At 57.6% G+C, this 133,386-nt stretch overlaps 2 protein-coding genes and 1 long non-coding RNA gene across 3 annotated transcripts; 1 reads left to right on the top strand and 2 right to left on the bottom strand.

The window, feature by feature from the left end:
• Positions 1-67,532: 67,532 nt before the first annotated feature.
• Positions 67,533-72,738, bottom strand: OPTC (opticin). Its single transcript, XM_064173566.1, has 6 exons — positions 72,421-72,738; positions 71,877-72,012; positions 70,508-70,666; positions 69,335-69,537; positions 69,133-69,228; positions 67,533-67,791 (listed from the first exon to the last, which is right to left on the bottom strand). Exons 1-6 carry the CDS (start codon positions 72,643-72,645, stop codon positions 67,621-67,623), a joined length of 990 nt encoding a protein of 329 aa, XP_064029636.1. The 5' UTR covers positions 72,646-72,738; the 3' UTR covers positions 67,533-67,620.
• A 6,620-nt stretch (positions 72,739-79,358) lies between these two features.
• PRELP (proline and arginine rich end leucine rich repeat protein) lies at positions 79,359-96,658 on the bottom strand. Its single transcript, XM_064173748.1, has 3 exons — positions 96,576-96,658; positions 85,599-86,550; positions 79,359-82,256 (listed from the first exon to the last, which is right to left on the bottom strand). The coding sequence occupies exons 2-3, from the start codon at positions 86,533-86,535 to the stop codon at positions 82,078-82,080; spliced, it is 1,116 nt and encodes a 371-aa protein (XP_064029818.1). The 5' UTR covers positions 86,536-86,550; positions 96,576-96,658; the 3' UTR covers positions 79,359-82,077.
• LOC135191447 (uncharacterized) lies at positions 96,385-122,539 on the top strand. The gene is made up of 3 exons (XR_010308819.1): positions 96,385-96,458; positions 121,422-121,656; positions 122,318-122,539. It is a non-coding gene; the product is annotated as an uncharacterized LOC135191447 (long non-coding RNA).
• Positions 122,540-133,386: the final 10,847 nt, after the last annotated feature.

The following is a 133,386-nucleotide window of genomic DNA, read 5'->3' as shown; positions in this document are numbered from 1 at the left end:
AACCTGCTGTGGTGCCCCTGCCCCTGCTTCCCAGGATCATGGCTCTGGGGGTTGTTGGTGCCACCTCTCCTGCTCCATCCCCTTCAGTCACAGGGCCACCTGCTCTCCTGCTGTTGGGAGACAGGAGGCTTTGCCAACCCTGGGGAGGTGACAGGGGTGTCCCTGCTGTGCTCTGCAGGGTGGCACAGATGCCACTTTGCACTCCTGCACTCCCAGGAGAGGAGGGAGAAGGAAGCAGTTCTTCAGCTTCTCAACTTGGCCAGCCCTGAGCTGGGGAAGAGACCTCCCAGGCTTAGCTGCTGCAGCCATGGGGGTGGCAGTTGGGGACAGGCTGCTTCTCGTTTAGCTCTTGGCAGGAACTCACAGGCAAGCTCCAAGGGAGATGCTGGATCCTGCTGGTGAGTCCCTGCAGGGCTGCTCTGCTGCTTTTTGCTTGTGCCTGTGGCCTCCTCCTTTGCCTTGGGTAGCTCTGGGATGTTAATTTGTGCCCTTACGTTCTCCCACAGCCAGCTCTGGCCATGTGTGCAGGGTCAGGTCCATGTCCAGCATGTGGCTGTGGGCTCCACATCATACCAGACCACAAGTTCACACTCTGAGGGATGCAAAGCCCCAATGCTCCTCACTGCCTCTCCCCTCTTTGCTGGGAGAGGAGCAAGAGTCCTATCCTAGCCCAGGAGGCATCTTCCTCCTCCTCCCCTTTTCCACAGGCAATTTCTCCTGCTTTGGAAAGGGTTGCAAAGACTCCCACAGTGACCAGCAGCACCCAAATCCACCATCAGGGACCCTGCTATGCTGGGATCCCTCAGCTGTCCTCCCTCTTTTGGCTCCTCTTTTCTTTCCCATTCCTGCTGGGTGCTCTGTAGCAAAGCAGCAAAGCAGCAGTGTCAGGTCTGCAACAGCCCAACAGTGCCATCAAATCCTCAAAGTGAAGAATCATTTCGGGTGGGAAAGACCTCAACAGACAACCCCCAGCTGGAAAAAGCTGCCTCCAGCAGGACCTTCAGTGCAAATCAGCTTTCACCGACGCCGCTTTTCCCCTCCGCAACCCAGCACCAAACTTCAGCCTCGTTTGCCTTTAAAACATCTCCCAGGCTGGGAACTTGTAGGTGGAGTTTTAGCCCCAAAATGAAAAAAAAAAACAAAAACCAAAAGCAGCCAAGTTGTATCAGCCAAGTCACAAACCCATCAAAACCCGAGGCCAGATCCTGAGCTCATCCCCGGGGGGATAAATCCAGCACCGCCGCCGCCGCCGCTCCGCTGGAATCGACGGGGAGGAATTTTTGTCACGGTGCCGGCGTGCAGGGGAGCAGGATTAGACTCGCAGGGTTTCTCATGGAAACACTGAGTGAGCCTTGAGCACAAGGCAGAGCTGGGTGTCTGTAAAAGCTCTCTCCATTCAAGGGCTAAATATAGGGAGAGAAAGCGCCAGCGATTTGCTTTGCAGCTCTCGGGGATAAATAAACCTCCGCCCGCTGCGGCGGGAGAGGCTTTGCTGGAAATGCCAGGGGCTAACGGGGGGGTTCCTTTGCTTCAAGCTCCCCCTCCGGTGGGGCAGGACTGGCTGAGATGCTCCCAAGTGAAGCCTGCTGGTGCAGAAAGGGTTTAGGGTTTATATTTCTTGCAGTGCCTCTTCCTCTCTTGTTCTCTCTCTCTCTCTCTCCCTGCTCAGCCCTGAGTGCTGTTGAGCTTCAGCGCCCACAGATGCCTATTTGCAAGGCTCAAGCTCATGCTTAGAGGAAGAAGAGGCTGAGTGCTGCTGGTGGGAAGGGTCCCAGCACAGGCAGAGCAAGACCAGGCTGAGTGCTGCTGGTGGGAAGGGTCCCAGCACAGCCAGGGCAAGACCAGGCTGAGTGCTGCTGATGGGAAGGGTCCCAGCACAGGCAGAGCAAGAGCAGGCTGGGTGCTGCTGGTGGGAAGGGTCCCAGCACAGGCAGAATAAGACCAGGCTGGGTGCTGCCAGGGGGAAGGGTCCCAGCACAGCCACACCTGTGTCACCAGAGAATCAGAGAACAGTTTGGGTTGGAAGGGGCTTTAGAGATCATCCAGTTCCAAACCCCCTGCCATGGGCAGGGACACTTCCCACTGGACCAGCTTGGTTGAGTCCTCATCCAGCCTGGTCTTAAACACTTCCAGGGATGAGGCATTCTCAGCTTCTCCCTTCCAGTTCTTCACCACCCTCATAGAGAAGAACATCTTCCTAAGGTCCAGTGTGAATCTCCCCTGCTCTCGTTTCAATCCCTTCCCCTCGACCTGTCACTACAAGCCCCTGTAAAGAGTCCCAGCAGCTCCCTTCAGGTACTGGCAGGCAGCTGTAAGGTCTCCCTGGACCCTTCTCTTCCCCATGCTGAACACCCTCAGCTCCCTCAGCCTGTTTCCATAGGAGAGGTTCTCCAGCCCTCTGATCATTTTTGTGGCCTCCTCTGGACCCTCTCCAGCAGTTCCATGTCCTTCTTGTGCTGGGGGCTCCAGAGCTGGATGCCTTGCTCCAGGTGGGACCTCACCAGAGCAGAGCAGAGCAGAGCAGAGCAGAGCAGAGCAGAGCAGAGGGGCAGAATCCATTCCCTCCACCTGCTGCCCACACATCCTTTGATGCAGCCCAGGACATGGTTGGCTTTTTGGGCTGCCAGCACATGTTGCTGGCTCACATCCAGCTTCTCATCCACCAGCACCCCCAGGTCCTTCTCTGCAATGCTGCTCTCAATCCACTCATCACCCAGCCTGGATTTATGCCAACCCAAGGTGCCTTTTGCCTGCCTTGTCTCCCTTGCTTCTGGGCTTTCCCCTTGCTCCAGAGCAGCTCCCCATGGCTTTTCAGCCCCAGAATAATCCTCCAGCCATGGCCTTGCTAATAAACCCATCCCTATTGCTAATAAACCTCTCCTAGACTGTTTCTGCTCTCAATTACCCAAACAGCTCTGTTCAGTTCCAATTAAGCAGCTGCTTCATTGGGAAAGGGGAGGGGGGCAAGGGGGAGGGTGTTTGGAAATAAAAAGCTAAAGAGGAGAGATTTGAGCCCAGTTTTGCTTTATGGATGTAATTAGGAGACAAAATTGTTCCCTCACCTAAGGAATTCATCCCCAAACTGCCTGGGAGCTGACAGACAATGCTGTGTTTTCCCTGGGAGCCCTGTGACTGACGGCTCCTTTCCTTTCCCCTCCCCTGCACGTTCCCATTTGGAGCTGGAGCCACCACAGCCTCTCACTCTATTAATGCCTGCTATTAAACCTCTAATATTTGCAACAGCCAAGGAGGAGCCTCTGAGCTGCTGCTTCTTCCCAAGCACTCCCAGGCAGAGTGAGGGGGAACTCCATGGCGCAGGGATGTGATCAGTCACAGAGTCATTAAGGTTGGCAAAGACCTCTCAAGATCTTCATGCCCAACCAGCAACCCAAACCTCCTCCCCTATGGCCACCCAACCACCTCCCTAAGTGCCATGTCTGCAGGTGCTTGAAGCCTCACCAGGACTGCTCAACCCAATCCCCTCCCTCCATGCCCACCCCCCATGTCCATCCAACCACCTCCCCAAGTGCCATGTCTGCAGGTGCTTGAAGCCTCACCAGGACTGCTCAGCCCAACCCCCCCATGCCCATCCAGCCACCTCCCCAAGTGCCATGTCTACAGGTGCTTGGAGCATCACCAGGACTGCTCAGATCAACCCCCCCATGCCCATCCAACCACCTCCCCAAGTGCCATGTCTGCAGGTGCTTGAAGCATCACCAGGACTGCTGGTGTGGTTGAGCTCCTTCCTCCTCCAGGAGCACACCACAAGAGCACCCTGTGAGTAGGGCAGTGCACATGGCCCCCACTTTGGGATGTGGGGAACCCTTCCCCCCCCAGTCTCCTGTCAAGGAAGTCAGAGGGAAGAAGCTAGACCATGGAATCACAGAATCCATTGGGTTGGAGGGGACCCTCAAAGGGTATCTTATCCAACTCCCCCCCTGCAGCCATCAGGGACATCTCCAGCTAGAGCAGGCTGCTCAGGTTCCAGTCAAGTTTGACCTTGAATGTGTCCAGAGATGGGACCTCAGCCCCATCCCTGAGCAACCTGTTCCAGTATCTCACCACCCAGAACTTCCTCCTGATGCCCAACCTAAATCTCCCCTGCCCCAGTTTCAAACCATTGCCTCTCATCCTACCACTCCAAGCCCTTCTCAACAACCCCTCTCCAGCCTCATCAGATATTGAACTGCAGCTCTAAGGTCTCCCTGCAGCCTTCTCTTCTCCCTGCTGAACAACCCCCAGCAGATCCTCAGCTCCATCTCAAAATGAACAAACATTTCCCCCCCCTCCCCCCCCCCCCCCCCATTCGCTCCCAGTTCCAACCTCGTTTCATTCCTCACATCAAGGAGGAACCTTGTACTCGGTGTTTGCATCACACTAACAGCTCCAGGACCTTAGTGGGACTGAGGAAAGTCCCTGCTGCTGGGAGTGACAAGGGGGTGGGTAGTGCTGAAAGAGAGGAGAGGGAAGTGACAGCGAGGGAGAGCCTCTCGCCCGTCACTCGCAAGCTGTCGAGCCCCGAGCTGGGGAGGCAGAGGAGCAGCCAAGCTCCTGAGCCCTACTTTGGTGCCTTTCATCCAGAGATCAGGGAATCACAGACCTGCCTCTTGGGGAAAGGGCTTAAGGTCAACCTAGAACGTGTCACCAAGGCTGGGGAGGGGCCTGGAGCAGAGCCCTGTGAGGAGAGGCTGAGGGAGCTGGGGGGGTGCAGCCTGCAGCAGAGGAGGCTCAGGGCAGAGCTCATTGCTGTCTGCAGCTGCCTGCAGGGAGGCTGTAGCCAGGTGGGGTTGGGCTCTGCTGCCAGGCAGCCAGCAATAGAAGAAGGGGACACAGCCTGAAGCTGTGCCAGGGCAGGTTGAGTCTGGATGTTGTTAGGAAGTTGTTGTCAGAGAGAGTGATTGGCACTGGAATGGGCTGCCCAGGGAGGTGGTGGAGTGGCTGTGGCTGGAGGTGTTGCAGCCAAGCCTGGCTGGGGCACTTAGTGCCATGGTGTGGTTGGTTGGGCAGGGCTGGGTGCTAGGTTGGGCTGGCTGAGCTTGGACCTCTCTTCCAGCCTGCTTGGTTCTATGATTCTATGGAACTGCTGGAGGCCACCAAGATGATCAGGGGGATGGAGAACCTCTGCTATGGGGACAATTAGGCTTGGGAGAGTTGGGGTTGTTCAGGCTGGAGAGGAGAAGGCTCCAGAGAGACCTCAGAGCAGCCTTCCAGCACTTGAAGGGGGCCACAGGAGTGCTGGGGAGGGACTTTTGGCAAGGGCTGGGAGTGACAGCATGTGGGACAATGGCTTTGAGTACTGGAGCCATGTGAGCATCTGCCAGGTGCTGGTGTTGGTGCCAGCAATGGAGAGTGGAGCAGCCAAACAAGGATGGGCTCCATCATCATTATCATCATCATCATCATCATCATCATCATCATCATCATCATCATCCCCAGGGATGCTCCCAGCCTAATCAGTTTCATGAAGCCTCCTAAAGGTCTGCTGGAGACCAGCTGCCTCTGCTGCTTTTTCTCTCTTGAGGCTGTTCAGCCTGGAGAAGAGAAGGCTCCAGGGAGACCTTAGAGCAGCCTTGTAACACCTGAAGTGGCTCCAGGAGAGCTGGGGAGGGACTTCTGACAAGGGCTGGAAGAGACAGGATGAGAGGGAATGGATTGAAGCTGGAAGAGGGGAGATTAAATTGGAGATGAGGAAGAAATTAATCTTTGGAGTGAGGGTGAGGAGAGACTGGCACAGGTTGCCCAGGGAGGTTGTGGATGTCCTCTCCCTGGAGGTGTTCAAGGCCAGGTTGGAAGAGTCCTTGAGCAACCTGTGCTGGTGGGAGGTGTCCCTGCCCATGGCAGGGGGGTTGGAGCTGGATGATCTTTAAGGTCCCTTCTAATCTAACCCATTCCATGAATCCATGAATCAGGAAGGGTCACTGCTGATGTTTTTCTGGTGTCATAGAATCATAGAATCAGTCAAGCCTGGAAGGGACCACAAGGATCGTCCTGGCCCATTGGCCAGGGACACCTCACACTAGAGCAGGCTGCTCACAGCCTCATCTATCCTGGCCTTAAAGACCTCCAGGGATGAGGCTTCCACCACCTCCCTGGGCAATCCCTTCCAGGCTCTCACCACCCTCATGTTGAAGAACTTCTTCCTCACATCCAGTCTGAATCTCCCCATTTCCAGCTATGTTTCATTCCCCCCACTCCTATCCCTACCTGACAGCCTAAGAAGTCCCTTCCCAGCTTTCTTGTAGCCCCCTTAAGATACTGAAAGGGATATCAATGCCACAGGGCAAAGCTGGGGCAAAATCAGTCCCCAGGAGGTGGTGAAGGTGAGCTGGAGAAGATGAGGACAGCACTACTGAGACAGGAGAATAGTGAGGTGGGCACAAGCCAAGCTCAGGAGGGTCAACAAGACCAAGTGAAAGGTCCTGCAGCTGGGTCAAGGCAATGCCAAGCACCAATCCAGGCTGGGCAGTGCCAGGCTGGAAAGCAGCCCTGAGGAGAGGGACTTGGGGGTACTGCTGGAGGAGAAGCTCAGCAGGAGCCAGCAGTGTGCACTTGCAGCCCAGAAAGCCAAGCAGAGCCTGGGCTGCAGCAGCAGCAGTGTGGCCAGCAGGGCCAGGGAGGGGATTCTCCCCCTCTGCTCTGCTCTGCTGAGAGCCCACCTGGAGTCCTGCATCCAGCTCTGGAGCCCCTGGGACAAGAGGGCTGTGGAGATGCTGGAGAGTGTCCAGAGCAGGGCCAGGAGGATGCTCAGAGGCTGCAGCAGCTCTGCTGTGAGCACAGCCTGAAAGAGTTGGGGGCTGTGCAGGCTGGAGCAGAGGAGGCTCCCAGGTGACCTTCTGGTGGCCTGCCAGGATCTGAAGGGGGCTCCAAAAAAGCTGGGGAGGGACTTTTGAGGCTGTGAGGGAGTGTCAGGAGTGGGGGGAATGGAGCAAAGGTGGAGGTGGGGAGAGTGAGGCTGGAGGTGAGGAGGAAGTTGTTGAGCAGGAGAGTGGTGAGAGGCTGGAATGGGTTGCCCAGGGAGGGGGTTGAGGCCCCATGGCTGGAGGTGTTTGAGGCCAGGCTGGCTGAGGCTGTGTGCAGCCTGCTCTAGGGTAGGGTGTCCCTGGGCATGGCAGGGGGGTTGGGACTGGCTGCTCCTTGTGGTCCCTTCCAGCCCTGACTGATTCTGTGATTCTATGAGAAGTTGACCTCTATTTGAAGTGGAGAGAAAAAAATGGAGAAGAGAAACTCATAAATATTGCCAACAGCATCCAGAGACAAAGAAGAAGAAGAAGAAGAGAGAAGTAGGAGGAGAATGAGAAGGAAGAGATGAAGAAGGAGGAGGAGGAGGAGGCGGAGGAGGAGGAGGCAGAGGAGGAGGAGGCGAAGAAGAAGAAGAAGGAGGAGGAAAGAAGTAGGAGGAGGAGGAGAAGGAGGAGAAGGAGGAGGAGGAGAAGGAGAAGGAAAAGGAGGAGGAGGAGGAGGAGCAGGAGCAGGAGTAGGAGAAGAAGAAGGAGGAGAAGGAGGAGAAGAAGAAGAAGGAGTAGAAGAAGAAGAAGGAGAAGGAGAAGAAGAAGGAGGTGGAGGAGGAGAAGAAGAAGAAGAAAGAAGCAGGAGGAGCAGGAGAAGGAGGAGAAGGATAAGAAGGAGGAGAAGGAGGAGAAGAAGAAGAAGGAGGAGAAGGAGGAGGAGGAGAAGAAAGAGAACAACAAGAAGAAATAAGGAGGAGGAGAAGAAGAAGGAGAAGAAGAAGAAAGAGAAGGAGAAGAAGAAGAAGAAAAAGGAGGAGGAGGAGGAGAAGAAGGAAGAAGAAGGAGGAGGAGGAGAAGGAGAACAAGAAGAAGAAATAAGGAGGAGGAGAAGAAGAAGAAGGAGAAGAAGAAAGAGAAGGAGAAGAAGAAAAAGGAGGAGGAGGAGGAGGAGGAGGAGAAGGAAGAAGAAGGAGAAGAAGGAGAAGGAGGAGAAGTAGGAAAAGGAGGAGAAGGAGAAGAAAGAAGAAGGAAGAAGAGAAACAAGACTACTTTCCTTGACTAATGACCGTCAGCAATGCATTGCCGAGCAGCTGCAGATGCCTGCAATTAAAGGCACTGCATTCCCCGGGCAGAAGCTGAATTGTTCCTCCCAGCTTCTCCCTGCTCCCCGAGCGAGAGGCGAACGAAGCCGCTCCTGGTGCGGCAGAGCTCGGCGGAGCTGGGGGAGCCCCGGGAGGAGGGCAGAAAAGAAGGGAAAAGAAATGAAACAACCAGAAAAAGGGCTGCTGGTGGTGATGAGGAGATAGAAGAAGAGTCCTGGTGTAGGGGGCTATAAATATTTCACAGCTGAAGGAGGAGTGGGGAGCCACAGATATAGCTGGGACTGCAGGCGGCCGTGGTGGGAGGCAGGAATTAATCACTGCAAGGCAGGAGAAACTTTGCTTGAGGAGCACAAAGAGACAGCAAATTGTTTGGGTGGGGAAAGTCCTTCCAGGATCATCCAGCCCAGCTGTGCTCTACCTCTGTCAAGGTGTGGCCCTCAGCACCACATCTACCCAGCTCTGAAACACCTCCAGGGATGGGGACTCCACCACCTCCATGGGCAGCCTGTGCCAGGCTTTGAGAACCCTTTCAGAGGAGAAGTTTCTTCTGAGCACAGAATCAGAGGCCAGGAAAAAGCTCCTCTGAGATCAGCCAGTCCAACCAACAGCCCAACACCACCATGGCCACTCAACCATGTCCCCAGGTGCCATGGCTTGAACACCTCCAGGGATGGAGGCTCCACCACCTCCCTGGGCAGCCTGTGCCAGGCTTTGAGAACCCTTTCAGAGGAGAAGTTTCTTCTGATCACAGAATCAGAGGCCAGGAAAAACCTCCTCTGGGATCAGCCAGCCCAACACCACCATGGCCACTCAACCATGTCCCCAGGTGCCATGGCTTGAACACCTCCAGGGATGGGGACTCCACCACCTCCCTGGGCAGCCTGTGCCAGGCTTTGAGAACCCTTTCAGAGGAGAAGTTTCTTCTGATCACAGAATCAGAGGCCAGGAAAAACCTCCTCTGAGATCAGCCAGTCCAACACCACCATGGCCACTCAACCATGTCCCCAGGAGGCTTGAACACCTCCAGGGATGGGGATTCCACTACCTCCCTGTGCCTATCCCTCTTGCAGCAAAGAAATTGTTCTTCATGTCCAACCTAAACCTCACCTGATGCAACCTGAGGCCATTTCCCTTTGTCCTTTTGCTTGTTACTAGGGAGAAGAGGCCAGAGCCAAGGCCAAAAGGACTCTGCAGGCTCCCTGGCTGCAGGAGATGGGCACTTGTAGGTCTGCTCTAGAGGCTGCAAATGTACCTTAGTGGCTGTGGCCTCCTGTGCCAGGTGCCATGGGCAGCCTGCCAGCTCTGGGACAGGCACTGCCAATTCCTTGGAAAACACAGAGTGCAAATATTTACTGGGAAAGGCCCAAAGGAGTCCTGCAAGTGGACCTGGAAACGTTCCCTGTGCCAGGGCTGTGCTTTACAGCTCCTCCTGTGCAAGGTCCTGCCTCCCGTGGCACCAGGAATTGGGGACTCCCAGACTGATTTGGGTCAGAGGGGACTCAGTCCAACCTCCTGCAGCCAGCAGGGACATCCCAAACCAGAGCAGGTTGCTCAGAGCCCCAAACAAACCTGACCTGCAGTGGTGCCAGGCGTGGGGCAGCTCCCACCTCTCTGGGCAACCTGAGCCAGGCTCTCACCACCCTCAGTGTCCAACATTTCTCCCTCCTCTCCAGTCTGACTCTCCCCTCTTTTAGTTTCAAACCATGTCCCCATGTCCTGTCACAGCAAGACCTCTAAGAACAGAACAACCACAAAGTTCCCTTTCTGGCTTCTGTCTCTAATTCTCATCCAGAAGCTTCTGCCCTGCTCACTTCCAGCCCCATGCACAGGGTATCTGCTGCAGGTGTTGCTCCAGGAGCTTGGGCACAACCTGCCAAGGGCTGCAGGAGAGGGTGACCTGCAACCAGCCAAATCACCCAGGCACAGAGTCATAGAATCAGAGAATCAGGCAGGTTGGAAGAGAGCTCCAAGCTCCTCCAGCACAACCTAGCACCCAGCCCTGCCCAACCAACCACACCATGGCACTAAGTGCCCCAGCCAGGCTTGGCTGCAACACCTCCAGCCACAGCCACTCCACCACCTCCCTGGGCAGCCCATTCCAGTGCCAATCACTCTCTCTGACAACAACTTCCTAACAACATCCAGCCTAGACCTGCCCTGGCACAGCTTGAGGCTGTGGCCCCTTCTTCTGTCCCTGGCTGCCTGGCAGCAGAGCCCAACCCCACCTGGCCACAGCCTCCCTGCAGGCAGCTGCAGGCAGCAATGAGCTCTGCCCTGAGCCTCCTCTGCTGCAGGCTGCACCCCCCCAGCTCCCTCAGCCTCTCCTCACAGGGCTGTGCTCCAGGCCCCTCCCCAGCCTTGCTGCCCTTCTCCAAACACCTTCCAGCACCTCAACATCTCTCTGCCATGGAGGAGCCCAGAACTGGACACAGCACTGCAGGGGTGGCCTGAGCAGTGCTGAGCACAGGGGCACAAGAACCTCCCTTGTCCTGCTGCCCACACTGCTCCTGAGCCAGCCCAGGATGCCATTGGCTCTGCTGCCCACCTGGGCACTGCTGCCTCCTCTGCAGCTCCTCCCTCCCAGCACCCCCATGCTGCACCCTACAAATTCTTCTTTAGTCAGCTGCCACCTGGCAGGGTCCTGGTGCATGGAGAGAGCTGGAGCAGGGTAAGAGCTCTGCACCTCCCACTCTGGCATTCACAAAGCCAACACACAGAGCAAACAGCAGCTGGCAGCTCTCCTATCGCTGTCCAAACAGCAGCTCCGTTATCCAAAGAGCAGCAAACAGGCTCAGGTGCTGGGCTGGCTGCACCTCAACCTCTCTCTCACCTGCTGCTCCTCCTCAGCCTACTGGGAAAGGAGCAGGGAATCAACTCCTGTCACCCCTCAACGGGGACAGCAAACCTGCTGCCTCCCTGGCAGAAAACAAAGGCTTTGAGGCAGCTTCAGCTCCTCCCCAGGAGAGCATCAGCAGAGCCAGAGCTGAGCGAGGTCAAGATCTTGCTGAAGCCTTTCCCCACCCTCCACAAGCCTCCCTGTCCCTGGAGCCAGTGTGGGAAGCTGTGACTTATCCCCCCCACCCTCCACAAGCCTCCCTGTCCCTGGAGCCAGTGTGGGAAGCTGTGGCTTATCCCCCCCACCCTCCACAAGCCTCCCTGTCCCTGGAGCCAGTGTGGGAAGCTGTGGCTTATCCCAAGCTGCAAAGTGTGGCAGGACCTGGGGAATCCTCCCAAAGCCAAAATGTTTTCTCTGTCCCCCACAGCTCTCAGTCAGTGCTTTCTACCCATCCCAGGCACTCTGCCATGACCATCTCCATCCCTTCTGCCTCCTTCTTCTGTGGGAATAGCCCTGCAGGCAGCATGGAATCTTTATTCCCAGCTTGGAATTCCCAGCTTGGGCTCCATCTGCTGTGTGTCTGTCTCAGCGTGGTCCTGGGAGCAGCTCAGGGCCACCAGCTCCATCCATCCCTCCTGCCACATCCCTGTCCACACTGCTTTGGAAAGCTCAGTGGTACCTGCTGGGAGGGAGGCTCTGCAGGTATTAAACCTTCTGCACCCAGGAGAGCCTCTTGAAAAATTAAAGCCTGAGTGAGAAAGAAATGAGTCATGAGAGGGGGAGATGAAGCTCAGGGCATCTGCAAAGCACTGAGGAAAGCAGAGGCAGGAGCAGGGCTGGGGCTGGCTGCAGCTGTGAGCATCTCTGGGTGGAAGGCTGGAGGTGAAATGGAAAGCAGCCAATGAGGAGTGCTGGAGGAGTTGGGTGATGCCCACTGTGAGGGTGAGGGCACCTTCCCTTGGCCTGTCTCAAGCTGAGAGCAGACACCAAGCCTTGGCTCAGCATCCAGGCTGGGAGAGAGGTCCCTGTCTCATCTGGGAGGGTGACAGGGGCCTCCCACCCACCTGTCCTGGAAGGCACTGCCCCAGCACATGGCACCAGCCATGCTCAGGCTCTGAATCTCTCCTGGATCCTGACCAGCTGTCCTCACCTGATGCTGAGCTCCATCCCTTGGCACCCCAGCAGTGCCCCCAACAACAGGAGGGCACTGAGGGCTCTGCTGCCCCCAGACAGGACCCAACCTCCTGGTCACAGAGTCATATCACAGTATCACAGTATCACAGTATTAGGATTGGAAGAGACCTCACAGATCATCAAGTCCAACCCTTTAGCACAGAGCTCAAGGCCAGACCATGGCACCAAGTGCCACGTCCAGTCCTGCCTTGAACAGCTCCAGGGACGGCGACTCCACCACCTCCCCGGGCAGCCCATTCCAGTGGCCAATGACTCTCTCAGGGAAGAACTTTCTCCTCACCTCCAGCCTAAATCTCCCCTGGCACAGCCTGAGGCTGTGTCCTCTCGTTCTGGTGCTGGCCACCTGAGAGAAGAGAGCAACCTCCTCCTGGCCACAACCACCCCTCAGGTAGTTGTAGACAGCATGGAATGGTAGAGGTTGGAAGGGACCTTTGGAGATCATCCAGTCCAAGGTGTTCAAGAAAAACCTGGATGAGGCACTTAGTGCCATGGTCTGGTTGACTGGATAGGGCTGGGTGCTAGGTTGGACTGGCTGAGCTTGGAGGTCTCTTCCAACCTGCTTGATTCTATTATCCTAAGCTCAAGCAGGGCACCCACAGCAGCTTGCCCTGGAGCACAATGGCCAAGGTGAGGTTGGAAGCTGTCCAGAGAAGATTCCACAACCCCTGTGGGCAGCTTCCTCCAGGCCTCCAGCACCCTCCCACCAAACAAGTTTCTCCTTGTGTTGAGGGAGAACTTCCTGGGTTCCAGTTTGTGCCCACTGCCCCTCATCCTATCCCTGGGCACAACTGAGCAGTTCCTGGCCCCTTCTTCTTCCTGGGTTCCAGTTTGTGCCCACTGCCCCTCATCCTGTCCCTGGGCACGACTGAGCAGTTCCTGGCCCCTTCTTCTTCCTGGGTTCCAGTTTGTGCCCACTGCCCCTCATCCTGTCCCTGGGCACAACTGAGCAGTTCCTGGCCCCTTCTTCTTCCTGGGTTCCAGTTTGTGCCCACTGCCCCTCATCCTGTCCCTGGGCACGACTGAACAGTTCCTGGCCCCTTCTTCTTCCTGGGTTCCAGTTTGTGCCCACTGCCCCTCATCCTATCCCAGGGCATGACTGAGCAATTCTTGGCCCCTTCTTCTTGACACCCACCTTCAGATATTGATGACCACTGCTCAGATCCCCTCTGAGGCTGCTCCTCTCCAGGCTAAACAGTCCCAGATCTCTCCTAAGAGAGATGCTTCACTCCCTCCACCAGCCTGGAGCCTCCACCAGCCTCTCTCTGTCCCTCTTGGCATCCTCTGGAGCGCAGGACCCCCCCCCTAGCTCAGCAAGATACAGGCCAGAGGAGAGCATGCAGTGGAGTGACCTCAAATCCTGAGCACCAGAGCCTGCTGTGAAGGCTGCAGGAGCTGGGCTGGTGCTGCAAGCATGGCACAGCTGTAGCTGCTCTGCAAGATGTGCCTGTGGCTCACATCAGCAGTGACGCCAGCAACTTATTTCCCTGCTGACTGCTGAGGCTGCTGATCCTCTCCTCTGCTGTGACGTCTGAACCTGCCCTTGATTTCCACTGCCACCAACACGTTTCCCTCCTCCTTTCCCACCCCCTCCCCCTTCCCTTTTTTTTATTCCCTTTGCTTTTCCCCCCCCTTCTTTTCATCTGCCAGCCCCAGTTTGCTCCATGTAGGACATGGCAGTGATAAAGCAGCCTGAGAGATACTGGGAGGCCCAAAGGCTGGCAAGCTCTAAGCTCCTGAGAAGCAATTAGCTAAGAGAGGCCAAGGGCTGGGTTAGTCTTGCCAGGCAGCAGCAGGGCTGGCAGCTCATGGTGACCCCGGGTCAGGCATGACACATTGCATGCATAAGGGATGGGGATGGAGAAGGCTTCAGCAGAGCTCCCAGCAGAGAGGGGAGAAAGAAGTGCAGCAGCTTTGGCTTTGGAGAGAGAAGCCAAGAGGGTGTGAGAGCATCTCCTGCCCAGGCAGGGGGATGCTGCAGCAGATCAGAGTCTCAGCATGGTGAGGGTAGGTGGAAGGGACCTCTGGAGACCATTCAGTCCAAGCCCCCTTGCTAAAGCAGGGCACTCACAGCAGCTTGCCCCAGGATGACAGTGGCCACGTGAGGTTGGAAGCTCTGCAGAGAAGGAGGCTCCACAGCCTCTCTGGGCAGCCTCCTCCAGGCCTCCTGCACCTTTACAATGGAGAAGTTTCTCCTCCTGTTCAGATGGAACCTCCTGGGTTCCAGTTTGTGCCCACTGCCCATTGTCCTGTCCCTGGGCACCACTGACAAGAGCCCAGCACCTTCCCCCCACCCCCCCCCAGCTCCTTTATCTCTTGCTGAGCATTGCTCAGATCTCCTCTGGGGCTGCTCTTCTCCAGGCTCCATAGCCCCAGGAGCTCTCAGGCTTTGCTCCTCACAGACATGCTCCAGGCCCCCTCAGCATCTTCATGGTCCTTTGTTGAACATTGATGCAGGAGTTCCCTAGGGCAGAGCAGAGGTGGAGGAGAAGCTCCCACCTGCTGGCCACGCTCTCCATCATGCACCCCAAGAGCATGGCTTCCTTGGGCATGGGAGCACACTGCTGGCTCCTGGGGACCTTGGTGTCCAGCAGTGCTCCCAGGACCTTCTGCTGGAGTGCTGGTGGACAGCAAACCCACTGTGAGCCAGCGAGGTGCCCTCTGCAGACAGGGGGTGCAGCTGTTGCATCTCCACAGGACTGGGATGCTGCTTAAGGTGGCTCTACCCAGGGCAGGTGGTCAGAAGCAGGACCACCAGCCCGTGGCTGGGACTCTCTGTGCTGAGCTGAGTGGTGCAGCAGCTGCCAGGGCTGTGTGCTGTGTGGTCTGGCAGCTGGGGAGCTCTGTAAGAGTGTTTGTAAATACTCTAAGCCCACAGCTTGCAGAGCAAGACCCGAGCCAAGCACCTGCAGCTGTCCACACGGGAGCAGAACCTTTGGGAGTGGAACCTTTGTGCTCTTTCCTGAGCTCCACAGAAATGATTCTGCTCTGCTGAGATGGAAGTTGGCTGCAGGCATCAGCATCCAGGCCTCTGGGCTGAGAGGTGCTGGAGTCTCCATCTCTGGAGCCATTCCAAACCTGCCTGGATGCCATCCTGTGCAACCTGCTCTGGGTTGACCTGCTCTGGCAGAGGGGGGAGCTGGGCTGGGTGATCTCCAGAGGTGCCTTCCAGCCCCATTAATTCTGTGATTCTGCAATGGATTCTCTCTCCTTGCAGTCAGTAGCTGTGGGCAACACCCTGAGCAGATGGGGAGGAGGAAGAGGCCTGATGTGGTCCCTCGAGTCCACCACAGCAGCAGGCGTGGGCTCAGCTTTCCCTCTGCAAAGTTAGCACAGGAGGAAGCAAGGCAAGGGGAAGCCTGCAGCAGGGAGAGGAGGCAAAGATGCTGCCTGCCACCAAGGAGGGGCTGGGGAGGTTTGAGCCCTCCAGCCCTGCAGGACTCACAGCTCCAGCACACAACCTGTGCTGGCTTCTATGTCTTGCTCTGGCAGGGGGGGTTGGATTTGATGGTCTGTGGAGGTCCCTTCCAACCCCTTACATCCTATGATCCTGTGATCCTTTGTCCTAGTCCTCCTTTGACTAATATCACCCTGCACTCCTGCTTCCATCCCAGCCTCCACTCAAGAGGTGTCCCTGCCTGTGGGAGGTTGGAGTAAATCATCTCTGAGGTCCCTTCCAACCTAAACCATTCTGATGGCTGGATGGCAGAGCCCAGAGAGTGGTGGTGAATGGTGCCACATCCAGCTGGCAGCTGGCACTAGTGGTGTTCCCCAAGGATCAGTGCTGGGCCCAGTCCTGTTCAATATCTTTATTGATGACCTGGACGAGGGGATTGAGTCCAGCATCAGTAAGTTTGCAGATGACACCAAGCTAGGAGCAGGTGTTGATCTGTTGGAAGGTAGGAGAGCCCTGCAGAGGGACCTGGACAGGCTGCATGGGTGGGCAGAGGCCAAGGGGATGAGATTTAACAAGGCCAAGTGCAGGGTTCTGCACTTTGGCCACAACAACCCCAAGCAGCACTACAGGCTGGGGATGGAGTGGCTGAGAGCAGCCAGGAGGAAAGGGACCTGGGGGTACTGATAGATAGTAGGCTAAAGATGAGCCAGCAGTGTGCCCAGGTGGCCAAGAGAGCCAATGGCATCCTGGCCTGCATCAGGCACAGTGTGGGCAGCAGGACAAGGGAGGTTATTCTGCCCCTGTACTCAGCACTGCTCAGACCACACCTTGAGTGCTGTGTCCAGTTCTGGGCTCCTCAATTCAAGAAAGATGTTGAGGTGCTGGAATATGTCCAGAGAAGGGCAACAAAGCTGGTGAGGGGCCTGGAGCACAAATCCTATGAGGAGAGGTTGAGGGAGCTGGGGGGGGTGCAGCCTGGAGAAGAGGAGGCTCAGGGGTGATCTTATTACTGTCTACAACTACCTGAAGGGAGGCTGTAGCCAGATGGGGTTGGCCTCTTCTCCCAGGCAACCAGCAACAGAACAAGGGGACACAGTCTCAAGTTGTGCCAGGGTAGGTCTAGGCTGGATGTTAGGAGGAAGTTGTTGGCAGAGAGAGTGATTGGCATTGGAATGGGCTGCCCAGGGAGGTGGTGGAGGCACCATCCCTGGGGGTCTTCAAGAAAAGCCTGGATGAGGCACTCAGTGCCATGGTCTGGTTGATTGGATAGGGCTGGGGGATAGGTTGGACTGGATGAGCTTGGAGCTCTCTTCCAACCTGGTTGATTCTGTGACTCTATGATTCTATGATTCTATGATGATTCTATGATGTTCAATGCTTCTATGACCCAGCCAAGTGCCTCCAGCAGCCCTGGCTCTGAGTGTCCATCTCCTGGACAGATCAGATGCTTTGTGTCGTGGGCTATCAGCTGACAGCCAGCACAGCAGCCTTGGGCGATGGAGCCAGGGCAGGAGCAGCCCCGCGGGCAGCGTGATTCAGGCGATGCCTTTAAAGGCAAAGGGCTCCGCAGAGGCCCCTGGAACGGGCAGCAGGATCTGCCCTCGATGACTAAACTCCCTTCTGCACACACCCTCTGCTCCAGGGGCTGTGACAGGAACCACTATCAGAAAGCAGAAGCTGCTTCCTTCCCTCTTGCTCCCCACTAAGATTTTCCAGTGCAGCGCTGACGGAAACTTGCCCAGTCCCTGGACATTTCTCCTCTGAGCACTTTGGGCTGTTGGGTTTGAGTTTGGTTTTTTTTTTTGGGGGGGTGTGTGTGTGTTTATTTTTCCCCTCAGCTGTCTCTTAGCTTCATCAGCCCTGAACTAACCACCCATGGAGGATGAGCATCATCTCTGGCATCACAGCATCGCCTGCGAGCGGAGGACTTGCCTGGTTCTGCTCCCAGCACAGGAGATTCCCAAGGACAGGAGCTGAGGGCCATGGTCTGACAGTTGTGTGCAGGGAGATGTTAGGTTGGGGGTGGACTCCAGGATTTTAAGGTCTCTTGTGAGCAGGCAGTTCTGTGGTTCTCATTCCCCTGAGCCCAGCTCCAAAGTGGGTCTTTGGGGTGCCCAGCAGCCAGCCCTTGGGTGCAGCACGATGCTTATTGCAGCCCAGCAGAGCAGCAGGGTTTGGCTCCTGCATTCCTGGGCACAGCTCTGCTGAGGACAGAGTCCAGAGATGTAGCAGAAGAGCATGGAGGGAGCTGGGAGAGAGATGGATGCAGCAAGCCCCTTCCTGCCCTGGCATGTGTTAGGGGCAGCCAGGAGGGGCAGTGTGAGCTGTGGAGGAGGAGGAGCTGCCACCAAAGGGGACTGGCAGACCTCCAGAACCCCACCCTGAAGCACCCACACATCCAAAAGGCTCAGACCCATTGCCCCACCAGCTACCAGTCTGCTAACACAGTGAAAGGTTCATTCCAGCACACCCTGGGAGCCTGAAAAGCAGCTGGCAAAAGCCTCACACCCAGGTGCTGGGCAGCTTTGCTCCACCTTCCCATCAGAGCCAGGCACCTCACAGCTCTTGGCCACCTTCACACCTTCTCTGGCAGCAAAAGGACTCCCAGGCAGGCTGGATCCAGCCTGGCTCCTCAGCCAAGCACCACTGACACAAACCACAGCAGCATCCCCAGCTTCACAACCCTCTCAGGCTGCATCCTCCAAGTGCACTAAACTCAGCTTTAATCAGCTCCTCAATTAGGAATTAAAAAGCCCCACAGACTCTAATCCCCAACCCATGATCAACTAGAGGCAACTCGAGAGCCAAAGAGCTCTCCTAGTGCCCATTCCCTAAATCTGTTGCTAATTAGGAGTGGACTTACCCCTGCAATTAATTCTGGATTCACTCATTAGCTATCACAGATGATCTGCTTGCAAAAGGAGGCAGCAGAGTGGCTTGATCAGTTGGGAAGGGCTTGAGAACTGTGGCAAAGCCTCTGTGCCTGGCCAGAGGACAGCAGAGGTTGGAGATCTCCAGCAGGAAGCTCCTGGCTTTGGGACAGCTGCAATCTGGGGGGAGCCTTTGGGGGTTTTGGTTGGTTTGGGTGGTTTTTTTTTTAGCAGGAGCCTGGGAGTGCTGCAAAGCTGATTTTCAGGATGCTGCCAGCCCCAGGGGCTGTCACTGCAGAGTGAAGAGCTGCTGGAGGAGCTGCACCCAGCGTGCTGCAGAGGCAGTGTCCCCACTTACCCCAGCCCCATGTTCCCAGCTGCCTTGCTCCTTGTCACTGGGGCCAAGCCCCGAGGGGAGCTGAGGCTGCAAGAGCCCTTCCAAAGCAACTGCTCTGCTCTGGTCCTTTTGACTCAGCTCCAGCTGTCAGGAAGCCTTTGGGACCACACTCTCTAGGGCCAGCACTGGAGTGCAGGAACCTCACTTTCTGCCAGGCTGGGATGGTTTGGATCAGTTTATGTCACCTGGCACCAGGCAAGGACAGGGAATGGCCTCCAGCACCTGGCAGCCTTGTAGTTGTAAACAGCAATGAGCTCTGCCCTGAGCCTCCTCTGCTGCAGGCTGCACCCCCCCAGCTCCCTCAGCCTCTCCTCACAGGGCTGTGCTCCAGGCCCCTCCCCAGCCTTGCTGCCCTTCTCCAAACCCCTTCCAGCACCTCAACAGCTCTCTGCAATTCAGGAACCCAGAACTGGACACAGCACTCCAGGCCACAGGCTTGCTTGCTGGCTGGCCACCAGGAGCCAGGATGGTGCTGAGCCCATTGCCTCGGGGCAGGTAGGCTGTGCACTCCATCACTGATCCCTCAAGGAAGCTCCAAAGGAGGAGGTTTTGCTGCTTCAGGCTGGTGGCTGCTGAAGCAGCTGAGGACAATGAGGCCACACCTTGAGTGCTGTGTCCAGTTCTGGGGCCCTCAGTTTAAGAAAGATGTTGAGGTGCTTGCAGGGTGGCACAGGGTGCAAGGACTGCACAAGCCTTTTCCTAACCCCTTCCTTTATCTGGGTTAAGGGTTTCTGTGCCTCAGTTTCCCCCCCACCCTCCTCTGCTGTGCTGCAGGAGGAGGCAGGGGAAGCCTGCTGGCTGCAGTCCCTGCTGAAGGCATTGGGTGCTATTCTTAGCTTGAAGGGAAGTGAAAGTGTGTCTGTGCCTCAGCACTCAATTCTCCCTCTTTGTACAGTCTGCACAGAAACAAATTCACCTCCCTACATCCAACCTCCCCCCCCCAGCCAGGAAATCACCAACTTGCAGGTGGAGAAGCCAAAAGGTCACTCCCCAGGGTTGGGTAGCAGCAGCTCAGGGCTCCCAAAGGATGAAGGATGCTGGTTTGGTGCTGCACAACCTCCATGGGCACTCCAACCACTGCCAGGTCACACTGAGGGGCTGGGGGGGAGGCTCTGCTGCCAAAGCAGCTCCATCATTTCTCAACTGAAGATGGTTTGGGGGAGAGAGAGGGGGGGGAAAAGCCAACAAACAAAAACCCAAACCACTCAACCCTGTGGTAAGTGCCAGTGGAGCTGAGCTGTGTCCTGAGCTAATGGCTGATGAAATTACATTAAACAACAGCAGAAAATGGAGCAAAGCAAATCCTGGAAGGGAGTTGAATGTAAACAGCCACAGAAACTGGGACACAACTTCTAAGGCAGAAGAGTTGTTTGCTGCTGGTTGACAGGGAAAGCTCAGGTGACTCATGCTGGGGATGTCAGACTGGTTCCAGCTCTCCTGGGGCCTGCCTAACTGGTGACCAGCTCCCTGGTGATGGGCTCTGTGTCAAGGACCTGATGGCTCTTGGCTCTGGTCTTAAGTGGGGCCAGATTTCTGTGGGAGGCAGCAGTATCATAGTATCATATCATAGTATCACAGTATCATCAGGGTTGGAAGAGACCTCACAGATCATCAAGTCCAACCCTTTACCACAGAGCTCAAGGCCAGACCATGGCACCAAGTGCCACGTCCAACCTTGCCTTGCCTGGCCAGCAGCTCAGCACCACACAGAGCTGGGAGAATCAAGAGGGCATAGGATCATAGGATCAAGCAGGCTGGAAGAGAGCTCCAAGAGAGGTCCAAGCTCAGCCAGCCCAACCTAGCACCCAGCCCTGCCCAACCAACCACACCATGGCACTAAGTGCCCCAGCCAGGCTTGGCTGCAACACCTCCAGCCACAGCCACTCCACCACCTCCCTGGGCAGCCCATTCCAGTGCCAATCACTCTCTCTGACAACAACTTCCTAACAACATCCAGCCTCAACCTGCCCTGGCACAGCTTGAGGATGTGTCTCCTTCTTCTGTTGCTGGCTGCCTGGCAGCAGAGCCCAACCCCACCTGGCTACAGCCTCCCTGCAGGCAGCAATGAGCTCTGCCCTGAGCCTCCTCTGCTGCAGGCTGCACCCCCCCAGCTCCCTCAGCCTCTCCTCACAGGGCTGTGCTCCAGGCCCCTCCCCAGCCTTGCTGCCCTTCTCCAAACACCTTCCAGCACCTCAACATCTCTCTGCAATGGAGGAGCCCAGAACTGGACACAGCACTCCAGGCCACAGGCTTGCTTGCTGGCTGGCCATCAGGAGCCAGGATGGTGCTGAACCCATTGCCTCGGGGCAGGTAGGCTGTGCACTCCATCACTGAGTCCTCAAGGAAGCTCCAAAGGAGGAGGTTTTGCTGCTTCAGGCTGGTGGCTGTTGAAGCTGCTGAGGACAATGAGGCCACACCTTGAGTGCTGTGGGGAGGCTGTAGCCAGGTGGGGTTGGGCTCTGCTGCCAGGCAGCCAGCAACAGAAGAAGGGGACACAGCCTCAAGCTGTGCCAGGGCAGGGTTAGCCTGGATGTGAGGAGGAAGTTGCTGGCAGAGAGAGTGATTGGCACTGGAATGGGCTGCCCAGGGAGGTGGTGGAGTGGCTGTGGCTGGAGGTGTTGCAGCCAAGCCTGGCTGGGGCACTTAGTGCCATGGTCTGGTTGGTTGGGCAGGGCTGGGTGCTAGTTTGGGCTGGCTGAGCTTGGAGCTCTCTTCCAACCTGCTAGATTCTGTGATTCTATGATACCCTGAGAAAGCTCAGGAGAGCTCCAGCTGGGGAAGTGGTGTCCCTTAAACATCCCCTGCAGCCCTAAGCCAGCACCTGAGCAGGAGGATGAGGAGTGAGTGTGATAGGTTAATAGATGCTGTGAGGAAGGTGGAGAATAATGCAAACCTTGGGGCACAGGACAGACAGAAGTGAGAAGAGTGATGGATGTGGAGGGATAGAGAGACAAGTGCAGGGACAGGCAGATGGCTGTGTGGCCAGGAAGCAGAGAGTCACAGAGTGGAGAGGCTTGGAAGAGAGCTTGGAAGGGATCATCCAGTCCAACCCTTCTGCTAGAGCAGGATCACCCAGGGGAAATCAGACAGGGACACATCCAGGTAGGTTTTGAAAGCCTGCAGAGAAGGAGGCTCCACAGCCTCTCTGGGCAGCCTGCTGCAGGCCTCCAAGACCCTCACACTAAAGAAGTTTCTCCTCCTGTTCAGATGGGACCTCCTGGGTTCCAGTTTGTGCCCACTGCCCTTTGTCCTGTCCCTGGGCACCACTGACAAGAGCCCAGCACCATACCCTTGCTCCCCACAGCTCCTTTATCTCTTGCTGAGCATTGCTCAGGTCCCCTCTGGGGCTGCTCTTCTCCAGGCTCCATAGCCCCAGGAGCTCTCAGGCTTTGCTCCTCACAGAGATGCTCCAGGCGCCCTCAGCATCTTCATGGTCCTTTGTTGGACATTGATGCAGGAGTTCCCTAGGGCAGAGCAGAGGTGGAGGAGAAGCTCCCACCTGCTGGCCACGCTCTCCATCATGCACCCCAAGAGCATGGCTTCCTTGGGCATGGGAGCACACTGCTGGCTCCTGGGGACCTTGGTGTCCAGCAGTGCTCCCAGGACCTTCTGCTGGAGTGCTGGTGGACAGCAAACCCACTGTGGGCCAGAGAGGTGCCCTCTGCAGACAGGGGGTGCAGTTCTTCAGCTCTTGCAGAGCTTTGCTCAGGTCCCCTCTGGGGCTACTGTTCTCCAGGCCCCACAGCCCCAGGAGCTCTCAGGCTTTGCTCCTCACAGGGATGCTCCAGGACCCCTCAGGACCTGTGCAGCCTCCATTGGACTCTCTCCAGTAGTTCCCTGTCTCTCTTGAACTTGAATGCCCAGAACTGGAGGCATGACTCCAGATGTGGCCTCAGCAGGGCAGAATAGAGGGGAAGGAGAACCTACCCTCACCTGCTGCTGGCCACACTCGATGCACCCAGGAGCCCTTTGGCCTTCCTGACTACGAGGGCACACTGCTGGCTCATGCTGACCTTGCCCCCCAGCACTGCCAGGTGCTTCTCCCAGTGCTGCTCCCCAGCAGGTCAGCCCCAGCCTGCACTGGGACAGGCAGGCAGCAGGACACAGCTGCCCTGTGGATGGGGGGCAGAAGGATGGGCAGAGGCAAGAGGCACAGGTGCTGGTACTGGCTCTGGAGGACAACCACCTGGTGAGCAGCACTGATGGATGGAACAAGGACTGAGGCTCAGGCAAGCTCGCAGGGGCCGAGGCAGTGAGGTCTGCTGCAGCCCTGCTGCCTTCCCTGGCCCTGTGCCTCCGCCAGCCCCGAGGCCACCAGGACATTAACCTGCTCTGGCAGGCAGCTTCTAATGACAGCCTGCACTTCCGAGCATCCCCTGCAGCCCGACCGGGAAGAGCTGGGGGCTGGCAGAGCCCAGAGCTTGCAGCCGAGCAAAGGCAGAGCTCAGGACTCCTCCCGGCTTGGCTCCAGGTCTCCAGAGGAGCTCCGTGCTCTGCACCCCCAAACCTGCCTTGTCCCCGCTTTGAGGACCTTCTCTCTCCCCCAGCGCTTCTGGAGAGTGCTCTGAGCCTTGGCTGCTTCCCCTTCCCCTAGCTGGGACAATGCCACGACCTGCTGCTGGCTGTCAGAGGAGCCGAGCTGGGAGCAATCTGCTCTGTGTCTCCCGAAGCCTCTGCTCCCGGAGCGCTCCTGCGGCTCTCTCCTCCCTTCTCTTCCATCTGCAGCCTCAGCGGTTGTGGAGCTGAGCTCCTCCTAGGAGCAACAGATCCCTGGCAGAGGAGGGAAGATGCTCAGGGCATGGCCCCTGCTGTTACCGAGCATCCATCCCTCACCCCCCTGCAGATGGGCACCTCCCCGGCTAGTTTCTGCTGGACGGAGCCAGCCGTGCCCAGCCCCGGGAGCCTCCGAGGGCAACTTGGCAGCAGGTGCCCTGCTCCTCACTGATGTAATCCTGCTCCCTGCCACCAGCCAAGGGCTGCCAGGAATAAACAGCCCCAGCAGCCTGCTCATCTCCAAATGCCTTTCCATAAGGGGAGCGAACCTGCCGGCCCCGCGCTGCTGGCGGAGGTGCTGCTGCCTCCCGGCTCCCTTCCAGCCCCGCAGGTCACCGGGGGCCAGCCAGGGAAGAGGCAGTGACTGCTCCTGCAGAGCCTAAACCCTGCTGTCTGCTGCCCACCCTGCACGGGGTGCTGATGGGGACAGCCCCCCCCGGCTCCAGCCCCCTCCCGCAGCTGCTCAGCACCCCCTGAGCCACCCTGCCAGCCCAAAGCACTCCGTGGCCCTGCTGGCCTCAGCCCTGTCTGAGCTGAATGCAAAGAGCCCATTAGAGGAATTAATTAAGGAGAGTGTTAACTAGAGAGGAGAAAGCTGGAGGAGAGCAGGGGGGAGGGAGGGGAGCTGCCTGCTCTGTCCACCCCCGGCAGAAAAGGGACTCCCCTCACAGCTTGCTCTTGCTGCAGTGAGGACTTGATGTGTCCATGGTAAGGGCAGGGTGAGGGACACAGCAGGAGGTGGGCTGGGGCTCCTGGGTGCCACGGTGGGTCCCAGGTGCCACCTCACCCACCAAGAGGGATGCCCTGTTCAAAGCATCACTTCCAGTACCCCTCTGCTTTGCCATCCTGCCAGGGAGACTCCTCCTTACACACACCCTGCTAAGCAAGGCTGCCTTTTGTATCTCTGTGCCATGCCTGCTGCTGGCTTTTTGGGGGCTCCAGGCCTCTGAGCCATCCCCACCACCTCCTGCTTGGCAGCCCAGAAGAAAAGTGATCAGCCTGTGCACATCTGCCCTGGCACCCAGCCCTATGCCAGCCCAAGCACTGCCCACCAGTGCCATCTGGGTGCATCCCAAAGCGTCTTGGGATGGCTCTTAAGCAGGAAGAGGAGAAAAGGACCGAAGTGAAGTGGCTGAGTGCATGCAATGTCCCCCCCCGGGGCAGGGGATGCTGTAGCAGAGCAGATGGAAGCGGTGAGCATGAGCTGCTGGCACCACTGCACTCAGATGCCCTTTTTCATCCCTCCCTGCTCAGCAAGGAGAGCTCCAGCACTGAGGCAGCCCCTGCCCAGGCCAGCTGCCCGTGGACCCATGGCATAAACTAAACTGCTGAGCCTCTGCAGGTTCTTTTCTGCCCAGAGCATCTCCTCCTTGCTGCCCTCCCCGTGCCTCCCAGCTGCCTCTTCTCCAGCCCTGTCAGACACCCGAGATGACAGCTTTAAGAAGGGTGAATGTTTGATGAACAAGCCATTAAATATTTGTGCCCATTGCCATGAGCTTTCAATTATTCAGCCTGGAAGTGCAGGCAAGGTGAAGGCAGCTCTGGCAGCAGCGTCCTGGGCTCTCCCCGTGTCAGCAAAGGACACTGTGGCTGCGTGGGGCACTGGGGCTGGCTGGAGAGCATGGGCAGAGCCAGATGGAGATCCTCCACCCCCACACTGAGGGGAGAAGAACTGCCAGAGGTGAAGCCACTTCACCAGCAAAATCATTTAAACTCACACAAAAGGGAGAGCTGGGCACAAGCCAAGCTCAGGAGGTGCAACAAGACCAAGGGCAAGGTCCTGCAGCTGGGTCGAGGCAATGCCAAGCACCAATCCAGGCTGGGCAGTGCCAGGCTGGAGAGCAGCCCTGAGGAGAGGCACTTGGGGGTGCTGCTGGAGGAGAAGCTCAGCAGGAGCCAGCAGTGTGCACTTGCAGCCCAGAAAGCCAAGCAGAGCCTGGGCTGCAGCAGCAGCAGTGTGGCCAGCAGGGCCAGGGAGGGGATTCTCCCCCTCTGCTCTGCTCTGCTGAGACCCCCCCTGGAGTCCTGCATCCAGCTCTGGAGCCCCTGGGACAAGAGGGCTGTGGAGATGCTGGAGAGTGTCCAGAGCAGGGCCAGGAGGATGCTCAGAGGCTGCAGCAGCTCTGCTGTGAGCACAGCCTGAAAGAGTTGGGGCTGTGCAGGCTGGAGCAGAGGAGGCTCCCAGGGGACCTTCTTGTGGCCTGCCAGGATCTGAAGGGGGCTCCAAAAAAGCTGGGGAGGGACTTTTGAGGCTGTGAGGGAGTGGCAGGAGTGGGGGGGATGGAGCAAAGCTGGAGGTGGGGAGAGTGAGGCTGGAGGTGAGGAGGAAGTTGCTGAGCAGGAGAGTGGTGAGAGGCTGGAATGGGTTGCCCAGGGAGGTGGTTGAGGCCCCATGGCTGGAGGTGTTTGAGGCCAGGCTGGCTGAGGCTGTGTGCAGCCTGCTCTAGGGTAGGGTGTCCCTGGGCATGGCAGGGGGTTGGGACTGGCTGCTCCTTGTGGTCCCTTCCAGCCCTGCCTGATTCTGTGATTCTATGATTCTAAAAACCCTCCCAAAGGCCACTTGAGCCAGGCAAAGCCCCTCTGGGGTGGAGAAAGTGCTGAGGCATCTTGATGGGAACTCCTTGGTTCCCATGCTCACATCTTCCATTGCTCCCTGGATTTGCTACTTTGGCCATGGAGTTGCTCCAGGCAGCAAAGCTCCAAGCTGGTTGTATCCTCTCATCCCTAAGGTTTGTTTTGAGTGGGATCTGCAGGGACATCAGGAGCTGGGATACTGACCCTGGAGCACTGGAGGAGGAGAAGGTTTCCACTGCTCACATCTCTGGGCCAATCCCACAGGGCTGGGCAGGAGTCTGAGCTGCCTGAAAGGAGAGGATCTGTGAGGAACTGTCTCTGATGATCCCTGCTCATCTCCTGCCAGAGGGAGTTTTGGGAAAGGCAGGAAAAGTGGTGACACTTGAAGGGTGCTCATCGTGTGCCAGATGCCCAGGGCCATGCTTACACAGGCCACAGCTCACCAAGGCTGCAGCCAAAGCTCTCTCTGCCCCTCTGGCTCCTACCTGCTCTGTTGGGACAGGGCACAGTGTGACAGGTGTGTAACTGAGCCAGCAGTGTGCCCAGGTGGGCAGCAGAGCCAATGGCATCCTGGGCTGGCTCAGGAGCAGTGTGGCCAGCAGGACAAGGGAGGTTCTTGTGCCCCTGTGCTCAGCACTGCTCAGGCCACCCCTGCAGTGCTGTGTCCAGTTCTGGGCTCCTCCATTGCAGAGAGATGCTGAGGTGCTGGAAGGTGTTTGGAGAAGGGCAGCAAGGCTGGGGAGGGGCCTGGAGCACAGCCCTGTGAGGAGAGGCTGAGGGAGCTGGGGGGGTGCAGCCTGCAGCAGAGGAGGCTCAGGGCAGAGCTGATTGCTGCCTGCAGCTGCCTGCAGGGAGGCTGTAGCCAGGTGGGGTTGGGCTCTGCTGCCAGGCAGCCAGGGACAGAAGAAGGGGAACCAGGCTGAAGCTGTGCCAGGGCAGGTCTAGGCTGGATGTGAGGAGGAAGTTGTTGTCAGAGAGAGTGATTGGCACTGGAATGGGCTGCCCAGGGAGGTGGTGGAGTGGCTGTGGCTGGAGGTGTTGCAGCCAAGCCTGGCTGGGGCACTTAGTGCCATGGTGTGGTTGGTTGGGCAGGGCTGGGTGCTAGGTTGGGCTGGCTGAGCTTGGAGCTCTCTTCCAACCTGCCTGATTCTGTGAGTCTGTGATTCTATGAGCAGGGCCACCCAGTGGGAGGGCCCCAGGCAGGTCCCTAAGGGGACTGAAGCAGGCTGCCCTTTGGTGCCAGCAGCTCTGCTGGGTTTGCAGCTGCTGCTCAGACCCTGGGCATGGTCTGGACCCAGATCTCCTTGCCAAATGCCAGCATTTCCCACAAAGAGCAAGAGGGAGCTACAACCAGCCTGAGCCTGGGAACATCCCAGTTGCTTGCAGGTGCATCCCAGCCTGCCCTGGGCATGCTCCAGCTCGGGTGGTTCTCATCTCCCTGCTGAAGCTGCTGCTTGTGTCTCATTCCCCTTGCATGCAGCAGACACCACTGAAGGTTGTTTAACAGCTGCTGGGGCTCATCCCTCTTCTCCCTGTCCCCAGCTTTTTGCAGAAGGATGTCAGCATCCATGGGGATCATCCCAAATTGCCCCATCCCATCCATGGGGATCATCCCCACTTGCCCCATCCCACCCATCCCACGACCCTGAGAGCTGTTGCTGCACGTTTGGGTGTGTAATGGGAGCAGGTTGTGATTGCAGCTGAGCATCCACCAAGGTCTTGAGCTGACACCAGGTGCAGGGACACCACCCAAACCTTCACCCCACTGAGCTCAGCTGTGGAGCTGCTCCTGCTCAACCCTTCCCAGTAGTCCTGGAATGTACCTGGGGGAAGCAGCCAAGAGGAATAAAATCCCTGCTGAGCCTCTGCCAGCCAGAGCAGCAGCAATTAAGGCAGGGTGATTAATCATCAACAGTGAGTGGCTATAAAACTTTCCAGTAATAGGAGTGAGAGTGTTATAAGGAGCTCAGGAGCTGAAAAGGCTCTGGGCTGGAGCAGGGGAGCAGTGCTGGGCTTCCAGCAGGCTGCAGGAGGTGAACATGCTCCCACCACGGGGAGGAGTGGTCCCTGCTTCCTCACAAAGTGCTGAGCTCCCTTTTGGCTTTAGAGAGAGGTGAGCTGCTTGGCTGGAGACATCCTCTTGGCCAGGAGATGCTGGCTGGGCTGAGTGCTCCTCAGCACAGTGCCCACAGCTCTGTGTGCTCCTGATGGAGCTGGGGTGAGAGGGAAGGCCAAGGGCAGGATTTGACCAGGGTCTGGTTTCCACCACCAGCAGATGCTTGGGCAGAGGGAAGTCTGGATCACATTTCCCCCAACTGCACCAACCCTCAAGCTGCATCCCTGGGCAGGAGCTGGAGTCACAGAATGCAGCAGGTTGGAAAGGACCCTTGAAGCTGGGGGTCAGGAGGTGGGGACAGGCTCTGCTCACTGCTCCCTGGCACAGGACAAGCAGCAGTGGATGGAAGCTGCAGCACAGGAGGTTGCAGCTCAGCACAAGGGGGAACTTCTTTCCTGGAAGGGTCCCAGAGCCCTGGCACAGGCTGCCCAGAGAGGTTGTGGAGTCTCCTTGTGTGGAGCCTTTCCAGGCCTGTCTGGATGTGTTGCTGTGTGCCCTGAGCTGGATTGTGTGGTGCTGCTGTGGCAGGGGGATTGGACTGGATGATCTCTTTGGGTCTCTTTCAACCCCTGACATCCTGTAATCCTGTGAGCCTGTGATCCTGTGAGCCTGTGATCTTGTCCAACCCCTCTGCAGGCAGCAGGGACATCCCCAACTAGATCAGGCTGCCCAGGGCCACCTCAATGCTCATCTTGAACATCTCCAGGGATGGAGCCTCAAGCCCATTCCTGGTCAGCCTGCTCCAGGCTCTCACCACCATCATTATGCAGAGCTTCCTCCTGCTGTCCAACCTAAACCTGCCCTGCTCCAGTTTCAAACCATTCCCCCTCACCCTATCACCACAGGCATTTCTGTTCAACCTTCCTGTAGGTCCCCTTCAGACACTGAAATGCAACTCTAAGATCTCACTGGAGCTTTTTTTCCCTTCTCCAGGCTGAACACCCCCAGCTCCCTCAGCCTGCCCTCCCAGCAGAGGTGCCTCATCCCTCTGATCATTTCCATGGCTCTCCTCTGGACCTGCTCCAGCAGCTCCATGTCCTTCCCATGTTGAGGATCCCAGAGCTGGACCCCCCCTGCTGCTGGAAGCCTCCAAGTCGTGATGGGGAAGGCAGAAACAGGGACAGGGGGGCAGTGCCACTCGACAGGCAGTGCTCACAAAGGGCAGGATTGGCCTTGCAGCCCCATCCAGCTGGACCTCCCTGTCACCACATGGCATGGAGAGCAGCAGCCAGGTGCTCTCCTCCTCCTCCAGATGGAAACCCAAGGATTAGCCAGGCTCTTCCATTGCCATGACAACCCTAAAACACTTATCAGAGATAATTGCTGAGAGGCTGGATCCTGATCTGCTCTGGGCACCACACTGCAGCACATTGCCTGCTGCCCCAACTGTGTGGGCAGCAGGAGCAGGGCAGTCCTTCTGCCCCTGTGCTCAGCACTGCTCAGGCCACCCCTGCAGTGCTGTGTCCAGTTCTGGGCTCCTCCATTGCAGAGAGCTGTTGAGGTGCTGGAAGGTGTTTGGAGAAGGGCAGCAAGGCTGGGGAGGGGCCTGGAGCACAGCCCTGTGAGGAGAGGCTGAGGGAGCTGGGGGGGTGCAGCCTGCAGCAGAGGAGGCTCAGGGCAGAGCTCATTGCTGTCTGCAGCTGCCTGCAGGGAGGCTGTGGCCAGGTGGGGTTGGGCTCTGCTGCCAGGCAAGCAGGGCCAGAACAAGAGGACACAGCCTGAAGCTGTGCCAGGGCAGGTTCAGGCTGGATGTTAGGAAGTTCTTCATGGAAAGAGTGATTGGCACTGGAATGGGCTGCCCAGGGAGGTGGTGGAGTCCCCATGCCTGGAGGTGTTGAAGAGGAGGCTGCAGGAGGCACTCAGTGCCAGGGGTTAGTGAGTTAGGAGCTGTTAGCTGCTAGGTTGGACTCGATGATCTCAGAGGTCTCTTCCCACCTGCTTCATTCTGTCATCCTGTGACCTGTCCTCTTGCCTTGGCAGTCTGCATCTTGCCATCAGAAGTTCCACCTAAACATGAAGAGGAACTTTAATTTAAGGGTGATGGAGCTCTGGAGCAGGCTGCAGAGAGAGGCTCTGGAGTCTCCATCTCTGGAGACATCCAAACCCCACCTGGATGTGATCCTGAGTGACCTCCCCTAGCTGACCCTGCCTTGAAGGTCTCCAGAGGTCCCTTCCAATCCCTGCTATTCTGTGGTCACCTGAGCATCCAATTGCCATCCCAGTGCAGCCATGCAGGCAGAGGATGAGGACACTGCTGCTGACACCCTCCTGCCCCCAAAAGCTTCTGGAGGGGCAGGGCAGAGCTGCTGAAGGAAGGAGCTGCTTTTAGCCTGGTTGAACAGGAGGTGCAGCCACTGCTCCTGAGAGCCTGCCCACAGCAGCCACAGAATGGGTTGGGTTGGAAGGGACCTCAAAGCTCAGCCAGTCCCAACCTTTTTGCCATGGGTAGGGACACCTCCCACTAGAACAGGTTGCTCAAAGCCTCATTCAACCTGGTCTTGAACACCTCCAGGGAGGTTGTGGAGCACAGAAGCACAGAATGGGATCTTTGATCTTTGATCACATTCTGTGCTTCTGTGCTCCACAACCTCCCTGGGCAACCTGTGACAGTCTCTCCCCACCCTCACCCTTCCTCATCTCCAGTCTCAATCTGCCCTCCTCAAGCTTAAATCCATTCCCCTCTTGTCCTATCATTCCAAGCCCTTGTCAAAATGTCCCACTCGAGCTGCCTGGCTGTGGCAAGTAGGAGAATCCATTTCCAGCATTTCATTCTTCTTCTTATTAATAAGAAGAATAATTACAACTTTTAAAATGCCCTTAAAATGGTGCTGCTGACCTTGGCACAGAGCATCCCTGGGACTCAGCACCAGTTGGGGTAAATGGGATTTTTGGCTTCATCTCAAGTCATTAACTCCTCTGAGGCTGTCATTAATCCCCAGGAAAATGCCCTGTGACTTGGCTCAGAGGCTGCTTAATTAATACCAACTCCCATCCCCAGGAGCCCAGGGCCAAATCCTGAAGTCATTCTGTGGATGTAGGTAGGGGCTGCAGGATGTGGATGGTGCAGGATGCAGGTGCTGTTGGCTGAGGATGATGTGGGATGCAGGTGCTGTGGGGTGCAGGTGCTGCAGGATGTGGATGCTGCAGGATGTAGGTGCTGTAGGTGCTGTTGGCTGAAGATTATGTGGGATGCAGGTGCTGTGGGATGCAGGTGCTGCAGGATGTGGATGCTGCAGGTGCTGTTGGCTGAGGATGATGTGGGATGTAGGTGATGCAGGATGTAGGTGCTGCGGGATGTAGATGCTGCAGGATGTGGATGCTGCAGGATGAAGGTGCTGCTGGATGAGGATGATGTGGGATGCAGGTGCTGCAGGATGTAGGTGCTGTTGGATGAGGATGATGTGGGATGCAGGTGCTGTGGGATGCAGGTGCTGCAGGATGTGGATGCTGCAGGTGCTGTTGGCTGAGGATGAAGTGGGATGCAGGTGCTGTTGGCTGAGGATGATGTGGGATGTAGGTGATGCAGGATGTAGGTGCTGCAGGATGTAGATGCTGCAGGATGAAGGTGCTTTTGGATGAGGATGATGCAGGATGTAGGTGCTGTTGGCTGAGGATGATGTGGGTTGCAGGTGCTGTGGGGTGCAGGTGCTGCAGGATGCAGGTGCTGCAGGATGTGTATGGTGCAGGATGAAGATGCTGTATGATGTGGGATGTAGGTGCTGCAGGATGAAGGTGCTGCTGGATGAGGATGATGTGGGATGTAGGTGCTGCAGGATGTAGGTGCTGCAGGATGTGGATGCTGCAGGATGAAGGTGCTTTTGGATAAGGATGATTCAGGATGTAGGTGCTGTTGGCTGAGGATGATGTGGGTTGGAGGTGCTGTGGGGTGCAGGTGCTGCAGGATGTAGGTGCTGGAGGATGTAGATGGTGCAGGATGAAGGTGCTGTTGGATGAGGATGATGCAGGATACAGGTGATGTGGGATGTGGATGCTGTAGAATACGGCCACTGAGGGATGCAGAAGCTGCAGGAAGCAGATTCTATGGGATGTAGAGGCTGCAGGATGCAGATTCTGCAGGATATGGCCTCTGAGGGATGCAGGTGCTGCAGGAAGCAGATTCTGTGGGATGCAGAAGCTGCAGGATGCAGATTCCATGGGACATGGCCACTGAGGGATGCAGGTGCTGTGGGATGCAGGTGCTGTGGGATGCAGATGCTGCAGGTTGCAGATTCTGTGGGATGCAGATGCTGCAGGATGCAGATTCTGTGGGATGCAGGTGCTGCAGGATGCAGATTCTGTGGGATGCAGATGCTGCAGGATGCAGATTCTGTGGGATGCAGGTGCTGCAGGATGTGGCTGCTGAGGGATGCAGTTTCTGCAGGATGCAGATTCTGTGGAATCCAAGTGCAGGATGTAGGTGCTGTTGGATGAGGATGATGTGGGATGCAGGTGCTGCAGGATTCATATTTTGTGGGATACAGGTGATGTGGGATGTGGATGCTGTAGAATATGGCCACTGAGGGATGCAGAAGCTGTAGGAAGCAGATTCTGTGGGTTCCAGGTGATGTGGGATATGGCTGCTGAGGGATGCAGGTGCTGCAGGATGCAGATTCTGTGGATTCCAGGTGATGTGGGATGCAGTTGTTGTGGGATGCAGATTCTGTGGGATGCAGGTGATGTGGGATATGGGTGTTGAAGGATGCAGGTGCTGCAGGATGCAGATTCTGTGGGATGCAGGTGCTGCAGGATGCAGATTCTGTGGGTTCCAGGTGATGTGGGATGCAGGTGATGTGGGATATGGGTGCTGAGGGATGCAGGTGTTGCAGGATGCAGATTCTGTGGGATGCAGTTGTTGTGGGATGCAGATTCTGTTGGATGCAGGTGATGTGGGATATGGGTGCTGAGGGATGCAGGTGCTGCAGGATGCAGGTTCTGTGGGATGCAGTTGTTGTGGGATGCAGATTCTGTGGGATGCAGTTGTGGGATGCAGGTGATGTGGGATATGGGTGCTGAGGGATGCGGGTGCTGCAGGATGCAGGTTCTGTGGGATGCAGTTGTTGTGGGATGCAGGTGATGTGGGATATGGGTGCTGAGGGATGCAGGTGTTGCAGGATGCAGATTCTGTGGGATGCAGGTGATGTGGGATATGGGTGCTGAGGGATGCAGGTGCTGCAGGATGCAGGTTCTGTGGGATGCAGATTCTGTGGGATGCAGGTGTTGTGGGATGCAGATTCTGTGGGATGCAGGTGATGTGGGATATGGGTGTTGAGGGATGCAGGTGCTGCAGGATACAGTTGCTGTGGGATGTGGATGCTGTGGACTGCAGACTCCCTGGGATGCAGACTCTGCAGGTCTGGACCGTGGGTGCTTTTCTGCTGGTCCAGCATCTGCGGCACCCATGTGGGTGCTGCTCCAGCAGAAAAGCTCTCACAGTCCATACCCCACACTTCGCTGTGGCTTTAAACCACACCAAGCACCACACCACCTCCAGAACAACCTCTCCGAGGCAAGAGCATGACCCCGAGCAGTGCACTACATCATCCTAACACCGTGGAGCTGTGGAGGAAACCTTCACACACGCTCCTGCCCCCTCCATCCCCAGCGAGGCTTAGGCAGCAAGCGCTGATTTCCTTCCCCTCTGCCTTCCAACAGCTCGCAGGCAATTAGCTTTATCCCCCCTTCTCTTGTCAAAAATAGCCAATGCAACACCTCTTCTTCTCCCCCTCTGCCCTGCCCTGCTCTTTCATGATCCTTCTTCTTAAAAAGAGAAATAAAAGCCCATTCATCACAGTAATGATTTTTATTTCCAAGTGATTTATGGGGCTGCTTCCCGCAGCTGCTCTCTCCTGCAGCAGGAAGAGATGGATGGGTTTAGGGGTGGGCTGTGGGAGAGATGCCAGTGGGGGAATGGGGAAGAGTGAGAGGCAGATAAAGGGACACCTAAAGTGGGCACATGCCAGAAAATCATAGAATCACAGAACTGTCAGGGCTGGAAGGGACCTCGAGGATCACCCAGCAGGTTTGAGGGATCTTGGGTCTCCTTTCACAGAACCACATCATCTTTGGAAGCCAGAATCTCTCTTCACCTGTCTCTCAGTTTGAGAGAGCTGTTGAGGTGCTGGAAGGTGTTTGGAGAAGGGCAGCAAGGCTGGGGAGGGGCCTGGAGCACAGCCCTGTGCGGAGAGGCTGAGGGAGCTGGGGGGGTGCAGCCTGCAGCAGAGGAGGCTCAGGGCAGAGCTCATTGCTGCCTGCAGCTGCCTGCAGGAAGGCTGTAGCCAGGTGGGATTCACAGAACCATAGAATCAGTCAGGATTGGAAGGGACCACAAGGATCAGCCAGTCCCAACCCCCTGCCATGAGCAGGGACTCCTCACACTAGAGCAGGTTGCTCAGAGCTGCATCCAGCCTGGCCCTAAAGACCTCCAGGGATGAGGCTTCCATCACCTCCCTAGGCAACCTGTGCCAGGCTCTCACCACCCTCATGTTGAAGAACTTCTTCCTAACATCCAGTCTGTATCTCCCCACTTCCAGTTGTGTTCCATTCCCCCCACTCCTGTCCCTACCTGACAGCCTAAAAAGTCCCTTCCCAGCTTTCTCCAGGTACTGGAAGGCCACAATAAGGTCTCCTTGGAGCCTTCTCCTCTCCAGCCTGAGCAGCCCCAACTCTCTCAGTCTGTCCTCATAGCAGTCCCATACCAGCATGAGATGGAACAAGAAAAGGCTTAAAGGGGCTGCTAGGAAAGGCAGCTGTGACCCAGCCACCAGCCTGGATTGAGCCCTGGGTGCCACACGGATGCAGGAGCATCCTGGGCAGCCTGTGCTGGCCAAACACGGGTTGTGGCAGGGCAGGGCAGGGCAGCATTGCCCAATCCTGCTGGCATTTGAAGCCATGGTGACAAACGAGCTTGTAAAACCCTGAGTGCTGCAGGGCAATAAATCCTCCCCTCCCTTCCTCCCCCAATCGAACTGGGAGCTGCGCAGAGCACGCTGAGGAAGGTCACAGTGCTTGATGGTTCCCACTGTGGTGCTTGCTGCTGGGCAGAGGTGATGCCAGGCTTAAAGAACAGTAGGATTTGGGGCAGGGAGCAGTTGTGGTGCTGGGCACATGAGGAAAATCCCACTAATGCCATCCTACAGGTGATGCCACAGCCAATCCACTGCCAGATCCATCCCCTGGGGTACTGGAAGCCTCTCAAGGAAAGGTTCTTTGGAGCCACAGAATCCCAGACTGGTTTAGAATCACAGAATCAGGCAGGGCTGGAAGGGACCACAAGGAGCAGCCAGTGCCAACCCTCCTGCCATGCCCAGGGACACCCTACCCTAGAGCAGGCTGCACACAGCCTCAGCCAGCCTGGCCTCAAACACCTCCAGCCATGGGGCCTCAACCACCTCCCTGGGCAACCCATTCCAGCCTCTCACCACTCTCCTGCTCAACAACTTCCTCCTCACCTCCAGCCTCACTCTCTCCACCTCCACCTTTGCTCCATCCCCCCCACTCCTGACACTCCGTCACAGCCTCAAAAGTCTTTCCCCAGCTTTTTTGTAGCCCCCTTCAGATCCCTGCTGAAGCTGCTGCTTGTGTTTCATTCCCCTTGTGTGCAGCAGACTGGCTGGGGCACTTAGTGCCATGGTCTGGTTGATTGGATAGGGCTGGGTGCTAGGATGGGCTGGATCAGCTTGGGGGGCTCTTTTAACCTGCTTGATTCTCTGATTCTCTGAGTCCCTGCTTCTGTGATTATCCTATTCTGTGATTCTGTGATTATCTGATGCTCTGTTTCTGTGATTCTCTGAGTCTCTGATTCTGTGATTCTGTGATGCTCTGATAGATAGTAGGCTGCAGAGGAGGCAGCAGTGTGCCCAGGTGGGCAGCAGAGCCAATGGCATCCTGGGCTGGCTCAGGAGCAGTGTGGGCAGCAGGACAAGGGAGATTCTTGTGCCCCTGTGCTCAGCACTGCTCAGGCCACCCCTGCAGTGCTGTGTCCAGTTCTGGGCTCCTCCATTGCAGAGAGATGCTGAGGTGCTGGAAGGTGTTTGGAGAAGGGTGACAAAGCTGGGAAGGGGCCTGGAACACAAACCCTATGAGGAGAGGCTGAGGGAGCTGGGGGGGTGCAGCCTGCAGCAGAGGAGGCTCAGGGCAGAGCTGATTGCTGCCTGCAGCTGCCTGCAGGGAGGCTGTAGCCAGGTGGGGTTGGGCTCTGCTGCCAGGCAGCCAGGGACAGAAGAAGGGGACATAGGCTGAAGCTGTGCCAGGGCAGGTTGAGTCTGGATGTTAGGAGGAAGTTGTTGTCAGAGAGAGTGATTGGCACTGGAATGGGCTGCCCAGGGAGGTGGTGGAGTCACCATCCCTGGAGGTGTTGAAGCCAAGCCTGGCTGGGGCACTTAGTGCCATGGTCTGATTGACTGGCTAGGGCTGGGTGCTAGGTTGGACTGGATGAGCTTGGAGGTGTCTTCCAACCTCCTTGATTCTATGATTCTCTCATTCTGTGATTCTCTGTCTCTATGATTCTCTTGATCCTCTGTCTCTGTGATTCTCTTGATTCTCTGTTTCTGTGATTCTGTGATTCTGTGATTCTCTAATGCTGTGATTCTGTTTCCCTGTTCCTCTGTTTCTCTGTTTCTCTGATTCTGCAACTCTCTGATTCTCTTCTTTTCTGCTTTCCTCAGCCCTGTTGCAGATGCCTGCAAGCCCAGACCCTTCCCACAGTTCTTGGTCTCTCTGCAGATTCAGGCTGCCTGGATATTTATTTTTGTCTGCTTTATTTGCCTGTATCTCCTTCTCCCCCCTCTCTCTCCCTCTCTGCTCTCTCACTCTCTCTGTTTGTCTGAAGTTATGGCTCAATTTCAGGACTTACAGCAAACTCAGTTTATAAATAGGTAGCTCAAAGCTTTGCTTTCCAGCAATGACAGACCTCAGCTCCCAGTGAGTGCTGCTTCCCCAGGGGAGAGTCTCCTCGAGGGGAAGGAGATTTTCATCCTCCTCTCATCACATATTGCCTAGGGTTGAAAGGGACTCTCCAAGGTCATCTTGTCCAACCCCTCCCCACACACCTCCAGTGAGCAGAGACATCCTCAGACATCATCTCAGCAAACATCAAACCTTCCTGAGGTGACTGGCAGGAGTAGTTTGGGTGGTTTCTCCCCTGTGCTGGTCTCCCAGGCAGAATGCCTCTCTGCTCTGGCTGTGCTGATGGAGCTGTGGTGGCTATGGATGGCTCCAGGCAGGTCACATCACCCTGCTTTGAGCACAGCAGATGTCCCCAAGCCAGCAGGTGGTGGTGGCATTGGGTTGGAGGTGGTGAAAGGAGGGAATTCTTGGGCATGGTTGTTGTTGTTGTTGGAGTGTCCCTGCCTCACCTCCCAGCGTGGTGCTCCTCCTGAGCCTGAGCTGCTCACACAAGAGCCAGGTTGCTGCTCTGGTCACCCCTTTTAAGGCTGTCACTGTTGTCCCCAGAGCTGCAGGGCTGGGATCTGCTCCAGGAGGAGGGGCCAGGAGCCAATGTGCCATGCTGTCCCCAGCCAAACCAGCTCCACAGCCTGGGCAAAGCCTGCCCTTAGCTCAGTGAGACTGAGCCCTTCACAGGAGAGCAGGCAGGGGTGGAGGAGCTCAGTTGGCTGCCACCTGCATCCCAAGCTGGTCACTTCCAGAGGGCAGGAAGTGATGTGAACCTTCCAAGGACACAGGGGTTTGGGTAGCCTTTTGTGGTGGTTTGAGGGATCCTGGGTCTCCTTGCACAGAACCACAACACCTTTGGAAGCCAGGATCTGGCATCAGTTCTCTTTCAATTGCAGAGAGCTGTTGAGGTGCTGGAAGGTGTTTGGAGAAAGGCAGCAAGGCTGGGGAGGGGCCTGGAGCACAGCCCTGTGAGGAGAGGCTGAGGGAGCTGGGGGGGTGCAGCCTGCAGCAGAGGAGGCTCAGGGCAGAGCTCATTGCTGCCTGCAGCTGCCTGCAGGAAGGCTGTAGCCAGGTGGGGTTGGGCTCTGCTGCCAGGCAGCCAGGGACAGAAGAAGGGGACAGAGGCTGAAGCTGTGGCAGGGCAGGTCTAGGCTGGATGTTGTTAGGAAGTTGTTGTCAGAGAGAGTGATTGGCACTGGAATGGGCTGCCCAGGGAGGTGGTGGAGTGGCTGTGGCTGGAGGTGTTGCAGCCAAGCCTGGCTGGGGCACTGAGTGCCATGGTGTGGTTGGTTGGGCAGGGCTGGGTGCTAGGTTGGGCTGGCTGAGCTTGGAGCTCTCTTCCAACCTGCTGGATTCTGTGATCACACAATGTGCTGCTTCCTGAAACCACCCTGAAGGATTCAGCACTGGGAGGCTGGATTCAACCCCTCTGCCTGTGTAAAGCATGCAGCAAGGTCACCCAGCTCCTGGAGCCCTTGGGGACAAGCCAGGAGAGCTGCTCTTACCCTGGGTTATTCCTTTCCCCCTTCATGGACTGAAGCCCCAAAAGCAGTTGTATCCCTGCTGAATTCCTGGAAGCAGGGCAGAGGTTGAGGAAGTGTCACATCCTTTGGCTGGGGCATTTAAAGAGAGGAGTGGTGAGGAGCTGGGGAGAAGCAAGCAGGGCTCTGTGAGAGCAGAGTTGGTGTCACTGTGACTAATGGGAGCAATAAGCAGTTTGGGATGAGTCACTTTGCAGAAGCAGGACAGAGGGCACTGCTGATGGGAGAAGTCTACAGCTGGGATTTTGGGAAGAACAGGTTCATCACAGAGCCAGCAGACACTGGAGAAAGCCTGGCAGATGATCCAGGCAGCCCCAGAGCTCTGCCAGCCTCTCAGCCACTCTCCCAACGTGCCAGGACAGCAGCACCACTCCTGCAGCCCAATTTCCCTTCTGATCCCTTTTCCCTTGCTGAAGTGCTGGGGCCAGGCTGGTGTTTGCCCAGGATAAGGAGTGTGGAGGTGTGGAGAGGGCAGCAGTGAGGAGCAGATGCTGATGTTGGGCTGTTGGAGCTGGTTTTAGGTAAGCCAGCAAGGTGTTGGAGCTGGTTTAGGTGAGCCAGCAAGGTGTGGGAGCTGTATTTAGGTGAGCCAGCAAGGTGTTGGAGCTGGTTTTAGGTGAGCCAGCAAGGTCCTGGAGCTGGTTTAGGTGAGCCAGCAAGGTGTTGGAGCTGGGTTTAGGTGAACCAGCAAGGTGTGGGAGCTGATTTTAGGTGAACCAGCAGGGTGCTGGAGCTGGATTTAGGTGAACCAGCAAGGTGCTGGAGCTGGATTTAGGTGAGCCAGCAAGGTGCTGGAGCTGGTTTTAGGTGAGCCAGCAAGGTGTGGGAGCTGGATTTAGGTGAGCCAGCAAGGTGTGGGAGCTGGTTTTAGGTGAGCCAGCAAGGTGTGGGAGCTGGTTTAGGTGAGCCAGCAAGGTGCTGGAGCTGGGTTTAGGTGAGCCAGCAAGGTGCTGGAGCTGGTTTAGGTGAACCAGCAAGGTCCTGGAGCTGGTTTAGGTGAGCCAGCAAGGTGCTCGAGCTGGCTTTAGGTGAGCCAGCAAGGTGTGGGAGCTGGGTTTAGGTGAACCAGCAAGGTGTGGGAGCTGGATTTAGGTGAGCCAGCAAGGTGCTGGAGCTGGATTTAGGTGAGCCAGCAAAGTGGCCTCGATTTGGCCTCTTGGAGAGGGGTTGGTGCTGTTAACAACAGAGCCAGAGAATTGTTTGGGTTGGCAAAGCCCTTTCAGCTCATCCAACCCAACCATTCTCTAACCCTACCAAGGCTGGGGCTAAACCATGACCTGCAGCCACCACACCTCTGTGGCTTCCAAACACTTCCAGGGATGGAGGTTGAAGCAGCTTCCTGGGGAGCCTGTGCCAGTGCTGGAGACCTGCCTCACCCAGCAGCCCTTAGAGGCTCAGCCTCCAGCAAACCACTCTTTGGTGTCACCTTCAGCATGGGTTATTTGCCTGCCTAAGGTGAGGCACAGTCACTGCTGCTGTTCCATTTAACTCCAACCTCTTTCCCAAGCACTTCATCTTGTTCAGGGAAGGAATTTCTTCTGCCATCCAAGTGATAGGATGAGAGGAAACAGCCTCCAGCTGCACCAGGCAACAAAAGTCCTTTCACCTCCTTGTCCTGAGGTGTTGAGCTCAGGAGAGTTGGTGACGAGCAGCTGGCAGTGCCAGGGAGAGCTGCCATGGCACAGGCCAGGTCCTAGCACCCCTCACACCACCCCTCCCACACTCCAATTAACAACACAGCTCTTGACTGCAATCTGGTTTCAATCTCCATGGCCTTCCTGGGCTCAGCTCACCCTTCCCAGGCTCAGCTCACCCTTCCCAGGCTCAGCTCACCCTTCCCAGGCTCAGCTCACCCTTTCCAGGCTCAGTTCACCCTTCCCAGGCTCAGCTCACCCTTTCCAGGCTCAGTTCACCCTTTCCAGGCTCAGCTCACCCTTCCCAGGCTCAGTTCACCCTTTCCAGGCTCAGCTCACCCTTCCCAGGCTCAGTTCACCCTTTCCAGGCTCAGCTCACCCTTCCCAGGCTCAGTTCACCCTTTCCAGGCTCAGCTCACCCTCCCCAGGCTCAGCTCACCCTTCCCAGGCTCAGCTCACCCATCCCAGGCTCAGCTCATCCTTCCCAGGCTCAGCTCACCCTTCCCAGGCTCAGCTCACCCTTTCCAGGCTCAGCTCACCCTTCCCAGGCTCAGTTCACCCTTTCCAGGCTCAGCTCACCCTTCCCAGGCTCAGCTCACCCTTTCCAGGCTCAGCTCACCCTTCCTAGGCTCAGTTCACCCTTGCCAGGCTCAGCTCACCCTTTCCAGGCTCAGCTCACCCTTCCCAGGCTCAGCTCACTCTTCCCAGGCTCAGCTCACCCTTTCCAGGCTCAGCTCACCCATCCCAGGCTCAGCTCACCCTTCCCAGGCTCAGCTCACCCTTTCCAGGCTCAGCTCACCCATCCCAGGCTCAGCTCACCCTTCCCAGGCTCAGCTCACCCTTTCCAGGCTCAGCTCACCCTTTCCAGGCTCAGCTCACCCTTCCCAGGCTCAGCTCACCCTTTCCAGGCTCAGCTCACCCTTTCCAGGCTCAGCTCACCCTTCCCAGGCTCAGCTCACCCTTCCCAGGCTCAGCTTACCCTTGCCAGGCTCAGCTCACCCTTGCCAGGCTCAGCTCACCCTTTCCAGGCTCAGCTCACCCTTCCCAGGCTCAGCTCACCCTTCCCAGCCTGAGCAATGCCAGCTCCTGCTTAAAAACCTTCCTTTGCAACCCCTCTGCCCTGTTCCAAACAGGAGGAAGAGGAGGTTAAAAGCCAGTGCTCAGCTTTGCTGCTTTTTGGCTTTTCCTGGGTGGTGCTTTGCTTTTTTTTGCTGCTTTTGGGGGTTTTGGGTTTTGTTGTTTCATTTTTCTGTTCAAGGAAGGTTCCTGACTTCTGCCTCTCTCTTTCTGTTCCTGCTCACTGTGGAAAGTTTTGCTTCACCTCACCCTTGTGACTGGAAAAAGAGCCAGGTCATCACAGCAGAACAAGGGGGCTGTTTCTTCTGGATTTTGATTCTTCCCCCCCCCTACACACACCCCCTCCTCTTCCCTCCCCTCCTTTTATTTATTCCAGAGTCCTTAGGAAAGCAGAGAGGCAGCTGAGGAAAGGAATGAAGGCTCAGGAGAAACCCCAATAACAACCAGCACTTGAGAAAGGCTGAGGAGGAAGATGTGATGAGGCTTGGGGGGGGTGGGGGGGTAGGTGGCAGAGCCTGGGAGAGGGAGGAAATGCCTGCTAAAGAAGGGAGCAACATCCCAGTGGCCATGGCAAACCACTGCCTGCCAGGTCTGGTGCAGCCTCCTGGTGTTCACCCTTCACATCTTCTTAGAGTCACAGAAGCAGGCAGGGTTGGAAGGGACCACAAGGAGCAGCCAGTGCCAACCCCCCTGCCATGCCCAGGGACACCCTACCCTAGAGCAGGCTGCACACAGCCTCAGCCATCCTGGCCTCAACCCCCTCCCTGGGCAACCCATTCCAGCCTCTCACCACTCTCCTGCTCAACAACTTCCTCCTCACCTCCAGCCTCACTCTCCCCACCTCCAGCTTTGCTCCATCCCCCCCACTCCTGCCACTCCCTCACAGCCTCAAAAGTCCCTCCCCAGCTTTTTTGGAGCCCCCTTCAGATCCTGGCAGGCCACAAGGAGGTCCCCTGGGAGCCTCCTCTGCTCCAGCCTGCACAGCCCCAACTCTTTCAGTCTGTGCTCACAGCAGAGCTGCTGCAGCCTCTGAGCATCCTCCTGGTCCTGCTCTGGACACTCTCCAGCATCTCCACAGCCCTCTTGTCCCAGGGGCTCCAGAGCTGGATGCAGGACTCCAGGTGGGGTCTTAGAAGGGCAGAGCAGAGGGGGAGAATCCCCTCCCTGGCCCTGCTGGCCACACTGCTGCTGCTGCAGCCCAGGCTCTGCTTGGCCCTTTGGATAGTCAGGTTTATAAACTTCTCCACTCAGAGATGTATATAAATGCTCTCATTTCTTGGGCTTTCACTGCAGAGTGGCAGCTACAATGCAGGAAACAAACCAAACAAATCCCCAGTTCAAAACCTGTTACCTGCTGGACCTGTTTCTTGTTTTGTTTGCTGTGCCAAGCAAGTGTTTATTGTGCCTTATACTGAAGTGTCTCATTCTAAGTGGTTTGTGTCCCTATCAAGAGCACCAGTGGAATATCAACCCCAAGCAGCACTACAGGCTGGGGCCAGAGTGGCTGAGAGCAGCCAGGCAGAGAGGGAGCTGGGGGTGCTGGGAGAGAGGAGCTGCAGAGGAGGCAGCAGTGCCCAGGTGGGCAGCAGAGCCAATGGCATCCTGGGCTGGCTCAGGAGCAGTGTGGGCAGCAGGACAAGGGAGGTTCTTGTGCCCCTGTGCTCAGCACTGCTCAGGCCACCCCTGCAGTGCTGTGTCCAGTTCTGGGCTCCTCCATTGCAGAGAGATGCTGAGGTGCTGGAAGGTGTTTGGAGAAGGGCAGCAAGGCTGGGGAGGGGCCTGGAGCACAGCTCTGTGAGGAGAGGCTGAGGGAGCTGGGGGGGGTGCAGCCTGCAGCAGAGGAGGCTCAGGCCAGAGCTCATTGCTGGTTTTAACCCCAGCTCCAGGTTCCCCCTCCCTCCCCCACGACTTTCCAGGGTGGTTTGGGAAAGGCTACATGTCCTGCTCTTTCTGACACCCCAGATTCCTCCCTCTCCTCCACCCAGGGACCCAGGCAGCCCTGGCAAAGCCTGGCAGAGGATGAGCTTTGCACCAGCACCTCAGTGCCCTGCTTTCTGCACCTCCTTCCAATGCTGACACGGGAGTGTCCTCCCCCACCTCCCCTGAGCCCTCTGAGGCCAGGCAGGGATTTCCATCGCCAAGAAAGGATCACAGCCCTCCCCGGGACAGCCAGGGCTGATGGCCAGCTTCCCTCTGCCAGCACAGATGGTCCTGCCCCAGGTGCCTGCACTGGTGGAGCCTGAGACTGTCTCGACGGCAGGAGCTGGCACAAGCTGTGCTGCGGGGACCTCGGGGGACGGTGACACATCTGCGTCACGGATGACAACGCTCAGCGGCCTCAGCATCACTGCTCAGACCCTTCCCACCGCCAGAAAACACCCCAGCGACTACCAGAGCTGCCACAGGGCTTCCCTGCGCTCCGCAAAGGCAGGAGGAAAGGGAAACCCAGGGAATGCCACGGGAGAGAGCTGCGTCGGTCACAGCCTCTGCCCCTTCCCCACGCCGCGCCCCAAGCGCTGAGCATCTTCTGGGGTTGATCCTCGAACATCAGACTCCTTTCCACGCCCCCGAGGGGCAGGGATGCAACAATCCTCATGGAAACAAGGAGCGAGGCAGCGCTTTCCCAGCGAGGAGGCACGAAGCCAGCCTGCCGCAACCCTCCCAGCCGACTGCTAGCGCTGAGAAGCAGCAGAAGGACGTGGCAGAGCCTGCCAGGGCTCTTTTCAGTGCTCCAGCCCGTCATTCCAAGCTGGATTTGGGTTGTGCCCACTCCCTTTGCCTTCTCCCTGCAGCCACTTTAGCATCCAAAGGGATTTCCCTGCGCGGGGCAGGGCGCGATGGGTTCCCGTGCTCCGAGCAGCGCTGGCACCGCTCCCCGCGGAGCATCTGTTAGCCCTCGGGTCAGAGCAGCAGGAGGAAGGAGGTGGCACAGGGAGCTGAAATAGCTCCTGGCTCTTCCCTGCATCCCTCCAGCCTTCTCTAACCTTCCCCAGCTGGGAATTGGATATTCCTCCCCCCCCCCCCCCCCGGCCCTGCCAAGCCATCAGATGCATTTCTGGGCTCGGGGTAATTGCAGGTTTCTATGGGATCGAATGGGAAGCATCAGAGCCGAAGCCACCAAAGCCCACGGGAACACCACAACCCAACCCTGGGTCAGCTGCAAAGGGCTCAGCCCTAGCCACATGCCCCTGTAGGCTTTGAGTGCCACCAGGCACAGCAAGGACATGAAACCACTTCCCCACTTGGCTGGGAGACCTTGCAGCACACCAGGACCCAGCTCAAACACCCCTGAGCCTGGCCACTGGCTTTGAGTCCCCTTTTTTGAGAGAAGGGGAGAGGAAGGGGAGAGGAAGGGGAGAGGAAGGGGAGAGGAAGGGGAGAGGAAGGGGAGAGGAAGGGGAGAGGAAGGGGAGAGGAAGGGGAGAGGAAGGGGAGAGGAAGGGGAGAGGAAGGGGAGAGGAAATAGAGAAACTGAAAGAAAAAAGAGAGGGAAAGAGAAAGTGGGAAAGAAAAAATAAAGAGGAAAGAGATAGAGGAGGAAAAAAGAGAGGAGAAAAAAGGAGGGAAAAGGAGAGGGGAGAAGAGAGAGAAGGGGAGAAGAGAGAGAAGGGGAGAAGAGAGAGAAGGGGAGAAGAGAGAGAAGGGGAGAAGAGAGAGAAGGGGAGAAGAGAGAGAAGGGGAGAAGAGAGAGAAGGGGAGAAGAGAGAGAAGGGGAGAAGAGAGAGAAGGGGAGAAGAGAGAGAAGGGGAGAAGAGAGAGAAGAGGAGAAGAGAGAAGATAAAAGGAGAAGAAAAAAGGGAGAAAGTGAAAAAGAAAGAAGAGGGAAAAAGAGATAAAATGAGAAAGCAAAAAGAAAGAAAGAGAGGGGAGAAAAGAATTTTTTTAACAAGGGAGGAAAAGATAAAGAGGAGAAAGAGAGGAAAGGAGAAGTGGCTAAGCCCAGCCTCTTGGTGAGATCCTCCCTGGGGATTTCGGGAGGATTTCATTCTCCTTTCAGCAAAAACACAAAGCCGAAGCGGGAGGGGAGGGGGAGGAGGAGGGGGAAAGGAGTGGGTGGAATTTTGCAACAGTTCCTTACATTGCAAAACGAAGTCATTTGGAGCTGGGAGATGGATGATGCTGTGCTGAGAAAGTGTTCAACTGGGGTCTCCTGGCAGTTGGGAAAGCTTTCCTTTTCCTTCTGGAAAAACATGTTGCAACCCAGATCTGTTGGAAGTGATGTTTTGCTACAAACATGCTGGGGTGCAACAAACCTCCCCCTTTCCTTATCGTGAGTAAACCAAATTTGTCTCAAAATTACCAGCTGGAGCTGGATCCCAGGATGTCAGGGGTTGGAAATGAGCCAAGGAGAGCATCCAGTCCAACCCCCCTGCCACAGCAGGACCACACAACCCAGCTCAGGGCACACAGCAACACATCCAGACAGGCCTGCAAAGGCTCCACACAAGGAGACTCCACAACCTCTCTGGGCAGCCTGTGCCAGGGCTCTGGGACCCTTCCAGGCAAGAAGTTGCCCCTTGTGCTGAGCTGCAACCTCCTGTGCTGCAGCTTCCATCCACTGCTGCTTGTCCTATGCCAGGGAGCAGTGAGCAGAGCCTGTCCCCCCCTGCTGACCCCCAGCCCTCAGAGAGTTATAGACATTGATTCAATCCCCTCTGAGGCTTCTCTTCTCCACCCCTAAAAGCCCCAGGTCATAGAATCAGGCAGGTTGGAAGAGAGCTCCAAGCTCAGCCAGCCCAACCTAGCACCCAGCCCTGCCCAACCAACCACACCATGGCTCTAAGTGCCCCAGCCAGGCTTGGCTGCAACACCTCCAGCCACAGCCACTCCACCACCTCCCTGGGCAGCCCATTCCAGTGCCAATCACTCTCTGACAACAACTCCCTCCTCACATCCAGCCTAGACCTGCCCTGGCACAGCTTCAGGCTGTGTCTCCTTCTTCTGTCCCTGGCTGCCTGGCAGCAGAGCCCAACCCCACCTGGCTACAGCCTCCCTGCAGGCAGCTGCAGGCAGTAATGAGCTCTGCCCTGAGCCTCCTCTGCTGCAGGCTGCACCCCCCCAGCTCCCTCAGCCTCTCCTCACAGGGCTCTGCTCCAGGCCCCTCCCCAGCCTTGCTGCCCTTCTCTGGAAGGGATACTGCACTCCAGGCCACAGGCTTGCTTGCTGGCCACCAAGAGCCAGGATGGTGCTGAGCCCATTGCCTCGGGGCAGATAGGCTGTGCACTCCATCACTGACTCCTTGAGGAAGCTCCAAAGAAGGAGGTTTAGCTGCTTCAGGCTGGTGGCTGTGAAGCAGCTGAGGACAATGAGTCCACACCTTGAATGCTGTGTCCTGCTCTGGGCTCCTCCATTGCAGAGAGATGTTGAGGTGCTGGAAGGTGTTTGGAGAAGGGCAGCAAGGCTGGGGAGGGGCCTGGATCTTTGATCCCATTCTGTGCTTCTGTGCTCCACAACCTCCCTGGAGATGTTCAAGGCCAGGTTGGATGAGTCCTTGAGTGACCTGTTCCAGTGGGAGGTGTCCCTGCCTATGTCAGGGGGATGGAACTGGCTGAGCTTTCAGCTCTCTTCCAACCTTACCCATTCTATGACCCTATCAATCCCCACCCCCAGCTGCTGGGACTCTCATGTCTATGAGCCTGGAAGCTGATCAAAGAGTGGTGGAGAGCCACAGCAGCAGAGCCATGGATCAATGGGGCCACAATTACATATTGATTTGTGTGTGTGTGTGTGTGGGGGGGGGGGTGGTGGTTTCACTCCCAGGCAGCTACATTACTGTCACCAATGCTCCCCTCCCTCCTGCCTCTTGTCACACTCCCTCTCCACAAGACAAATGGGCAGGATGGGTTGCAGCAGGAATTTCCTCCTGCTCCATAATCTCTTTACATTTACTTTGGGGCTGGATAAGAAACTCCCTCAGCTGTGCCTAGCTCCAGAGTCTCTCCCAGGCTGGGGACACATCCCCAAGTTGCTATGTTGGGGCAGACCAAGTGTTATGTTCTGCTGAGTCACAGATTGGGTTGGATTGAAAGGGACCCTCCAAGCTCAGCTTGTGCAAGCTGCAGGCAGCAGGGACAGCTCCAGCTAGGGCAAGGCTGCTCAGGGTCACATTGAGGCTGATCTTGAGTGTTTCTAAGGATGGAGCCTCAACCACAGCCCTGGGCAGCCTGTGCCAGTGTCTCACCACCTTCATTGTGCAGAGCTTCCTCCTGATGGCCTACCTAAATCCAGCCTGCTCTAGCTTCCAACTGTTGGCCCTTGTCCTGTCCCCACAGGCTCTTCTCCCCAGCCCCTCCCCAGCCCTCCTGTAGATGCCCTTCAGATGCTGAAATGCAGCTCTAAGGTCTGCCTGGAGCCTTCTCTTCTCCAGACTGAACAACTCCACCTCATCCCAGCCTGTCTCCATGGCAGAGGTTCTCCAGCTCTCTGATCACCACTGTGGCCTCCTCTGGACCCATTCCATCAGCTCCATGACCCTCTTGTGTTGAGGATCCCACAGCTGGACACAGCCCTGCAGGTGAGGTCTCACTGCAGCAGAGAGGCAGAATCATCTCTCTTAAGGTGATCTTGGCAGGAAGGAAATATCTGCCCAGTGATAGGACTACCACTGGAGATCCCTGGCCACAGTGGGGAGGATGCTGTGGCTGCAGCTGATGGAAGCAGATTGCAAGCATCAACCCTGTTAGCAGCCTTGCAATTCTCCCCTCTCCCCCCTCCCCCAATCTGTTACCCTAATGGGGGTTCTTATCCTCATTATGGGCTCAGCCAGCAGTGCTTATTGATTCTGACACCACAGTGGGTTTTAATCAGGGAGCTGAAACATGCCATTAGCAGCTCCAAAGGGTCATCAGCACACAGAGCCAGGGTGACAAGGACAAGAATAAACTGCCTGCAGAAGGCCATGCTGCCTGGGCAGGGAGCTCAGTGCCAGGGGAACTGCCAACTGTCCCCAAATCAGGCTGCTGCTGGTGACATCAGGGAGGGCAGCAGAGGGGTGAGTGGGTGGCTGGGAGCAAGGTTTGCAAAGAGATGAGGAAATGGACTCAGGTTGCACCAGGGAAGGTGTAGGTTGGGCATGAGGAATGATTTCTTCCCCAAAAGGGTTGTGGTAAGCCCTGGAGCAGGCTGCCCAGGGCAGGGATTGAATTCCCATGGAGGGAATGAGATAAGCACCAGGAGATGTGGTGCTGAAAGCCATGGTTTGGTGGTGACCTGGCAGTGTTTGGGTGAATGGACTTGAGCTGAAAGGTCCCTTCCAAGCAAAAACGATAGGACTGGGGCAGGGGGGGAGTGGGACAAAGCTGGAAATGGGCAGATTCAGGCTGGATGCTAGGAAGAAGTTCTTCAGCATGAGGCAGGTGAGAGCCTGGAAGAGGTTGCCCAGGAAATAGGTGGAAGCCTCATCCCTGGAGGTGTTTAAGGCCAGGCTGGATGAGGCTGTGGCCAGCCTGATCTAGTGTGAGATGTCCCTGCCTGTGCCGGGGGAGTTGGAACTGGCTGAGCTTTGTGGTCCCCTCCAACCCTGACTGATTCTGGGATGCTGTGACTCAATGAAGAGCAGCATTGCTGAGGAGGAGGAGGAGGAGAGGAGGAGGAGGAGGAGGAAGAGAGGAGGAGGAGGAGGAGGAGAGGAGGAGGAGGAGGAGGAGAGGAGGAGGAGGAGGAGGAGGAGAGGAGGAGGAGGAGGAGGAGAGGAGGAGGAGGAGGAGGAGAGGAGGAGGAGGAGGAGGAGGAGAGGAGGAGGAGGAGAGGAGGAGGAGGAGGAGAGGAGGAGGAGGAGGAGGAGAGGAGGAGGAGGAGGAGGAGAGGAGGAGGGGGAGGAGAGGAGGAGGAGGAGGAGGAGGAGGAGGAGGAGGAGGAGGAGGAGGAGGAGGAGGAGGAGGAGGAGGAGGAGGAGGAGGAGGAGGAGGAGGAGGAGGAGGAGGAGGAGGAGGAGGAGGAGGAGGAGGAGGAGGAGCCCCCGGGGCTGGAGCTGGTGGCAGCAGCACACTCCCAGGAGCAGCATTTCTCTTCCCGGTGCCAGGCTGCCCTGAGCAGCGGCAGAATCCCCATCCCTGGAGAGGTTTCAAAGCCGTGGGGATGTGGTGCTGAGGGCCACGGTTTGGTGCTGCGTTAAGGCTTAGGCTAAGCCTTAAGAAGAACCTCTCCTGAGCTAAAGAGCTCCACAGCTCTGTGAGCAGGGAGCACCTGAGCAGCTGATTTTCACACCTCACACGCACGCAGGCGCAGCCGCCTCCGAGCTTCCCCCCACCTCCCCTCCCCAAGCCTGGTGACTCACCCAGAGCTTCTTATGCAATTGTGAGGAGAAGGGGGGGAGGGGGGGAAAGAACCCCAAACCAAACCCCAAACCCACCTCTCATTGCAGAGAGAATGCCACAGGAGTGACACATGCCAGCAGCGAGAGCTGTGCTGCTCCATCGCAAATGACCCCGCAGGATGTGGTTAGAGAGCCTGCCTCTGCTTCAGCCCCTGCCAGCAGCCCCCACCTCCCACTCCAAAACAGCAGCCCCCTCCTCACAGCACAGCCTTCCCATGGAAATCACTCTCAGGCCTTCAGAGATTGCATTGGGCTGGAAGGAACCCTCCAAGCTCAGCTTGTCTGACCTCCGCTGCAGGCAGCAGGGACAGCTCCAGCTAGGGCAAGGCTGTTCAGGGTCACATTGAGGCTGATCTTGGATGTCTCCAGGGATGGAGCCTCAACCACAGCCCTGGGCAGCCTGTGCCAGTGTCTCACCACCCTCATTGTGCAGAGCTTCCTCCTGATGGCCTACCTAAATACAGCCTGCTCTGGCTTCCAACTGTTGGCCCTTGTCCTGTCCCCACAGGCTCTTCTCCCCAGCCCCTCCCCAGCCCTCCTGTAGATGCCCTTCAGATGCTGAAATGCAGCTCTAAGGTCTGCCTGGAGCCTTCTCTTCTCCAGACTGAACATCCCCACCTCATCCCAGCCTGTCTCCATGGCAGAGGCTCTCCAGCTCTCTGATCACCACTGTGGCCTCCTCTGGACCCATTCCATCAGCTCCATGCCTCTCTTGTGTTGGGGGTCCCACAGCTGGACACAGCCCTGCAGGTGAGGTCTCAGCAGATCAGAGGGGCAGCATCAGAGCAGCTCTGGGAGCAGATTTACATCAGGAGCCTTAAAGCACAGAGAACCCTGGAGCTGCAGGGGGGCTGCAGTGGCACTGCCCTTGCCAGGCTGCCGCTGTTCATTAGCGGCACAGCAGGCACGGGGCTGGCTGCATCGATCCCCTCAGGCATCAGCAGTGCTTGAGCACAGTCATTGATCGATCCCTGCCCAGGGCCTCACGCAAGTGTGAGCACAGGAGCCCTGTGAGCATCTGCCAGGCCCTGGGGTTGGTGCCAGCAATGGAGAGTGGAGCAGCCAAACAAGGAAGGGCAAACCCAGCTCCATCATCATCATCATCATCCCCAGGGATGCTCCCAGCCTAATCAGCTTCATGAAGCCACCTAATGATCTGCTGGAGACCAACTGCCTCTGCTGCTTTTTCTCTCTTGAGGGTGTTCAACCTGGAGAAGGCTCCAGGGAGACCTTAGAGCAGCCTCACAGTACCTGGAGAAGGCTCCAGGGAGACCTTAGAGCAGCCTCACAGTACCTGGAGGGGCTCCAGGGAGACCTTAGAGCAGCCTCACAGTACCTGGAGGGGCTCCAGGGAGACCTTAGAGCAGCCTCACAGTACCTGGAGGGGCTCCAGGGAGACCTTAGAGCAGCCTCACAGTACCTGGAGAAGGCTCCAGGGAGACCTTAGAGAAGCCTCACAGTACCTGGAGGGGCTCCAGGGAGACCTTAGAGCAGCCTCACAGTACCTGGAGAAGGCTCCAGGGAGACCTTAGAGCAGCCTCACAGTACCTGGAGGGGCTCCAGGGAGACCTTAGAGCAGCCTCACAGTACCTGGAGAAGGCTCCAGGGAGACCTTAGAGCAGCCTCACAGTACCTGGAGGGGCTCCAGGGAGACCTTAGAGAAGCCTCACAGTACCTGGAGAAGGCTCCAGGGAGACCTTAGAGCAGCCTCACAGTACCTGGAGAAGGCTCCAGGGAGACCTTAGAGCAGCCTCACAGTACCTGGAGGGGCTCCAGGGAGACCTTAGAGCAGCCTCACAGTACCTGGAGAAGGCTCCAGGGAGACCTTAGAGCAGCCTCACAGTACCTGGAGAAGGCTCCAGGGAGACCTTAGAGCAGCCTCACAGTACCTGGAGGGGCTCCAGGAGAGCTGGGGAGGGACTTTTGATAAGGACTGGGAGAAACAGGATGAGAGGGAATGGATTGAAGCTGGAAGAGGGGAGATTAAAGCTGGAGACAAGGAAGAAATTCTTTGGAGTGAGGGTGAGGAGAGACTGGCACAGGTTGCCCAGGGAGGCTGTGGATGTCCTCTCCCTGGAGGTGTTCAAGGCCAGGCTGGATGAGGCCTTGAGCAACCTGTGCTGGTGGGAGGTGTCCCTGCCCATGGGAGGGGGCTTGGAGATGGATGATCTTTAAAGACTCTTCCAACCCAACCCATTCTATGATTCTAAACTCACTCACCTAAAAGATGTCCTGCTGCAGCCTTGTCTGCCCATCCAAGGTGCCCTTCTGTCCCCAGCAACCAGCACAGCTGTCCTCTCTTCTGCTTCTCCAGCAGGCACAAGGAAGTCTGAATCTCCTGCCTGGATCCAGAGGGAAATGGAATAATTTAGAGTATGGAAGATGCTGAGTGGGACTCTGACCCAAGTCCCTCCCCTCCCTGCTCCACAGCCTCCCTCCTCCTTCCCTCCCATGTAGTCTAACTGGACTTCTATGTCCAGTTCTGGGCTCCTCCATTGCAGAGAGATGTTGAGGTGCTGAAAGGTGTTTGGAGAAGGGCAGCAAGGCTGGGGAGGGGCCTGGAGCACAGCCCTGTGAGGAGAGGGCGAGGGAGCTGGGGGGGTGCAGCCTGCAGCAGAGGAGGCTCAGGGCAGAGCTCATTGCTGTCTGCAGTAGCCAGGTGGGGTTGGGCTCTGCTGCCAGGCAAGCAGCAACAGAAGAAGGGGACACAGCCTGAAGCTGTGCCAGGGCAGGTCTAAGCTGGATGTTGTTAGGAAGTTGTTGTCAGAGAGAGTGATTGGCACTGGAATGGGCTGCCCAGGGAGGTGGTTGAGTAGCCATCACTGGAGGTGTTGCAGCCAAGCCTGGCTGGGGCACTGAGTGCCATGGTCTGGTTGGTTGGGCAGGGCTGGGTGCTAGGTTGGACTGTAGGAGCTTGGAGCTCTCTTCCAACCTACCTGATTCTATGACCCCAGAGCTCTGGGCCCCCATGCAGGGCTCTCCCATCCCTGCATTGAGCCAAGTTCACTGGAAGGGCATTTCTTGGTCCTGGAGGCAGCTGAGGACACAAAGGCACATGAGAGACCCATGTGAGGACACCATATTCCTGGGAGAAGCTCCTTCCACCTGTGCCTCAGTTTCCCTCACCTATGGAGACCTCAGAACTGCAGAGGGTGAGAGGGACCAGGGTCAGCAGCCACAGGTTGGAGTTGATGAGCAACACATTTCAGAGCCCTTTTAGGATCCAGTTCCCATTTCACCACCAAGGGCTAAACAGGCACAATCTGCTGGTGGAGCAGGAGGGAAGCCCTAGGGAAAAGCCCACTCTGGGGCTGCCCCACACCACAGAGCAAACTCTCCTCCAAACAAAGAATGGTTTAGGTTGGAAGGGACCTCAAAGCTCAGCCAGTTCTAACCCCCTGCCATAGGCAGGGACACCTCCCACTAGAACAGGTTGCTCCAGGACTCATCCAACCTGGCCTTGAACATCTCCAGGGAGACTGTGGAGCACAGAAGCACTGAATGTGATCTTTGATCCCATTCTGTGCTCCACAACCTCCCTGGGCAACCTGTGCCAGTCTCTCACCACCCTCAACCTGTGCCAGTGTCTCACCACCCTCAACCTGTGCCAGTCTCTCACCACCCTCAACCTGTGCCAGTCTCTCACCACCCTCACTGCAAACAACTTCTTCCTAACATCCACTTTCAATCTTCCCCTCTGCCCCTTCAAACCCATTCCTCCTCCTCCTCTCATTCCCAGACCTTGTCAATAGTCCCTCCCCAGCTCTCCTGCAGCCCCTTTCAGATCCTGCAAGGCCACTCCAAGGTCTCCTCTCCAGCCTGCACAGCCCAAACTCTCTCAGCCTGTGCTCAGAGCAGAGCTGCTGCAGCCCTCTCAGCATCTTGGTGGCCTCCTCTGCACTGGCTCCAACACTTCCATGTCCTGCTTGTGCTGGGGGCTCCAGGGCTCCAGAACTGCACACAGGACTCCCGGGGGGGGGGGGGGGGGGGGTGGGGGGGGGGTGGGTGAGGAGAGCAAAGAGGGAGACTCATCTCTACCTTCTGCAGCTGAACTCCCTGTACCATCACTTTCCCCTCTGCAGACAGAGGCTCTGGAAAGTGACAGGTCCCTGCTCCTTCCCAGAGGGACTGTTTGGCATCTGCTGAGAAGCCACTTGAGATGCAGAGTCCATCCCTGCTCTCACAGGGGCCATTTCCCCCCTCTCCCCCCATGCAGACACTTGTCACTGGTGACAAGGGGTAGGCAAAGGGGTGCAGCCTGCTTGCTTCACCTGGTCCATCCTGCTGGGACTGGGGTTGGCACAGAGCTGGCCACTGCAGCCCTGCATCGAGGGAGGACCCATCCCTGGTGCCCTTCCATCGCCCTGGCTGACGCTGGGTGGGCAGAGCTGCCACTGGGGAGGGGAGAAGAAAGGAGGCAGTTGGAGAGCATGAAAAGGTGGAGGAGAGAGCACAGGGAAGCCACTCGAGATGTGCAGCGACTCCTAATGTGCCCAGCAGCCAAGGGCTGCCTCTTGGGGGAGGAATTAGGAGATGATGCTTAGCAAAGCTGTCCACGGCCCACTGCAGTAAAGCCCTCAATTACCTCACTGCCACAACACAGAGCCTGGGGGGACAGCAAGAGCTGGCACCAGGCTGGGTGTCCCCAACAGCCTCCATCCCTGTGCCATCCACCCCCAGGATGGGCAGGGGGGAAACAAGTCCTGGCTGCAGGCAGAAGCTTTGTGTCTGGAGGGTAAAATCCTGGGAAGCAGCAACCAAAATCCTCTTTCCCCTGCCCCTCCTCCTCCTCCTCCTCCTCCTCCTCCTCCTCCTCCTCCTCCTCCTCCTCCTCCTCCTCCTCCTCCCTGCCTGGGTGCAGAAGGCAGTGACTTTCCCAGCCAGCATGGGAGGAAAAGGCAGCACAAGAGCATCTCCTGGGCTTGGCTGGGCTGGCAGCAAGCCCCAAAGCAAGAGCTGGCACCAGGCTGGGTGTCCCCAACAGCCTCCATCCCTTCTGCCTCCATCCCTGTGCCATCCATCCCTAGGATGGGCAGGGGGGAAACAAGTCCTGGCTGCAAGCAGAACCTTTGTGTCTGGAGGGTAAAATCCTGGGAAGCAGCAACCAAAATCCTCTTTCCCCTGCCCTGCCTCCTCCTCCTCCTTCTCCTCCTCTTCCTCCCTGCCTGGGTGCAGAAGACAGTGACTTTCCCAGCCAGCATGGGAGGAAAAGGCAGCACAAGAGCATCTCCTGGGCTGGGCTGGGCTGGCAGCAAGCCCCAAAGCAAGAGCTGGCACCAGGCTGGGTGTCCCCAGCAGCCTCCATTCCTGTGCCACCCATCCCCAGGATGGGCAGGGGGGAAACAAGTCCTGGCTGCAGGCAGAGGCTTTGTGTCAGGAGGGTAAAATCCTGGGAAGCAGCAACCAAAATCCTCTTTCCCTTGCCCTGCCTCCTCCTCCTCCTTCTCCTCCTCTTCCTCCCTGCCTGGGTGCAGAAGGCAGTGACTTTCCCAGCCAGCACGGGAGGAAAAGGCAGCACAAGAGCATCTCCTGGGCTGGGCTGGGCTGGCAGCAAGCCCCAAAGCCCTGCGGGCAGGAGCTGCCCACGGGCAGGGCTGGTGCAGCTGTACCGAGCCCAGCAGCGCTGCACAATGGCTTTGGCTCGGGAGCCAAAGGAGGAGAGGCAAAGCCAAAGCTCTGCATCCAGCTGGAGCCACAGGCAGGTAGAAATCATTCCTGCACTCGGATCTGGGGGGAAATTATCTTCCGCGGAGCCACAATTCGCCCTGCGGGGAAGGCTTTTGAGCAGCCTCCCGGCTCAAAGAGCTTTCCGATGGGCTGCACCCCAGGTCCACTCCGGCAGGCTTCCAGCTCCAACCCGCGTTTCTCTGAGCGTGAATTAGCGATGCTTGCACTCGCTCGCTCAAAGCTCTTTCTTCTCTTCCCCCCCCCCCGCCTACAGGAACGGAGGATCCAAGCTCTGCCTCCTTCCTTTAAGCGGCGCCGATCAATCAGCCCTGCCGAGCTCAGCTCTCCTCCTCCTCCTCCTGCTGCTGCTCAAGGTCCACCACACCAGCTGAGACCAACCTCAAAACCAGCCTCTGGCCACTCGAGTCGTGGAATGTGTTGGGTGGGAAAGGAGCCTCAAAGGTCAACTTGTCCAACAACCACCCTGCAGTCAGCAGGGATTGCTCCAGATGGACCCAGGGGCACCTCCAGCTGCACCCAGGGACAGCAACTTGAGCCAGAGGCATCCCCAAGTAGACTGAGGGACATTGACCAGACCAATGGACGCCTCCAGCTGCACCCAGGGACACCAACTTGAGCCAGAGGCACCCCCAAGTAGACTGAGGGACATTGACCAGACCAATGGACACCTCCAGCTGCACCCAGGGACACCAACTTGAGCCAGAGGCACCCTCAGGTAGACCAAGAGACATTGACCAGACCAATGGACACCTCCAGCTGCACCCAGGGACACCAACTTGAGCCAGAGGCACCCTCAGGTAGACCAAGAGACATTGACCAGACCAATGGACACCTCCAGCTGCACCCAGGGACACCAACTTGAGTCAGATGCATCCCCAAGTAGACTGAGGGACATTGACCAGACCAATGGACACCTCCAGATACACCCAGGGGCACCTCCAGCTGCACCCAGGGACACCAACTTGAGCCAGAGGCAGCCCCAAGCAGACCAAGGGACAGCAATTATACCAAAGGACATCCCCAGCTGCACTCAGGGGCACCTCCAAGTGGACCCAAAGACACCAACTACACCCAGGGGCACCTCCAAGTAGACCAAGGGACACCAGTTAGAACCAGGGACACCAGCTAGACCCAAAGACACTCCCAGGTAGACCAAGGGACACCCCCAGGTAGACCCAGGGACACCAACTGCACCCAGGGACACCCCTAGGTAGACCCAGAGACACCAACTGCACCCAGGGACACCCCCAACTAGACCCAGAGACACCAACTGCATGCAGGGACACCCCCAGGTAGACCCAGAGACACCAACTGCATGCAGGGACACCCCCAGGTAGACCCAGGGACACCAACTGCACCCAGGGACACCCCCAGGTAGACCCAGGGACACCAACTGCACCCAGGGACACCCCCAGGTAGACCCAGGGACACCAACTAGACCCAGGGACACCCCCAACTCGACCCAGATACACCAACTAGACCCAGGGACACCCCCAGGCAGAGCAGGTTGCTCAAGGCCTCATCATGCCAGGTCAAGAACACAGCAGCAAACTCACCCCAAGGCAGGAGTGGGCAAGCCCTGAGCTGGGGAATGGATCCCTGCTGGGGGAGAGGCCCCAGGCCAGGCTGGTCCCTGTCCCAGCTGCCCTGTCCCAGCCTGGCTGGCAGCACAGAAGAGGCAACCTCACTGGTGTGTTCCTCCACAGCCTGGTGGCTCAGTGTGCCCAGCTGGCAGGTGGCAGAGGGTGCAGGAACAAGGTCACCTCGGGATGAAGCTGGAGAAACTCTTCCCTCTGCAGTGCCAGGCTGGGAAGAGCTCAGCAAGAGGGGCAGGGGTTGGGGGGGGGACACACAATGCAGGTTCCCCAAGGCTGGGAGCAGCATCAGCGTTCCCATTTTGGGTGAGACAGCAAGCAGCTACGTGTGAGTGTCCCCAGAGGAGGTGACACTGCCACTCCTGGCTCAAGCAGGGGCATCTGCTCCCAAGGCATGGGCTTGAGCATCCTCCAGCCCAGCCACATCTCCCTGGGAGAGATGCTTCGAGCAGGGACTCCTCTTCCTCAGCTCCATCACTCCCAGCCCTCACAGGATTACAGGATGTAAGAGGTTGGAAGGGACCTCAAGAGATCAGAGAATCAGGCAGGTTGGAAGAGAGCTCCAAGCTCCTCCAGCCCAGCCTAGCACCCAGCCCTGCCCAACCAACCAGACCATGGCACTAAGTGCCTCAGCCAGGCTTGGCTGCAACACCTCCAGCCACAGCCACTCCACCACCTCCCTGGGCAGCCCATTCCAGTGCCAATCACTCTCTCTGACAACAACTTCCTAACAACATCCAGCCTAGACCTGCCCTGGCACAGCTTCAGGCTGTGTCCCCTTCTTCTGGCCCTGGCTGCCTGGCAGCAGAGCCCAACCCCACCTGGCTACAGCCTCCCTGCAGGCAGCTGCAGGCAGCAATGAGCTCTGCCCTGAGGCTCCTCTGCTGCAGGCTGCACCCCCCCAGCTCCCTCAGCCTCTCCTCACAGGGCTGTGCTCCAGGCCCCTCCCCAGCCTTGCTGCCCTTCTCCAAACACCTTCCAGCACCTCAGCATCTCTCTGCAATGGAGGAGCCCAGAACTGGACACAGCACTGCAGGGGTGGCCTGAGCAGTGCTGAGCACAGGGGCAGAAGAACCTCCCTTGTCCTACTGCCCACACTGCTCCTGAGCCAGCCCAGGATGCCATTGGCTCTAAGTGTCCCATCCAGTCTTTTTTTGAACACTTCCAGCTCCAGTCCTATCCCCCTGCCACAGCAGCACCATCCACCCTAGCTCAGGGCACACAGGAACTCATCCAGACAGGCCTGGAAAGGCTCCAGAGAAGCAGACTCTGGAAGCTCCCTGGGGACCCTGTTGCAGTGCTCTGGGACCCTTAAAGTGAAGAAGTTCTTCCTCACTTTGAGCTGGAACCTTCTGTGCTGCAGGTTCCATCCATTGCCTTGTCCTACCCCAGGGAGCAGTGAGCAGAGCCTGTGCCCCCCCCCACCCCGACCCCCAGCCCTCAGGTTATAATCATTGATTAGATCCCCTCTAAGCCTTCTCTTCACCAGACCAAACAGCCTCAGGTCCCTCAGCCTCCCTTTAATCATCTTCACAGCCTTCCCTCCCCCCTCCCTCCCCAAACCCAGATCCCTCTGAGCTCTTCCACTGCAGGAACTGGGTTAAGCTGGGGGGAAGGGGGGGTGGGGGCCATGTGCCTCCCAACACACAGCCTTCCCCAGCCCTTCTGTTGACAGGACCTAACATAACGTTGCTAATAATAGCTGCATCTTGGTGGCATCTCCCATCCTGGAGAAGCTCATGGAAAGGAGCAGGATGGAGGAGGAGAGCTGGGAAAGCCCCAGGGTGCTGCAAGCACCCCCAGCCCTTTGGAGCCATAGAATCAGTCAGGGCTGGAAGGGGCCACAAGGAGCAGCCAGTCCCAACCCCCTGCCATGCCCAGGGACACCCTACCCTAGAGCAGGCTGCACACAGCCTCAGCCAGCCTGGCCTCAAGCACCTCCAGCCATGGGGCCTCAACCCTCTCCCTGGGCAACCCATTCCAGCCTCTCACCACTCTCCTGCTCAACAACTTCCTCCTCACCTCCAGCCTCACTCTCCCCACCTCCACCTTTGCTCCATTCCCCCCACTCCTGCCACTCCCTCACAGCCTCAAAAGTCCCTCCCCAGCTTTTTTGGAGCCCCCTTCAGACCCTGGCAGGCCACAAGAAGGTCCCCTGGGAGCCTCCTCTGCTGCAGCCTGCACAGCCCCAACTCTTTCAGGCTGTGCTCACAGCAGAGCTGCTGCAGCCTCTGAGCATCCTCCTGGCCCTGCTCTGGACACTCTCCAGCATCTCCACAGCCCTCTTGTCCCAGGGGCTCCGGAACTGGATGCAGCACTCCAGGTGGGGTCTCAGCAGAGCAGAGCAGAGGGGGAGAATCCCCTCCCTGGCCCTGCTGGCCACACTGCTGCTGCTGCAGCCCAGGCTCTGCTTGGCTTTCTGGGCTGCAAGTGCACACTGCTGGCTCCTGCTGAGCTTCTCCTCCAGCAGCACCCCCAAGTGCCTCTCCTCAGGGCTGCTCTCCAGCCTGGCACTGCCCAGCCTGGATTTGTGCTTGGCATTGCCCTGACCCAGCTGCAGGACCTTGCCCTTGGTCTTGTTGAACCTCCTGAGCTTGGCTTGTGCCCACCTCTGCAGCCTGCCCAGCTCCCTCTGGATGGATCCTGCCCTCCAGCCTGGCTGCTGCACCACACAGCTTGGAGTGGACAGCAAACTTGCTGAGGCTGCACTCAGTGCCTCTGCCCATGGCACCCACAGAGATGCTGAACAAGTCTGGTCCCAGGACTGATCCCTGAGGGCCTCCACAAGCCCACAGAGGGCTGATTCCCATAGATTTAGGCACTGAGCAGGTTGAGTCTAAGGGGCCTCATTGCTGTGCTTTTCCTCCTTTTTTTTCTTTCCCTCCTCCAGTGGTGAAGTGGAAAATGAGGAAAGAAAAAGTCCAAGCAGAATTTGGGTGGTTTTTTTTTTGGTTGCTGTTTGTTTTATTCCTTCTTCCCATTGTTGAGCTCCCCTGAGGGTGCCTGGGCAGCTGTCTGCACCCCAGTGCTAATTCATGAGCACTGCTTTCATCTCCAGAGCTCTTGCAGCTCCCATCTAATGAATCCCAGCACTGGGATCCTTCAGGAAAGAGAGGGGAAACAAAAACAATAGGATGGATCTGGAAGCAGAGCAGCAACTCAGCTCTCCCCAGGTGGCCACTATTAATGACTGAGTGGCCAACATCTTGGACCCCAAGGCACCATCAGGGTTTCTCCAGATGAGATGCTGCAGAAATGCAGGCAGGAAAATGAGCTCTTGGTCAGGCTAAGGGAGCCTGATCCTTAGCCAGCTGCCTTGGCTGGGGACACTCAATGTTCTGGGCCCCCCAGTTCAGCAGGGAGCTGCTGGAGAGAGTGCAGTGGAGGGACACAAAGATGCTGAAGGGCCTGGAGCATCCCTGTGAGGAGCAAAGGCTGAGAGCCTGGGGGGCTGCTGGAGAGCCTGGGGGGCTGCTGGAGAGCCTGGGGGGCTGCTGGAGAGCCTGGGGGGCTGCTGGAGAGCCTGGGGGGCTGCTGGAGAGCCTGGGGGGCTGCTGGAGAGCCTGGGGGGCTGCTGAGGCTGGAAAAGAGCAGCCCCAGAAGGGATCTGAGCAATGCTCATCAAGAGCTAAAGGGTGGAGGGAAACAGGATGGGGCCAGAGGCTGTTCAGTGGTGCCCAGTGACAGGGCAAGGAGAACAAACTGGAACCCAGGAGGTTCTATCTGAACAGGAGGAGAACATTCTCTGGTGTGAGGGTGCTGGAGGCCTGGAGCAGGCTGCCCAAAGAGGTTGTGGAGTCTCCCTCCTCTGCAAAGCTTCCAGCCCCTCCATACCATTGTGATGCTGGGCAAGCTGCTGGGGTTGCCCTGGGGGCAGAGAGTTGAACTGGCTGAGCCCCTAGAGGTCCCTTCCAACCCCTCACCGTGCTGGGATTCTGTGACACATTCAACCCAGGCAGAGTTCTGCCCTGAAGTCAGCCAAGTGGCAGCTCACCAAAGGCTTCAGCCCCGAGCTGCACAAAGAGCTGCCCCAAACACTCCCATGCAAAGCACAAATCACTGCCTGCAGCCAGCAGCCAGCTAAGTGCTATAAATAAAGCTGTTATCAGCCCTGCCTCGCTCACTGAGCCACAATGCTTCCTCCCCAGCAGCGTTTAAGGGTGATTTCTAGCCTGGAGGAGGCCAGGAGCTTGTCAGCATCCAGAGTCCAGTGGCCTTTTTCCATCCTGACATTGATTTTACACTTGGGCAATAAATCTACTGTTTGCCTGCCCTGGGCACAGGTTGGGGACAGAGCTGGCAGGCACAGCTACTGTCCCAGACAGTGAGACTGGGTTATCTCTGTGGCCTCTTCCCAGTTCTCCTGGGTCTCAGGAGGGCTAAGAGCCTTCATCATCGTTCTCCTTCTCTTCCTCCTGCTGCTATTCCTCTTTCAGGTCCCTGATCCACACCACCACCACCACTCTGCTCTTGACCTGTCCATTCAAGCTGCCTGTGCTGCCCTGGCTGAGAAGCTGCAAGAGGACAGAAAAAGGATGTCTGTGTCCTCAGGTGGTGGCCAAAGGATGTGGCACAGGTTGGTGCTGGTCATGTTGGTGGGAGTAAAGCAGAGAAGAAATCTGTGTGAGGAGCAGGGAGCTGGAAGAGGAATGGGCACGGCGAGGGGAGAAGAGTTTGTTTCCCACTGGAGGATGAGGATCTGCTGGAGGAAGCTCAAGCAGAAGAGGATGGAGGCAGGCAGAGCAGCACAGAGTCTCTGCAAGGATGCCACAGGCTGGCCCAGCTCCTCCTAAATCATCCCGAGGGAAGGGACTTGCTCATGTCATGCTCCCCAGGAGACAGAACAGGCAGAGAAGGGAGAAGGTCGCAGGAAGACTTCCCTGCCTTTGTTTTGGTGCTGGTTAATGATGCGTGGCCAGGGCTGGGAGGAGAGCATAGAGGGGAGGGCAGGATGGAGGAGGGGTGGAGGGAGGGGCCCAGATGGAGATGCTGCTCCTGGAGAGTGGCAAAGATGCTGAGCAGGGGAGCCGCTGGCTGCGAGAGCCAAGCAATCGATATGTGAAAATCCAGCCCAGGCGAGGAAGGTGACCTTGAGCAGCAGAGAGAGAGGGAGGAGAGCTGCGCAGATTACCCGCGGAGAGGCTCCCCGGGTGAGGGAGGAGGGGAACGAGGTGGGCAGGCAGGCTGTGAGCCCTCTGCAGAGCTTGCTGGGTGCCCAGGGAGAGGCAGAGTAGTGCCCGGAGTCAGTCTGCTCCTCCATCCTCCCCTGCAGCGCCCTAGGGCAGGGGCACGCAGCTCCCTGAGCAGCTAAACAGTCTCAGCTCACCCTTCCCCTCCTCTGACCAGAACTTCTCCCTCTACCTCACGTCATGGTTCAGTGGTGGTTGGTCGATGGTTGGACTCAGAGGCCCTTCCCAACCCTCTATGATTAAACCTCCTCCAGCAATGGAGCTGCCACCACCTCCCCCCAGAGCCTGCACAGTGCTGCAGTGGCAGGCACTGATTTCTTTCCCCCACCATAGCAGCAAAGGCACAAGAGCACAACTCCTGCACCAGCAGTACAGTGGGGCTGAGCCCCCAGCAGCCCCTTCCCAAACACAGCCCTAACCCAGCCACCCCCAAGGCTTTGGGGAAGGAGGAGACCTCTGCCTCAGCCTGCTCCCTCCTGCCTCCCAAGAGCAGACAGCACTGCTGAATCTCAGCTCTGGCCCATCAGACCCCCAAGAACTCCTGTACTGATGTCAGAGAAGCTTGGGGTCTGCAGCTCCAGCAGCCTTAACTCCCCCAGAGACCTCCCTCACCTACCTCTCTCCTGCCCAGAGAAGCAAAAACTTCTCCTCTGGGCAGCTGCTTTTAATGCTCCTTTGGCTAATGTGGAGAACCTGGGTTATAGCCCAGCTGCCTGAGGGGGGCAACCCACCCCAGGAGGGAGGTGAGGGGCTGGTGAAGGGCAGGAGGGCAGGGGGAGGGCAGGAGAGCAGGGGGAGGGCAGGAGGGGAGGTGAAGGGCAGGAGAGCAGGTAAAGGGCAGGAGGGAAGGTGAAGGGCAGGAGAGCAGGTGAAGGGCAGGAGAGCAGGTAAAGGGCAGGAGGGAAGGTGAAGGGCAGGAAGGGAGGTGAAGGGCAGGAGAGCAGGTGAAGGGCAGGAAGGGAGGTGAAGGGCAGGAGGGGAGGTGAAGGGCAGGAGGGGAGGTGAAGGGCAGGAGGGGAGGGGAAGGGCAGGAGAGCAGGTGAAGGGCAGGAGGGAGGGGAAGGGCAGGAGAGCAGGTGAAGGGCAGGAGGGAGGTGAAGGGCAGGAGGGGAGGGGAAGGGCAGGAGGGGAGGGGAAGGGCAGGAGGGGAGGGGAAGGGCAGGAAGGGAGGTGAAGAGCAGGAGGGAGTCTCCGGGCTGCAGCTGAGGTCAGGCGTTTCCAACCACTCTGCCTTGCCATCTAGTGGGATGAAGGCGAAGGGCCGGGACTGGCCTTGGGGAGAGTTGGCCAATTCCATCCTGCTGCAGCCCAGTCTGGCTCCCAGCGATGCCACATGCAGCTGGCAGCTGTCACCAGTGATGTGCCCCAGGGATCAGTGCTGGGCACAGTCCTGTTCAATACCTTTACTGATGCTCTGGAGCAGGGGATTGAGTCCAGCAGCAGTAAGTTTGCAGATGACACCAAGCTAGGAGCAGCTGTGGAGCTGTTGGAGGGTAGCAGAGCCCTGCAGAGGGACCTGGCCAGGCTGAATGGATGGACAGAGGCCAAGGGGATGAGACTGAACAAGGTCAAGTGCAGGGTTCTACACTTTGGCCACAACAACCCCAAGCAGCACTACAGGCTGGGACCAGAGTGGCTGAGAGCAGCCAGGCAGAGAGGGAGCTGGGGGTGCTGGGAGAGAGGAGCTGAAGAGGAGGCAGCAGTGCCCAGGTGGGCAGCAGAGCCAATGGCATCCTGGGCTGGCTCAGGAGCAGTGTGGGCAGCAGGACAAGGGAGGTTCTTGTGCCCCTGTGCTCAGCACTGCTCAGGCCACCCCTGCAGTGCTGTGTCCAGTTCTGGGCTCCTCCATTGCAGAGAGATGCTGAGGTGCTGGAAGGTGTTTGGAGAAGGGCAGCAAGGCTGGGGAGGGGCCTGGAGCAGAGCCCTGTGAGGAGAGGCTGAGGGAGCTGGGGGAGTGCAGCCTGCAGCAGAGGAGGCTCAGGGCAGAGCTCATTGCTGTCTGCAGCTGCCTGCAGGGAGGCTGTAGCCAGGTGGGGTTGGGCTCTGCTGCCAGGCAGGCAGGGACAGAAGAAGGGGACACAGCCTCAAGCTGTGCCAGGGCAGGTCTAGGCTGGATGTTGTTAGGAAGTTGTTGTCAGAGAGAGTGATTGGCACTGGAATGGGCTGCCCAGGGAGGTGGTGGAGTGGCTGTGGCTGGAGGTGTTGCAGCCAAGCCTGGCTGGGGCACTTAGTGCCATGGTCTGGTTGGTTGGGCAGGGCTGGGTGCTAGGTTGGGCTGGCTGAGCTTGGAGCTCTCTTCCAACCTGCCTGATTCTGTGATTCTATGATCCCACCACAGCAGATGAGGTCACTGGAAATGGTTAAATTAGGGCAGAGGAGGCTGAGATTGGACATTAGGAAGAAATTCTTTACTATGAGGATGAAGAAACACTGGGAGGGATTGCCCAGGTGGATGTCCCCTCCCTGGAAGTGCTTAAGACCAGACTGGATGAGGCTCTGAGCCAATCTGGACTAGTAGGAGGTGTCCCTGCCCATGGCAGGGGGTTGAAATTGGGTGATCTTTAAGTTCCCTTCCAACTCAAACCATGCTATGAAAGGTATCTAAGGGGACCAAGGAGAAATAGAGAGGTAGGCAGAGAGGGGACAGACAGACAGAGCTGACTGGAGGATGGCATGACCACAGTGCCAATGGATCTTGGTGTTTCAGATCTTGCCTGGAAGGAAAGCCTGGACCAGCCCAAATTGCCATGCACCGAGGCTGTTGGCTCAGCATGAATCATGCCTGAGTCGGGTCTTGGAGGGGAAGGGAAGGGAAAATGGAAGGGAAAAGGGAAGGGAAGGGAAAAGGGAAGGGAAAAGGGAAGGGAAAAGGGAAGGGAAAGGAAGAGAAGGGAAAAGGGAAGGGAAAAGGGAAGGGAAAAGGGAAGGGAAAAGGGATGGAACGAGAAGGGGAAAGGGAAGGGGAGGGGAAAGGAAGGGAAAAGGGAAGGGAAGGGAAGGGAAGGGAAGGGAAGGGAAGGGAAGGGAAGGGAAGGGAAGGGAAGGGAAGGGAAGGGAAGGGAAGGGAAGGGAAGGGAAGGGAAGGGAAGGGAAGGGAAGGGAAGGGAAGGGAAGGGAAGGGAAAGGAAGGGAAAGGAAGGGAAAGGAAGGGAAGGGGGAAGAGAAGGGAAGGGAAGAGGGGAGGGGAAGGGAAGGGAAAAGGGAAGGGAGAAGGGAAGGGAAGGGGGAAGGGAAGGGAAGGGAAGGGAAGGGAAGGGAAGGGAAGGGAAGGAAAAAGAAGGGAAGGGAAGGGAAAGGAAAAGAAGGGAAAAGAAGGGAAGGGAAGGGAAAGGAAAAGAAGGGAAAAGAAGGGAAGGGAAGGGAAAGGAAAGGAAGGGAAGGGGAAAGAAAGGGAAGGGAAAGGAAGGGAAGGGAAAGGAAGTGCAGTGCCCGCACCCATGCTGCATGCCCGACCAGCCTAGCTCCCAGGCTGGAGAACCCATCAGGGTTTGCAATGTGCCCCTAGAGGAGGAGCTGAGCCTCCTGCCGAGGGTTGCTCCAGCAGCCTTGATTCCCATGGGGAAGCCTGGAGGGCGTGGGCTGAGCTCAGTGATTTCAGGCTTGAGGAGTTTGGAGTCTCCAGGGATGTGTCATCCCTCTCCTGGTGTGCCTGTTTGCTACATGTGTATAAAAATACAGAGGATGAATACATCTCGTTTAAAATATCTCACCACTGGGCAGCTCTTTTTGGGTGTTGAAGGCTGAGATGACAGCAGAGATCCTTTAACTCCTTCCAAGTGACTCTCCTGCTGGGTCCTGGGGGCTGCTGCTCTGCAGGCACTGCTGCTGCCCCAAGCGTCCTCTGCAGCTGAAGCAGAACCAAACCCAGGGACCCCTCACCCTCTCTTTGGGGAGAGTTCATGCTGCAGACCCAACCCCTTGCTCCAGGGCAGTTCCTGGTCCCAGAAGAGTTGATGCTCACAGGGCAATGGGGCTGGAGCTGCTCCAGGGTGAGGTGATGGAGGACTGTGGTTGTCCTGGGCTGAGGTTTCCTATGGCATCATCTTTGGGAGTACAAAGGAACAGCCCAGCTGTGGCCACAGCTCACATCTGGGTGTGCAGCACTCCTCTGGAGCCAGGCAGATCTACCCACAGGGCTGTTCCCAAGGCTCTGGGAGGGACTGAGGAACAAATGGGACAAAGAACCACAGAACCATAGAGTCAGTCAGGGCTGGAAGGGGCCACAAGGAGCAGGCAGTGCCAACCCCCCTGCCATGCCCAGGGACACCCTACCCTAGAGCAGGCTGCACACAGCCTCAGCCAGCCTGGCCTCAAACACCTCCAGCCATGGGGCCTCAACCCCCTCCCTGGGCAACCCATTCCAGCCTCTCACCACTCTCCTGCTCAACAACTTCCTCCTCACCTCCAGCCTCACTCTCCCCACCTCCAGCTTTGCTCCACTTCCCCCACTCCTGCCACTCCCTCACAGCCTCAAAAGTCCCTCCCCAGCTTTTTTGGAGCCCCCTTCAGATGCTGGCAGGCCACAAGAAGGTCCCCTGGGAGCCTCCTCTGCTCCAGCCTGCACAGCCCCAACTCTTTCAGGCTGTGCTCACAGCAGAGCTGCTGCAGCCTCTGAGCATCCTCCTGGCCCTGCTCTGGACACTCTCCAGCATCTCCACAGCCCTCTTGTCCCAGGGGCTCCAGCACTGGATGCAGGACTCCAGGTGAGGTCTCAGCAGAGCAGAGCAGAGGGGGAGAATCCCCTCCCTGGCCCTGCTGCCCACACTGCTGCTGCTGCAGCCCAGGCTCTGCTTGGCTTTCTGGGCTGCAAGTGCACACTGCTGGCTCCTGCTGAGCTTCTCCTCCAGCAGCACCCCCAAGTGCCTCTCCTCAGGGCTGCTCTCCAGCCTGGCACTGCCCAGCCTGGGTTTGTGTTTGGCATTGCCTCAACTCAGATGCAGGACCCAGAATCCCAGCATGGTGGGGGTTGGAAGTGACCTCTGGAGATCATCCACTCCAACCCTACTGCTCAAGCAGATCACTCTACAGCTTGCCCAGGGTCCCAATGGCCAGGGGGGGTTGGAAGCTCTCCACAACCCCTCTGGACAGCCTGCCCAGAGAAACACCAAAGAAGTTTCTCCTCCTGTTCAGATGGAGCCTCCTGGGCTCCAGCTTGTGCCCATTGCTCCTTGGCAAACCATCACTGATCACAGAGCAGCTGCTGGGCCGGGGCTGGCTGAAGACTTCCTGCTGCTCTGCTGCTCTCTCTGGTAGAACCAGACACAAAAATGCATGGTTACACTTTCCATTTTATTACAGCTGCCTCATCCCCTGCCCCATCCTCCCCCAGAACTGAGCTCACCCCTACGGGGATGCTCAGGGGCAGAAGCTTCTGCCTGAACCCTGCGTTTCCCACGGGGCAGAGGGATCCAAGGAGGGTGGGGGTGGGTAAGTGGTGGTCCCAGGATTGCTTGGCCTTGTTTGGCAGTGCTGGGGGCCAGGGGGGGTCAGGAGAAGCGGCCTGTGGGCAGGCGAGGCAGGCAGAAGTAGGCAGTGGGGAAGAGGCCCAGGTTGATGGGGTTGCCGTCCAGGCGGACGTCCTCCAGCGCCCTGCGGACCTGGCTGTGGTCGTGGCTGTCACAGAAGGTGTCCTGGTGCATGGTCTGGATGTTGTTGTTCTGGCCAGAGAGGCAAAGGGCAAAATGGGATTCAAAAGGATCAGAAAATCACAGCAGGGGGAGTGGGGTAAGAAGGGACCTCTGAGGGTCAGGCGGTTCAAAACACCCCCCAGCTCCAGCAGGGCACCCACAGCAGCTTGCCCAGCATCACAGTGGCCAGGGAGGGTTGGAAGTTCTCCAAAGAAGGAGACTCCACAGTCTCTCTGGACAGCCTGCTGCAGGCCTAGAATCATAGAATCAGGCAGGTTGGAAGAGAGCTCCAAGCTCAGCCAGCTCAACCTGGCACCCAGCCCTGCCCAACCAACCACACCATGGCACTAAGTGCCCCAGCCAGGCTTGGCTGCAACACCTCCAGCCACAGCCACTCCACCACCTCCCTGGGCAGCCCATTCCAGTGCCAATCACTCTCTCTGACAACAACTTCCTAACAACATCCAGCCTAGACCTGCCCTGGCACAGCTTCAGGCTGTGTCCCCTTCTTCTGTTGCTGGCTGCCTGGCAGCAGAGCCCAATCCCACCTGGCTACAGCCTCCCTGCAGGTAGTTGTAGACAGCAATGAGCTCTGCCCTGAGCCTTCTCTAATCAGAGGAGATCATTGATCCAAGCCTCCAGCACCCTCACACCAAAGATGTTTCTCCTCCTGTTCAGATGGAACCTCCTGGGTTCCAGTTTGTGCCCTCTGCCCCTTGCCATAGAACCATAGATTCCAGCAGACTGGAAGATCATCCAAGATCATCCAGCCCAACCTAGCACCCAGCCCTAGCCAACCAACCTCCTCTGCTGCAGGCTGCACCCCCCCAGCTCCCTCAGCCTCTCCTCACAGGGCTGTGCTCCAGGCCCCTCCCCAGCCTTGCTGCCCTTCTCCAAATACCTTCCAGCACCTCAACAGCTCTCTGCCATGGAGGAGCCCAGAACTGGACACAGCACTGCAGGGGTGTCCTGAGCAGTGCTGAGCACAGGGGCAGAAGCACTGCCCTGCTGCTGCTGGCCACACTGCTCCTGTACTGGGCATCACTGAAAAGGATCTGGCCCCATCCTGTTTCTTCCCATCCTTTATTTCTTGCTAAGCATTGCTCAGATCCCCTCTGGGACTGCACTTCTCCAAGCTCAACAGCCCCTGGGCTCAGCCTTTCCTCCTGCCAGAGCAGGATCACTCAGGGCAGGTCACACAGGAACACTCATCCAGGTAGGTTGTGAGAGTCTCCAGAGAAGGTGACTCCAGAACCTTCCTGGGCAGCCTGCTCCAGGGATGGGGTGGGGAGTGAGGAGCAGATGGTGGTGGCAGCGGTGAGCTTTGCCACACTGAGCTAGGGACCAAGCCTGGGTGCAGAATCACCTCACCTGGAGGTGCAGGGAGCGCAGGCTCTCGGGCAGGGGGGCTGGGATGGAGTCCAGTTGGTTATCAGAGAGATGGAGAAACTGCAGCTGCTTCAGGTCCTGCAGAAGAGGGAAGAGATGAAGCTCCCAGCGCTGCTCCAGCCCTCTGCACCGTCCCCGTTCCCCTCCCGGCAGCCTGGATGCTCCCTGCGGCCCCAGCACGCACCCGGAAGGCTTCCGGCCGCAGCCCGGCGCTGGGGATGCTGTTGAGCCGCGCGTCCAGGCGCACGATGCTGCGGGGCAGCTCGGGCAGAGCCCTCAGCCTGTTCTCGGGCAGGATCAGCTCCTGCAGGCTGGGCAGCAGGCGGAAGGCATCTGCGTCTGCCCAGGAGATGGAATTGCTGCTCAGGTCTATTCGCTTCAGCTGCTCTGCAGGGAGAAGGAGGAGGAGGAGGGAGGTGAACAGGCACCTGTGGACGTGACCAGGGACCTACAGAGGTGAACAGGGATCTAGAGAGGTGAAAAAGGATCTGGGGAGGTGAATAAGGACCTACAGAGGTGAACAGGGATCTAGAGAGGTGAACAAGGACCTACAGAGGTGAACAAGGACCCATGGAGGTGAACAAGGACCTACAGAGGTGAACAGGGATCTAGAGAGGTGAAAAAGGACCTACAAAGGTGAACAGGGATCTAGAGAGGTGAAAAAGGATCCCGGGAGGTGAACAAGGACCTACAGAGGTGAACAGGGAACTAGAGAGGAGAAAAAGGATCTGGGGAGGTGAACAAGGACCTACAGAGGTGAACAGGGATCTAGAGAGGTGAAAAAGGATCTGGGGAGGTGAACAAGGACCTACAAAGGTGAACAGGGATCTAGAGAGGTGAAAAAGGATCCCGGGAGGTGAACAAGGACCTACAGAGGTGAACAGGGACCCATGGAGGTGAGAAAGGATCCAGAGAGGTGAACAGGGACCCATGAAGTTGAAAAAGGATCCAGGGAGGTAAACAAGGACCTACAGAGGTGAACAGGGACCCAGGGAGGTGAACAAGGACCTACAGAGGGGAACAGTAGCCCACAGAGGTGAACAGGGACCTGCAGAGGTAAACAGGGACCCATGGAGATGAGAAAGGATCCAGAGAGGTGAACAGGGACCTACAGAGGTGAAAAGGGATCCACGAAGGTGAAAAAGTATCCACGGAGGTAAAAAAGGACCCACAGAGGTGAACAGGGACTGATGGAGCTGAAAAAGGACCCATGGAGTTGAATAGGGATCCATGGAGGTGAACAGTAACCCACAGAGGTGAGCAGGGACTCGTGTAGGTGAAAAGGGACCCCCACAGAACCACTCGTTCCCCCCATGCCCCATTGCAGAGTCTGGCCCCATCCCTTGCCTGGACATACTCAGCCCCATGAAGTCACTGGCACGGATGGTGCCAATGCGGTTGAAGCGGGCATAGAGGTAGGTGGTCTCTGGAGGCAGCAGTGGGATGTGCTCCAGGTCAGCATCATCACAGTAGACAGAGGTGCCAATGCACAGGCAGAGCAGGCAGCTGGACAGGCCTGGGGGTGCAGAGGCAGCCCTTGGCATAGCACGGTACATAACGTGGCATGGCACACGGCATGGCACATAACGTGGCATGGCACACAGCATGGCACATAACACGGTTTGGCACATGGCATGGCACATAACACAGTTTGGCACATGGCATGGCACATAACACGGTTTGGCACATGGCATGGCACATGGCATGGCTCATCCACCCTTCCACAGGGCACCCCAGCATGCAGAGAGAAGGGAGGATATGCCCACCCCTGCCCACACAGCGGGTGAGTCTTTGGCACCCAAGAGCTGTCCCAGCCCTGCCACCTCCACCAGCGAAGCAGCCCAGGGCACCTCATGGAGAGAAGGGCCAGAAGATACCAAGCCAGGATTGAAACCACTCAGGGCCAACAACCTCCTGCAGGAGCAGGGGGTGAGGTTGCCAAGCCTGGCAGCCTTACACCCAGGACTCCCTTTAGTGCTAGAGAGGAAAACATCTGCCTGGGCTCTGTGAGAGCCTTGGCAAGCTGGGCAGGGGTGGCAGGAAGGGCAAAGCCATATCCCATCCCTTCAGTACGCTGCCTTCTCCTCTCCCTCCCCCCTCCACTACCAGCAAGACTCAGCAGCCGTTAGAGGGGGAGTTGGAAGCAGCAAGGCAACAATTTCCCTCTGCCTCCTACTTAATTTGTCCCAGTCCAGAGTGACAGAGAACGAACAAAGATATTTATCCCTCGCTCCAGGGTTTTAATTGTCACTAATCTAATTGCTACTCTGCCCCACCGTCGCTGTGCCTCTGCTCATTACAGTGTTGCTGCTTTGCTGGAGCTCTTGTTTCCCAGAAACGTCTCACCCCTGCCCTCCTGCCTGCTGTGTGATAAAGGCACAACCTCCCCAACCTCATCCCCACCACCACCACCCTGGGCACAGCAAACAACTGCTGCTGGCTGCCGGTGGCAAAGGGATTTGCTCCTTTGTCTCCAAAGCAGCAGCCTTGCCGGTCCCCCCCTGCCCTCCCTTAGCACATGTGGCTGCACCTCCTTCTCTAGAGCCTTTCAAAACCCACCTGCGTGTGTTCCTGTGTGACTTGGCCTAGGTGACCCTGTTTGGGCAGGGAGGGTTGGACTGGATGATCTCCAGAGCTCCCTTCCATGCCCTACCATTCTATGATGCCAGGAGAACCAAACCCTGCTGGCAGCGCCTTTGTGTCGCACCCAGGGGCTCTGCACTCACCCTGGGCAGGGATGGGTGCTGGGAGGCTGGGGCTGGTGGTGCTGGGAGGCTGCAGCTCCGGGCTTTCAGCCGTGGTGGGCAAGTCTGGCAGAGCCTCAGGGTCCTTGGGGCGAGGAGCCAAGGTGCCAACCTCGATCTGCAAACACAGCCTGGGCGTGAGGGCTGGAGTGGCACAGGGAGTCCTCTCGCTGCCATCCAGCGCTGGAGACGCTGATCAAGGGGGCAAGGGCACTGGGTAGGTCTTACTAGAAAGCCAGATGCTCCCTGCAGAGATCTCCCAGCTCAGTTGCAGGAACTCCCCTCTCTACTTGCCCAGAGGGATGCAGGAAGCCTCATGTCCTGGCTTCCTGCAGAGCTGCTCTGGCCAGGTGCTGGCAGGGGACAAAGGTGCTGGCAGAGCTTGAAGTCAAGCAAAGCCTCCTCTGCAGGCCTGTGCAAGAGGCTGCTTCTCCTGCTGTGCCACATCCACCCCTTGGAGCAAGCCCCGAGGCACCCAAGGGAAGACCTGTCCCATGTGCTGGGTGCTCTCCTTCATCCTCCTCACCTTTGGAGCAAGGTCACCATAGTCGTAGAGGTCCTCATAGTTGCTCAGGTCAAGGATCTCACCGTAGCTGTCCAAGGTCAAGTCGTAGCTGTCCAGGTCCAGGCTCTCATAGGGTGCCAGGTCAGCTTTTAGCTTCTCCACCTTCCTCCTCTCCCCCTTGGCTGGGACAGCCCAAGCTGGCCCCAGACACAGGCTGGTGATGCTCAGCCAGACCAGTGCCCACATCCTGCACCCAGACAGGGTCACTGCTCTGAGGGCAGCACTGGGCACTGCAGCACCTGGCAGGGGCACTGGGCTCTGACAGGGCCAGCAATGCAGGTCAGGATGGGGCTGGGCGCCCTGAAATGGTTGAAAGCAGAGAGGGGAAGGGGAGGCAGGGGCAGCACAGAGCTCTGCAGCCTTGCTGGGGACTGTGGGCACCACGGAGGACAAACATCCTCCCCCCCCAGCCCGGGAGCACTGCGCAGACCCTTTGCTGCTCAGCACATTTCACGCTCGGTTGGATGCCTGTGCCCGAGAGGCCCCAGTGCTGGGCTGGGCTGCTCTTGCTTCCTGCTCTTCCCAGCTCCAAGGAGGCCACCAAGGGGCCAGGGGGTGATGAGGGGGGGTTGAGGTCCTGATGTAGCCCCTCAAAGCGATGGGTGAAGCTGGTTGCTGGCCAAACCAGCCTGGCAGCCAAGCAGGACCAAGCCCGGGAAGCCTGGCACTCTGCTGCCCTCCACCTCGGTCCCCTACCACACCCAGGTCTAAAGCCCAGGGGGATGTTTCTCAGCCTCCAGGGGGATCTGGCTGTGACTCAACCCTGAGCACAGGTTTTGCCTTCAGGGGGACACCCCAAACTCTGCATTTCCCCCCCCCCCAAACCCACAGGGATCTCTTCCCCATGGGATCTCGCTCCCACCTGAAACTGGCCCCTGCTCGTGGGTCTCCAGCACCCACTGTGCACCCAGCACTGCAGCCTTGCCCCACACACACCCACAGCAGAGCAGCTGAGGAGGAGGGTCCAGCACCCAGCATCCTCCCACTCATCCCCCAAAAACCAAATGCCAAAGCAACGACCGAGCCCAGGGGGTTTGCACCCCGGATTGGGAATGCTGCTCCCTGATTTCTGCTGGATTCTCTCAGATCCAACCTTCATGGGTGCAGTGGGCTCCCCACACACACCACCAGACCCTCTTCCTGACCCCCTGCCTCCAGCCTCACAGCTCAGCCCAGCCCAGCAGGGCTCTGCTCAGCAGAAAGAAGGCAGCAGGGACCTACCCCCTTCCTCCTCCTGGCTGTGGACAGCCCCACTGCACTCCCGTGGGCTGCTGCACTGGCTGGGGCAGGGCTGCTGGGCTTTTAATGCGTGGGGAAGTGGGGGAAGGGGCTTCACAGAGGGGCCTGGGATGGCTGCTGGCAAGGGGAGAGGCAGGATGTGGCCAAACGAGCTGGCAGTTCCCCACTGGGACCTTCTATGGACCCCAATGGTGGCTGCCCTCCAACTTGTGGGGGGGACAGGATAGGATGGGGACTGTGCTGTGCTCCCTGTCCTTGCATGGACAATGGGAGGCCACAGCCTTTAGCAAAGGGGACAGAGCCAGCTCCATCCTTGCCCCGACCACCCCAGATCCTGCCAAGCTGGAAAACTATCTCCAGCTGTAGCCATCCCTATGGCTACAGGAAGGACAAAGCACCAACCACAGCCTCCCTCTCCCCATATGCTGATCTGGGGTGCAGCTGGGTGGGACCTCGGGATCCAGTGAGCATCCCAGCCCTAGGGAGGGAGTGGGGGCAGCTGCTGCTCCTCAGGGTTTGGGGGAGCCACTCCAGCAGGCAGACTGCTGCTGGTATTTGGCTCATCCATCCCCTCCCCTCCCCTCCCGCAGGGCTCAGCAGCCCTCACCCCTCTGTGCACCGTTGCTCTGGAAACATGGGGGAGGTCTGGGGAGGGGGAGCTGGTGCAGACGCTGGGGAGGGTGGGCAGTGCTGCTCCCTTCACCAAGGTAGGGTGGGAGACACCTCCTCCACCTCCCCCTCGTGTGCACTCCCATGCTCTGGGGCAGGGGGGCTGCTCGGTACCCCCTGCTGTAGAGCTCAGCTTGGAAGCCACCATGGAAAGGGGAAGGCTGCATTGTGGGGTTGGGACGTGCCAGGGTGGGCACAGCAGCCCCCTGGCAAGCTCTGGGCAGCTTTGTGCACACACACAGCCACCCACTGCTGTAAAAATGTTCTTCTCTGGCAGGCAGCTCGCAGCCCCCACACTCACCCACCCCAGGCACTGCACCCATCTGCCAGAGCCTGCTGGGCAGGCAGGGACGCCCTGGCAGCTCCCTCCCCAGCGGGCACAGGCTTCATCCATGCACCCCTAGCCCCCCTCTTCATCAGCCCACCGTGTTTCCCCTTGCCAGGGCAGCCCCAGCCCTGCTCAGCGTGGAGGGCAGCAGAGGGTCAGCACTAATCTTCATTAAGCCGCTCATTAGGCAGCTCTTCAGCCGCCGTGATGGGGGCGATGTGGCAGCTCTGGGGGGAGGGAGGGGACGTTAGAGCTGGCTCAGAGCCTCTGCTCCTCGGAGGGGCTGCAGGAGTTCGGCCCTGCTGCTGGGACCCCTTTACCTCAAGGAGTGGGGGCTTTGGTCCAGCGTGGCTGGAGGGGACTTGGCCTTCAGATGGCTCCAGCTTGATGATAGACTGGGGGGGGGGGGCAGCTGCTGCTCGGCAGCCCCGAAGAGACCTCAAAGGTTCAATACAAACCCTTGCAGCAGGGGAGGTCCTCACCCATACACCCACAAGTGGGCTGGAGGAGTGTCACCATCTGCAAGAGGAGCTTGCTTTGGCACTACCTGCTCCTGCTCCAAGCTGCCCCCTCTGATGCCCACCTCAGCCCCCCACTGACAAGGGGTTTCCAGCCTTCCCCATCACCCCAGGACATACACAGTGAGGGGAGGGCATCCCACTGTGATGGCCCTGGTCACACTCTGGTGGCCCTGGTCACAGCCTGATGGCCCTGATCACACTCTGGTGGCCCTGATCACACTCTGATGGCCCTGGTCACAGCCTGATGGCCCTGATCACACTCTGGTGGCCCTGATCACACTCTGATGGCCCTGGTCACAGCCTGATGGCCCTGATCACACTCTGGTGGCCCTGATCACACTCTGGTGGCCCTGGTCACACCCCCGAGGTGGCACAGTGGCTGTTTGCAGAGAGAAGAAGTGACCCTCCCCTGCTTGTGCAGTGCTCAGCTCCCTGGGGCTGACTTCTCCCACCTAGGGACAGAACAAGAGGGAATGGCCTCGAGTGGCCCCAGGGTAGGTTTAAGATGGATCTTGGGAATCGTTTTCTCGTGGCAAGGGTTGTGGGGCACTGGATCAGGCTGCCCAGGTGGAGTCCCCACCCCTGGAGCTGTGGAGATGTGGTGCTTGGGGGTAGGGCTTGGTGATGGACTTGGCAGAGTGGGGGCTGAGATGGCACTGAATGGTTTGAGTTGGAAGGAACCTGAAGGGAGGTTGTGGCCAGGTGGGGTTGGGCTCTGCTGCCAGGCAGCCAGGGACTGAACAAGAGGACACAGCCTGAAGCTGTGCCAGGGCAGGTTCAGGCTGGATGTTAGGAAGTTCTTCATGGAAAGAGTGATTGGCACTGGAATGGGCTGCCCAGGGAGGTGGTTGGAGTCCCCATGCCTGGAGGTGTTTCAGAGGAGGCTGCAGGAGGCACTCAGTGCCAGCGGTTAGTGAGTTAGGAGCTGTTAGCTGCTAGGTTGGACTCGATGATCTCAGAGGTCTTTCACAACCTGCTTCATTCTGTCATCCTGTGACCTGTCCTCTTGCCTTGGCAGTCTGCATCTTGCCATCTAAACATGATGCAGGCTGCAGAGAGAGGCTCTGGAGTCTCCATCTCTGGAGACATCCAAAACCCACCTGGATGTGATCCTGAGTGACCTCCCCTAGCTGACCCTGCCTTGAAGGTCTCCAGAGGTCCCTTCCAATCCCTGCTATTCTGTGGTCACCTGAGCATCCAATTGCCATCCCAGTGCAGCCATGCAGGCAGAGGATGAGGACACTGCTGCTGACACTCTCCTGCCCCCAAAAGCTTCTGGAGGGGCAGGGCAGAGCTGCTGAAGGAAGGAGCTGCTTTTAGCCTGGTTGAACAGGAGGTGCAGCCACTGCTCCTGAGAGCCTGCTCACAGCAGCCACAGAATGGGTTGGGTTGGAAGGGACCTCAAAGCTCAGCCAGTCCCAACCTTTTTGCCATGGGTAGGGACACCTCCCACTAGAACAGGTTGCTCAAAGCCTCATCCAACCTGGTCTTGAACACCTCCAGGGAGGTTGTGGAGCACAGAAGCAGAGAATGTGATCAGAGATCACATTCTGTGCTTCTGTGCTCCACAACCTCCCTGGGCAACCTGTGCCAGTGTCTCCTCACCCTCCCTGTCTGTGCTCCACAATCTCTCTGGGCAACCTGTGCCAGTGTCTCCTCACCCTCCCTGTCTGTGCTCCACAACCTCCCTGGGCAACCTGTGCCAGTGTCTCCTCACCCTCCCTGTCTGTGCTCCACAACCTCCCTGGGCAACCTGTGCCAGTGTCTCCTCACCCTCCCTGTCTGTGCTCCACAATCTCCCTGGGCAACCTGTGCCAGTGTCTCCTCACCCTCCCTGTCTGTGCTCCACAACCTCCCTGGGCAACCTGTGCCAGTGTCTCCTCACCCTCCCTGTCTGTGCTCCACAATCTCTCTGGGCAACCTGTGCCAGTGTCTCCTCACCCTCCCTGTCTGTGCTCCACAACCTCCCTTGGCAACCTGTTTCAGTCTCCCCCCAACCTCACTGTCAAAAATGCCTTCCTCATCTCCAGTCTCAATCTGCCTTCCTCAAGCTTCAAACCTCATCCTTCCTCATATCCCTCTCATCCTACCTCTCATCCCTCACATCCTACCTCACATCCCTCTCACCCTGCCACCACAAACCCTGCATCTTGAAGGTCCTTTCCAACCTAAATGCTTCTCTGCCTTGCCCACGGAGGCAGCCAGCGACGCACCCCCAGCAGGTTCAGCATCCACACCCCCACTGCAATACAGGAAGAGTTTACTCCTTACCCTCCCTCCTCCAAATAACCCCAAAGCCCCACCAGGGGAGCTCAGTGCCTGTGCTGGCTCTGCACACTCTGCACACACACACACACCCCCCCCAACCCATCCCTCCCCCCTCCCCAACGTGCTCTCTCCCGTGAGCATCCCCACGCCGCAGCCCCTGCGTTCGCACCCACTCCCACGGGCAGCCTCCCTCCTGCTCCGCTCATGATTCACGTGGGGAGAGCAGCAGCAGAGAGAGGAGGGGTTCTGAAGCTCGGGAGATGGGCAGAAGGAGGAATTGCTGCCTACACCCCTTCTGCTGGTGTGGAAACACGTGTGCGTGGCGTGACCGCGGCCCCGCGGATGGAGCCAGCCTTGGCACCCTGGGTGGGATGCCTCCCACTTGGCTGCACCCGTGCATGCCCTGAGGATGCCACCCTGCTGCTTCCCAGAGGGGGAAAACTCACCCTGGGGACATTTGTCCAGCTTCTCTGGGAGCGTGATGAGGATGTGAGGCAGACCAGGGGGGGGTCACACAGCCTGCTCCAAGCCACAGCATGCACAGGCGATGGCTTCTCCTGGGTGGCTGCAGCCATGGCACTGGGAGCTGCAGCCATGGCACTGGGAGCTGCAGCTATGGCACTGGGAGCTGCAGCCATGGCACTGGGAGCTGCAGCCACGGCACTGGGAGCTGCAGCTATGGCACTGGAAGCTGCAGCTACGACACTGGGAGCTGCAGCCATGGCACTGGGAGCTGCAGCCATGGCACTGGGAGCTGCAGCCATGGCACTGGGAGCTGCAGCTATGGCACTGGGAGCTGCAGCCATGGCACTGGGAGCTGCAGCCATGGCACTGGGAGCTGCAGCTATGGCACTGGAAGCTGCAGCCATGGCACTGGAAGCTGCAGCTATGGCACTGGGAGCTGCAGCCATGGCACTGGGAGATGCAGCCATGGCACTGGGAGCTGCAGCTACGACACTGGAAGCTGCAGCTATGGCACTGGGAGCTGCAGCTACGACACTGGGAGCTGCAGCTATGGCATTGGGAGCTGCAGCTATGGCATTGGGAGCTGCAGCCATGGCACTGGAAGCTGCAGCTATGGCACTGGGAGCTGCAATCAGAATCCCAGAGCTGCAACCACAGTCTCAAGAGCTGCAGCCACAGTCCCAAGAGCTGCAATCAGACGTCAGCCACAGCACTGGGAGCTGCAATCAGAGCCCCAGGAGATGCAGCTACAGCATTGGGAGCTGCAATCAGAGCCCCAGGAGACGCAGCCACAGCACTGGGAGCTGCAATCAGAGCCCCAGGAGATGCAGCCACAGCACTGGGAGCTGCAATCAGAGCCCCAGGAGATGCAGCCACAGCACTGGGAGCTGCAATCAGAGTCCCAGGAGATGCAGCCACAGCACTGGGAGCTGCAATCCCCAAGACCTGCAGCCACAGCATTGGGAGCTGCAACCCAGAGTCCCAAGGGCTGCAGTCACAACCCTGAGAGCTGCAACCACAGCCCCAAGAGCTGCAGCCACTCTTTCAAGAGCTGCAGTCACAGCCTTGGCAGCTGCAGCCACAGCACTGGCAGCTGCATCCAAGGGCAGGCTCTCTTAATTAGCAGAAGAGCTCATTAAGACAGCCCCCATGCTCTCCCCCTCACCTGGTGCCGCTTGCAAGTCCATCCCATCGATGCGCTCAGGAGAGAACCCACCCCCACCCCTCACCCCAAGCCCCCCAACCTCCTGCTGCAGGGACCTCAACGGTCTCCTGAGCTCCAACCGGTGGGAAGTTCGTCCCCTGGGGAGCAAACGTGGTCCTGCAGGAAGCAGCAGCATGGAGAATGAGGATGGATGAGAGAGGGGGAGGGCGAGAGAGCGAGAGGCAGGTCCGAGCGCGGCGCTGGGTCCCTTGTGAATCATTTTATTTCCACGGCTGTGGAGAGTAGGAGTGAAAATACCATTAAGTTGCGATCAGTTGAGAACTACGTCTGGCTCTAGCTGTGTCTGTACAGTCTACCAGGATATTTACACATCACAGAGAAATGTACACGCAGGGGCACTGGGGTGGAAGGCTGGGACCTGTGGAACCCAGCTAAAGCCCACTGCAGAGGATTGTGGAGAAGGGTTGGGTTGGTTTTGTCCTAGGAGCATGGAAGGGTTTAGGCTGGAAAAAGACCTTTAAGGTCATAAAAGCATCCTAGAGTTGGGCTGGAAGGGACCTCCAAAGCTCAGCCAGTGCAAGCTCCCTGCTCTCAGCAGGGATGTCCTCCACTAGAGCAGCTTGCTCAGAGCCTTCTCCAGCCTGATCTTGAATATCTCCAGGGATGGAGCCTCAACCACCTCCCTGGGCAACCTGTTGCAGGGTTCCAGCAGCCTCCTGGTGCAGAATTTGTTCCTCACAGCCAATCTCGAGCTGCTCTGCTCTCATTTTGCCTCTGGTCCTGTCCCTGCAGGCCTTTAGGAGCAGTCCCTCTGCAGCCTTCTTGTAGCCCCCTTCAGGGCAAGGCTGCTCTAAGGTCTGCCTGGAGCCTTCTCTTCTCCAGATTGAACAACCTCAGCTCCCTCAGCCTGGCCTTGTAGCAGAGGTGCTCCAGCCCCTTGATCATTTTCATGACCCTCCTCTTCAGGTCTGCCTGGAGCCTTCTCTTCTCCAGACTGAACAACTCCAGCTCCCTCAGCCTGTCCTTGTAGCAGAGGTGCTCCAGCCCCTTGATCATTTTCATGACCCTCCTCTGGACCTGCTCCATCAGGTCCAGGTCCTTCCAGTCCAACCCATTCCCATGAGAAACCAAGCCTGAATTAGAAGAGGGGGGCAGGGGGGGGGAATCAATGAACCTTTTAGCACTGGGAAGGAAGGGAGCCCCCACCTCACTGGGGTGTCCCCAGGCTGCAGGGAGCATCCCTGTGCCATTCCCAGGAAGCAGGACACGGTGCCTGTCCATGTCCATCTCAGAGGAGGGTTTCTTTGGGTGGCTGAAGGCTCAGGAGGTAATGGCTGCTTTCTTTGGTCTGTTGCTTTAAGGCTGATTTCAGTTGGATTTTTTTCCCCCTCCTCTCTCTTAAATTAAAATCCTGAGACTCAGGAAGAAGTGAAAAAAGAAGAGAGATTAACTCCCCCCCACCCCTGAACCTGGACCCCCTAAATATGCAGGGACAGCTATGAGGGAGGGGAGTGATCCATGTGACAACAGGGAGAAAAGGGGAAACAAAAAAGAAAGGCTTTTAAAACTCCCTTTTTTTTTTCTCTCCTCCTCCCCACTTTTCTTCTTCTTCTTCAAGCATAAAGCAAAACCAGTCCTGTGTGCTTGGTGCAAGAAAGCAAGAGAGAGCTAAAATTCCAGGAGGTGGGAGCTGAGGTAGGAGGGCAGAATGGAGACCTCAGGGGTCACAGCCTGGGTTTGCACCCATGCCAGCATCTGCCCCCCCTCACCCTCCCCCAAACTAAACACAAAGTGGGTATCCCACTGGCCTCACTCTGCTCTGCCCTCTGGGGAGGGTCCCATGCTGATGGCAGATGCTCAGCATTGGGGTCCTGGAGGCTTGGGGTGCTGCCTGCACCAGGGAGGGGCCTTGGGTTTGGCTGCAAGCAGCAGAATGCAGCCAATGAGCCGAGCCCTGCAGCACAGGGGGCTGGGAGGGGGCTGCAGCCCCATGAGCTGCTGGGGTAGGGGAGGCTGGGGGGGATGAAAGCTGAGGAGGGGGCTGCTGTTGTGGGGTATTGCTGTGGGGAAGCTGCAGCCCAGCCCAGGGTGCAGGAGAGCTCAGCTCCAGCTGCAAGGGTCTGGGCACCCTCCCCGCACCCTCCTGCCCAATTCACCTCCCCAAGAGCTATGTGGGACCAAGGCCAAAGCCCCGGAGGAAGGGTCCAGGCTAGGAGGACTTTGTCCCTTACCCAGGGGTCATGGATGTGGCTCTGGCCACGAGGTGTCGTTGCCGGTCCTGCCGGGCACCACCGGACCTGGCCACCCTCTGCCTGCGCTGGTTCTGCTCTCCTGGCCACCAGCGCGCCCAGCTGGCACCCTCCTACAGCCCGAGGCTGGCACAGCAACTGGGGGCATCCCCGTGCCACCTCCACGGCTGATTTCCCCCCGGGGACATCGTAGGCTCTCCGGGTGCTGCCAGCCAAAGCCCTGCAGCGAGGGGAGGGCCCTGGACTCCCTCAGCTCCATCTGGAGTTGCTTTTGGCTTAGATCGAATCCGATCTCCTGAAACTCTGCTGGATGGAAGGGGAGAGGCAGAGCCAGCTGCAGGGCTGGCCTGGGTGAGGGCAGAGAAGGCAGAGCCCACGGGCAGGAGATGATGCTGCAGCCTGGGCTGCTGCGCTGCGCTGCTGCCCTGCAGACAGTGGTCCCCAAGGATGCCCAAGCCACGTGTGACCGCGGCCACCACAGGGGAGGAAAGGGAGACAGGCAAGAGGGATGGAGGTGGTCCCCAGGGATGCTCCAGCCATGTGTGACCGCGACCACCACAGGGAAGGAAAGGGAGACAGGTAGGAGGGATGGAGGTGAGGTGAGAGAAAGAGGAGGCAGAGAGGGTCCCGCACGTCAAACACCAACGGGGGGGTGGGGGAGGGCTCAAGTCTGTGCAAAGCCAAGTCCTGGGAGAGAGGCGCTGCAGGGCAGGGCTAGAAGACCACAGACTGCAGGAGACGGAAGCACATCATCAGGTCCAGGGGGATTGGGGGCTTCAGGAGGTTCCCGTCCAGCCGCAGGTACCGGAGCCGGGGCACGCTGTCCAGGTCGGAGGGGGAGAAGTCGTGGATGGACACCAGGGAGGTGGGACAGATCTGTGTCCCGTTGATTTCTGCAGGGAAGAGAGGAAAAGGGGGAGGCAGGTGAGGGGGAAAAGGGGAAGGAGGTGAGGGGGAAAAGGGGAAGGGAGGAAAGGGGGAAAGGGGAAGGGAGGAAAAGGCGAAAGGGGAAGGGAGGAAAAGGCGAAAGGGGAAGGGAGGAAAGGGGGAAAAGGGGAGGGAGGAAAAGGTGAAAGGGGAAGAGAGGTTAGGGGAAAAGGGGTATGGAGTTAGGGGAAAAGGGGAAAGGAGGTTAGGGGGAAAGGGGAAGGGAGATTAGGCTCAAAGGGGTATGGAGTTAGGGGGAAAGGGGTAGGGAGGTTAGGGGGAAAAGGGAAGGGAGGTTAGGGAGAAAGAGGAAAGGAGGTTAGGGGGAAAGTGAAGGGAGGAAAGAGATAAAAAGGGGAGGGAGGAAAGGGGGAGGGAGATTAAGGGAAAAGGGGAAGGGAGGAAAGGGGGAAAATGGGAGGGAGGAAAGGGGGAGGGAGGTTAAGGGGAAAGGAAGGCAGAGAGGGTTGCTAGAGACCTCCTTGCCTGCCTGCCTGCCAAACCCCAAAACGAGGTTGCTTTGGCAGCAAGGAGCTGAGCACAGCCCCAGAGAGAGGGAAGAGCTGCCTTTTGCTCAGCCACAAGTAGGTCAGGCTCAGCCAAGGCCCTGTGAGCAATGTGGTGTCATCTGAAAGAGGAGGAGGAGGATTATTTCCAACGTGAAACCTGCAGAGCCAGCCCTAAGCCTTCATAAACCCCAAACCCCCACCAGGGAGCCACGGCCCAGCAGCCCTGTGCTGCAGACAGCATCACTCCCCTGCTCCCTGCTGGATTTCCACCTGCTCCTCCCCTACCCCAGGGCTTGTGCTATGGAAAACAGACCTGGGCGTTTTTATGTCTCCAGAGACTGAAACTTTCTCAAACCTGAGCAAAACAGAGACCTGGGGCATGAACTGGGGCACGAACTGGGGCATCTCTCCAAGGAAAGCCCCAGCAGCGGTTGGGCATCGGTGAGTGTGAAGCCAGCAGCAGCCACCACCTTCCTTTGCCCCAAGGTGCCCTTTGGGTGCCCTTTGGCTGCCCTTTGGTGGTTACATCAAAGGCAGATCTGAAGCAGATGCTCACCACTCTGGCATGCTTCTCTGGGAGCTGCTGCTGGTGACCCCCATGAGATGGGATATGGCTTTGGGAGGGTTTTGTCCCTCTCCCTGGCATCACATCCCGTAACGTGGTGAGTGCTTGCTTGCAAGGAGCAGCTTTCTTGCTTGCCCCTTCCTGGCTCATGGGCAGTGCCCACTTTAGGAGCCACTAAAGCTGCTGGGTGGTTTTATAGCCTCTCTTTGGGTGTGAAGCACTCTTGGCAAAGCCATCACTGCACTTTCCCAGAGGGGAAGCTCTGCTATCACACAACTCTGAGGTGGCCAGCGCCAGAACAAGAGGACACAGCCTCAGGCTGTGCCAGGGGAGATTTAGGCTGGAGGTGAGGAGAAAGTTCTTCCCTGAGAGAGTCATTGGCCACTGGAATGGGCTGCCCGGGGAGGTGGTGGAGTCGCCGTCCCTGGAGCTGTTCAAGGCAGGACTGGACGTGGCACTTGGTGCCATGGTCTGGCCTTGAGCTCTGTGCTAAAGGGTTGGACTTGATGATCTGTGAGGTCTCTTCCAACCCTGATGATACTGTGAGACTGTGATCCTGTGATAACTCATGTCACACCCCTCCTGGGGACCATCCTCCTGTCCAGCAGCTGCTTTCAGGGTGAGTAAAGCCCTGGGTGGGCTCTGCAGCCCCCACACACCCCACCACAGCAGGAAGAGAAGAGCCCAGAACCCTTTGCCAACTGCTCATGGAGGGGTTCTGACAGAGCTACTGGATTACAACAGAAGAAGGGGACACAGCCTCAAGCTGTGCCAGGGCAGGTCTAGGCTGGATGTTAGAAGGAAGTTGTTAGCAGGGAGAGTGATTGGCACTGGAATGGGCTGCCCAGGGAGGTGGTGGAGTGGCTGTGGCTGGAGGTGTTGAAGCCAAGCCTGGCTGGGGCACTTAGTACCATGGTCTGGTTGCTTGGCCAGGGCTGGGTGCTAGGTTGGCACTTAGTGCCATGGTCTGGTTGCTTGGCCAGGGCTGGGTGCTAGGTTGGCACTTAGTGCCATGGTCTGGTTGCTTGGCCAGGGCTGGGTGCTAGGTTGGCACTTAGTGCCATGGTCTGGTTGCTTGGCCAGGGCTGGGTGCTAGGTTGGCACTTAGTACCATGGTCTGGTTGCTTGGCTAGGGCTGGGTGTGAAGTTGTGTTGGATGAGCTTGGAGCTCTCTTGCAACCTGCTTGATTCTATTCTATTCTATTCTATTCTATTCTATTCTATTCTATTCTATTCTATTCTATTCTATTCTATTCTATTCTATTCTATTCTACAAGAACAGCAGGTTGCTGGCCCTCTCTGGCAGCAGTAACATCTGGGCTGACCAGCAGTGACTCTCTGTCTTCTCCTCACACCTCCAAGCTCTGTTCACACATTTCTCAGGCCAGCCTCTCTCCCAGGAAGTGGCAGTGCTCTGCCTGGAAGGGTGTGAAGCTGTCCCAGTTGGGTTTGCCAAGGCAATCTCCAGCTCAGCCTTGTTCTCCCTGCTGCTTCCCTGCTGAGGCTCAGCCCTGGAGCCAAGCTGGGTTGCTTCTAACCATCTTGACTGTGGGTTTGGCATCTGCTCTTGAAGCGTGTGCAGAAAGTCTCCTTTTTAAATTACAGACTCCCAGCAGGGTAGGGGCTGGAAGGGACCTCTGGAGATCATCCAGTCCAGACCCCCTGCTAAAGCAGAACACCCCCCAGCAGCTTGCTCAGGAGCACAATGGTCAGGGTGAGGTTGGAAGCTCTCTAGAGGAGACTCCACAACCTCTCTGGGCAGCCTGCTCCAAGCTTCTGGCACCTTCACACCAAAGAATTTTCTCCTCCTGGTCAGAGGGAACCTCCTGGGTTCCAGTCTGTGCCCATTGCCCCTTGTCCTGTCACTGGGTTCCACTGCACTGAGTCTGGCCCCATCTCTTGCTAGGCAAGTAACTATTCCACTGCCTGTGGCCCCAGAGGAGAGCTGCCCACGAGAACCAACAAGAACAGCCCTTCAGCATCAGAAGGAGTTCATCCCTGCCCCTCAGCCACCAGCCCAACCCCTCAGACCATCCTGCCCCACCTGCACATCCACCCCACTCAGGGTCTTGTTGACCTATAGCGAGCTTCCAGCTCTTCTCATCGCTGCATGCCCATGGGAAGGCTTCACTGGGTGAAAAACGACCTTCAGAAGCACACAGCTACCACCTTCAAGCCCACCTGCTGCCCACCCAACCCTCAGCACAACCTCCCACCAGGCCAGGGCCACTCACTTTCAATGGAGTTGTTGTTCAGGTAGAGATGCTCCAGCTTTGGGCTGATGAAGGGGACATTGGTGAGCTTGTTGTGGGCCAGGTGCAGCACCAGCAGGTTGGTGAGGTTGAAAGAGTTCTTGGGGAGACCCTTGTCAGAGATCTGGTTGTAGTTGAGCCTGATGAATGCCAGGTTGGGGAACTCCTTGAAGTAATCACTGGGGATGTCCTCGATGTTGTTCCTGTCCAGGAAGAGCTGGTGGATGGCACTGGGCACGCCGGGGGGCATTTTCCTCAGGATGTTGTGAGCCAGGTTGAGTTGCATGAGGTTCTTGAGCCCTTTAAAGGTGTTCTTGTTGAAGACTCCATCGCTCAGCTTGTTGTGGTGCAGATCCAAGAGCACCAAGTTCTCCAGCTTGTTGAAGACCCCAGCAGGGATCTTGGAGATCTGGTTCCTGCTCAGCCTCAGCTGCTCCAGGTTGGGTGGCAGGAAGGCAGGCACCTCCTTCAGCTGGTTCTTCTCCATGTAGAGGAAGATGAGGTTCTCCAGCTTCTCCAGGACCCTCCTGTCCACCTTCCTGATGCGGTTGTTGTCCAGGTTGACCCATTTCAGCCCCGTGGCATTCCTGAAGGCCTCCTCGGGGAGGTCATCGATGAAGTTGTTCTGCAGGTAGAGGTAGTGGATGCGGGAGGGGATGATGGGGACCTTGCGCAGGTTGCGGCTGTCGCAGTAGAGGGCAGAGGGGAAGTCTGGAGGGCAGTAGCATTCCCTGGGGCAGTCAGGGAAGATGGAAGGGGGACCAGGTGGCAAGGGTGGGGGCAGCTCTGTGGGCTCCACGGGCTCCACGAAGGCAGGAGGTGGCCGGGTGGGTTTCCGGGGAGGCTTCCTGCGCTGCCCGCTCACCTCTGAGACCAGCACGAGAGCGAGTGGGAGAAGCAACCCGAAGGCTACCTTCATGGTCCAGATGTTTCCCTGAGGGAGGCAAGAAGGAGAGATGGATTAGAACTAGATAGGACTGGGGAGAATGGAACAAAGCCAGAAATGGGGAGGTTCAGACTGGATGTTAGGAAGAAGTTCTTTAGCATGAGGGTGGTGAGAGCCTGGAAGGGGTTGGCCAGGGAGGTGGTGGAAGCTTCATCCCTGGAGGTGTTTTAGGCCAGGCTGGCTGAGGCTCTGGGCAGCCTGATCTAGTGTGAGGTGTCTCTGTCTTTGGCAAGAGGATTGGAACTGGGTGATCATAGAAATCACAGAATGAAGCAGGTTGGCAGAGAGCTCCAAGCTCAGCCAGCACAACCTAGCACCCAGCCCTGCCCAACCAACCAGACCATGGCACTCAGTGCCCCAGCCAGGCTTGGCTGCAACACCTCCAGCCACAGCCACTCCACCACCTTCCTGGGCAGCCCATTCCAGTGCCAATCACTCTCTCTGACAACAACTTCCTAACAACATCCAGCCTAGACCTGCCCTGGCACAGCTTGAGGCTGTGGCCCCTTGTTCTGTCCCTGGCTGCCTGGCAGCAGAGCCCAACCCCACCTGGCTACAGCCTCCCTGCAGGTAGTTGTAGACAGCAATGAGCTCTGCCCTGAGCCTCCTCTGCTGCAGGCTGCACCCCCCCAGCTCCCTCAGCCTCTCCTCACAGGGCTGTGCTCCAGGCCCCTCCCCAGCCTTGCTGCCCTTCTCCAAACACCTTCCAGCACCTCAGCATCTCCCTGCAATGGAGGAGCCCAGAACTGGACACAGCACTGCAGGGGTGGCCTGAGCAGTGCTGAGCACAGGGGTGGGCACAAGAACCTCCCTTGTCCTGCTGCCCACACTGCTCCTGAGCCAGGATTCTATGATTCTTGAAGGTACCCAATTTAGGTACCACATCAGCTCCCATCCATCTCACATTCCTGCCAGCAACCTATTTTCTTTCATAGAGTCAGTCAGGGTTGGAAGGGACCACAAGGAGCAGCCAGTTCCAACTTCCCCTGCCATGCCCAGGGACACCTCATACTAGATCAGGCTGCCCAGAGCTTCATCCAGCCTGGCCTAAAACACCTCCAGAGATGAAGCTTCCACCACCTCCCTGGCCAACCCCTTCCAGGCTCTCACCACCCTCATGCTGAAGAACTCCTTCCTAACATCCAGTCTGAATCTCCCCATTTCTATCTTTCCTTCCCCTTGGACATGAGCCTTAAATGCATAACTTCTCTAGCCCAGGACCTCTCCTCTCTCTGGCTCAGCTTTATGCTGGGGGTGGTAAATTTGGGATATTTTTCATTCAAATTGGGCTTTTTGTTTTGTTTGTTTGGGTCCCTTTGTATGCCATCCCCAGCAGTGCCCCACAGAGCCTGGGTCTCTCCCCCCACCCCCCAACTATCAGAGCCCTACCAGCACTCCATCAAGATCTCTGCTCCTTGAGATACCTTGATGGATGAAGCTTCATTTTGCACTTGAGCCAGAAAATCAATGAGTCAGTAGCAAATTGGCTGAGCCACAGTATCAGGAGGCCAGCAGCAGTCAGTGGGACAGCAAAGATGGATGGTTGTGGGCTTCAGGGACAAGGCTTTTGTGCAGGTCACTCCATTTCCAAGGCTGTGGCAGTCAAAGAGTCTTTGCAAGATTACAATAACGAAGATCTTTGGCTCTACAGCTCCCTGAGTTGCCCAAATAAGCAACCCATAACCTCCAGTCCCACTGCAGGGAGGCTGGGGTGGTGATCTGGGGAGAGTCCCAGTGACAGGAAGAGATTTGGAGGGATCAAGTGAGGTCTCTGCTTGTCCCCAGCCCGGGAGTTTCTCCTGGGTATCAGCCCAACACCTTACACAGACCACCTCTCCCTCTTCTTTGGGTTACAGTCAAGCCCATGGAGGTTGTTTGCCCCATTTCTCCCTGCCCCATTTCTCCCTGCCCCACTTCTCCCTGCCCCACTTCTCCCTGCCCCACTTCTCCCTGACCCATTTCTCCCTGACCCATTTCTCCCTGTCCCATCCTCTCTTCCTGTCCCATCAGCTCTGCCCCATCTCTGCCTGCCTCATCTTGCAGATGCCATGAAGTTGGAAGCATGTGTCAATCTGTTAGAGGGTAGGAGGGCTCTGCAGAGAGACCTGGACAGGCTGGGCAGATTGGCACAGTCCAGTGCCAGGAGCTTTAGCAAGTCCAAGTGCCAGATTCTTCACTTTGGCCACAACAACCCCAAGCAGCACTACAGGCTGGGGCCAGAGTGGCTGAGAGCAGCCAGGCAGAGAGGGAGCTGGGGGTGGTGGGAGAGAGGAGCTGCAGAGGAGGCAGCAGTGCCCAGGTGGGCAGCAGAGCCAATGGCATCCTGGGCTGGCTCAGGAGCAGTGTGGGCAGCAGGACAAGGGAGGTTCTTGTGCCCCTGTGCTCAGCACTGCTCAGGCCACCCCTGCAGTGCTGTGTCCAGTTCTGGGCTCCTGAATTGCAGAGAGATGCTGAGGTGCTGGAAGGTGTTTGGAGAAGGGCAGCAAGGCTGGGGAGGGGCCTGGAGCACAGCCCTGTGAGGAGAGGCTGAGGGAGCTGGGGGGGTGCAGCCTGCAGCAGAGGAGGCTCAGGGCAGAGCTCATTGCTGCCTGCAGCTGCCTGCAGGGAGGCTGTAGCCAGGTGGGGTTGGGCTCTGCTGCCAGGCAGCCAGGGACAGAAGAAGGAGACACAGCCTGAAGCTGTGCCAGGGCAGGTTGAGGCTGGATGTTGTTAGGAAGTTGTTGTCAGAGAGAGTGATTGGCACTGGAATGGGCTGCCCAGGGAGGTGGTGGAGTGGCTGTGACTGGAGGTGTTGCAGCCAAGCCTGGCTGGGGCACTTAGTGCCAGGGGTTAGTGAATTTGAAGCTGTTAGGTGCTAGGTTGGACTCAATGATCTCAGAGGTCTTTTCCAACCTGGTTCTGTGACTCTGTGATCTGCCTGTCCCATTTCCACCTGTCTTACCATCTCTGCCTGTCTCATCTCTGTCTATCCCATTTCTGCCTGTTCCATCATCTCTGCCCTTCCTGCTGCTGCCTGGAAGAGCAGCATTCATCCTTGCAAGACTGCTGCTGGTAGCTCTCCATCTGATGCCTTGGAAGCTGAAGGGAACCAGCTTGTTGCAGACAAGCTCCCCAGAAAGCAGCATGCAGAAGGTGCTTTGGCTGATGTGACACTCTCTGGGGACAGCTGGAGGAGCCCAGGCTGGGTAGATACCTTGGGGTGCTGGCCAGGCTTCTCCCAGCAGCATTTCTCACCCAGCACTGTCAGAGCCAAGCTGGATGCATGGTGAGGCAGATGGAGGAGCTTGGCAGAGGCAAGGTGGGAAATAGAATCGAGTGAGATGAGGCAGGGAGGTAGAGAAGGAGGAAGCTGAGGAGTTTCAAAGCAAGATGGATCTCCAGGGGGAACGGAGTGTCTGCTGGGGGAGGCAGCACTGCTGGGGCTGTGGCTTGGGCAGGAGCACTGGGTGATGGCTCTGAAGCTAGAGAGAGATCAGGCTCTCCTGGCTCCTTGCTTTCTCCCATGCAGCACAATGGAGCAGATGTCTCAGCTCACTGGCCCACAGCACTGCTTTGGTGGCCACAGTGTCAGGGGCACTGGAGTCAGCACGGCTGGCAGGAGCAGCCAGCAGGCAGGCCTGAGCTGGGTATATCATGTTTGCCTTTGCCCAGCAGCAGGGACTTGTCTCCACACCCTCATCTGACCAGCACAGACCACCACTGCTGGGGCAGCCTCCTGTCCACACCAACCCTCTTTGGCTCCCAGCATCACAAAGGAGTCCTCGTCCCACCCAGGGCCACTGCTCCCAGGGCTGTGCTCGCCCAGCTCCCTTTGAAGCACTCCCAACACATTCCTGGGGCTCCAAGTCATGGATTTTCTCCAAGTACAGATCCTGCTCTCTCTCCCCCCTCCAAATCCAGCCTGCTCCTTTCCTTTTTGTCTCGCTGGTTCCCATCTGGCTCTGGTTAACCCCACAGCCTCCCGTGGCTGCTGGTTTCAATCAGAGCTCTGGCATCTCACTGGGGGAAGGGAGGAACAGGGAAAGAGCAGCGAGGCCCAAATGCTGCCAGACATTCAGCTCAGCAGAGCTGCAGCCAGGCAGACCCCTCTGGGGATGGACGTCTGTGCTTCTGTCCTGTAACCATTCAGCTCTGCAGCTCGGATCCCACAGCAGGCTGCAGAGAACAGACCCACTCAGGACAGGGAGCTGCTCTACGTGCTGCAGCCTCCTCCCTGCCCCTGGAGCATCCTGCTCCTTCCTCAGCCACGTCCCTCCCTGCACGTGGCTCTTCCCTCTACCTTGTTCCAAACTTTTCCATGGGATTTTGCCTCCTTTCCAAAACTCAGACCTGGATTTTAACACCCACAACAGCCTGGGGGGGGGGGGGGGGGGAGGGGGGAAGCAGCGAGGGCTGAGGGCTGCATCCAGCCCATTGCAGAAGGGAGGAGGCAGCTGGGACAGGACACCCCCAGCTAGGACATGCTGCAATGAGGGCATTCAGCTCCTTCCCCTCACAGGGTGATGCTCAGCTCGGGCCACCCAGCAGCCACCCCGGGCGATGTCGCAGGGGAGGGTAGGGGCCAAGGCAGAGCTGTCACCCGGTTGGTCTCGGGAGCTGGCTGAGCTCTCAGCCCTTCCAAGAACAGCCCAGCCCTGCACAGCCTGCACCATCCCCTCCGCGGGAGGCTTCAGGCTGCAGATATTGCGGGACTCGGCACATCGCAGACGCAGTCAGCGAGCCAGAAAGGCAGGCTGGAGAGCAGCGGCACCGTGGGGCGTTGGGCAGCGCGGAAGGAAGGTGCCAGCAGGCAGAGGCAGCCTCTTTGATCTGCTGTGCCACCGCAGCCGGGCACTGCCGCAGCCCTTCTCTGCTGCTGCTCCCCACCAGCCTCTCCCCGCAAAGCTGCGGCTCCCAGCCAAGGCTCTGCCCAGCGCCCCCCAGCCGGCTCTGGGGGAGCAGGACCCGCGGCCAAGCGCCCTGCGGGAAGCCAGCTCCAGGCAGCGGCTCCCCGGCACAGCCCCGCCCGCAGAGCCGCGCAAGCCTCGCCCGCAAGCCTGCGGCCACCGCAAGCTTCGCAGCTGCCTCCAGCACAGCTCAAGGTTCAAAGCCAGCCCTGCCTGGCCACGGCACAGTCGAGAGTCTGTTCTCCATCCAGTTCCACGCAGTTGGATTTGCTGGCACCGGTGCAAGAAGCCAGAACTCAGATCCCACAGCCTGACGCTGCAGGAGCAGCGGTGGCAGAGCCCGGGGCTGGAGCCGTGGCTCAGCCTCTGCCCCACAACCACACTGCCTTCAGGTTTTGGGCTGCCCAAGTGAAGAGGGACAGGGAGAGGCTGGAGAGAGACCAAGGGAGGGCAATGAGGATGATGAGGGGACTGGAGCACTCCCTGGTGAGGGGAGGCTGAGGGCCTGGGGCTGCTTAGTCTGGAGAAGAGAAGACTGAGATGGGATTGAATCAATGTCTGTAATTCTCTGAGGGCTGGGGGTCAGGAGGGGGGGACAGGCTCTGCTCACTGCTCCCTCAGATAGGACAAGCAGCAGTGGATGGAAGCTGCAGCACAGGAGGTTGCAGCTCAGCACAAGAGGCAACTTCTTGCCTGGAAGGGTCCCAGAGCCCTGGCACAGGCTGCCCAGAGAAGTTGTGGAGTCTCCTTGTGTGGAGCCTTTCCAGGCCTGTCTGGATGTGTTGCTGTGTGCCCTGAGCTAGATTGGATGGTCCTGCTGTGGCAGAGGGGTTGGACTGGATGAGCTCTTTGGGTCCCTTCCAACCCCTGACATCTGATCCTGTGCTGCTCTTCACCTTCCTCACCACTCCCTGATGGACAGGACCACTCAGACCCCAGGCACCCACAAAGAATCCATGCAGCTGGGATAAAGTTCAGCCATGAAGCAATGGAGACATTCAGGGAACGAGACCTCTGCTCCTGCAGGGGGGCTGGCAGGGATAAAAAGGACCTTCTGACTTTTGGGAGGAGAGGGGAGAGCTGAGATGGTTGGACCAGGGATCCTTTCCAGCCCATCACCCATAACCCTGCTCCGCAAACATCTCCCCTTCACCTTCCCCACCACTCCCTGACAGACAGGACTGCTCAGATCCCAGGCACCCACAATGAATCCATGCAGCTGGAACAAAGTTCAGTCATGAAGCAATGGAGACATTCAGGAAACCAGCTGCCTGGTGTGGAGAGAAGGTTGGATTCATGGCCAAAGCCAGCCCTGACACCTCCTGAGCTGCGGGCTGGGCTGACAGAGGCACCCAACAGATGCCAGCCCAGGAGGTTTCCCAGAAGGAGGCAGATGCTCCTTCAGTAATCCCATTACAACAGACAGAACTCCAGCCCAACAGCTGGAAATTCCAGCTCCAAATGCCACTGGGGTTTGCTTTCCAAACAGTTTTAGTTTGCTGCCAGCCCAGGGACTGCTGCCAAGGGCAGGCAAAAACCACAAGCTCCGAGGCAAGAGTGACCTATGCAGGGGCCATCGGGGGATCTGGCACGGGCAGAAGTCCCAACGCCCTCCCTTGGGAGCCTCCTGCCCTCCCCAGCTCCTCTTGTGGCAGTTTGATGTGCAGCAGCTGGCTCCAGATGGCTCTCACCCATGCACCCGGGGCCTCTGCTCCTGCCCGGGGGCTGGCAAGGATAAAAGGACCTTTTGGGAGGAGAGGGAAGAGCTGAGATGGTTGGACCTGGGATCCACCCATAACCCTGCTAGATCCTTTCACAGCTTTCTCACCAAGAACCTTAACTCCTATCAGCCTTGGAAAACTCCCCCCCAGCCAGCTTGGGAACCTGAATGGTGGAGGAGAACAAGGACAAGCCAAAGAGCTGAGATGGTTTGAGTCAGGGATCCTTTCCAGCTAGATGGTTTGGACCAGGGATCCTTTCCAGCTAGATGGTTTGGACCAGGGATCCTTTCCAGCTAGATGGTTTGGATCAGGGATCCTTTCCAGCTTGATGGTTGGGATCAGGGATCCTTTCCAGCTTGATGGTTGGGATCAGGGATCCTTTCCAGTTTGATGGTTGGGATCAGGGATCCTTTCCAGCTTGATGGTTGGGATCAGGGATCCTTTCTAGCCCATCACTCATTATCCTGCTAGATTCTTTTGCAGCTTCCTCACCAAGAACCCCAATTCCTATCAGCCTTGGAAAACTTCCCCCAGCCAGCTTGGGAACCTGCATGGTGGAGCAGAACATGAACAAGCCAAAAAGCTGAGATGGTTGGGACCAGGGATCCTTTCCAGCCAGATGGTTGGGACCAGGGATCCTTCCCAGCCCCATCACCCATAACCCTGCTAGATCCTTTCACAGCTTCCTCACCAATACCCCCCAATTCCTATCATCCCTAGAAAACTCCCCCCAGCCAGCTTGGGAACCTGCATGGTGGAGCAGAAGAAGGAGGACAAGCTAAAAATGACCCCAAGGAAACAAAAGCTTCCTCCTTAGCTGCCCCTGTGACCAAGCACCACTGCAGCTCCTCCACATCTCCACAGGAGCCTGGGTTGGAGCAGCTGGAACCAATACAGGCAGCTCCTTAGGATCCAGTGGCGCCAGAGAGCTGGGAGTGCTGGAGCAGGACTGGACACAGTGCAAGCCTGTCCTCTGAGGGGAGGGCAGACACACTGTCACCCTGGGGCCTCTGGGGAGCAGAGTCCTGATGCAACAACTTCCTCCTCTCACCCTTTCCCAGCCAGCTTAGCTGGGGCTGGAGCTGGGACATGGAATTGTTTTGGTTGGAAAAGGTCATCGAGTCCAAGCTTCAGCCTAGCACCACCGTGGCCACTAAGCCATGTCCCCAAGTGCCATGTCCACGTTTCTTGGCCATGGGCAAGGCATCTGAGGGGCTCAGTCCTGCTGTGTTTCTTCTTGCAGGGTCAGTGCTGAGTCTATGGAGGGGATGGAGAACCTGCCACAGAGCAGCTCAGAAGCGCTTCTGGGCTCTGGAGCAGCGCTTTGAGGCTCAACCCAAGGGCTGTAAGATGTGAGGATGATGATGATGCATAGCTTCTGCATCCCTCTGCCTGCCAGGAGCATTTCCTCACTGCACCACAGCCACCAGACCCATTGCAAAAAGGCTTCTCACGTTCACTGCTCCCTCCAGCAATCTCCCCTGGCAGCAGGGGCCGTGGGAAGGCAGCCCTGGCACAAGACACCTTTTTGCTGCCTTCTCCATGTCAGCAACTCCTTCCCGCTCCTTCTCCTCCCTCGCTGCATGTCCTGACCCTTCCTAGGGCTGCTCTTGGCTCTGCATGCCCACACATCCCTCTGCCACACACAGCGCAACCGGCTCGACACAGACAAAAGCAAGTGGGGGCAGCAAACGTCGCCAAAGCCACCGCAGCCTGGCCCCTGAGCCTGCCCCCCAGGCACACTCCCCTCCCCTCCCAGCAGACACCTCACCGAGGTCCTCCCAGCTCCGCTTTTCCCGAGGGTGGGAAAGCTGCTGATCTTTTTATCAGCTGCTGCTACCTCATCCCTCCTCTCCAGCCTCTTCCTGAGGGCAGAGGAAACCTCCAGCAGCTGCACTTCTATCTCTTCCCAGGTGCAAACATCCCCTCCATCCCTCCCTCCCTCCCCAGGGGAGCAGGGACACCCAGCACCCTGCACTCCTGACTGGGCTGGCTGAGGAAGGGTCCTTCCCAGGAGGCATCTCAGCAGGCTTGTGGGATGCCATCAGCAGAGCACCACATAAGGCAGGGCCATGATCACAGCCTCCCAGGAAGGCTTCCAAGCCCTCGTGTGTGCCAAGCAGCTGCCAAGGAGATCAGTTCCCACTCTCTGCCTTGTCCATGCAACTCCTAAAGCTCTCAGACAGGCAGAGAAGGGCAAGTTTGGGATGAGTTTCTCCCATGCCACAAAACTCTTTCCCCAAGATTTAACCTGATCTAGTCCAAGATGTTCTTGTTTGCTGTGGGACCTTCAGGGCTCCCTTCCAAGCCAAAGCATTCCATGAGTCTATGACTTCATCAAACATCTCTGCCCTGTTGCTTCCTCCCATCACCTCCTGCCTCAACTGGAGCAGAGACAAAAGAGCTGGCTCCAAACGGGACCCAGCAGCTGGCACCTCAGTGAGGTGTGGGGAGGGGGCTGCACCTCTTTGCCTGGCTGGAGCAGAGCTGGCTCAAATCTTGGGGACAGAGGCAACAAAACTGATGTCACAAGCCCAGGGAATGGTCAGTGTGATCCAGGCACTGGAGAAAGACTTCACCACCTACATTTTGGGCATTAGGGTGCCCCAGAAGCATCAAAGTGCTGCTTGGCTGCTCTCTCCCATCTGAGGCTCCAAGCAGCACAGTGCTGGTCCCCTCCACAAGCTCCCCACTGCAGCATGGGGATGAGGGGCTGTGCACAACCCCCCACCCCAACCTCCCCACCAGGGGCAGGACCCTTCAGCCCCCTCATTTTCCCAACTTGTCTGTTGGAGCCAGTGCTCAGCACAAGAGGAGACCCAAAGTCAGTGGAAGCTCCCTGGTAGCACTTCTGGAGTTGTTTGCTTCCCTCTCAACCTCTCCCCTTCCTCAGATGCTTTCTCTGCTGCCCTTCCAAGGCAGGGAACTGTCCTGGGCATGACTCACAGTGTGCAGCCCCCACAGCAACTCTGCCTTGCAAGGCTGCAGAGCCAGCACCAAGCATCCGAGGGGTTGTGAGCACGTTGAGAGCACAGGTCGGTGTGGGGGGACACAAGGGGGTCCCCACAGAAAGCTCCTGGCAGGAGCTGCAGCATTACCCCATTCAGGACTTCCCCTTGAGTTTGCAGCCCCAGTTCCCCCCCCCCCCCACCCCCTCCATCCCTGCCCCATGCAGGGAACAAACTCTTGCAACAAGAGGGGAAGCAAGGAACAAAGAGTCCAGCTGCTGAGGAACAGAAGAACCGGCGAGGGGAGAGAAAGCAGAGCGAGAGCAGAGGCTGCTCGGCAGGTAAGAGAGGCTGGAGAAGGCAGGAGCATCATCGCCCGTGGGTTGGAGGATCAGGCAAGGTGAGAAGAACCTGGGGGGGTAGGGGTGGGGAAGGAGAAGCACCTGCCCACATCTTACCTGTGTGCACCTCTCCCTCCTCCTGCCTCTTATTAATCCCCAAGACAAGTTTGGTTGAGGTTTTTTTTTCCCCCCTCGGGCTCTTTCCCTCCTCCTCTTCCTCCTTCTCCTCCTCCTCCTTCTCCTCCTCCTCTCAGCACCGCAGCTCCGCCACGAGTGAACCTCAAGCGAGCACGGGGGGGAGGTTTTGTTCCTGGGAGCTGCTTGGGTGGGAGCTGAGGAGGCTGGGACCGAGGCACCACGACAACAATAACGTCTTTATCTGGCAGCCAAGCTCCGCGGGCTCGGCTGCGCACACGCGGCCGCCCGGGGCTGGCGTTCCAGCGCAATGCCGTCTGCTGCAGAGGCTGCTCCCAGCCTGGCTTGCAAAACAAAGCTAATTAATAATCAGCTCAATAAGCCCTTCCCTCGCCATGGCTCCCCTCCTCTCCCCCCCACCCTCCTCCTCCTCCTCTTTCTGCCAGGAGCCTGCGGTTGGGATGGAGCTTTGGAGCTCTACGCAACTCAGTGGCCATGGGGATGGGGAGCACGGGGGTGGGGGGGCTTGGTGGGGGCCACCAGGCAGTCTGGTTGTCATCAGGCTCGCAGTGAGTTGTAGCTACCCCTCATTGCCTGCTGAAGGCAGCTGGTCCAGTGCTGGGGCCACTGCTCCTGCCGGGCAGATGGGATGCCAGAAAACAGGGTGCGGGGAGCCCCCATCTGCTCCCAGCTCTGGTTTAAATCCCGGTGAAAGTTAGGGAAGAGGACGGGAGCTGTCCCAGAAACACGGTGCGGGGTTCACTCGCTCCCAGGCGCTCCCAGCTCTGGTTTAAATCCCGGTGGAAGTTAGGGAAGAGGACGGGAGCTGTCCCAGAAACACTGTGCGGGGTTCAGTTGCTCCCAGGCGCTCCCAGCTCTGGTTTAAATCCCGGTGGAAGTTAGGGAGGAGGATGGGAGTTGTGACACTGCCATGCGGCCAAGGGGCACATGGGCACAGGTCCGCTGGGGTTTGTGTGGAGCCTCAGCCAGATCCTGGACTGGAAAACTGCTGTGCACCAAGAGGACAGGGCTGAGGGACCCCCTGGGACATCCCACGTTTGGGGACATTTCTGCTCCAAGGAGCTTAGAGGCAGTCTGGGACCTGCTGCATGTTCACAGATCTCAGATACAGCCCAGGTGTGCTCGAGGAGTCCCAGAGGGCACAACGACTACCAGGATCTCCCCCCAACAGGCATCTCCATCCCTGGCATCCCTGAGAAGAGGGGTTCAGGAGGTCCTCTTCCCCACCACAAGCCCCAATCCCTCAACAGGCATCCCCCAACAGGCATCTCCATCCCTGGCATCCCTGAGAAGAGGGGTTCAGGAGGTCCTCTTCCCCACCACAAGCCCCAATCCCTCAACAGGCATCCCCCAACAGGCATCCCTGTCCCTGGCATCCCTGAGAAGAGAGGTTCAGGAGGTCCTCTTCCTCACCACAAGGTATCCTCTCTCCAGCCAAGCCAATCTGCTGTAGGGGCCAGGAAACCTGAGCTGCTTTGCCTCATTAAAGACATCCAAACCCCAGCAGCAGCTGGCAGCCATCCGGGAGGGTCCAATCCTGCACTCCCACAGCAGCTGGCAGCCACCCAGGAGGGTCCAATCCTGCACTCCCACATGTGACTGACAGAGGATACCAAGAGCAGCTTCAAATAGCCCAAATCAGAGCCTCCCCCCCCCAACAGTTCCCCACCACCCTGCTGGATTCCCCTCACTTTGCTCCAAGCTCCCCACAGCTCCTGAACCATAAAATCAGAGCCATTTAGGTTGGGAAAGCTCTCAGAGATCATCAATTCCAAGCATTCCCAGCACAGTGCCCCTTCCCTTCCCTTCCCCCCAGAACCAGAGGACTGCTGGTGCCTGCTGAGAGCAGAGTGGTCTGAGGGCTCAGCCCTTGCCCTGCAGCGAGCTGAGGCACTGAGATGCCTGAGAACCAGCAGGTAGCTGGAGCAGGGGCCAGGAAAAGGAGCAGGGAGAAACCACATCGGTATTCCATGCCTGCTAAAGAGAGGGCTGAGAGGGAGACTTGTGCTTGCCAGCTGGAGGAGGCTCAGAATCAATAGGGAGGAGAGAAGCTCTTTGGAGATCCATGCCAACTGCTTTACAAACTGGCCAGAATTCCCCCCAGATCCACAGGGATGTGGTTCAAGGTTTGGGATTTGTTAATCTCTGCTCACTGGGCATTGAAAGAGGGAAACTGAGGCACAGAATGGGGCAATTCCCTGTGGAAAGCCTACCAAGGGAAGGTTTCCTCTCCCAACCCTTCCCCCACCATGTATTCACCCACCTGTAAAGCCTGGACTGCAGCTTGGGGAGCAAGAAAAACCTTTCAGCAGATGTGGGGAGCATCAATTTTGCTCTCAGCTAAAGGATTTGGTTGAATTTTCTTCCTGCAGGAATTTCTTTCAGGGTCCAAGTTTTGCATCCAGCTTCAAAGCCACTCTTTGGAAGTTCTAAGGTGCACCAGGCTGCTGCAGCCTCAGGTGTGGGCTCTGAGCACCACAGGCTCTGATTGTCCTCTGTCTGCAGCCAAACCTGGCCCCAAAATCTAGGGGTGATGAAGAGTGGGCACAGAGCAAAGCTGCTCTCAGGGCTTGGCTTGGGGAGATGCTGCTGAAGTCCTGCTTTGTCAAGGGGGACTGGAGTAGATGATGCAGGTCAGGCACTGAGTGGTGAGCACTGGATGAGTGGAACAGGCTGCCCAGGGAGGTGGTGGAGTTCCCATCCCTGGAGGTGTTCAGGGAATGTGTGGTGATGGCACCTGGGGCTATGGTTTAGTGGCCATGGTGGTGGTGGGTTGCTGCTTGGGCTGGGGAATCATGGAATCATGGAATCATGGACTCATGGAATCATAGAACCATAGACTCATAGAATCATGGAATCATGGACTCATGGACTCATAGAATCATGGAATCATGGACTCATGGAATCATAGAATCATGGAATCATAGAACCATGGACTCATAAAATCATGGAATCATGGAATCATAGAACCATGGACTCATGGAATTGTAGACTCATGGAATCATGGAATCACAGACTCATGGAATCATAGAATCATGGAATCATAGAACCATAGACTCATGGAATCACAAACTCATGGAATCATGGAACCATAGACTCATGGAATCATAGACCCAGGGAATCATAGAACCATGGAATCACAAACTCATGGAATCACAGAATCACAAACTCATGGAATCATGGAACCATAGACTCATGGAATCATAAACTCATGGAATCATGGAATCATGGAAACATAGAACCATAGACTCATGGAATCACAAACTCATGGAATCATGGAACCATAGACTCGTGGAATCATAGACTCATGGAATCATGGAATCATGGAAACATAGAACCATAGACTCATGGAATCACAAACTCATGGAATCATGGAACCATAGACTCGTGGAATCATAGAATCATGGACTCATGGAATCACAGACTCATGGAATCATGGAAACATAGAACCATAGACTCATGGAATCATAGACTCATGGAATCACAAACTCATGGAATCACAGAATCACAAACTCATGGAATCATGGAACCATAGACTCGTGGAATCATAGACTCATGGAATCATGGAATCATGGAAACATAGAACCATAGACTCATGGAATCACAGACTCATGGAATCATAGAACCATGGACTCATGGAATCACAGACTCATGGAATCATAGACTCTTGGAATCATAGAATCACAGACTCATGGTATCATAGAATCATAGACTCATGGAATGACAGAGTGTCAGGGGCTGGCAAGGACCTCCAAAGCTCATCCAGTCCATCCCCCCTGCCAGAGCAAGATCACCCAGAGCAGATCACAGAGGAACACATCCAGGTGGGTCTTGAATATCTCCAGAGAGGGAGACTCCACACCCACCCTGGGCAGCCTGTGCCAGGCTCTGTCACCCTCACAGGGCAAAAATTCTTCCTCAGGTTCACATGAGACCTCCTGTGCCTCAACTTCCACCCATTGATGGTGATCTTAGAGGTTTTGTTCACCTGAACCAACTCTATGATTCTATGATCTCCAGAGGTCACTCCCAACCTCTACCTTCTATGGTACCCTGATGTCAGGTCAACATAGAATGGTTTAGATTGGAAGGGAGCTCAAAGCTCAGCCAGTTCCAAACCCCCTGCCATAGGCAGGGACAGCTCCCACTAGAACAGGTCACTCAAGGCCTCATCCAACCTGATCCTGAACACCTCCCTGGGAAATCTGTGCCAGGGTCTCACCACCCTCAACCTGTGCCATTGTCTCACCATCCCCCAACCTGTGCCAGTCTCTCACCACCCTCACTGCAAACAACTTCTTCCTAACATCCACTTTCAATATCCCCTCTGCCACTTCAAACCCATTCCTCCTCCTCCTCCTCTCATTCCCAGACCTTGTCAATAGTCCCTCTCCAGCCCTCCTGTAGCCCCCTTCAGATCCTTCAAGGCCACTCCAAGGTCTCCTGGAAGCTTTCTCTTCTCCAGGCTGCACAGCCCCAACTCTCTCAGCCTGTGCTCACAGCAGAGCAGCTGCAGACCTCTCAGCATCTTGGTGGCCTCCTCTGCACTGGCTCCAACACTTCCATGTCCTACTTGTGTTGGGGGCTCCAGAACTACACCCAGGACTGCAGGTGGGGTGTGAGGAGAGCAGGGCCAAAGGGCAGAATTCTCTCCCTTACCCTGTGCCCACACTGCTCTTGCTGCAGCCCAGGAGAGGTCCCTTCAGTTTATTCCCTTTCCCAGCCATGGCCTGTTTGTTCAGCAGAGGTTTGTGACAGAAATACCACTTTGGTCTGGCAGAGGTAGGAGAGGAAATGTCTGAGCACGAAAGCACCAGGAGACAAAGCCAGGGCTGCAGGAATTCCTTGTCTCGACCAAGGGCAACAGGAGGCACAGCCATCAAGTGGGTAAACAGGGAGGAATGTGGTCCTCAGTGAGCCTGGAGGCTGCACCACAGAATCAGAGAATCAAGCAGGTTGGAAGAGAGCTCCAAGCTCCTCCAGCCCAACCTAGCACCCAGCCCTGCCCAACCAACCAGACCATGGCACTAAGTGCCCCAGCCAGGCTTGGCTGCAACACCTCCAGCCACAGCCACTCCACCACCTCCCTGGGCAGCCCATTCCAGTGCCAATCACTCTCTCTGACAACAACTTCCTAACAACATCCAGCCTAGACCTGCCCTGGCACAACCTGAGGCTGTGGCCCCTTGTTCTGTCCCTGGCTGCCTGGCAGCAGAGCCCAACCCCACCTGGCTACAGCCTCCCTGCAGGCAGCTGCAGGCAGCAATCAGCTCTGCCCTGAGCCTCCTCTGCTGCAGGCTGCACCCCCCCAGCTCCCTCAGCCTCTCCTCACAGGGCTCTGCTCCAGGCCCCTCCCCAGCCTTGCTGCCCTTCTCCAAACACCTTCCAGCACCTCAACAGCTCTCTGCAATTCAGGAGCCCAGAACTGGACACAGCACTGCAGGGGTGGCCTGAGCAGTGCTGAGCACAGGGGCACAAGAACCTCCCTTGTCCTGCTGCCCACACTGCTCCTGAGCCAGCCCAGGATGCCATTGGCTCTGCTGCCCACCTGGGCACTGCTGCCTCCTCTGCAGCTCCTCTCTCCCACCACCCCCAGCTCCCTCTCTGCCTGGCTGCTCTCAGCCACTCTGGCCCCAGCCTGTAGTGCTGCTTGGAGTTGTTGTGGCCAAAGTGCAGAACCCTGCCCTTGGCCTTCTTCAATCTCATCCCCTTGGCCTCTGCCCACCCATGCAGCCTGGCCAGGTCCCACCAGCCCATCAGGAACAGGGGGTTTCAGCACTCAGTCATGCCCTGGTCACTCTGGCCATGCAGCAGCCATGCAGACTCCTCAAAGGAGAAAACACAGAGCAAACCCCATCCTGTTGTAGCCTCCTGCTGGGAAGTGTTAGGAGAGTGAACACCTGCATACTGCAGCCTTCATCCTCTCCATCCTCCCCCACCCATCCCTAGACCCTTCAAGCACCACATCATGGTGCTGCTTCCTGCAAGCAGCCCAGCTCAGCCAGCATTAAAGCCAGCATCACCTTCTCCTGGCAGAAAGTCCCACTCTGAACCTCAGCACATCCCAGCAGTGAGCATTTGCAGCTCACACATCCCAGCAGTGAGCATTTGCAGCTCAGGCTGCCACAGCATCTCCATTTCCCTCTGGCCAAGGCAGAAGCAGAGGCACAGGACATGGCAGCATGCTGAGGGTTGGCAGTGCCAGCCCAAAAGGTGGCACCAAGGGAATTTTTGCAGAGCAAAGCAGTGCAGGAGGCTTCTCAGTGCAGGTTGGGCTCAATGATCTTAAAGATCTTTTTCCAGCCCAAGGCATTTTGTGATTCAAACACAGCCAAGCAAAGGCTGTGCCCAAGCCAGGTTCACCTTCCCCACACCACAGCTTGGGCTCCTCAGGAGCTTTACCAGCTTAGAATGTTGGTTTGGACAGAGAGAGAGAGGGAGAGAGAGATGCTGACCCTTTGTGTCCCCCCCAGCATCAGCCAGCTTAGCCCCAGCTTCTGCTGTGCTTGGTGCTGATAGAATCCACTGCCAGATCCATCCCCTGGGGTACTGGAAGCCTCTCAAGGAAAGGTTCTTTGGAGGCACAAAATCCCAGACTGGTTTAGAATCACAGAATCAGGCAGGGCTGGAAGGGACCACAAGGAGCAGGCAGTGCCAACCTCCCTGCCATGCCCAGGGGCACCCTACCCTAGAGCAGGCTGCACACAGCCTCAGCCAGCCTGGCCTCAAACACCTCCAGCCATGGGGCCTCAACCACCTCCCTGGGCAACCCATTCCAGCCTCTCACCACTCTCCTGCTCAACAACTTCCTCCTCACCTCCAGCCTCACTCTCCCCACCTCCACCTTTGCTCCATTCCCCCCACTCCTGCCACTCCCTCACAGCCTCAAAAGTCCCTCCCCAGCTTTTTTGGAGCCCTCTTCAGATCCTGGCAGGCCACAAGAAGGTCCCCTGGGAGCCTCCTCTGCTGCAGCCTGCACAGCCCCAACTCTTTCAGGCTGTGCTCACAGCAGAGCTGCTGCAGCCTCTGAGCATCCTCCTGGCCCTGCTCTGGACACTCTCCAGCATCTCCACAGCCCTCTTGTCCCAGGGGCTCCAGAGCTGGATGCAGGACTCCAGGTGGGGTCTCAGCAGAGCAGAGCAGAGGGGCAGAATCCCCTCCCTGGCCCTGCTGGCCACACTTCTGCTGCTGCAGCCCAGGCTCTGCTTGGCTTTCTGGGCTGTAAGTGCACACTGCTGGCTCCTGCTGATCTTCTCCTCCAGCAGCACCCCCAGGTGATAGGCAGTGCACAGCTGATAGGCAGTGCAGTGCTCCTTTCTGGTGGCCAGACGGTAAAACTCCTTCCAGAGAGCCAATAAAGTGACTTTCCAGCTAACTCCCTGGTCTAAATTTCATAAAGGAAGTGGAGGAAAAAACAAAGGCAGGAGGAAAGCTGAGCTGCCCCTGCAGCTCCTCAGCCAGAGCAAGGGCACAGCTCAGGGGCTGGCAGCAAAGCCTCACATCCCAACCAAGCTCTCCAGCATCAGACACTGGTGTGGTGGGAATTGGCCACTGAGCAGGGACAAAAGGAGCCCAAGTACCCCCCAGAATGATGGCTGGTAGCTTAGGATGGGCTCATTCCCATAGGAGCATGGCAGGAGGGTGCTGTGCTGCCCTCACAGGCTCTCAGGATGTCAGGGGTTGGAAGGGACCCAAAGAGCTCATCCAGTCCAACCCCTCTGCCACAGCAGGACCACACAATGCAGCTCAGGGCACACAGCAACACATCCAGACAGGGCTGGGAAGGCTCCACACAAGGAGACTCCACAACCTCTCTGGGCAGCCTGTGCCAGGGCTCTGGGACCCTTCCAGGCAAGAAGTTGCCCCTTGTGCTGAGCTGCAACCTCCTGTGCTGCAGCTTCCATCCACTGCTGCTTGTCCTATCTGAGGGAGCAGTGAGCAGAGCCTGTCCCCCCCTCCTGACCCCCAGCCCTCAGAGAGTTACAGACATTGATCCAATCCCCTCTGAGTGTTCACTTCTCCAGACTAAGCAGCCCCAGGGCCCTCAGCCTCCCCTCACCAGGCAGTGCTCCAGTCCCCTCATCATCCTCATTGCCCTCCCTTGGACTCTCTCCAGCAGTTGCTGTCCCTTTGCAACTTGGGAGCCCAAAACTGAAGGCAGTGCTCAAGATGAGGTCTCAGCAGGGCAGAGTAGAGGAGCAGGAGACCCTCCCTGGCTCTGCTGAGCACACTCTGCTCAATGTCCCCCAGGCTCCCACTGCCCCTCTTGGCCCCCAGGGCACATTGCTGCCCCAGGGATGCTCTCCCCCAGCACTCCCAGCTCCCTCTCCTTGGGGCTGCTCTCCAGCAGTCACCTCCCAGCCTGTGCTGCTGCAGTTTATTCTTCCTCCCCAGGTGCAGGACTCTGCACTTGGCCTTTTGAACCTCATTTGGTTCCTCTGTGCCCAGCTCTGTCTGCCCAGGTCTCACTGGATACCTGCACAGCCTTCAGCTGGACCAGCCAAACCTCCCGGGGGGGGTGGGGGCTCTACACAAATCCCCACCTCCCAGAGTGTTGTCACTGCTGTTGGGTGGTCACCAGCCCGGAAAATTCAACTCAGCTTTCCCCAGGAGCCAGGGGCAGGCTCCTGCTCATCCCAGCCCTGAGCTGCAGTCTCCTCCACCCCGGGGGGAGCAGAGAGCAGGCAGGGAGAGGCAGAAGAGAGCAGAGAAAACGTCACCGTGGGGCTGGGAGAGACTCTTGGCTCCCAGCAAAGTGTCTGCAGGGGGAAGTGAGTGAAGGGGGAAAGTATGCTGCTGTGTAATGCATGGATCCTGCCCTCACCTCCCCGAGGTGCTGCCCTGATGTGCTTCCCCCTCCCCCTGCCTGCACTCGGGGCAGAGTTTGCCTGCTCCCTGCCCACCGATGTGCTCCCTGAGTGTGGCTGCCAAGGGGACACGGAGATGCTGCTTTGACCAAGCATCCCACCCAGCCCCCAACACTCCAGAGGCACAAAGAACTCTAGAGGTTGGAAGGGACCTCCAGAGATCATCCAATCCACACCCCCCCTGCCAAAGCAGCATCCTCCAGGTCAGTTCACACAGGAATGCATCCAGGTGGCTTTGGAAAGCCTCCAGAGCAGGAGGCTCCAACAACCTCTCTGGGCAGCCTGCTCCAGGCCTCCAGCACCCTCACACTAAAGAAGTTTCTCCTCCTGTTCAGATAGTTCCAGTTTGTGCCCACTGCCCCTTGTCCTGTGGCTGGGCACCACTGACAAGAGCCCAGCACCATCCTCTTACCTCCCCCCAGGTGGGTTTGGAAAGCCTCCAGAGCAGGAGAACTCCACAACCTCCCTGGGCAGCCTGCTCCAGGGCTCTGCCACCCTCCCTCTAAAGAAGTTTCTTCTCATGTTGAGATGAAATCTTCTCTGTTCCACTTTGTCCTCATTGCTCCTTGCTGCTGACAAGGAGAAGAGATCTGCCAGCCCAGCTCAGTGCTTGGCTGGGGAGGGCATTTGTGGCACAGAACAGACTCAGAGAATCATAGAATCAGAGAATCAGGCAGGTTGGAAGAGAGCTCCAAGCTCATCCAGTCCAACCTATCCCCCAGCCCCAGCCAGTCAGCCAGACCATGGCACTAAGTGCCTCATCCAGTCAGGGTTGGAAGGGACCACAAAGGTCATCTAGTTCCAACCCCCCCCCTGCCATGGGCAGGGACACCCCTGTCACTTTGGTCACACAGTGAGGGAGGCAGGTGAGAGGAGGAGGAGGAGGTGCCCCTTGCAATCCCTTCCATGCAAATATGCTCATCCCACATAGCTCTTCCCTCTTTCCAAGCTTCCCCATCCACCCCTTGGCATCCTACAGTGCTGGAACCAGGGAGCAAACCCCCCCCCCACACACAGAGCAGGACAGGCAGCCTCACCAGCACAGATGGACAGAGCCAGGGCCAGGTTGGGAAGAGGAAGCAGCACTTGCTCCAGAGTGAGGAATGCAGCCAAGCCTGGAGCTGACATCTGCCCCAGGCAGGTGTTTAAAGGGGATAAAAAAGAGGAAAAGAGGACAAGCAGGACCCAGTCCTTGCTCTAAGCACAGCTGCTGCTACAGATCTCCCCTGGAGAAGAGCCTCAGGCATCAGATGCCCAAACTGAGGAGCTGCAGCAGCCAGGGAAGGGTTAGGCAATGGAAAAAGCTCCCTGACCTCTTTGGAGGCAAAGGAAGTTTGGTATAAACATGAGGAGGAGGTTTTTTTTTCCCCTGTGAGGGTGACAGAGTCCTGGAAGAGGCTGCCCGGGGGGGGTTGTGGAGTCTCCCTTTCTGGAGATATTCAAGACCTGCCTGGATGTGTTCCTGAGTGATCTGCTCTGGGTGACCCTGCTCTGGCAGGGAGAGTTGGACTGGATGAGCTGTGGAGGTCTTTTCCAGCCCCTGACATTCTGTGACCTGCTCACCCTGGGTGCTGGCTCCTGGTGCAGACACAGCAGAGGAACATGAACCCCTCCACAGCTTTCCATCCCCCCCCTTTCTGCTCAGCCTTTGCCAGGATGTGGCACTGAGGAGCCAGCAGGCACCACCTGCCAGCCTCAACCAGGATGCTCCTGCCCCAGAGCCAGCCCTGCCCCCAGCATGGTTTGAGCTGAGGCTGTAAGGAGGGGACAAATGGGGGAGCCTAACCCCCAGCATGTGCAGAGGAAACTGAGGCAGGAGGAGCTCTGTGCAGGGAGCTCTGTGCTTGCAGGGTCATGGAGCTCTGTGCTTGCAGGGCCATGGAGCTCTGTGCAGGGCCATGGAGCTCTGTGCAGGGCCATGGAGCTCTGTGCTTGCAGGGCCATGGAGCTCTGTGCAGGGCCATGGAGCTCTGTGCTTGCAGGGTCATGGAGCTCTGTGCTTGCAGGGTCATGGAGCTCTGTGCTTGCAGGGCCATGGAGCTCTGTGCAGGGCCATGGAGCTCTGTGCTTGCAGGGCCATGGAGCTCTGTGCAGGGCCATGGAGATCTGTGCTTGCAGGGTCATGGAGCTCTGTGCAGGGCCATGGAGCTCTGTGCTTGCAGGGTCATGGAGCTCTGTGCAGGGCCATGGAGCTCTGTGCAGGGCCATGGAGCTCTGTGCTTGCAGGGCCATGGAGCTCTGTGCTTGCAGGGTCATGGAGCTCTGTGCTTGCAGGGCCATGGAGCTCTGTGCTTGCAGGGTCATGGAGCTCTGTGCTTGCAGGGTCATGGAGCTCTGTGCTTGCAGGGTCATGGAGCTCTGTGCAGGGCCATGGAGCTCTGTGCTTGCAGGGCCATGGAGCTCTGTGCTTGCAGGGCCATGGAGCTCTGTGCAGGGCCATGGAGCTCTGTGCTTGCAGGGCCATGGAGCTCTGTGCTTGCAGGGTCATGGAGCTCTGTGCTTGCAGGGCCATGGAGCTCTGTGCTTGCAGGGCCATGGAGCTCTGTGCAGGGCCATGGAGCTCTGTGCTTGCAGGGCCATGGAGCTCTGTGCTTGCAGGGCCATGGAGCTCTGTGCAGGGCCATGGAGCTCTGTGCTTGCAGGGCCATGGAGCTCTGTGCTTGCAGGGCCATGGAGCTCTGTGCTTGCAGGGCCATGGAGCTCTGTGCTTGCAGGGCCATGGAGCTCTGTGCAGGGCCATGGAGCTCTGTGCTTACAGGGCCATGGAGCTCTGTGCTTGCAGGGTCATGGAGCTCTGTGCAGGGCCATGGAGCTCTGTGCTTGCAGGGCCATGGAGCTCTGTGCTTGCAGGGCCATGGAGCTCTGTGCTTACAGGGCCATGGAGCTCTGTGCTTGCAGGGCCATGGAGCTCTGTGCAGGGCCATGGAGCTCTGTGCTTGCAGGGCCATGGAGCTCTGTGCTTGCAGGGCCATGGAGCTCTGTGCTTGCAGGGTCATGGAGCTCTGTGCTTGCAGGGTCATGGAGCTCTGTGCTTGCAGGGTCATGGAGCTCTGTGCTTGCAGGGTCATGGAGCTCTGTGCTTGCAGGGTCATGGAGCTCTGTGCTTGCAGGGTCATGGAGCTCTGTGCAGGGCCATGGAGCTCTGTGCTTGCAGGGCCATGGAGCTCTGTGCTTGCAGGGCCATGGAGCTCTGTGCAGGGCCATGGAGCTCTGTGCTTGCAGGGCCATGGAGCTCTGTGCTTGCAGGGCCATGGAGCTCTGTGCTTGCAGGGTCATGGAGCTCTGTGCTTGCAGGGCCATGGAGCTCTGTGCTTGCAGGGCCATGGAGCTCTGTGCAGGGCCATGGAGCTCTGTGCTTGCAGGGCCATGGAGCTCTGTGCTTGCAGGGCCATGGAGCTCTGTGCAGGGCCATGGAGCTCTGTGCTTGCAGGGCCATGGAGCTCTGTGCTTGCAGGGCCATGGAGCTCTGTGCTTGCAGGGCCATGGAGCTCTGTGCTTGCAGGGCCATGGAGCTCTGTGCTTGCAGGGCCATGGAGCTCTGTGCTTACAGGGCCATGGAGCTCTGTGCTTGCAGGGTCATGGAGCTCTGTGCAGGGCCATGGAGCTCTGTGCTTGCAGGGCCATGGAGCTCTGTGCTTGCAGGGCCATGGAGCTCTGTGCTTACAGGGCCATGGAGCTCTGTGCTTGCAGGGCCATGGAGCTCTGTGCAGGGCCATGGAGCTCTGTGCTTGCAGGGCCATGGAGCTCTGTGCTTGCAGGGCCATGGAGCTCTGTGCTTGCAGGGCCATGGAGCTCTGTGCAGGGCCATGGAGCTCTGTGCTTGCAGGGCCATGGAGCTCTGTGCTTGCAGGGTCATGGAGCTCTGTGCAGGGCCATGGAGCTCTGTGCTTGCAGGGCCATGGAGCTCTGTGCTTGCAGGGCCATGGAGCTCTGTGCAGGGCCATGGAGCTCTGTGCTTGCAGGGCCATGGAGCTCTGTGCTTGCAGGGCCATGGAGCTCTGTGCTTGCAGGGCCATGGAGCTCTGTGCAGGGCCATGGAGCTCTGTGCTTGCAGGGCCATGGAGCCAGCTGCCTGCTCTGCTCCAACAGCTCAGAGTATTCCCAGAGTCATGCAGAGCTTTTGTTTGGATTCCTTTTCAGCCTTGGCACTGAGGGCCTGGTGCACACTCCCCCCCACCCCCCATGCCACCAGGGCACTCACATTCCCACCAGGAGGGTTGTTGGCATCCCCTCCTCAGCCTGATGGGACCCAGCTCCCCCCCTGTCCTCCCAAGTCCTCCCAGCAACGAGGCCAAACTGGAAGCAGTTGTCCTCCCCATAAGGAAGGAGGAAGCTTTCCAGCAGGGGCTGAGAACAAACAAACTCATTGCTGTGACAGCCTGGATGGGGCTTGCTGCCTGCCAAGCAAAAGGCAAAGTGGAGGGAGGGGTTTGCCCAGCTCGCCATGGCACACAGGGTCACAGATGGGGTGCCAGCAGGTCAGCCTTGTCCCCAGGCAGTGATGGCAGGATGGCTGTCAGCCAGCTCTGTGCCACTGAGCCCTCCACCCCCACCCCAATCCTCTCTGCTCCCCCCCAGCCCCTTCCCTACTCCACATCCCATCCTCTGCACTCTTCTCGTGGCTGCTTTAAGTGCAGGGAGGGGAAAGAGAATTCATCAAACCTCACATTGCTCAGGGATTAAATCACCAGACTCATTTCTCCCTTTCTCCAAGGCAGAGAAGTCCAAAACCCTTTTCTCTCTCTCTCTCTCTCTCCCTCTCTCTTTTCACCCCTGCAAGGCTGAGCAGCCTCTTCCTAGCTCTTGGCATCAGGGCCAAGGCTGCTGAGCACATCAGCTCACGACCACAGCATCTTCACGGGGCCCTGGCAAGTGGAGACTCCTCCCAGCACACCTCCTGCCCTCTCTGCCAAGCTGGAGCCCCCAGGCTGGGAGGAAGCAAAGCCCAGTGACCCCCTCCCAGACTGGCCTCTTGCACCCCCCCTCTAGAGAAAGTAACCTCCTGTTATTCCCCAGCTGGGCAGCTCCTGGCATGGTGCAGAGGTGCTATGGAAGGTCCTGTCCCTCTGCTCATGGAATAGAGTCATGGAATGGGTTGGGTTGGAAGGGGTCTTAAAGTTCATCTGGATCCAATCCCCTTTGCCACGGGCAGGGACACCTCCCACTAGCCCCATGCTGCTCAAAGCTTCATCCAGCCTGGGCTTAAAGACTTCAATATCAGGGCTGAGGTTTGAAGCAAGCTGAGTGATTCCAAGCTCCCCAGGGCTTGCTCTCCAGGAAGCAGTTCCCTGCAGCCTCCTCCAGGACTTCTGTTCCATCTCAGAGGTCATGTCCCACCTGCTCACCCCAAAGCTGCCTCTAGCATTCTGCTGCCTGCTTTGCAGGGGGAGGAGAAGGGAGGGAAACTGAGGCACATGCCCCAGGCACTGATTTGGGAGCAAGAAACAGGCTCCCTGTGCCCATCCTCCCCCAAGGTCTGCAAGCCCAGCAAGGTTCCAGCACATTCAGCTCTCTCAGAGCTAGCTGCTCTGCTCCCTTGGGAATCCAGGATGTCCCCTCCCTGCTGCTTCTCATCTCCAGCAGCTTGACCTGTCACTGAACCACTTCCTCCAGCGCTGCTTTTAGCAGCACAACAAGCTGGGAGCATTCTGGGGGTGGGGTGAAGGAGTTTTGCTGCCTGGTGGCTTCCTCTTGCCCCATCCCCAAGCAGCAGTAGCAGCAGCAGCAGCAACCTCTCTGCCCCATCCCCCCTGCAGCCTGGAGCTGGAGGAGTCCCTGCCAGCCTCCCCCTCAAGCAGCTGAGGATGGGATTCCAGCCAAGATCAGCATATCCATCACCTCCCAGCCAGCAACTGCAGCTAGAGCAGGGCTGGAATTGCCTTTGCCAGCCCTCTTTGTTCCAGCCACAGCTCCTTGAACACATCCCCCCCCCACCACCACCACCACCACCAAGAGGAGAAATTTACCCTTGGGGGTAAACAGCACCAACTTTGGATCCCCAACTCTGCACAAGGACAGGGCTGGGGCTGACAACTTCAGCCAGCAGCTGCTTGATGCTTCTCCAACATGAGGAGGGGACCACCTGCATCCCCCCCAAAGCCCTGCCTGTCCCTCAGCCCTGCTTGTCCCACTGGGCAAGGAGGAGCCCATGCCACCCTGCTCACTCTCTGACATGCTTTGCTTGCTTTTTGCTCTCTTTGCAGCTGGCCCCAGGCTGGCATGAGCTTGCCCAGCAGCAGCCACACTCTGCCCAGCTTTGAGCAGAAGGCACAACAACTTTCCCCTTTCCTCCTCTCTCTGCATGCAGGAGAACAGGCTGGAGGAAAGAAGCCAGAGGGTTGTGCTCAATGGGATGGAGTCCAGTTGGAGGCCTGTGCCTAGTGGAGTCCCTCAGGGGGCAGGACTGGGACCAGTTCTGTTCAATAGACTCATCAATGCCCTGGCTGAGGGCACAGAGGGCACTGGCAGCAAGTTTGCTGATGGCACCAAGCTGGGTGGAGAGGCTGCCACAGCAGAGGCTGTGCTGCCATTCAGCCAGACTGGGACAGGCTGCAGGGGTGGGCAGGGGGAGATGGAATGAAACTCACCAAGGGCAAGGGGAGAGTCTGGCAGCTGGGAAAGAACAAGCCCAGGGAGCAGGATGGGTTGGGGACTGAGCTGCTGGAGAGCAGCAAAGGGGAAAAGGCTCTGGGGGGGCCTGGTGCATGGGAGGGTGAGCTTGAGCCAGCAATGTGCTCTGGGGGGCAGGAGAGGCAATGCCACCCTGGGGTGGGTTAGAAGGGCTGTGGGTAGGAGGTCCAGAGAGGTTCTCCTGCCCCTCTGCTCTGCCCTGCTGAGGCCACATCTGCAGTGCTGTGTCCAGTTCTGGGCCCCCCAGTTCAAGAGAGACATAGAACAGCTGGAAAGAGTCCAGCACAGAGCCACAGAGATGCTGCAGGGAATGGAACAGCTCTGTTAGGAGCAGAGCCTGAGGGAGCTGGGGCTGGGAGCTTGGAGCAGAGCAGCTGAGAGGTGACCTCAGCAATGGCTCTAAAGATGTGCAGGTGAGTGGCAGAGGCTGGGGCCAGGCTCTGCTGGGGGATGCCCAATGCCAGCACAAGGGGCAGTGGTGGAAGCTGAGGCAGAGGAAGCTCCATGGAAACATGAGGAGGAATTTTTCCCCTGTGAGGGTGCCAGAGCCTGGCACAGGCTGCCCGGGGGGGCTGTGGAGTCTCCCTCTCTGGAGATATCCAAACCCACCTGGCTGTGTCCCTGTGTGACCTGCTCTGGGTGCTGCTGCTCTGGCAGGGGGAGTTGCTCTGGCTGAGCTTTGGAGCTCCCTTCCAGCCCCTGACATTCTGTGACTCTGTGATTCTTGCTCTCTTTGCAGCTGGCCCCATGCTGGCATGACCCTGGCCAGCAGCAGCCACACTCTGGCCAGCTCTGAGCAGAAGCCAGGAGCTCCTTTCCTCCTCACTTTTCATGCAGGAGAAGAGGTAGCTGCACCCCCACATGTCTCAGCATGCTTCAGACCACACTGGCAGCAGGGCTGGTGGGTACCAGGCTGTCAAGGCTTCCTCCAGCCACAACACCACTTTGGATGGTTGGAACACAAACCCTATGAGGAGAGGCTGAGGGAGCTGGGCTTGTTCAGCCTGGAGAAGAGGAGGCTCAGGGGTGACCTCATTGCTGTCTACAACTACCTGAAAGGACATTGTAGCCAGGTGGGGTTGGGCTCTTCTCCCAGGCAACCACCAATAGAACAAGGGGACATAGCCTCAAGCTGTGCCAGGGCAGGTTCAGGCTGGCTGTTAGGAGGAAGTTGTTGGCAGAGAGAGTGATTGGCATTGGAATGGGCTGCCCAGGGAGATGGTGGAGTCACCATCCCTGGAGGTGTTCAAGCAAAGCCTGGATGAGGCACTCAGTGCCATGGTCTGGTTGACTGGATAGGGCTGGGGGATAGGTTGGACTGGATGATCTTGGAGCTCTCTTCCAACCTGGTTGATTCTATGATTGTATGATTCTATGAAGGGTTGTTAGTGTCAGCTGAGTGGTGGGAAGAGCTGCCAGTGGTGGTTAGAAGAAGAACAAGGAGGTGATTCAGCTCTGGATGAAGCACAGTGGAAGCCAGGACAGCAAAGCCTGGGAGCTGAACACACCATCAGCTGGTGGGAGCCAGCACCAGCAGATGCTGCTGTGGCCAAGGGTTTGGCAGGGTTTTAGTGTCAGAACGGTTTGACCTCTGGCAGGGCTAGGGAGGTTCTGCTCCCCCTCTGCTCTGCCCTGCTGAGACCACAGCTGCAATAATGTGTGCAGTTTGGGGCTCCCCAGTGCAGGAGAGACAGAGACCTGCTGGAGAGAGGCCAGCAGAGAGCCAGGAGGATGTCTGGGGGACTTGAGTATCTCCTCTGTGGAGAGAGCCTGAGAGCCTTGAGGCTGTTTGGTCTGGAGAGGAGAAGGCTGAGAGGGGATCTGAGCAATGTGCACACATAGCTGAGGGGTGGGGGGCAAGTGGAGGGGGCCAAGCTCTTTTGGGTGGTCAGCAGCAGTAAGCCAAGGAACAATGAGGACAAACTGGACCAGAGAAAGTTTCAGCTCAACATGAGGAGGAACTTCTTTGCAGTGAGGGTGACAGAGCCCTGGAGCAGGCTGCCCAGAGAGGTTGTGGAGTTCTCCTGCTCTGCAGACTTCCCAACCCCACCTGGATGCATTCCTGGGTGAACTACCCCTGGGGGGATCCTGCTTTGGCAGGGAGGGTTGGACTGGATGATCTCTGAGGTCCCTCCCAGCCTCTAAGCTGCTGTGATTCTGTCATATCCCTGCTCTACAAAGTTCACCCCTAAAGCACATCCCCAAGCACCACCTCTGCACCACCTTTAAAGACATCCAGGGCAACCTGTTGCAGTATTCCAGCAGCCTCGTGGTGCAGGACTTGTTCCTAGCATCCAACCTAAATCTCCTCTTCTTCAGCTTGGTCTGGGAGGGGACCATGGTGCAGGCAGGACCTGTCTGCTGCAGTCATTGCCCACAGCTCTCCTCTGTCCTCCTTCTGTGATTCTGGGAAAGGCAACCTAAAGGTCACCCAGCTCCAAACCACTGCCATGGGCAGGGACACCTCCCACTAGCTCAGGCTGCTCAAGGCTTCATCCAGCCTGGCCTTGGGCACCTCCAGGGATGAGGCATCCACAGCTCCCTGGGCACCACCATGCTGGGGGGCTGGGGACACTGGGGGTGGCAGGAGCCACAGAGGACAACCCAAAAGACCTTTGGGGTGCAGAAGAAAAAGGCTCACCAAGCTTCTGTGGACATCTGCTCTGCCTTTCTAGGTGGCAGCAATCTGTCACCACTGCCTGGGGCTTGCTGTGTCCCCGAGGAGCCCCTGCAGGGGCGGGGGGGGGGGGAAGCAGTGAGACCCCAGCATGCAGGTGCCCCTTGAGCCCTCCAGCTGCTGGCTTGGGGCACTGCTGCAGCAACCCAAGGGCTTCTATCACCTCCTTTGCACTCTCTGGGCTTCACCACTGAGCTGCTGTTGGCAATGCAAGCACCTCAGCGGTGTCTGCTCCTCTCTTGCTTTGGCCTTCATCCCTGCCTCCTCCTCCTTGTCCAGTGTTTTTCCTCTCGGCAGGCAGGAGCCAGCCGGACGCATTCCTCACATGACATCAGCTGCCTCAGGAGCTCAGCTGCTGCCCCTGCACCACCCCCCCGGTCAGGGGACATCCCTCACTGTGGCTGGGGACAAGACACAGCCTCCAGGTTCAGGTGGATGGGGCTGCTCCCCCTGGGCAGCTGTGCTTCAGGGGCAGTGGAGCTCAGTGGTGCAAACAGCTCCACCCTGGGCAGCAGCACACATGGGCAGAGAGACCCTCAGAAGGGAGATCCCAAACTGGTCTGGGTGGGAAAGGACCTTTAAAGCTCATCCACTCCAAGCCCCTGCAGTCAGCAGGGACATCCCTGGCTCAGAGCCCTGAACAACCTGACCTGCAGTGGTGCCAGGCATGAGGCAGCTGCCACCTCTCTGGGCACCCTGGGTCAGGCTCTCACCACCCTCAGTGTCAAACGTTTCTCCTTTCTCTCCAGGCTCAGACTCCCTCTTTTAGTTCCAAACCATCCATCCTTGTCCTGTCACAACAGGCCCTGCTCAAAAGTCTGTCCCCAGCTCTCTGCTCAGCCCCTGAAAAGCCACCACAAGGTCTGCTCCAACCAAAACTATCCTAGGATCCTACTTGGACACTCTCAGGCTGCAGTAGCTGCTCCACAACTCTTTCTGCCTCCCTTGCTCTCAACCCAAACCCCATAGAACCATAGAATCAAGCAGGTTGGTAGAGAGCTCCAAGCTCATCCAGTCCAACCTATCCCCCAGCCCTATCCAGTCAACCAGACCATGGCACTGAGTGCCTCATCCAGGCTTTTCTGCCCTGCCCAGCAGCCTTTGTCCTTTGGAACTGCTCCATTCTCTTCTCTCAGCCTCTGTCAGGGAATCATAGAACCAGTCAAGGTTGGAAGGATCCCAGAATCAGTCAGGGTTGGAAGGATCCCAGAACCAGTCAGGGTTGGAAGGATCCCAGAACCAGTCAGGGTTGGAAGGGACCACAAGGATCAGCCAGTTCCAACCTCCCTGTCATGGGCAGGGACACCTCACAGTAGATCAGGCTGCCCAGAGCCTAGGAATAAAGATCCCCTGGGAAAAGGGTCTTTGCCCTCCCCAGGAGAACACCTGATGAGGTTTCTCCTCCCTTCCCCAAGCTGTCTCACTGCCACACCTGGCCATGCCCAAGCAGCCAGGGCAGGCAGGCAGGAGCAGGGGCTGAAGCCAGCCCTCTCCCCTCCCTACAGCAGCACACACAGGCTGCTCCCAGGGAAGAGTTAACTCTTCTTTGGGCTCAGCTCTTGAGCAGCAAAGCACCACAGGCAGCATCGGATTCCAAAGCTCTTCCTGGAGCAGTCCTCCGAGGGCTGTATCCTCTCCCTCCTCCCCCCTATTAAAGCCTTTCTTCCCACCCTGGAGGAGAGCAGGGCTGGGATTATCCCAGGATCAACCCCCAAGCGTGGTAGAGCTGGGAATTACCCAGCACATGGCCTCAGCAGCCTGCCCTTCCCCTGGCTGCTTCTGGCCACTTCATCACCCAAATATTTGAGGCTGGGTTGTGCAAAGGAACTTCTGGTGCAGGGGGGAAGGAGCAGAAATCTGCCCAGCCACTCATGAGAGGAGCTCAGCAACTAATTCCACCCTGTATGGAGGGGTGGGGGTGGAGGGTTCAGCATCTCCTGTGTAAAGGCAGCAGCATGAGGAGTGTTGCCTTCAGGTCTGGGACACTGAGGCTCCTCAGTTCCATTTTGCAGAGCTCCAGCAGGTAAAAGGTTGCAAAAGGCACTCTGTAAAGGTTGTGAAAGGCTCCAGGGTGCACAAGGCACTCTGTGACACCTCCCCCCACACACAGACAGACTCCTTGCATGGAAGCATCCAGGTTGGAAAAGCCTCTCAGGATCACCAAGTCCAATTCTTGCTGGGAAAAAAACCTTCCCTAATACCCAGGCTAAAGCTTGAGGCCATTCCCTCTTGTTCTGTCACCCATTCCCTGTGAGCAGAGCCCAGCAGCAGCCTCTCCACAGCCTCCTTCCAGGCAGCTGCAGACAGCAATGAGCTCTGCCCTCAGCCTCCTCTGTTTCACACTACCCAGCCCCAGCTCCCTCAGCTGCTCCTCAGCACATTCATTCTCCAGGCCTTTCCACACCTTCCTTGCCCTCCTCTGCCCTGCTCCAGCACCTCCACATCCCTCTTGGAATGAGATGCCAAATCTGGGGCTGGTTATGCAAGGGCAGGATCATGGAACCATGGAATGGGTTGGGCTGGAAAGGACCTTAAAGGTCATCTTGGTCCAACCCCCCCCACCCATGGACATCTTCTACACCAGCAGCTTGCTCATGGCCACATCCACAGCCTCACAGCACCACCCAGGTTGGCAAAGCCTCTCAGGAGCACCAAGGCCAACCCAGAGCCCTGCTCTGCAAGGTTCACCTTAAACCATAGCCCTGAGCACCACATCCAAACCACCCTGAGACACAGCCAGGCTGGGGGACTGCAGCACCTCCCTGGGCAGCTCATCCCAGTCCCTGACCACTCTCTCCATGAAAAGCTTCTTCCTAATGTCCAATCTAAACCTCCCCAGGCTCAGTTTGAGGCCATTCCCCCATGTGCTGGCTCCAGTTCCCTGTGAGCAGAGCCCAGCAGCAGCCTCTCCACAATGTCCCTCCAGGTAGCTGCAGACAGCAATGAGCTCTGCCCTCAGCCTGCTCTGTTTCACACTGCCCATCCCCAGCTCCCTCAGTCTCTCCTCATCAGATTTACCCTCCAGGCCCTTCCCCAGCTTCATTGCCCTCCTCTGGACCTGCTCCAGCACCTCCACATCTCTCCTGTATTGCAGTGGCCCAAACTGAACACAACCCTCAAGCTGTGCCCTCACCAAGGGCACAATCCCCTCCCTGCTCCTTCTGGCCACAGCCTTTCCTTCAGCCTTTGCCTCAAGAGGGGAGGGAGTGGTGGGGGGCAGAGGTTAGCTAACACCTCAAGACCCCCCCCCCTTCCTCCAGCAACCAACAGAGATCACCCTGAGGAGGCCAAGTGCTGCAGAAACCATCAAGTGCAGGAGAAATCAGATCCCTGGGAGCAGTCTCAAGTTCCCAGGAAGGGCTTTGCTGAAGGTACAAACAGGAGGGAAATGTTTGGATGGCATTGAAAGAAACAAAACAAAACAAAACAAAAGCCACAAATGAAACAAAGAAAAGAAAGCCCAAACCAGCCAACCCTACCAGATGCTTTCCAGTCCAGGAGAGGCTTTTTGTGGTTGTTGTTGTTGTTGTTCCAGTGGTTCTGTTTTGCAGGGGGGAAAAAAAGGCTCAATTTGTTTTGTCTGGGTAGTATTTTGGAGTGGAAAATAAAAGCAAGCCAACTATGAGGCCTTTCCAGTGCAACTGAAAGTCTTGCTCCTGTCCAGCTCCAGCCACTGCTCTCATCCTCCTCTGCCTCCTTTAAACAGAGCCCACCCAAGCCCCAGCAGTGGAAAAGGCAAGGAGCAGGGAGAGGATCCAGCCCCAGTCCTGCTCTCATCCTCCTCTGCCTACTCTAAACAGAGCCCATCTAAGCCCCAGCAGTGGAAAAGGCAAAGAGCAGGGAGAGGATCCAGCTCCAGCCACTGCTCTCATCCTCCTCTGCCTCCTTTAAACAGAGCCCACCCAAGCCCCAGCAGTGGAAAAGGCAAGGAGCAGGGAGAGGATCCAGCCCCAGTCCTGTTCTCATCCTCCTCTGCCTACTCTAAACAGAGCCCACCCAAGCCCCAGCAGTGGAAGAGGCAAGGAGCAGGGAGAGGATCCAGCCCCAGCCACTGCTCTCATCCTCCTCTGCCTCCTTTAAACAGAGCCCATCTAAGCCCCAGCAGTGGAAAAGGCAAGGAGCAGGGAGAGGATCCAGCCCCAGTCACTGCTCTCATCCTCCTCTGCCTACTCTAAACAGAGCCCACCCAAGCCCCAGCAATGGAAAAGGCAAGGAGCAGGGAGAGGATCCAGCCCCAGTCACTGCTCTCATCCTCCTCTGCCTCCTTTAAACAGAGCCCATCTAAGCTCCAGCAGTGGAAAAGGCAAGGAGCAGGGAGAGGAACCAGCCCCAGTCCTGCTCTCATCCTCCTCTGCCTCCTTTAAACAGAGCCCACCCAAGCCCCAGCAGTGGAAAAGGCAAGGAGCAGGGAGAGGATCCAGCCCCAGTCCTGCTCTCATCCTCCTCTGCCTCCTTTAAACAGAGCCCATCTAAGCCCCAGCAATGGAAAAGGCAAGGAGCAGGGAGAGGATCCAGCCCCAGTCACTGCTCTCATCCTCCTCTGCTTCCTTTAAACAGAGCCCATCTAAGCCCCAGCAATGGAAAAGGCAAGGAGCAGGGAGAGGATCCAGCCCCAGTCCTGCTCTCATCCTCCTCTGCCTACTCTAAACAGAGCCCACCCAAGCCCCAGCAATGGAAAAGGCAAGGAGCAGGGAGAGGCTGCTCTGTGATGAGGTTTCAGCCTCTCCTGGCAGCTCAGGAAACCTCAACACTGAAAGTTGCCTTGGTGAAAATCTCAGCTGGGTTCAAACAAACTCCAGAGGCCCCAAGGCTTGGGGATTGGCAGTCACAGCCTGGTTCAAGCCTCAGGTTTGTTTTGTTGGTGATGGTTTTGCTCCCAGGCTCTTTCTGCACACAGCTGGCCCAGGCACTGCTCAGAGGTTCAAGACAAAACCATGATGAAAATTGGAAGCAGAGGAGATGAAAGGAAACACCAAATAAATCAACCCCCTCCTGTACTTTCCACCTAGCCCAGCCCCATTCCTTATCACTCTTTTTTCTCTCCCCAGCTGCTCCCAGCCTTTTCCAGCCGTTGCCTGGCACAGCTCCATGGGCACAGGCTTTAGGTTGCCTCCTGGAGCTGCTTTCCCTCCTTTGCTGGAATCTTTCACCTCTGCCCTTTCCTGTTTTTTCCAGGTGATTTGGGGTGAGAGGCAGCAGAAAGTTTCCTATGCTGGTGTCCCTCCAGACCTGCCCTTCCTGCTCTCAGGACAGGGTGACAGGATCTGGTGCCCATCAGCATCTTTCCTCTTTTCTCAAGCCAGGTTCCATGAGGGATGAAGCAGCTCAGACATCCTCCAACTAAGTAGCTCTGCTCAGCAGCAGCCTGGTTCCAATTATTCCCCCAGACCAGTGCAAGGGAACGACAGCCCCGAGCTGGGAGGGTTTAACCCTTTCAGAGATGGAGAGCAGGGGAGGACAGGGGCAGCCTGGAGGCTGGAGCCCAACCCTTCATCCCCTGCAGGGCCAGGGAGGTGGAAGGCAAAGCTGAGCTAACCCAAGGAGGCTTTCTGGATCTCTGCATGGGCAGCCTGGGAAGGCAGATCCCCCAGTGGCTGCTCAGTGCACTCCACACACACTCCCCTTCAGATCCAGCCAGATCCGGGTAGCTCCCAAGGTGCTGGACAGAGAGGGGAGGGGGCAAGCAAAGAGGATTTGCAGGATCTGGGAGCCAGAAGTGCAGGGAGATGGAAGAGATGGACCTCATCCCTCCACCTCTATCCTCATCCCTGCACCTCCATCCTCATCCCTCCATCTCTAGCCTCATCCCTCCACCTCTATCCCCATCCCTCCACCTCTATCCCCATCCCTCCACCTCTATCCCCATCCCTGCACCTCCATCCTCATCCCTCCATCTCTATCCTCATCCCTCCACCTCTATCCCCATCCCTGCACCTCTATCCTCATCCCTCCATCTCTATCCTCATCCCTCCATCTCTATCCCCATCCCTGCACCTTCATCCTTATCCCTCCATCTCTATCCCCATCCCTGCACCTCCATCCTCATCCCTCCATCTCTATTCTCATCCCTCCATCTCTATCCCCATCCCTGCACCTCCATCCTCATCCCTCCATCTCTGTCCTCATCCCTCCACCTCTATCCCCATCCCTCCACCTCTATCCCCATCCCTCCACCTTCATCCTCATCCCTCCACCTCCATCCTCATCCTTCCACCTCTATCCTCATTTCTCCACCTCCATCCTCATCCCTCCACCTTCATCCTCATCCCTCTACCTCCTTCCTCATCCTTCCACCTCTTCAGTCCTCAGGCCTCCATGCAAACTCTCCATGCTCCCCCAAAGCCCAGGGTGGGCACCTGGAAGCCTTCCTCACCCCAAAGAGGATGGGAGATGGCTGGCAGCCCCCTGCCATGCTCCTAGAAGGGCAAGGAGCCAGGGCAGCCACTTCCCTGCATGCCACCAGCAGTCTGCCAGCCCAGCCCGGGAGCCAGGGGTTAAATCCCCAGGCTGGTGAGTCAGAAAATCTTTGATGCAGCCAGGAGCTGAGTAATTTGTGTATCTGCAGAGGTCACATTGCCTCCTTTCTTTTTATGTCTGTTACTCATGCTGCTTCTTCCCACTCTCCCTCCGCAGCCTGGACTCTCCTCTCCTCCCTTCACCAGCTCCTTTTACGACCACTGCTATTAATTACCAGTGTTAAAAGAGCCCCCGGCAGCAGGAGCTGCCCACACCAGCTCGGTGCTGGGTCCTTTCGGAGGCAGAGTGAAGGGTGGTGGACGCCAGGACCTTGTCACCACTGCTTGCATCTCACAGAATCACAGAGACGCTCAGCTTGGCAAAGCCCCTCGGGATCACCAAGTCTCAACCGGTAACGCTGCTTGACAAGGTGCACCCTGAACGTATCCCCAAGCACCACATCCATCTCCCTTGCTCCTCCTGGGACATCCACCCCCTCCTCCTGGGACACCCATCCACTCCTCCTGGGACATCCATCCACTCCTCCTGGGACATCCATCCCCTCCTCCTGGGACATCCATCCCCTCTTCCTGGGACACCCACCCCCTCTTCCTGGGACATCCATCCCCTCCCCCTGGGACACCCACCCCCTCCTCCTGGGACACCCACCCCCTCCTCCTGGGACATCCATCCCCTCTTCCTGGGACATCCATCCTGGGACACCCACCCACTCCCCCCGGGACATATATCCTCTCCTCCTGGGACATCCACCCCCTCCTGGGACACCCGCCGCCTCCTCCGGGACACCCACCCACTCCTCCCGGCACATCCATCCCCTCCTCCTGGGACATCCATCCTGGGACATCCACCCCCTCCTCCTGGGACACCCACCCCCTCCTCCTGGGACATCCATCCTGGGACACCCACCCACTCCTCCCGGCACATCCATCCCCTCTCTGCTCTGCGCTTGCAGCTCAGGTCCATCCAGCAGCATTTCTGCAGGAGAAATCCTGCCCCCAGCTCTGGCTCTTGCTTCCCACAGTCACTTAACCCCCCCCCCCCCTCCCCCTCAGCCGTGACCCTTCGCTAGGCAGAGGAGCGGAACCTTTTGCATCTCCAGCTTGGAGCCCTCCGAGGCATCCGCCTGGAGCTCTCCTGTGCTGCCAGAGACAAACAGCGACCGCAGCAATTAATCACTGCAGCCTCGGAACCCGGCGAGAGCTAACGAGGAGCATCTTCAAGCCTGGCATCTCCTAACTAACAGTTTTAATAATCCCAGGTTGCTCCGAAGCACCAGGGCAGCCTGAAAAGAACTTCCCTGCGTTTAATCAAATCACTTCATTAGGTTGTTTAATAAGCAAGGGAGCTCTGGGAACACGGAGGTTTCTCAAGCAGCTTTGGAAGGAGGAGTTGATGGCAGAGCTATTAAGGCACAATCAATCTGCCTTTAATCCTCCTGCTGCGCAAAGCTTCCCCCACTCCCACTGCCCTGAGTGCTCCTCAGACTGCCCCACGCCGGAGGATGTTTCCCTGGGAGCTGTCTAAAGGGATGGAGATGGTCCAGGAATGTTTAACCATCTCCACCAGCAGCATTACCTCAGCTCTCCTCTCAGATCAGCAGAAGGGGTGGGGGGGGTTCTGGCTGCTCTCAGATGATCTAAATGTGAGGAGGAGCTTCTTTATGTTGAGGGAGCACTGGAACAGGCTGCCCAGAGAGGTAATGGTGGAGTCTCCATCTCTGGAGTCATTCAAAGGCCTCCTGGATGCTGTCCTGTGCAGCCTGCTCTGTGTGAACCTGTTCTGACAGGTGGCTTGGATTTGGGTGATCTCCAGAGGTCCCTTCCAGCAAGCACCACGCTGGGATTCTGTGGGAGCTGAGGGCTCTGCAGCACACAAAGGACTGGGGAGAAGAAGTGAGGGCAGGTGTGTTGTCCCCCCCCCGCTGCCAGACCCAACTGCCATGAGATGAGGTCCTTCTCTGTAGCCTTTCACTGCACAGTTGCTGTTCACACTCCCTGCCCCTTGCACAGCCTTTGCACCTCAGGACTGTGGCAGCAGCTTAGCAGAGGGACCCTGACTGCTGGGCACTGATTGCTACACCCCTGTGGCACCAGCAAGGTCCCAGAGGTGGGATGGGAGCCCAGGGCTGGAACCCCCAAGGCTGGAAGAAGCACAGAAGGCATCAGGTTGGAAGGGACCCCTAAAGGTCATCGTCCTGCAGTGAGCAGAGACATCCTCAACTAGGGCAGGGCCTCATCAAGCCTGACCTTGGCTCCAGGCTTGGGAACTCAAGCATATCTTTGGACATCCTGTTCCAGTAGTTCACCACCCTCATTGTGAAGAGTTTCCTCCTAAATCTACCCTGCCCTAGTTTCAAACCACTGCACTTCATCCTATCACCCTTCTAACCAGTCCCTTCCCAGCTTGTAAGTCCCTTTCAGCTGTTTAAATGTTGCCCTGAGGTCTCTCTGGAGCCTTCTCTTCTCCAGGCTGAACAGCTCCACCTCTCCCAGCTTGCTTCCATGAGGGAGGCAGCATTTTCAGCTTGGGCTTTGCAATCCCAGCTGGAGCCCGTGGGATAAAGCAGCTTCAGGAGCACAAGGCTGCAGCCAAAGCCCCGAGGTCAGCTCGATGGGCTCCTGCCAGCCACTGCGCATGGGTCTTATGGAGAGCTCAGCGCTTGCTGAGCCACAGGCACTGCCAGAAGCCTGGCTGCTTGCTCATCTGGCAGCTGAGCTGATGGACAGGCTGAGATTAAAGCTGACAGAATCCCCCCTAGCCCCTTCCTGAAAGAGAGAGACCCCTGAGCAGGCACCTCCTGACTGCCCTTCCCCAGACCTGCTGCCCCTAAGCGCTCGCAGCGTCCCTGAGCTGCTGCTGCCAGTCCCCAGCCCCTTCCAGATGGATTAGTTTTGCATTTTCCAAACTGGGCCTTTTTTTTTTTTCCCCTCTTGTTGTGCTTCCTGCAGATTTTCCTAACCTCTCTGTCCTTTCTGGTATTTGCAAACCCTCCCAGCTCTGCATCCTCCCTGGATTTGGTGCGTGTGCTATTTCCTCCCTTCATCCCCAGCGCTCCCGAAGCCCAGTAAACACAGCTGGTTCCCCGTGGACCACCACTGGACCTGCACTTTCCATCTCCTCTGACTTGCAGAGCCCTGAAAAAAACCCCTCAGAGGAGGACACAAACATTTCCACAGTCCCTCGATCCCAAACATCTGCTGGCCGTGGCTAAAACCTCTCTGTGCAAGGCTCCAAACCCGACCTGATGCAGCTCACCGCGGGTTTGACCCCAGCGTGGTGTGGGGAGTGTGACCCCTTCTGGCTCTCCTCCTGCTGCTTCTGCAGCTGCCTCAGGCTTGAAAAGCTCTCAGTTTTCACTGGCTGGAGGGGCAAACGTTCATTCCTCCATCCAGAAGTCACTGAGCTGCTCCTGGCAACTCAGGGCATTCAGTGACTCCCTGGGTAATGAGCACTCAGGAGTTTCAGTTGCTTCTCCCCCCACGTCTGGCAGGACCCAACTCAGAGGTTGGGTGTTTGGAGGCAACACCAGCTCTGGGGGTTGCTCTGCCTTCCTTTGATGTGTCAGACCTCAGCTTGCTGTGCTGGCAACTCACATCACTTTTCCCAGCTCCTTGCTACACTCCCTGGCCCCTTCCCCTCTCACAGCATCATGGCTCATGACCAGAAGCTCCCTCCTCAAGGGTGGTTTGGTCTGGTGGTCCTCAGCCTCTTTGGGAAGGTGTCAAAGCAAGACCTAGAGCCTCATCTGGTTTATTCTTCACCCACAGAATGGTGCAGGGGTTGAAAGGGACCTCTGGAGATCATCCAGTCCAACCCTCCCTGCCCGAGCAGGGTCACCCAGGGCAGCTCTCACAGGAACACATCCAGATGGGTTCTGAATGTCTCCAGAGATGAAGACTTCACAACCTCTCTGGGCAGCCTCCTCCAGGCCTCCAACACCCTCAGACCAAAGAAATTTCCCCCCCCCCCCCCCATTTTGAGATGGAACTTCCTGGGGGTTCCAGTTTGTGCCCTTTGCCCCTTGTCCTGCCACAGAGCACCTCTGAAAAGAGCCTGGCCCCTTCTTCTTGCCCCTTAGATATTTGCAACCACCAACCTGGTCCCCTCTCAGCCTCCTCCTTTCCAGGCCAACCAGCTCCAGGGCTCTCAGCCTTTCCTCCCAGACTGATTCCATGACCTTCCATTCCCTTCATCATCCTCACAGCCTCCTCTCTACTCTCTCCAGCCTATCCCTGTCCCTCTTGAAGTGGGCAGCCCAGAACTGGGCACATCACTCCAGATGTGCTGTCCCTTTCTTCGTGTCTTTCTTAAGGGACACTTCATGCTGTGGCCATCTTCAGCCTCCTCCTCCCTGAGGAGCTGAGCAGGGGCAGAATCTGACCAGAGGCATTTGCCCCGGGGCTGGTGAGCCAGGCAAGCACCAAGCTCTCACAATCAGGACATAGCTGAGGGCTGGAAAACAAACATCCTGGCGTTCCTCCGCCTGCCTGGGGAGCTCAGCTCTGATGCTTTAACATCTCACATCTATTGTGATGGAAGCAGAAGCGGTCGCAAGGCAGCGCCGAGCTGCCAGCGCCTGGAAATCAGCTGCCAGGAGCCCTCCCAGGAGCTGCTCTCCCCCAGCCGTGCCCACCAGCCGTGTCTGCCACGGAGGGACAGGCTGGAGCTGAGCCAGAGCAAAGCAGAGGCAGCTCCGGAGCTGCCCTCGGGGGAGTGGGGGAGGGGGCATCGCCCTTGCAACAGCTTCCAGCTGCAGCAGCCAGAAAGACAGAACTGTGCTGCGAGGGGGGGTTGGGGGTGGGGGGGTGTAAATTGCAGCATGGCCCAGAAAGAGATTCAGCTCTAAATGGTGAACATCTGCAGCCCCGGGGGTCTCTGCTGGAGGTTCGGTGGGACCCCTATAGGGTGTCCCTTGAAGCTTTGTGCAAGACTCTGCTGGGAGCTCTGTTGGGGAGCTCTGTTGGAGCTCTGCATTTCTGCTGGAGTCTCTGTTGGGATCTCATTTCGGGCTCTGCTGGGGTCTCCTCTGGAGCTCTGTTGGGGTCTCTCTTGTTGCTCTGCTGGGGTCTCCTTTGGAGCTCTGTTGGGGTCTCCTTGCTCTGTTGCAGTCTCTTTTGGAGCTCTATTGGAGTCTCTCTCGTTGCACTGCTGGGGTCTCTCTTGTTGCTCTGCTGAGGTCCCTCTTGTTGCACTGCTGAGGTCCCTCTTGTTGCACTGCTGAGGTCCCTCTTGTTGCTCTGCTGAGGTCCCTCTTGTTGCACTGCTGAGGTCCCTCTTGTTGCACTGCTGGGGTCTCTCTTGTTGCTCTGCTGAGGTCTTTCTCGTTGCTCTGTTGCAGTTTGTTTTGGAGCTCTGTTGGAGTCTCTCTCGTTGCTCTGCTGAGGTCTCTCTTGTTGCTCTGTTGCAGTTTGTTTTGGAGCTCTGTTGGAGTCTCTCGTTGCAGTGCTGGGGTCTCTCTTGTTGCTCTGCTGAGGTCTCTCTCGTTGCTCTGTTGCAGTTTGTTTTGGAGCTCTGTTGGAGTCTCGTTGCACTGCTGGGGTCTTTCTTGTTGCTCTGTTGCAGTCACTTTTGGAGCTCTGTTGGGGCCTCCTTCAGAGCTGAGCTGCAGCCCAGGGATAAGCAGGGCAGCCTGGGCTGACCCCACTGAGGCACCTCCCTGGAGTGTCTGGGCTCTGGGAAAGCAACTGGGCTGTGCTCCAGCGCCAGGCACTCAGCTCTGCCCCAGCCCTGCCAGCTGCTTGCAGCAGGTCAAGTACAGCAAGCATTCACCTCTCACCCAGTGCCCTTGGCTGCAGGTGGCACAGCCCCTGGTATGCCTCAGAGCCATCAGAAACGGGTGCTGAGGAGCCACCAACTCAGTAGCTAGCAGGCCAGCTGCACCAGGGACCACAAACAACCCTCCCATCTCTGGTCCAGCGCTGCTGGCCAGGACAAACACCCATTTTTCCCAACCAGCAGCTGGGATGGTTCCTCTCCAGACTCCCTCCCAGAGCCAGCGTGCCCCACGCTGCAGCTTCACGCCTTTGGGCACACTGAGCCTCGTGTCTGATGGCTCCAGTGAAGCTCCAGAGAGCTGTGGCTCTGCTTTCCCAAATGTCAGGTGGAGGTGGAGCAGCAGAGGAAGTGTTTTCATCTCAAAGGCATCCTTTAAGCTGCTTCCAGCTGAAGCAGATGCTCCGGGAGCTGCTCCCGCAGCCTGCAAGGTTCAGTCCCTCTGCGAGTGGAAGGATGCAGATGCTGGAGGGCTGAGAGGGATCCAAGCCCTTTGCTGCAGTCCCCAGCACCTTCTTGAGATGGGAAGGGGACAGAGGAGCCTGGAAATGTGTAGCTGCTTCCTCCTCCTCTAGCCACTACCAAACCCTGCCCAAATCAATGAAGGTTCCTGGGTTGGAAGAGGAGGCCCAGGGTGGGAGATGGTGCTGGGCAGCAGCAGGCATTGGCCCTCTGTCCCCAGAGAGGTCTCTGGGGAAGGCATTGAGCATCTCTGCCCCAAGCTGACCCAAATCCCATAGCAGAGGCCAGAGGGCAGTGGGGTCCACGGGTCAGTGGGGAGCTATGGGGCAGGAGGAGGTTCCTCATCCCACACAGCCTGTTTGTTTTTCAGCGCAGCCCTGGGGCTTTGCTGGAGCTGGAGGAATTCACCCTGCTGAAAGAGCCTGTTTTTGAGGGAGGAAATGAGACAGCGAGCTTGAGTGGGAAATAAAAACACAGCAGATGAAGAGAAACTGAGACACAGGCCTGGAAAAAAGCAGAACCTTCCAGCTGTGTCTCGCCAGCAGCCCAGCCCCTGCCAGCAACGCCGGCAGCTGCCCCAGCACGGCCACACCAAGCTTACCCCCCCAGACCCCTTGCTTCCCCCAGAGCATCCTGCAGGTCCCAGACACTCCACTTGGAATCACTTCCTCCTTCCCCCACAAAGTATCTTGCTGCACATAATGGGGTGTTTGGAGGGGTTCTGGATGGGGGAGTAGGTGGGTGGATGGATGGAGGGAATGAAGGATGGATGGGTGGGTGGATGGATGGATGGGTGGATGGATGGATGGATGGATGGATGGATGGATGGTGGGATAGATGATTGGATGGATAAATGGTTGGGTGGTGGATGGGTGGATGGATGGGTGGATGGGTGGATGGATGGATGGGTGGATGGATGGATGGTGGGATGGATGGATGGTGGGATAGATGATTGGATGGATAGATGGTTGGGTGGTGGATGGGTGGATGGGTGGGTGGATGGATGGATGGATGGTTGATTGGGTGGGTGGATGAATGGATGATGGGATGGATGGATGGTGGGATAGAAGATTGGATGGATAGATGGGTCAATGATTGGGTGGATGGATGGGTGGATGGATGGTGGGATGGATGGTGGGATAGATGATTGGATGGATAAATGGTTGGGTGGTGGATGGGTGGATGGATGGGTGGATGGAGGGATGGATGGATGATTGGGTGGGTGGATGAATGGATGATGGGATGGATGGATGGTGGGATAGAAGATTGGATGGATAGATGGGTTGATGATTGGGTGGATGGATGGGTGGATGGATGGTGGGATGGATGGTGGGATAGATGATTGGATGGATAAATGGTTGGGTGGTGGATGGGTGGATGGATGGGTGGATGGAGGGATGGATGGATGGATGATTGGGTGGGTGGATGAATGGATGATGGGATGGATGGATGGTGGGATAGAAGATTGGATGGATAGATGGGTCGATGATTGGGTGGATGGATGGATGGATGGATGGATGGGTGGATGGTGGGATGGATGATTGGATGGGTAGATGATTGGGTGGTTGGATGATTTGGTGGATGGGTGTAAGGATGGAGGGATGGAGGGATAGATGATTGGATAGATAGATGATTGGGTGGTTGGATGATTTGATGGGTGGATGGATGGGTAGATGGATGGATGGATGGGTGGATGGATGGATGGATGGATGGAGAGATGGGTGGATGATTGGGTGGATGGATGATTGCATGGATGGATGGATGGATGAGACTTCACCTGGAGTACTGTGTACAGTTCTGGAGCCCCCAGCACAAGAAAGACTGTTGGAGGCAGTCCAGAGGATGCCATCAAGATGCTCAGAGGGCTGCAGCAGCTCTGCTATGGGGGCAGGCTGAGAGAATTGGGGGTCTGCAGCCTGGAGGAGAGGAGAGGAGAGGAGAGGAGAGGAGAGGAGAGGAGAGGAGAGGAGAGGAGAGGAGAGGAGAGGAGAGGAGAGGAGAGGAGAGGAGAGGAGAGGAGGCTTCAAGGAGACCTTGAAGTGGCCTTCCAGGATCTGAAGGGGGTTACAAGAGGGCTGGGGAGGGACTATTGACAAGGGCTTGGAATGAGAGGAGGAGGAGGAATGGGTTTAAAGTGGCAGAGGGGAGATTGAAAGTGGATGTTAGGAAGAAGTTGTTTGCAGTGAGGGTGGTGAGAGACTGGCACAGGTTCCCCAGAGAGGTTGTGGGGCACAGAAGCACCCAATGGGATCAAAGATCACATTCTGTGCTTCTGTGCTCCACAACCTCCCTGGAGGTGTTCAAGACCAGGTTGGATGAGTCCTTGAGCAACCTGTTCTAGTGGGAGGTGTCTCTGTCTGTGGCAGGGCATTGGAACTGGCTGAGCTTTGAGGTCCCTTCCAACCTAAACCATTCTATGGATGGATGGATGGATGAATGGATGGATGGATGGATGAATGGATGGATGGATGGATGGGTGGATGGGTGGATGGGTGGGTGGGTGAATGGATGGCTGGCTGGGTGGGTGAATGAATGGATGGGTGGATGGCTGGCTGGGTGGGTGAATGAATGGATGGGTGGATGGATGGATGGGTGGATGATTAGGTTGTTGGCTGGCTGGGTGAGTGGACCAATGGATGACCAACCACATCAATAGGTACAGCCACTTTCCTCCAAGAAATTCATTGATGCTTCTCAACCAAGCTCCCAGAGGTCTACACCATGAAACTGTTCAACAGCCCCCCCCAAAGGAATGACTCTTGGCAATGTTCAGCAGGCTTCTTGTAAGACTGGAAGCTCATTGGGCCAGTTTCATGCTCACACCTGGCCAACCTGTCCAGCACGAGCTGGGACAGTCTGCAGGACACCAGCAACACACAGAAATGAGGCTACCAAAAACCTGCCCAGCACAGAGAGCAGAGGATGGACCCTGCAGGAGCCTGCAGATATGGAAGCCAAGAGCATGGGTGGAGAGGCAGCAGAAGGCACAACCATGCTGCTCTCAGGGCAGCACAGAAAGCCCTGATGGTCTTCTAGCTGACAGAGACACCTGAGCCATGCCCTCTGATGTTCCCTAGGGAGCTGTGCCAGGTCCCCCCTGGATCAGGGCACATCACAGGTGCCTGGTGACTCCTTAGACCATCAGCCAAGCTGTGGCTGGGACTGGCACCATCCTCCACTTGGCAGCTGGCAACTGTCCCTGGGGCTCAGGCGTGCCCATCCTGAGCAGCACCTTGACAGCCTGAGGTTGCCTTCACTGCTCTCTGAGCAGGCAGCTGGTGCCCCATCGAGTCACCAGCTGCCCACAATGAGTCAGAGCTCCCCAGTGCCAGGCTGGGTGCTCCCCATCGCTCCAGCACTGCTCACACACCCACCCAGCTACCACCCAGCTTCTTTCCATCAGACACCATCTGAGGTGCAGTCAGACTCCTCCTTACATAGCTGTTGGCTGCTGAAGGAAGCAGCTGCAGCCACAGATGCCAACAGAGACGTTTCCATACCAGGCTGGCTCCAGCCCTGGTCTGGTTGTCTGCGGAGAGCCGCACCCAGGGCTCCAGCCGTGCACCAAGGACTGGCAGGTTTGGTGACCCTGACCGCCAGGAGGAGAGGAGAGGAGAGGAGAGGAGAGGAGAGGAGAGGAGAGGAGAGGAGAGGAGAGGAGAGGAGAGGAGAGGAGAGGAGAGGAGAGGAGAGGAGAGGAGAGGAGAGGAGAGGAGAGGAGAGGAGAGGAGAGGAGAGGAGAGGAGAGGAATGCCTGGGCACAGCAGTGCCTTAGGGAGTGCCATCTCAGTTCCAGGGTCCCACCCAGCCAGGGATGCAGCCACCCTGGAGCAGAGCAGAGCAGAGCAGAGCAGCAGAGAGCCTTTGAAATTGCTGCTCAGAGGCAACCTGCTGGGGCTTTGTGAAGCTGCAGACACTGCAAGACAACCTCGCTCGGAAACATTTAATTGGGAGGGCTGGGAGGGAGAGAGGAGGAAGCCCTGGGGGTGTTCAGATCCTGCTGGGAGCAGGGACAACAGCTGGGAAGGAGCTGGCAGCAGGGCTGGAGCTCCAACGCTTATCCCAGCAATGGGAGATGCTCCCTGAGCCTTGCAGGTTGCAGCCGTGGGGCAAAGCTATAAATCCCCCAGGATCTTCCTCAACAGCTGGGAGGAGGAGGCAGGAAGAGAAAGCTTGGAGAAGTCAAATTCCTCCTGCAGCTGTTTCCCCAACAAAAGCCCCTTCAGTCCCTCAGCAGCCAGCCCCTTGCCCGCGGCCAAGGGCAATATTTGGGCCTGAGGAGCTCTGAGCAAACTGCTCCAGTGGGGGCAGGCAGCGAGCAGGAGCTGGCTCCTCAGCTGATGGAAGCAGGAAGAGTGCTCCTCGTGTTGGTGACACCAATGTCAGCTCACCCCAGAGCCCTCAGATGCTCCTGAGCTCTCCCTTGTCACACCCACATCCCTTCTTCACCCTTCACTCTCCATCCTTTCACAGCCACACCGAAGCCTGCATTTGGGTCACAACAACCCCATGACTGCTGCAGTGGCTGGGAACTGCCCAGCTGAGAAAGACCTGAGGGTGCTAAGGGACAGCAGCTGAAGATGAGCCAGGCTGTGCCCAGGTGGCCAAGAAGGGCACCAGCAGCCTGGCCTGGATCAGCAGTGGTGTGGGCAGCAGGAGCAGGGAAGTGACTGTCCCTCTGTGCTCAGCACTCATGAGGCTGCACCTTGAGGACTGCTTCAGTTTTGGGGCCCTCACTCCCAGAAGGAAATTGGGAGACTGGAGCAGGGCCAGAGAAGGGCAACTACCTGAAGGGAGGTTGTAGCCAGGTGGGGTTGGGCTCTGCTGCCAGGCAGCCAGGGACAGAAGAAGGGGGCAGAGCCTGAAGCTGTGCCAGGGCAGGTTGAGGCTGGATGTTGTTAGGAAGTTGTTGTGAGAGAGAGTGATTGGCACTGGAATGGGCTGCCCAGGGAGGTGGTGGAGTGGCTGTGGCTAGAGGTGTTGCAGCCAAGCCTGGCTGGGGCACTTAGTGCCATGGTCTGGTTGGTTGGGCAGGGCTGGGTGCTAGGTTGGACTGGAGGAGCTTGGAGCTCTCTTCCAACCTGCCTGATTCTGTGATTCTATGAACAAAGCTGGGAAAGGGTCTGGAGAGCAGGGCTGGGGAAGAGCAGCTGAGGAAACTGAGGGTGTTTAATGTGGAGAAGAGGAGGCTGAGCAGAGACCTCTCTGCAACTCCCTGAAAGGAGATTGGAGCCAGCTGGAGATTGGTCTCCTCCCCCAAGGAACAAGTGACAGGATGGGAGAAAATCACAGGATCAGAGAATGTTAGAGGTTGAAAGGGACCTTCAGAGCTCAACCCCCTGCCAGAGCAGAACCATCCAATATAGCTCAGGGCACACAGGAACACATCCAGACAGGCCTGGAAAGGCTCCACACAAGGAGACTCCACAACCTCTCTGGGCAGCCTGTGCCAGGGCTCTGGGACCCTTCCAGGCAAGAAGTTGTCTCTTGTGCTGAGCTGCAACCTCCTGTGCTGCAGCTTCCATCCACTGCTGCTTGTCCTGTGCCACGGAGCAGTGAGCACAGCCTGTGACCCCCTCCTGACCCCCAGCCCTCAGAGAGTTACAGACATTGATTCAATCCCCTCTCAGTCTTCTCCTCTCCAGACTAAGCAGCCCCAGGTCCCTCAGCCTCTCCTCACCAGGCAGTGCTCCAGTCCCCTCCTCATCCTCCTAGCCCTCCCTTGGGCTCTCTCCAGCAGTTCCTGTCCCTCTGAAACTGGGGAGCCCAAAACTGAAGGCAGTGCTCACAGTGAGGTCTCAGCAGGGCAGAGTAGAGGGGGAGGAGAACCTCCCTTGATCTGCTGGGCACACTCTGCTTAATACACCCCAGGAGCCTCGAGCTGCCC

This window comes from Pogoniulus pusillus, chromosome 39 (assembly GCF_015220805.1).
Source record: "Pogoniulus pusillus isolate bPogPus1 chromosome 39, bPogPus1.pri, whole genome shotgun sequence".
Taxonomy (NCBI): domain Eukaryota; kingdom Metazoa; phylum Chordata; class Aves; order Piciformes; family Lybiidae; genus Pogoniulus; species Pogoniulus pusillus.
Note: the sequence above shows the minus strand (reverse complement) of the source record. Positions and strands in the feature narration are given on the sequence as shown.

Coding starts and splice junctions, on each gene's coding strand:
- OPTC (XM_064173566.1), bottom strand. CDS start 72,645: ATGTGGGCACTGGTCTGGCTGAGCATCACCAGCCTGTGTCTGGGGCCA. Junction 69,538..70,507: donor CAGTGACTTCATGGGGCTGA/GTATGTCCAGGC, acceptor TTCTCCCTGCAG/AGCAGCTGAAGCGAATAGAC. Junction 67,792..69,132: donor TGCGCTCCCTGCACCTCCAG/GTGAGGTGATTC, acceptor CTCTCTGGCCAG/AACAACAACATCCAGACCAT.
- PRELP (XM_064173748.1), bottom strand. CDS start 86,535: ATGAAGGTAGCCTTCGGGTTGCTTCTCCCACTCGCTCTCGTGCTGGTC. Junction 82,257..85,598: donor GAACAACAACTCCATTGAAA/GTGAGTGGCCCT, acceptor TCTTCCCTGCAG/AAATCAACGGGACACAGATC.